The sequence below is a fragment of the Pseudochaenichthys georgianus genome, chromosome 23 (genome assembly GCF_902827115.2).
Source record: "Pseudochaenichthys georgianus chromosome 23, fPseGeo1.2, whole genome shotgun sequence".
Lineage (NCBI taxonomy): Eukaryota > Metazoa > Chordata > Actinopteri > Perciformes > Channichthyidae > Pseudochaenichthys > Pseudochaenichthys georgianus.
This window is the reverse complement of record NC_047525.1, coordinates 15486176-15630354: the sequence shown is the minus strand read 5'-3', so window position 1 is coordinate 15630354 and position 144179 is coordinate 15486176. Positions and strand designations below refer to the sequence as shown.

General features: G+C 41.6%; 2 protein-coding genes across 5 annotated transcripts; one reads left to right on the top strand and one right to left on the bottom strand.

Moving 5' to 3' along the window:
• Positions 1-9732: 9732 nt before the first annotated feature.
• On the top strand, positions 9733-11704 carry LOC117439336 (amphoterin-induced protein 2-like). The gene has a single exon (XM_034075243.1). The coding sequence runs from the start codon at positions 9733-9735 to the stop codon at positions 11233-11235; it is 1503 nt and encodes a 500-aa protein (XP_033931134.1). The 3' UTR covers positions 11236-11704.
• Positions 11705-50944: 39240 nt separating this feature from the next.
• LOC117439257 (anoctamin-4-like) lies at positions 50945-143957 on the bottom strand. 4 transcript variants are annotated; one of them, XM_034075106.2, is made up of 29 exons: positions 143732-143957; positions 137522-137596; positions 115108-115332; positions 106589-106789; positions 105811-105959; positions 105530-105679; positions 90780-90880; positions 83605-83649; positions 83385-83516; positions 83186-83292; positions 81604-81659; positions 81335-81456; positions 73999-74133; positions 70391-70487; positions 70065-70125; positions 65478-65560; positions 64820-64960; positions 64469-64633; positions 64003-64039; positions 63789-63900; positions 63499-63556; positions 58472-58569; positions 58192-58334; positions 57170-57322; positions 56918-57065; positions 55687-55806; positions 55138-55243; positions 54599-54805; positions 50945-52190 (listed from the first exon to the last, which is right to left on the bottom strand). In XM_034075106.2, exons 1-28 carry the CDS (start codon positions 143955-143957, stop codon positions 54611-54613), a joined length of 3441 nt encoding a protein of 1146 aa, XP_033930997.2. In that variant the 3' UTR covers positions 50945-52190; positions 54599-54610. The 4 variants fall into 4 exon arrangements, with proteins under 4 accessions (XP_033930997.2, XP_071057862.1, XP_071057863.1 ...); XM_071201761.1 differs by having other exon boundaries at positions 57170-57286; XM_071201762.1 differs by having other exon boundaries at positions 57170-57262.
• Positions 143958-144179: the final 222 nt, after the last annotated feature.

Here is a 144179-nt window from a genome sequence, read left to right as displayed (position 1 = left end):
CATGCCACTTTGGACAGTGTGGTTAATAATTCTCAGGGTTTTTATAGATTAAATGTGCAATATGGGGCTTTAAATGTTATAGGCACTTGAGCTGCGATTGCCTGTGAGGTAAACAAATCCAAAATGTAATTGTAGTGCTTGATTTTTCAGCACCTACATGAGTTATAAAAACAAAGTGTAAGAACTGACACGAGTGCATAGAGTATAAAAGTAAGATTAACTGGTCAAATATGTAGAAAATTATAACAACAACATCATAATAGAAAATATAAGAGTAAAACAATTACATGTATTAGTAAGTAGTGCACTATATAATAACCATAAAAGCAAGATAAATATTTTAGTCAAAAGAAACAAACACTTATAACACATTGATTAAGTGTTTATTTTGTTGTGTGGTTTGATTAGTTTTTTCATGGATTGATATTTTAAAAGTTTTGAATATTAAAGACATCTTTACACTGGGTTCCCTGCATCCGATCTTAGTGCTCTCCCTCCAAGACGGTAGCTTCTAAGGCAAAATGCTCATCTACTGCATAATGGGAAGTGAGGGATTACTTTCTTTTTGCCCTTTAGGCCCTAGAGCAGGGGTCTTCAACTAAAATTCAACGAGGTCCACTTAGAGAAAATCTCCCCATGCAAAGGTCCGGAACATAAAAATGTCTAAGTTGCTTCATGAATTAGTGTGATATATATTGAAGTGACCTGTAGCTTATCAACGTCTGCATGTAATCAGCAACTGACTGCCAATCAAATAAAGAAAGTACAATTCATAAACAACAATATGTATTGTCAATTAACAATACTTAAATACTGTGGATATGTGTAATGTTCCTCTCGGGCTGTCGGGAGACAATAAATGAAATGGCTTTTGAAAATATGTGCATCTTAAAAGTGCTTAATTTTAGATAAATAAAATAAAGTGTAGCAGCAGCTTGAGTTTCCATTTTTCTTTGTTAACCGTTTCACATCATGACTTAACAATTTCAGACGATTATAGAACAATATCAGTCTTTACACATCATAACAATTGAACAGTTTCAAAGTTTCACTTTCTTTCCCTCTTATATTGCAGTCCCTCACTCACTTTTTTTAAATTCAGTGTGAGAATTGAGCTTGAGCTTGTCCTGCCAGGAGTTTGTAAATCTGGGCTGACATGGAGTCAGGGCCATTCTCACACACATGCAGGTGCTCATTGGTTACAGTGATGCAAACACAGGTATGGTGAAAAAAGAGAGAACTATTCGAAGCAGAAAAAAACCAGCGTAATATACCATCTGACAAAGGCCTGTGCTATAATGCTTCAATTAACTGGCTATTCTTTATAATATACTCAGATCAATAGGAGACAGAGATGTTAAGTTAAAAATCAAGGGTTTTTATTATTATTTACAGCAGGGGTGAGGAACCTTTTTCCTTTCAATTTTTACAACATCCTCCGAGGGTCGTACAAATTATTGAACTCAACCTCTGCTTAAAAAAAGTAAAATCACAGCCCATTAATTTGGCCTTTCTTTCATGCTGTGCAAAGAAAAAGCAACCAATCCAGATCTCTCACCATGACTCTCGTATGCATGCATGTGCACGGTGTGGCATGACCACCAACACAAAAATATATGGACACAAGATGTGTGCAAATGTATTTAGTATCCTATCCATGTGAACATGATTTAAGTGGGAGGGGGGACCTAACCTCCTCTAGGGGGGTCCGGGGGCATGCTCCCCCGGGAAGATTTATTTATTTTTTACATATTTAAGTTAAATGCATCAATCTGGTGCACTTTGAGAGCAACATTAAGAGATCTATGGATACATCTCTCAACACCCATATGAAACAGAACTGTAAGCAGATTTTTCTTTTTGGATATTTTACAAATCACACCCCTTTTAAACTCTATTCTTGTTATTTTTAACAACTTTTTTGTTACTGTCATATAGTATTTTATACCTGTTTTTCATTTAGTCTCATTAATAACTATAATGATCATATCAAGGTGTGCCTTAACCTCACTGAGCTGAGGTTATTTGAGCCTCTCAGGAGAGAGCTCTCTTCCACCTGGTTGTAGAAAAGCTCTTTAAATGTGTTAGCATAGCTAGCTAACCAGATGCTAATAACAACAGATCGCCACTGTGCTTACAACTAAAGACACAGCCACGCAAACACTGCGGCATGTGTACGGCTCCTTATGGGTATTGCAATATTTGAAGAGCTGGAGCGGCGTTCCGGTGCTCTCTGTCAGCACTCCTTTCAGACGAGACATATACCACGTGAAGACACGTTACGCTCGTGTTGTGTTCAAGGAACCTGTACTTGGCCAGGAAAAACAGGTACTCGCTTGTTTAATTATTTTTGCGGTCTAGATTTCTTCTTCTTTTTTGAAGTGAGAAGTTGTCCGTCAGTCGGACTGACGGACGGACTCCCCCCACCCCAAAACGAAAACTCTTCGATTCTCCACGAATTACACAAGTCACCCATATCAGCGTTAAAAAAGCGGGAGGCTTCGAAAAATCCCCTATTAATGTATTGATTATAGCGCCGGGTCCGTATAGGTCGGCGTCTGGGTCCGGATCCGGACCGCGGTCCGCCTGTTGCCGACCCCTGCCCTAGAGCCACTCTGAGACCCTCAAACCTGTCAAAGCTTCCAGTGTTTGAAATGGCATTCATTTCCTTGTTAGAAATATGCATGGAAACACTTTCTCCAGTGCATCCTGCAAAATCTGGAAAATGAGGACGAACAATCCAAGAAAAATACATTTAAAACTAGTTGAGGTTTTGCAATACCTCTGCAGTTAGCATAATTTCACTTTCTAAAGGAAATGTAAAAAGACAAACAATGATGTGTTTAATGGTTTGCTAGTGTTTGCACTCAGATGACGGGTGGATTTCCCTTTCTATCTGTAGACTTGTTCACACTCACCTGCTGATAAAAAAACACAGTTCAGTTTTGGATATCTAGTCCTTAATAGCTCAAGTGCTGCACTTGATGGCTATGTGTGTTTATAAGTATGGAAAATAAATGTTCAGCAAAAAATGAAACCATTATTTTTTTCTCAACCTTCTTCGAGTGCTTAACCTCTGCACCATAAAAGCTGTTAATGTTTTGTTATGAGAACAATACTTAGTTAAAAGTGCCCATGGTTTGCTTATGTTAGCATAGCAGAACTGGAAACAAGCTGCTATTGGGTTTGTGTGCCTGGCTGAAGTGACTCCCTTGAGCCTCCATTGGTTTTCATGTGACTTCACAATCCTATGGGAACGCACAAATAAGCAACTCAGCTTTTACCACACTGTAAACCGAAAAGGAGACGCTTTGGCTAGTCTACACAATCCCATGTCAGAAAGATATCCTGTTTTGAAATGAAAGAGGAGGAGATGATTGCTTTATGCAACTGCATGTGCAAAATCCCTCCTTCCCTACAGCAACCCACAGTAATGGTCATGTTAACTGAAAGAATGGTTAACATGAAAATGGAAAACAAAGTTGATATCATCTATAAGATTTTCAGTGAACATGGTTATTTTATAGCTCCTACAGTGACCCAGCTGTTTTTGGTGATTGATTATAGTAACTCGTACCGCAAATGCGTCACTTGGGCCCAGACTTACACTTTGTCCTTTTTAAAAAAAAATGATCTAAACAGCCATGGGTTGTCCTGTAAGTTAGCGGTTTATGTATTACTGTAATTTAACGCTTGTGACGTTGATCTTATTCTTTGTGTCATGACCCATCCTTAGTGGCCATAGGTGAGGGTAGGATTTAGGAACAAAGATGGACCCGTAGATTAAGAGCTTTGCCTTCTGGCTCAACTCTCTATTGTCACAACGGAGCGGTAAAACAACTGCAATACTGTTCCCACTGCTCCAATGCTCCGGGCCATCTCACGCTCCATTGTGCCCTAACTCGAGAACAAGACCCCGAGATACTTAAACTCCTTCACATGGGGTAAAAACTCATTCCATACTCAGAGGGGACAGTCCATCGGTTTCGTGCTGAGAACCATATGAGTGAAATAGGAAAGTTAATAAAACCACAACATGTCGTGTTTTGAGTTGAAGAGGGATTGGTTTAGTAGATTTTGTCTTCATCGGACAGAGACAAGCTATCTATTTACCAATTATTCCATTCTGTGTGCAGGGCAAAGCTAATCATCTTCTGGCTGTCACTTGATATTTAACTGACAGAAACTGGGTGGACTTGATATTCTCATCTAGTCAAGGCTGTATTTTAGCCCAATATCACAAAGCATGCCTAAAAAGACTGAACTGTACATATAATGAAAACGACAACGAGCAACAGCTAGCGGCTGCTTGGAAGCAGGAGTGGGAGATAGCCGGGCCCTCCCGCATCCATTGCTACATCTGGGACCCAGGAGATGGCGCCATAGGAGGAGACGACCAGCAATGGCTGGCAATGGACCACACTAAACCGTCTACGAACTGGGGTCGGTCGCTTCAAAACATCAATGAAGAAGTGGGGCCTGGCAGACAGTGCTGCATGCGAGTGCGGTGACCCTGAACAGACTGCGGAACACATAATAACCACCTGCCCTTTATATAGACCACCCTCGGAAGCCAGCCTCTTCGACTTAGGACTAGAGATGCGGGCATGGCTACATTTTAAATTGTACAGCGCTCAGTACTGCTGTTGCTCCTTCTATTCATGTCACCAGTGACTAATGGTTGAAAAACGTACCCAATTAAATGGATTTGACTGGTAAGACCAGCAGGCACCAGTGGATGCTCGCATCTAATTAAGAGAGTATGCTTCATATTCTGCACATCACTTCCCTCCCATGTTCTAACCACATTCCTGTCATCAAGAGCCAACTCTTAAATGCAGAAAATCGACACATGTATATCAACGGCAGGATCCCTGTGCGTGGTTAGAGACACTGGCAAAAATCCCAGGAGGTCTTCCCCTTTGATGGTGGGCGCCATGGAAACATACAACGATTTGCCCATCACTGTGTCCTGGGTGCAAAGCTCATAATTACAAGTGCATTGTGATTAGAGTCAGGATTATAAGACAACAGACCTTATACTCAGTTGTCTTTCAGCTAATGGAATGGACTCATCTTCTGATATGAGAATTATCTTATATTCCCCCCCTCCCTATTTTTTTATGTTGCCACGTATTGAATTGGATGTGTATGAAAGAAATACAAGACTGAACATGAAAAGAGGAAGTGGAATAAAAACAGCCAATGGACGTTCAAGTCACAGCTTACAACCTTGACTAACTGATGAGGTGAAAGAATACTTTCATGTGGTATGAAAGACACCATCTGCAATTTTTAAACTGAAACTCACACATCTACACACACACACACACACACACACACACACACACACACACACACACACACACACACACACACACACACACACACACACGCACACACGCACGCACGCACGCACGCACGCACGCACGCACGCACGCACGCACGCACGCACGCACGCACGCACGCACGCACGCACGCACGCACGCACGCACGCACGCACACACACACACACACACACACACACACACACACACACACACACACACACACACACACACACACACACACACACACACACACACACACACACACACACACAGAGCTGGTAAAGCTCCCTTCAGCTCCTGAAGGACAGACAGCATCCCTTTGAGAAAATAGAGCTTCGTGTCAGAGTAATAGGGAACACTTAAGACAAAATGTGACCACATGGTGAATCAATAAGGCTGCAGCCTACATTTCATACTCCAACATGGATAAACGCACATTAAAAAATGAGGGGGATTATGTAAACCCTTTGCACAGCTTAAACATTTCTGAAATATTCTGCCTCGACAAGCAAATTCCAACATTCTGCTCTTCTTCTACAGTAAAAATAAATAAATAATCAAAAAGGCAAATAGATTTTTGCAAGCTGCAATAGTGTTTGTATTTACACAACTCAATCTTTTTGTCTGGTACATTATTAGGTCTTGTATAGACCTTCAAATTGACATCACCATGCTGCACGGAAGATTTTGGTTCTGTTATAGAAAATTCAACATTTTGAAGGTCATGTCACTGATTTTATCTGCAAACAAAGGCGAGCCAATATTAACAGCCTAATACTGCAGTGCAACGGCAGGCTGGGCAATCTTTGCACGGTTATGAGCAGTCAGTTGTAGTTCAAACTAACACTGTTTTGTGGATTAAGCTTGTGTGATCTGAACTTAGAAAGAAAATAGAAAGGTGCACTGCAGTGGCGTAGCCACCATAGTTTACTCATTGGCCCGCTCTGAGAAATCTTCGGTGTACTTTTTATTTTGTTTTATTATTATAAAAAAATGTTATTCACCCATTGACAATATTCAAGCATTCAAAGTCAAATTTAAGTGAACAAATATCGAGTAGAATTAATGTTGTACCTGTTTTATCCCCTGAACAGAACTCATTTCCAGTCAAAACTGGTTGTTGGTTCCGGCGCGCGCACAAATTAGTAACGTGAGAGAGCTGCCTGCAAATGATGCTCTCCTCTAGCAGCGATCCAGGGCCAGGCTCTCAGACTCCGGAGACTATACAGTTATGGCCGCTTGCTCCACGGCGCTAGCAGTGCTCCCTCCCGCTCCCGGTCATCAGCATGAAGCAGGTGTAGGCCTACCCGCTGATCTGTCTGCACTTGATGAACCGCCTTCACAGCCAAAACTGAAGAAGTTCCCCTACACTGTTAATCATGGGAAAGCAAGGTGCTTCTCATCGAGGTGGTATGAAGATTTTCCCTGGGTGGAATACAGCACAAGTAGGGACACGCTTTTCTGTAAAAATGTGCAGACATTTCCCCAGCCCAGGAGCTGAAGGTACATTTACGAGGGATGGATATGTAGACTGTAAGCACCTGCGTAACTTGTTGGAGAGACATAAAAAAAGCGAGGACTACGTCAAGTCCATGAGCAGGTTTGAATGCTACAACCTATTGTTGCTGTTAGTGCAATAAAATAGTTACCTAACTATTGTAAATAACCCAATTTGTGTTCTGTTAAACTGAAAAGGATATTACATTGTTTTGATTACTTTTGTTGCAGTTGTATATGTCTTAAATGTAATTTAAAGGGGACCTATCATGCTAAATGCACTTTGTGATGTATTTTATACATACATATGTGTCCCCGGTGCGTCGGGGAACTCACGCAGCGTCAGAAAATAAAACCCTCTCTCTTTTCCTCCGTACCCAAATCTTTTAAAAACAGGGGTACAACGAGCGGATACAGATTTGCTGCCGATCTGACATCAAATCTGCAGCGGACCCACAGAAAATTGCTATCAGAAACAATGCCTGACGTGTTTTGGACGTAATCTCGTCTTTGTTTACATTAGCAAGCCTCGCTAACACTCAGAGCTAACCTGTACTGAAGAGCACATGTGTTTAAAAAGCAGGAAATAAAAAAAGTAACTCACCTTGTGATAAACCCGCAAGAGAAAAAGCATTTGAGCTCCATACTATTTCAGAAATAATCTTTGATGTGGTTTAGAACAGGATAGCGTTTTATCAGAGCAGAATTTAACTTTATCTGCGGTAAAATTCTGGTCAGGCATTAGCTCCGCCTGCTCTTTTTTTATTTTTTTCAAGCTAAGGACCCAAAATCCGCATTTCTCTAACAGGGCTGCAAAAGAGGGGCATGAGCAGTATGAGTCATGGCTACAATGGGTGAACTGTTTGGTATTTTAAGCAAAAAACTACACAGACATGTTTTGTATAGGTATGGCCCTACAATATATGTTTCCAATATAGCATATTTGGTCCACTTTAAGTTAACTTACTGTTTTATTTAGATGCCTTTATTGTGAAGGCGAGTTTACGCTGTTGACAGGAAGTTGTTGTTGCCATGGAAACAACGTGACGGAGAAAAGGAGCGGAGATTAATGGAGAAAAGTAATATATATGAAGACGGAGACAGTAAAGGATATCGTTTGTTTAAGTTTAGCACCCCCCCCGAAGAGGCACACGGTTGGTATTAACTAATATAAAAATGTGGGTTGTTAGGCTATGCTGTTTTGTAGCTTTGCTGTCTGTTTACAGTTAACATTTGGTACGCTAAAGTGATTCTAATACGGATGGAGCCTAAATGTATTTGTTATTTTTGTGTCTGTATAGCTCTTACGTTGATATTGGAGATTTCAATAAATTCATATCATCAGTCAAGTCTTCGACCATTATTTGGAGGGAAATGGTCCCCCCACCTCTCCCTCTCACAGTATTAGCTCGTGGTATGTTCCGTATTTACTCCCAGCGTGACCCCTCCCTCAGCAGCGTGCATCCCGAGCTGCAGGTGAGCAGAGCGGCTGCAGCTGCTCCTCAAAGCCGGCTGGATCACCGCGGAGCTGGATCACACACAGGACCCGGAGCTGCATCGCTTCCGGGGAGCGCGAGCCGATCTGCGGGTGCTGATGATGTGAAGAGGCTGCCGACTGGTTTGTTCCCTTTCTTTTGGTTCTAGAAAAGTCGTTGAACCTAGTTGTTACCTCCCTTCAAGCCAGGATTACATATGAAATGAGCCCATAAAAACAATTTGGAATAATTATTAATAATTCATTTCACTCTACAGGTTTATGTTCTTACTTCCTTAAACTTTACCGAGGCTGTAACAATTAATTATTGACAGCATCATGTCATTTACTAATTATTTTTGGTTGATTGATCGTTTAAGCATTCAGAACATAGCGACGTCATCTTCATCAAAAGTCCTGCAAATAAATATGTTGCAACACAGAATAATAATTAATTACTTAAATGATTATAAGGATCATTTATTCATTTTCCAAATGTTGCAGATCAAAAATTGTATTTGTCCGATAAAGAAAACAGCTTCATGTGGAGATTTAGAATAATACATTTGTGTAAATTAATTACAATATGAAATACTGCATGAGTTTGTGTATAATAATCTTAGTGTAATATCACATTGACTACTACAATCAACTGTAACGCTATATGTTTTAAGACAGAGACCCTTAAACATGTCAGGTGTTATGCAGTAGATGTTAGGATTGCCTTAAAGTAAAACTAATTGAAAACACTTAAGATGTTGTGAGCAAATGCAAGAAGCAATTAGCTTGTATTATTAATGGGAATATGGTGGAGGTGTATTCATTACTAACCTCTATGGATTAGGTTGCACTTGTGTAAACAAATACTAACAGTTAATGTGTGCAGGTGATAGTACTACATGTTTTTTCACACACACAAGACTGCATTAAATCCAGACAGTACATACAAATAATAAATGTGACAGTAGAGGTTAAGAAGCAGACAATAACATAAAACAAAGCAACAACCTATTAGAGAATATATTAACAAAAGATAAATGACCACAATAAGCAGAACAAATATGCAATGAACCAACCATAAGACACAAATCAAATAAAAACAGAGAAATGAAAAACAATATGGGGAATAAGAAGATACAAATTAAATATGAAAGTCAGGATGAAATAAATCTCAATTTGAGTTGCATGTAATGCCTTTATAACATGTTCTTACTGTTCTTGGTGTCTTTTTAAGTCCATAAGGCTTCACTTCTTGTGACTGTCAAACATAGTAGGAACTTTGCTTAGTGCCAACATTGAAGGAAGATTGATTAAAATGTTTCCTCTTCTTTGTTTCCTGTGTGCTTCAGTTTATATTGGAGGCTTGTGACCATGACATGTGTCCACCCAGCGAGACAGTAACCTGAGAGCCCTTCCGTCAGGAACACCAGGATGCGTCTCACTGCCTCACAGCCTTTAGGGAAGACCAGTGTTAGAGGCAACCGCTGGAACCGGGCCACTGCAGCCTTGATGCTCTCCCTGTGTCTTGGCTTTCCTCCCTCTGTGGCCATGTGCCCACCCTACTGCCTTTGTGCCAGTGATATCATTTCCTGCAGCGGGCGCAATCTGTCTGTACTACCCTCTGATATCCCAAGCTATGCAACACGGTTGGACCTGAGCCACAATGCCCTCACTGCCCTGCCTGTGGACTGGACTTCCGGACCGTTTGACCGGCTTGCTACACTGATTCTCAGCCGAAACTCCATCAGCCAAATTGAGGGAAATGCCTTCACGGTGGCGCCGTATCTCATCCACCTGGACATCTCTTCCAACCAACTAACAGTGCTGAACTCGTCCATCTTCTCGGGGTTGAAGGAACTGAAAGAGCTGCTGTTGTTTGGCAACCAGATCTCCCAGATTAATCCCGGGGCCTTCAGTGATCTTTACAGCCTGCAGAGGCTCTACCTCTCCGGGAACAGACTGAACGCTTTCCCCTTGGGGCTTTATTGGGAACCTGGGGGGCCTCGTAATCTGACCTTTCTTGATCTTTCAAACAACATGCTTTCCAAGGTTCCCGTCCAGAGATTGCTGTCTTTACCCCTGCAAGGTGGAAATTATTTACAGGAAAATCCTTTGGTCTGTGACTGTGCTTTACTCGCTTTGCTGGAGTACTGGATGTGGAGACAGTATCGCCCCCTGATAGTCTTCCGCAGTCAATACCCATGTAGAGACGATTCAGGACCTAAATGTAACCAGCAAGTAGTTTCAGATATGCCAGTTGAGGCAAACACGTACCAAGTAGATCCCGGTAAATGGCTAAGTGTGCCATGTCCAGGGTTGACTTCTCCAACTCAGGACGTGTTCTGGGTTACCCCAAAGACTGTGCTGAAATCATCAACCAACGATACCAGTGCTCGTCTAATAGTCTCCCCCAATGGCACCCTTGAAATCCAAGAAGCCCTGATGGAGGATTCTGGTGTGTATGTGTGCGTGGCAGCTCGAGGGCGTCACTTTGGCCCCAAAGAGTCTCCTGAGGTGAATGTTGTAGTTGGAAACCAAAGCACGGCTTCCAGAAGCGGGTTAACGCGCCGTAAAGGGGCCGAGCATTTCAATACTGCATTCACAACCCTGGCTTCCTGCGTGGTCAGCATCATTCTGGTGCTGCTCTACCTCTACCTCACTCCCTGTCGATGCCAGGAAAACCGGGGTGGGGCATCGGGAGGGTGCGGAGGACGAGCATTTGTCCTCTGTGCAGACCCCAGAGAGGTAGAATCAGGACAGCGGCGGTCAAACGGAAAGAGAGTGGCTTTCTTAGAGCCTCAGTTAGAGGACTCTGATGTTGATGGTCTAAAAACAACAGCCATTAATTTGGGTCATGTTACCACTGAGGGAATTCTCAAGAATGGAAGTAGGACAGTGGGACAGACCCTCACAGACCCTACTCAAATGGCATAGCACAAACACATTCCTGTAGTCTTGTCTAAACCCTGGATGTTTGTTGCAGATGAGAAAATCCATTTGATGTGATTTAATGTAATGTTGTTCTTGCAAAGTAGTTATGTGGGGTTTAAGTCTAAAGCAGGAAGTGCACTCCTTTCAATAACTTCTCAACTGTTAGTGCTGTCTGTTTTTGACATTACGTGTTCTTATGTTATGTCACTGTTACCACAGGAAATTGTAATTGCAAAGGTCATGTACACATGGGTAGTGTTTTTAATTGGACTGAGAGAAATATTCTCACCTGTTTTAATGAGCTGCTAGAGGCATTGATGGTCATTACACAGTGTATGCTTTGTGAACACTGCCACCACAGTGACCCTTGTGATTTTTCACCGCCTCTCTCGTAATGTGGATCATTATCCAAAACACGTCAGTAACATTTGTGAAATTACATGCATTTTAATGCTTTGCAGATCATCCTGTAGACACATTCACGTCTTCTTTGAATTATGTAAATCAAGTATAACCCTATGAAATTTCTTTTAATAAAAGTAATGAAATGCTTCAAAGCCTGCCGTGATGCTTTTGGGTGGAAACCTACAAAACATGAACTATGTCAAAAGGAATGCAAACTTGTTTTTAGTCAAACACAAATGCATTTAATTCATTCAAAATTGCGCAATTCTCTTAAAGAGGAGGTTTGGGGAGAAACACAGTATAGGCACACGATTAAAATATGAACCTAAAAATGAGCATGATATGTCCTCTTAAATGTTGTGCTGGCGGTTCATTGCTAATCAACCAGAATTATAAAAGTGAATTTTGGACTCACCAAGTAGCTGGAAACAAGAATCGAAATGAACAGCAATCAAGTCTTCAAGTCTGCTTGATGTGTTTGCTCACACATCCAGTATTTTACCTTATCAGGTGATAATATATCAGTGTTGTTATTAAACGTTTGTCTCACTGCACCCCAAGTAGCTAACAAATCTATCAATAATACTCTTATAAAATAGCATTTGGATGATGCATTCTCGCTAAACTCATAATCCTCAGAACTCACTGTGAACTAGGGCAGAAATTAATTGTTAAATTCTTTTTTATTTTTTGACGTTTCACCTTTCAAAAACATCTTGAAAGGGTCATTCTAAAACTGAAATGATTGAAATGATTCAATACTACTCAAGTAAAAGTCCCCTCACACTCTTGTTTGTTTTGGATTATCTGTCGCGACACATTTTGCCCAATTTGTGAAATGCCTCTTTCCAATGTGATACCATACCTTTTATTCTATTGACTTCCATTGCATTGTGGAGCAGGCAAATGGAAAGTATCTGCATGGCTGGATTAATATGGATGGATGAGTTTTAAAAAAAAAATCCACGAGGATTTGAGGTATTCACACTGCCATTATTCGAGCACCATATCAAACATGTAAAAGTTGTACAAGCTGCTGTCCTCAGATGGGACGAGAGCGCTCTGATCTGGACCAGTGCGTCCTAGTTTGCATAAACACTGATCACTCATCCTGATTTTATTCATCCTGTCAGAAATATAGTTCCTTGCTAACCTTCCACCTTGTTACACTGACACACAGCTTTACTAATGGCAGATACTCAGAAGAACTGACCCTTATGGGATCAAACGAGGGGGGTTTGGGCTCAGGGATCAGCCCATATTAGCGTCACAGAAATCAGAGGGATTTCGCACACCCACATTGGTCCTCAATTATTTTATATGTGTGTGGAATAATGTCTAAGAAGAGCCTTGTTCCCTTCGAGACACATGTCCTTTCTTCAATGTCTGTACACACTTCTATTATGTTTCAATATGAGTGTCTTTAATCCTATTGTGAAGGGAATGTAACAGCAATGCTCATATCTGACTTGTGCTCTATTTATTTCCATCACATTTCTCTCTAGAGATCTGGTCAAAGCTGTTTTTCAGTATTACTCTGAGCTCAAATGAAAAGAGGCGGTTTGGGTGAAAAATGAAAAGTAGTGTTGCATCAGAAGGATTTGAGCATGACAAATAACCTCTGAGTGAGTCAACAAATCGCATTTCAAAAATCCTCTTACAAGCCTTTTGGATGGCTAGTGAAAAAAAAAGAAGCAAAACCCTTTTAGAACCTTATTTTTCTTGTGCATTTCTCAGGGGGGGAAAGGTTTGGTGATTCTTGTTTGGGGACTGATGGTCAATTGGCATGTGATCGAACAATAGCTTCTTATCTTATATACATACATCATTTAAGGGTGATGATATGGAGCTCTAGCGTACGAGTCAGGAACTGTAATTTCAGCTTCCTCTCTGATTCATCAGCCACGTCCATCACCTGTGTCCAAGCGGGGATTTTGTGTTGCTGCTGCTCAGACACACGTCCATCGATTACAAATACGTTTTGTCAATCACTTTTATTTAAATGAACCCTCTGTCCTGACTGTAAGAGCAGTGAGGACACAGAAAGCCTTTAGAGGCATGGTGTTGAATAGAGACCTCAGCTAGTGACAGATCCCACTGGGACTAATTTATATGTCCCGCACCTCTCACCGTGACGTAGGTGCTTTCACAAGTCCAGATGGACATTTAGAGTGTTGCAGGTGTTGTCTCTTCACTAGAGAAACTACTGCTTTTCCCATTACAGCTATTGATCACTTCAGGTAACAATATCAAGCTAATGCCTGTAAAAAATGAAGAACCCTAATCCTGATTTAATTTCTGGCACTTATGTTTTTTTTTAAGTTTTGAAGGGGCATTCTACAAATATTTAAAAAATAGAAGCTTAAATACAACACATTTATGACAGAAAGACCATATAGCTGGTGTAAAAATCCTACAGTCATATAAAGGTGGAAGACCTGTTTATGTAGAATACAGCAGTTTGACATTAATATCCGTTTTTCCCTTAAAGGTAACAGACATCTTGGGTTGAGGAACAAAAAACGACATATTTTTTATTAAGGGTTATTTAAATCCAAATATGTTTGCACTATACAATTGCAGTTTTTGTATTATAGCAGCACTGTACTATCAGCGTAGGTGTAATAATATAACTTTACTTTTACATAAGGTATGAAATTCTGTGGAATCCTGCAAAATTAGACAAAAACAGTGCGACACCACAGAGGCGTTTTAATCTCTGAGCCCGATCTATATGCAGTAATTTCATGACTATCCATAATTCAGAGGCTGAATGAGTGTAATGGATGTGTGGGTTGTAGCAGAAATAGGAGCATTAATATGTTCACATTTTAGACAATGGGGCCATTTAGAAAATTGTTTGATTAATATGATATTATTAATGTTGGTCCATTCCTCATGTTCTGATAGTTACATTAAAAGCTATGTGACAAGTTTTTTTGCAAGAAACACGTGTGATCCTGCTTCCTGCATATCTATATTTCATAAGCAAAGATAATATGATACTTTCCACAATTCTCCTTTGACAATATTCGTATACAGCATACACGAAAAATGAATGCCAGTTGATAGACACTTCCTCTATTTACAGCACAAAGCAAATCTTTGAGTGGACATTTGGAGCCCCATGGGGGTTGACCCTATTGTGCTTTTGTCACACCTTGTACACCTCATACTAGAGCAGTCGTTCTCAAACCTTTTCTGTCAGGCACCCCCTTTGGAGAAAAAAAAAGTCGGGCCCCCCCCAACACAAATAGTCAGGCTCAGTGGCGGCGCCAGAGATTTATTTTGGGGGTACTGTGGGGTAGCTTGACGTTTCATAGAGGGTGCTCAAACATTTAGGGTTTCCCATTAATGTACCGGGCGCTACAGTGGAACTTTCTACTGCAACAATCCCCACGCATATACACAGTGTGACTGTTACAATGAAGGCTCGATAATCAACTCACGGCATATAGGTGTAAGCAGGGGTAAAGTGCTATTATTATAGGTGGTGTGTGGACCGCACATAGGGGGGTCCGGGAGCAAGCTCCCCCGGGAAGATTTATTTTTAAATATTGAAGTTAAAAGCATCGATCTGGTGCACTTTGAGAGCAAAATGAAGAGATCTATGGATACATCTCTCAACACAGAACTGTAAACAGATTTACTATTTCTTTATGGATATTTTACAAATCACTCCCCTTTTAAACTTTATACATTTTTTAATGTCATATAGTATTTCATACCTGTTTTTAATTTATTTATATTAATGGTGACCAAAACGTTTGAGACCCACTGAGATAACACTGAGAGAGTCCTTTAGCTCACTGAGTCTCTCAGTCTGACAGGAGAGGACTCTCCTCCACTTTGTTGTTGAAAAAACTCCTTATATCCGTTAGCGTAGCTCGCTAGCACCAGAAGCTAACATCAACGATCTCCGGTACCGGTGCGCTCTCTCTCTCTCGCTCGCGCACGCACACAAAATGGCTCGTTTCCACACACACAGAGCGGAGCTTTAATGAAACACAGACACCCAGACTTAATAGTACTGTACTGTATCATATTATTTTCGAATCAATAATTTGGTCTCTCGCACCCCCCTGTCACGCCCCCCACTTTGAGAACCACTGTACTAGAGTAATGCTGCTTGCAATACAAAATCTCCTCGAAAATGCATTTATATTTCATGTTTTTCATAATGATTGGAAGTGAAGAATTATTGACTCTATAAAAAATGTAACAGATGAATAATTGAAAGCAGCAGTTTAACAAGAAGTTAATTTGGAATACCTTTGAGCTTCCAACGCATATGAAAAAGGACATTTAAGATAACACAGAAATCATACAACCTGCAGGAGAACATCTGTAATAACTGTGAGAAGCTGCGTCAATAAGCTGTGGAGCATGTTTTTGTCAAGCATGCAGGATGGACTCATGTTGTGATGTCCTACTTGTTCCACTATATCATGCTTATCATGCATTTAAATCAGCTACAGTTAAATCAGGAGAGACCTAATTTTTTGATTTAAAGAACATTTATTGACAAATGCGGCATATGATATAAATGTTTATAGTCTTTGGCGATTAGACCCCAATACCGATATTGTATATCTTAAGGGGGAAACGGGTGGTGATGCTGAAGATCTGGATTTGATGAGGAGATGGGAAGAAGAGGAGGTGTGATGAGGTGTGGTCTTTGGATTAGCTCTCCTGGGCACTGGACATTATGACAGGAGGTAAATGGGGTAGAGGCGGGCCCAAAGTTTGACTGCAGCACGATGATTGGCTGCTGGAGATTGTGGTGAAATATAATTGGTTAAAAGAGAAGACCTATGATAAGATGATTATATGCAGCTGTGGAGTGACTGAATGTATAACCAGTCTTCCTGCTTGAACTTGAGGCATAAGGGGGATGTTTGAATATGTAGAATAATAAATGGATAAAGTAATTTGAGAAATAATGAGTTTATTTAAACTAGTATTTACAAAAATGATTCAATTCAATATGAATCATCTCCAGTATGCATCTAAGGGCAACCATTTCATTACAAGTTACTTGTTAGATGCTTTTATCCAAAGCTACTTACATACTCAATGCTGTGGACAATACCCACAGGAGCAATTTGGGGTGAAGTGTCTTGCCCAGGGACAAAACGACTTGCTGACTGCAGTGGGGTATGAACCTGTGCTCCCCTGATCCGAACACCAACGCACTAGTCCACTGCGCCACAAGCCACATTTTCAAACCTTTTTATTTGACTGCCTCCAGACAGCTTTAAAGATGAATATGAAACCAACACTTCAAACTATAAGACCAATACTGTATGAGTAACCCTTTTAAGGAGTTCAAAGATCATTATCAAAGGTCATGAACATTATTTAGCGAGCTTATAATGATGAAGTGCTTGAGAGTAGAGCAGTAGGAGCTTAGGATAGAGACATTATGTTTTCTGTATGCTTTAGTTTAAGAGGCCTGTGAAAGTGGGGGAGGCAGAGAGAGGGGAGTGTGTGATTCAGTGATGTGAGAGTAAAGTGAGCTATCTGGTGAAGTAGTGAGTGTTCAGCCCACAATATGATAGGGAGGAATGCTAATGACTGATAAGCCAGGCTGTTGGGCATAATGTGGGACCATCGGAGGGAGGAAGGAGTTGGGACTAGAGGTCATGAGGTCAGATTGTCATTAAAATGTGCAATCTGGAAACTGCCGCCAGTTTACATATTGTCTTGGAGTCACAGTACAGTATAAACAGAACATTTATTATAAGTTAACTCTCTCTTGAAAAAACTTGAATTGACAAACTCTCGCAACTCTTAAGCCCAGTTATGTAGTTGAGGTGTTTGTGTGTTAGTGACTTTTCCTCTGAAAGAGACAAGAGAAGGTCACATACTCAGTGACAGCTTAGAATGAAGATCATTTGCAATAAAAAGCTAATGACGGCAGCTTCATGAAGTGAAAAGCAACACGGCTGAGTTTCAGACACAGGGAGTATACAAGGACACAATTAATTCAGCCTCATTTCACCTCAGGCTTCCTTGCTGTAACCATAGCAGTTATCTCCCCCCCATCACACTTTACCCAGTCATATTGCTGGAGGGTGCATTGTTTGTCAAGTAACCTGCATTTCCCTAAAGTCCAAGTGACTTCACAAGGGCATAATATAAGAGATGAACAACTTCGTTTCAAGAACTTCTGAGTTGTGTTGCCCTGGAAACCGCTTTGGTTCTTTTCATGTTGTTTCTTAGTTTTCCTGGCATGGCAGCCATGATCCAGGATGTGACATCAGGGGGGTATACTGCGAAGCAGGATTTTCACTTAGCCGGCTAAATTCAGGGAAAACTCCGGCTTTCCGGTCATCCGAAGCTGGTTCTCTTTTTAGCAGGCTAGATCTCCATGGTAATATATGCTAAGCAGCTAACCTGGTCGGGACCAGGGGGGTATACTGCGAAGCAGGATTTTCGCTTAGCCGGCTAAATTCAGGGAAAACTCCGGCTTTCCGGTCATCCGAAGCTGGTTCTCTTTTTAGCAGGCTAGATCTCCATGGTAATATATGCTAAGCAGCTAACCTGGTCGGGACCAGGTTAGGTTGCAGGCTAAGAGCTCAACTCAGTGAAAGCACCGCCTGCTGACCAATCAGAGCTCAGTGTGCGGAGTTTAAAGCGATCAAGTCATATTACAGGAGAAAGGAAATACAGAAAAGCTGCCGTTGCAGGAAAGACGGCCGGCAAAAATCACCGACTGTGTGAACGTGAACATTAATAGAATATCACCTCCATCTTCAGAGCAATCTGACTATTATAACATTAGCGTTAAGAAAGCTTACTTAAATATCGGCCACAACATAAGTAACCGGATCAGAGTACATTAAGTACAGTCCGCGGCATATCACTTCATAATGTATCATATATCTCCTTATCTGAGTCAGCTGAGCCGTATCTGGCCATGCAACACTCACAGTGTCACGTACTGGATGCAGAAGTATTATTTTAAGCAACACATTAAGTTGAGGAAACACTCGAGAGAAATGTAATTAAAGTCAGATCGTGTTTTAGACGGGGCAGTGATCATAAACCTGTTAATGTACGCATTCAAACACTTTTTATTTTACCAGCTGTATTCACCTTGCGGGTTCAGCTATGTGGCTTTCATCCTGGATAAAGTGTTTAAGTCATGGATGTTTAAAGTTTAACTTCTTCATTTTTGACTAGTATTAAAGTTCACTTTTCATTCAGGAAGTATGACGCTGCGCTGTCAGTGCGCTTCTCCATGTTTGTGATTGGTCGAATGCTCCAAATACCACCCCTTTCATGTGAACGCGCACCTAACTAGATAGGAAACGGCTGGCTTGAGCGATCCACTTGATAACCCGCGTCGTAGTACAGTTTAGCGAGAGCGCGTATGTTTTGGATTAGGCCAATCGGCTAACTCAAACATATCCAGGTTAGGTTGAACCAGCTTCGTAGTACAGGCCCCAAGTCATTGTTCTCGAGTGTCTGAGTGCAAACAATCTGCCCGCAAGCAGACAAACAGCCCTCCTTATCTGAAGCATGCAGTGATTCATCTGTACACCATGAAGCTATCGTCTGATGTGTTTTGGCCTCCAGTGGATGTAAATATTCCAAATGAACAGAGACGTCAGGACATGAACACGTAAATATTTGGGCAATCAGATGTATTTGATTTCAAGCTTAACTGAGCCTGCATCACAGACTCTCAGAATGTTTAATACCAACCCAGTCTCATGGCATTTCGTGTTCACCAACACGATTTCCCCCTTTTTTTCGTGTTACACAGCACGATTTTAAAAGCAATGTATTTCTACTGGTAATGTGTTTCGTGCCTGGAGCACGTCTTTTTCTCCGGTCGGGTCGTGGAAGACCGGAAGCTGTGTGGTTCATAAAAACATAATATATTTTGTTTATATAGCGCTTCTCATCTGCCAAGACAAATCTCGAAGTGCTCATGTTCTTACTCAATATCAAGCCATTGCTTTTATTTTAAATCGTATAATTTTCGGACTTTTGTTGCCGTCTGTGAGGAAAATAAATGGGGCTCAGAGCCTCAGAATACTGAAATCTGTATTTTTAAAATCTTTTTTTCCTTCTAATTTGTTATTCTTTTCAAAATAACACACTGTTATTTACTCACCAATAACACACAATTCTCCTTGTTTTTATTTATTGGTTTAATTCCATAATCTCTGGCTTTTTTGGCGTCCGTCAGGAATTGAATTTCAAAATAAAAATAACTCATCTTCAGCAGTTGCCTAAAAAATATAATGCATTTGTCCATGAAAGAGATTCAGCACAATGCACATAGAGCGTTTCGTTCAGATGGAATATGTTTGTAAGAATGATGGACGAATCAAATAAGGTCAGTTGTCTGCGGTAGAGGAATATCACCGCAAATTCCAAAATCAATCAATCAATCAATATTTATTTATATAGCCCAATATCACAAATGTTACATTTGTCTCAGTGGTCTTCACAGTGTGTACAGAATATCAGTATGACAATATGACACCCTCTGTTCTTAGACCCTCACATCGTACAAGGAAAAACTTCCGAAGAAAACCCACAGTTTAAAGGGAAAAATGGGAGAAACCTCAGGGAGAGCAACAGAGGAGGGATCCCTCACCCAGGACGGACAGACGTGCAATAGATGCCGTGTGTAAATTGAAAAGATAATACATTTGCAACATAGGTAGTCCAAATGTTTGGAAATGCATGTGTGTATAATAGGAAGATGAATCCACGAGGATATCCTTCCAGGACCGTTGATCCAGGACCACAGCCACGACTCGCGATCCAGGGTTCTTGATCCAGGACACAGGACCGCAGGATCATCCATGACTCCGGATCCCGGCGTATATAGACACCAAAAAGAAAGAAATTTGGGGAAGCTGGGTTAATCGGAACATGAGAGTACACAGGTATAGACAGAGAGAAGGAAGAAGTAAGATGTCCCCCGACAAACTATATCAGCAAAACTAGGGGCTGAATCTAATCAGCCCTAACTATAAGCGTTATCAAAAAGGAAGGTCTTAAGCGCACTCTTAAAAATGGATAGGGTGTCTGCCGCCCGAACACAAACTGAAAGGTGATTCCACAAATGTGGAGCTTGATAAGAAAAGGCTCTGGCTCCCATTGTACTTTTAGAGACTCTAGGAACAACCAACAACCCTGCATTCTTGGAACGCAATGCCCTAGTAGGACAGTAGGGTATAATGAGTTCTTTAAGGTAAGATGGCGCCTGCCCATTAAGGGCTTTGTAGGCGAGAAGAAGAATTTTAAATTCTATCCTGTGTTCTATAGGGAGCCAGTGTAAGGCAGCCAGAACAGGAGTAATGTGGTCCCTTTTCCTAACTCTGGTTAGTACATGAGCTGCAGCATTTTGAATCAGCTATAGCGACTTGACTGACTTCTTGGTACACCCTGATAATAAAGAGTTACAATAATCCAGCCTAGAAGTAACAAATGCATGGACTAGTTTCTCTGCATCGTTTTGAGGCAAAATATGCCTGATTTTTGCAATGTTACGTAGATGGAAGTAGGCGGTCCTTGAAATTGAATTTATGTGGGCGTTAAAGGATAAATCCTGATCAAATATAACACCAAGATTCCTTACAGTCTCACTGGAGGCCAAATTAATGCCATCCATAGTTAGTATATCTTTAGATAATTTGTTTCGTAGATTCTTCGGGCCAAGTACAATAACTTCAGTTTTGGTCGTGTTTAACATCAAAAAGTTTAAGGTCATCCACGTTTTTAAGTCCTTGAGGCAGTCTTGCATTTTATTTAGATGATTAATTTCATCAGGTTTGATTGATAAATATAGTTGAGTATCATCTGCATAACAATGAAAGTTTACCGAATGATTCCTTATAATATTGCCTAACGGAAGCATATATAATGTGAACAAAATAGGTCCGAGCACTGAGCCCTGTGGCACTCCATGGCTAACTTTGGTTTGCGTGGAAGATTCATCGTTAACACGTACAAACTGAGAGCGTTCAGATAGATAGGACCTAAACCAGCCTAAAGCAGTTCCCTGTATGCCAACTAAGTGCTCTAGTCTTTGCAATAAGATATCATGATCAATAGTATCAAATGCAGCACTGAGATCGAGCGAAACAAGAATAGAGACAAGTCCCTTGTCTGAGGCTATTAGAATGTCATTTGTGACTTTAACCAGAGCTGTCTCTGTGCTATGATGTGATCTAAAGCCAGACTGAAAATCTTCAAATAAATCATTGTCTTTTAAGTAATCACACAGCTGTTTTGCGACTGCTTTCTCAATAATTTTTGAGAGGAACGGAAGATTAGAAATAGGTCTATTGTTGGCTAAAACCTCTGGATCGAGGTTGTGCTTTTTAAGAAGCGGTTTTATCACTGCTACTTTGAATGACTGTGGAACATAGCCTGAAAATAAAGACATATTCATAATATTTAATAAAGAAGTGCTAATTAATGGAAAAACTTCCTTCAACAGCTTAGTTGGAATTGGGTCTAACATGCACGTTGATGGTTTAGAAGAGAGAATCATTGAATGTAATTGTTCAAGGTTTATGGCTGAAAAGCATTCTAGTTTACTATCTAGTGTAATATTAGAACTTACGTTTCCGGGAGCTGTTGATAACACTATACTGGTCAAAGGCAAGAGGTCATTAATTTTGTTTCTAAGAGTAACAATTGTATCGTTAAAAAAGCACATAAAATCATTGCTACTGAGTGCTATGGGAATAGAAGGCTCAATCGAGCTGTGGCTCTCTGCTACAGTGCTGAAAAGAAATCTTGCATTATTCTTATTCTCATCTATTAATGAAGAGTAGTAGGCTGCTCTCGCTTTACGCAGTGCTTTCTTATATTCATTGAGAGTAATATGCCAAATTAAACGAGATTCTTCAAGTTTAGTGGAACGCCATATCCTTTCAAGTTGTTTAGACTTTTGCTTTATTTTGCGGGTTTCGGCATTATGCCATGAAGCTAATCTATGTTGTTTTATTTTCTTCTTTTTCAAAGGAGCAACAGAGTCTAATTTTATTCGCAGCGCATCTGAAGCACTATCAACAACATGATCAATTTGGGGTGATGTACATTTTGTATAAGTTTCCTCCCTTACATGCAGACATGCTATCGAGTTAAGTATTGGTGGAATCTCTTCCTTAAAGAGCCTGTGACAGCATCCCAACAACTGTTGTGCAATGAAATATTGGGCTACTAGTCATCTCGAACGAAAAGAAAAAGCGATACCGTTCCGTTAAATATCAATAATTTCGAACATCGCGGGGAAATTCCTTCGACTCATTTTGAAGTTTTGGGGGAAGCCGGAAGTGACGTCAATGTGGGAACGCTTCACTGTGCGGCGAGAGAGCCAAACACGGACAAAGTGTGTTGTCATGCGTAGAAATGGTGAATTACTGAGTTTAGGCACGTTAATAACGTTTTAATGAAGTTGACTACAGTATATTCATATGTGTCAGTGCTTTCATGTCAATTCGGCGACATAAACATAAATAATCGTGGTGAAGATGATGATTACATTAGGATTACAAATCGGTAGTGAGAGCTACGGAATTTCTTCCCGTAGGATGTGATATAAAAACAAATCGATTATTTTTGTAGTTGTAAACTCAAGTGGATGAAACTACATTTATTAGTGCTTTCATGTCAATGCGGCGAACATATGATACATTAAATGATCGTGAGGATGATGATTAAAAATCGTTTGTTTGTGCCGGTCTGCATTTCCTGATGAGAAAACAAACCGATGCTTTTTGTAGTTGTAGTACACCAACATGGATTAAACGTGTGTTTTTTTTACCACAATGTTGGGGAAATTAATGGATAAAATGCACAGGTTATTATTATCATTATTCCCACTCCGATCGGGACACTAGGTCCACCGTTTCCCCGCAGCGAGGCTCCCCCCGTTGACAGTTTACGTGGGCTGGGTGCAGTGGCGGACTGGCCGAAGTGGGCCGGTCGGATAAGTCACTAGCACATCCCCCATAGGCGGCGCGTGAGGCTCAGGTTTGGGAAGGCTAAATAACTTTTTTTACCTGACGTTGCCCGCCTCCGGCGTCTATAGAAAAGAGATCAACTCAGTGTGCGGAGTTTAAATCTCTCAAGTCATATTACAGGATAAAGGAAATACAGTTTAAACTGCCGTATGCAGAGAAGACGCCGACGTGTCGCCGACGTGTCGCCGACGTGTCGCCGACGTGTCGCCGACGTGTCGCAATCATATCATCGATCATATCATATAATATCATAATATATAATATATTTCCTTACGGCTGAGCCGTATCTGGCCGTGCAACACTTACAGTGTCACATACTGTATGCAGAAGTATTATTTTAAGCAACACGCCCTTAGCAAAATAATCTATAAAATCCTATAGAATCTTGTAGAAATCTATAGCATGTTATAGAACATAGTCGTATTTGTAAGCCATGCTAAAGAATTCTATAGAATACTATAGAAATCTCTAGATCATTCTGTAGAATACTATACATTTTTACTTTTCTATAAACTTCTATAATTAAAACTATAAGAATCTAAAGAATTCTATAGGACAGAACCGACTCATGACATATCTGTAGAAATCTATAGAAATCTGTAGAAATCTATAGCATTCAAAGAAAACATGCATGACATTTTATCTCTGATGCAACCTATACTAAATTCTATAGAATTCTATAGAATGATATAAAACTTGTCTTTAAATTGGAATAGAGAAAATCATAGTAATCTACATCATTGTGTGGAACTGAGATGCTTTGTAAAAGCTGTACGGGTAGATCCCTTTGAAATCTTTACAACTGTATACTGGATTATGTGCCCAATTAAATTATGTAACCTATACATAACCATATACAACCATACAACATATTGGAATGGAACTCTAAACTGAATGAATGTCACTGTCCTTGTATTCTGATGTAAATGCTCCAGAATTTCTGTGACTGCATCTGTATGTATATGTTGATCACTTTTGTTATGTAACTAATTATCTGTTACAACTGGAGATCAAAGCTAAGTGACATATAACAATATATATTGTTAGTGTGAGTCTGTTACAAACAACTCATTTGAGTCTGCAGTACTCTACTCTGTTTTGCAGTCTATTACACTGTAAAAAAAGATCGTAATTTTACAGGAAATAACTGTAAATGTTTATAGTAATTATCATGTTTTTTTAAATAACTTGCAAAATCCTGTAAAATGACAGATATTAACTATAAATCAACAACCTAAAACATTATTTTAAGTATTTTGACAATAACAACAAATAACGTTACGTTACAGTAAATTTACTATATAATATTTACAGTATTTTTGCACTTTCAGAAAATACATGCAGATGTACGTAAAATAAAAAGTATTATCTGTAATTAAATATGTAACTCGTAATATAAAAGTGTATATTATAAGACTTTAAGATATTTCTTAATTTTAAAGTAAACATAAAACTGTCAAAAAAAGCGTCAAATAAAAAAACGTAAAATGTAAGTAAAACATTTTTACATAAACCATTTTCTCAATATTCGATTGAATCCACCAGAAACACAAAATATCCAATGTTGAAACAAAAGCAAATAAATATGTTCTCATTAAATTCCTAACTTACTATATTGTAAACATCTACAGTTGAAAATATCATTAAAAAAAAAAAATCATAGAAAGTGGAGACATCTCTGCAGGGAGGACCCAGGTTTAAAACACACACTGTTATTTACTCAACAATAAATCACAGTTATCCTTATGTGTGTTCTGTTGCTGTGTTTTTTTTCCATTTGTCAATATACAGTAATAAGCCTTACGGCCCGTACACACTACAGGCGTCAGAAAAGCTTGAAGCTGGGCGTGTCCGAGGCTTGGCGCTTTCTCGCGCCCAAGGCGACCAACAACCAATCAGGAATCTCCCGCCCGCCCCCGGCATAGCAAAAAAAAGCCCGGCTCTTCTTCACTATTGCCAAAATGGATGCCGGTTTTGTAGCAACGGTAGCGTTGGTTCATTCAATGTCTCGCAGGAGGCCACGTATAGTGCGTCGCTGTTGGGTACATCCGATACTCAGAAAACGTCTGCAACGGGGGGAATACCACATTCTGGTCCAAGAGCTCCGCCTGGATGGTGTACTGTTTCAGCACATCTGCGACTCGCCATCTGCCTACGGTACGTTTTGTGTATTTCAACTTCTTTAATATGACTCTGTATATAAAGAGAGAGAATGCATGCAATGGATGAATGAAGTCTGTGATTTAGTTCAGATGAATTACATTAATTAAGATAGCTAGGTAAACGCAGTATTGCTCGTGTGTGTGTCTGCCTGTGGTGTAATTGTGTGTCTGTGGTATGTTGGTGTGTCTGTGTGTCTGTCTGCGGTGTGTGTCTGTGATGTGTGTGTGTCTGCCTGTGGTGTAATTGTGTGTCTGTGGTGTGTGTGTCTGCCTGTGGTGTAATTGTGTGTCTGTGGTATGTTGGTGTGTATGTGTGTGTGTCTGCGGTGTGTGTGTCTGTCTGTGATGTGTGTGTGTGTCTGCCTGTGGTGTAATTGTCTGCCTGTGGTGTAATTGTGTGTCTGTGGTATGTTGGTGTGTGTGTGTCTGCGTGGCGTATAACTTATTTTAATTTTTTTAATCTTGTATATTACTTTTTTCTCAGGTACCTGGCAACCGGTGACTTGTACAGGACCATAGCGTTCAGCTATCAGGTCGGGCATGCAGCAGTGGCTGTCATCGTGAAGGAGGTTGCGGGTGACATCTGGACCGCCCTGGTCGAGGAGACCATGCCGGTACCACAGACGGAGGACTGGAGAGCCATCGCTGCTGGGTTCCAGGAGCGCTGGAACTTTCCAAATTGCGTTGGTGCCATTGATGGGAAGCACGTGGTGATCCAGGCTCCGGCACATTCTGGTTCCCTGTACTTCAATTACAAGTCCACCCACTCCTTGGTACTGCTGGCTGTCGTGGATGCCCAGTACCTCTTCAGGGTAGTGGATGTCGGAGGCTTTGGAAGGAGCAGCGACGGTGGGAGCCTGCGGAATTCCTCTTTTGGAGAGAGCCTCAGAAATGGCAGTCTGCAGCTCCCACCTGACACCGTCATCCCAGGAGCAGAGCGGCTCGGCCTTCTCCCCCGTGTGTTTGTTGGGGATGAGGCTTTTCCGCTGCTGGACAACCTGCTGCGTCCGTTCCCTGGACATCAGCTCACAGGAGGCTGTTCAACTACCGCCTCAGCCGGGCCAGGTTGGTGGTTGAATGTGCGTTTGGCATCCTCTCATCCCAGTGGAGAATGTTCGTGCGTGTCATCACCACCAGCCCAGAGGTAACAGAGTTGTGTGTGAAGGCCACCTGTGTGTTGCACAACTTCCTCCGCAGGAAGACAATAGGAAGGTCATCACGCACACCTGTCGTCGCAGAGTCGAGTGATGAAGCTCCAACCCTGCACGATGCACCTATGATGGGCTCAAACAACGCCACACGCCGATCCATCCAACTGCGGGAGACCTTCTGCTCCTATCTGAATGAGGAGGGTGTAGTGCCATGGCAGCAGAACGTGGTGGAGGGTCACCATGGCTCCTCCAAACCAAAAGCTCTTTTAAGAGCTACCCATTTTCTTTAAAGAGCAAATGTTCCAAATGAGCCATTTTAAAATCAAACATTGCTAATAAACATGTTTCTTGAATTGATATTATTATATTATGATATGACTAACAACCTTTTTCTTTCAGCCCTGTTTTTACTGATAAACCACTCATAACTTCAACAGGTTTTCACTGAACAATTACAGAAGAAAGCACATTATATATACCGACATACATGAAGCTTCTGGTATGTTGCAACTGACAAACCACATGAACAAGTGAAGACACAGTATTGCCATAACATACTTGAAATAATGTTTTATTTGGTGAATTTGAGTGAAGTGTGTGTGATGAGTGTAAAAAAATGTAATGTGGATCAGTATGTGTGAAAAAATTATACATTGTTGTCCTGGTCCACCTCAAAAATGAGCTGGTGTACCCCGAGGCGGACTCTTGCCCTCTGTGCCTTTGTCATCTGCCTCATGGTGGGCAAGAGGCTCTTGAAGAATTGAAAGTCCTCGTCCTCCTCCACCACTGGTGGGGTTGGCTGGGCAATTGGTCACAGCAGACAGCAGACTTCTTTCATCTTTTCTTGCAGACGTTCTCTAATGAAATGAAATGAAATAATAAAGTTAATAAATAATAAAGTGAATTTCTTTAATTTACTAAATTATTCCTCCATTAATGAATGCTATTTTTATGCTACATTCCATGCTGGCTAAATATACTGTCTATGCTTGATAGCTGTGAATCAAATCAAGTTTTATTTATATAGCACATTTATAAACGATTTTTGGTCGAGCCAAAGTGCTGTACATATAATACAATTAGCCTACAGTAGAGACACTTTACAGCAAATACAACAACACAGATTGTTCAGTATGAGAAAAACGACACCCTCTGCATGTATTATGTTATATTATATATTATGCTTATACTTATATTATATGTTACGCTACATTACTAGCTGGCTAAATATACTGCCTATGCTTGATAGCTGTGCATGTATTATATGTTATGTTATATATTATGCTTATACTTATTATAATATTTTTTTATTAATATGATATTGTAGTGCCGAGAGATATGGGAGTCGGAGGCGATCGAAGGTGGTCACCACAATATGTTATTTATGCTACATTACTAGCTGTCTGTTCAATGCTAAAACGAAGTAAACTGGATATAAACTCTCCAAACAGTTGAAAACCTACCAGTTTCACCAACTGTCTCTGCCACCTCCCGCCATGCCTGGTTCCTCCGGTTTAGGTCCCGGTAGGTGAACAGAGTACAGTCATACAAGATTGGGACATTTGCCACGGAAATTATTAATTTGTCCTCCATTTTCTGACATAAGGAAAATAGTCGAGACCTGCATACACGCGGTTTGATTGGCTAGTGCTTGTAATGACGGGAATTCAAAAACGGGATTTGATTGGCTGACGCCAGCTTCGAGCAAGCCTCGAGCCTCAAAAGTTGAACATTGTTGAACTTTTGACGCCGATAGACGCTCGCGAGGCTTGCAACGCCTTGCCATGCTACCCACAATGCAGTTCGGCGAATTTTGAAAGTATCCTACGTCACCCCATTCAAATGAATGGGCGAGGCGTTGGAAGCCTTTTTTGACGCCTGTAGTGTGTACGGGCCGTTAGTCTTACAGTATAATGTATGGTTTTCGGATTCTGGCCGGCAGCCAGAGCTACGACACTTGAAATAGAATTCAGCCAAAACACAGCAGACAAGTCAGGCATGTTTGGAATGAGTCCACAACACTCCTGATTGGTTAATATAAACGTAATCGAAGAAACCTGCCAATGAGAACTGTCCGCGCCTGTCGTTCACATTTGAAACATCCACGTCAGTTTGAGCGGGTCTCCTCCTGCGAGCTACAGCTGTCTGTGTGTCTGCTGCAGGAGTTTATGGATTAATATCGGGATCGTTTTACATCTACACGTTAAATATGGCATCGGGACGTCAACAAAGAACAGAAGACTTGAGATATGGTGAGTCCTGCAACTGTAATGGAGTTAAATATGTATTTAGATAATCATTAGTTTGTGAATGTTTTATTTTTTATTTAAGGTTACGTTTCTTCTTCTAGTTAGCTGAGTTTCTTCCCGTTAAGTTGGTATGCATCATTAAATAGGTTGTTAAATGTTAAGAAGCCCTGAGATGCTGTTTCTTGCAAGATGTTGCGCCCGGGAAACCTGGCGTAACCGGTGGCTGCTAACGTTAGCTTACAGCTTATTGCAGTGCTGCCCCCCCCTCCCCTTGTCTCCAACACGGGAGAATTACACATAGACATGCAGCGGGGTGTCACAGTGTTGTCGCCAAGTTTAATGTAAAGTTTCACAGCTTTCTTACAGCGGAATCTAGTTGGTTAATGTTCAGTAGCCAACAGCTAACCGCTAACGTTCGGCTAACTTGCTAGTTAGCTCTGCTCTATATATTACAAGCTAACATGACTAGCTAATGTCACACTGTGTGAACCAAAATACTTTTTGTATTACTTAGTGCTGGGGGGAAACGATTATTTCGAAAACGATTAATCGGGCGATTATTTGATCGATTAGTCGACTAATCTAACGATTATTTTTCTGTTGTTCAATTCATAAAAAACGTCATGTAACAAAAACGTCATGTACATTTATTTTTTTTTCACGATACTGTGTCTCTGGGGATCTTAATATTTAAGAACCTATTAATGTGTTATACCAGATTAACGGGAGAATCTCAGCTAACTGACGATACAAACCATGTTTACCAAAACAAAACACAAGTCTCATAAGAAGCATCTAAATGACCCATGAGCGAAAAATGATAACGGACATTGGCACAGATAAAAGTACCCTTATTACTTATCGTAGCTGCACATACAAGATATCCGATTAAAGCTGAGACTCCACAGATTATGTAGGTATATAGTATCATCACTGAGTGATCCGGACTCGCGACAGGGGAAGCAAATACAGTCATCACAACACGTACCTTTACGGAGCTTCTAGGGAGATCGTCTCACCACCGTATATGATCAAAAGACGTGTTCAATGGCATTAAAATGAGAAAAAACGCGGCTGAATCGTTTAATCCATAGGGTTTTAACGTCTATGTATAAAAAAATGATTGAATTTATAATCCATAATTCCATTTTAATGTAAAAATCGGAGAGCAAATGCTAGCCGCTAATGGTAGCCACCACAGCTAGCTGCCGCTTTAAATGTTCCAACATAGCCGTTGTGCTTGTGTGATATGCCAACTCCATTTGGCAAAGACTGCAAATGACAATATCTTTGCGTTTTGGACTAACTTTAAAATATTCCCATGCTTTTGAAGACCTGTTTTCGTTTGAGGGCTTCGTGCGCAATCCTGTGAGGAGGAGGTGGTAGCCGTTTCAGTCTCCATTGTGTTTGAAGTGCGATTGCGAACTGCTTGTTGCTTTGTTTACACACCCACGTGTGTGTAGCGACGCGTCGACGCGGAAATATGTCGTCGACGATATTTTGAAGTCGACGCGTCGCTACAGCACTAGTATTAGTACATCATACATGCTTGGTCCAAATTACTGCTAAGATTAATTAGGGCCTGAGCACGTAGTGCAAAGACCGTCAGTATTATTATTCTTCTGTTACCGGTTCTGCACTTTCGACCTGTTTTTGAGGGGGTTACGACACTATTCATGTGGCGACATTTGGCAACGCCGCCAGGACCGGTGAAAATGTTAACATTCTGGATTCGATGGGAGAACATTTTTCAACTTGCTCTCTAGCGCCACCTGTGTAAATTCAGTGTTTCGAAAAATTTACAAAGTCGCAGCGTAAGTCTGACGGACCTGACATTTTGCACACTTATCCGGGTGGAGCAGCTCTACATATTATCCTCTCATATCCCGAAGCTCCGCCTACTTTGATTTTTTTCAAATTAGCATAATGTGAAAAACATTGAAATATTAACTTAAATTCCAATTTCTTGATTTTCCAAACCAAACTTAGTGCACAGCATCAATGGAGGGGCAGACACATTACCGTACAAAATGAGCACGAGGTGTGGAAAAATGTGGCCGACATCAATCAAAACGTATTAGCAAAAGGGTGTGGCCTACACATAAATGCTCACAATTCATCCAAAATGTATCCAAATATCACAGATTTCGGTGGATAGGTTCAGTGTGTCTTGGGGAATAGGCACAACAAACAATGTTCATTTCGAACAATAGGGGGCGCCAAAAACACAACTAATTTATATCTCAAGAACCGACGGACATACTGGCAGGGTGAGTATAAACTGAGATTTAAAGGGTCGCAACCAATGAAAAATGTGGGCGTGTCCATTTCTCGAAATCGAAGGGTTAAAAAATGTACCGAGCCATAAGTAGGGGAGAAAATGAGTTACGGCCTTTCAATTCGGAACGCATGTCACAGCCCACAACCTTTTCCAGACTGTAGAAAAAATTCGGACGTTTTAGCAAATATGTCTCAGTAGCGCCCCTTATTGTGCGGTAGTCAAATATAGTTTCTTCGAACTACCCGAAACTTGGCACAGAGATTCCTCATGGAAATGCGGACATATTTCAAAATGGCTTCCATTATCTCCGCCCCCCATGAAGTCGGCCATTTTGAAATATGTCCATTTTAAGCGCATTTTCGCATACTTGTCCTAGGAAAATGATCGGAAAAATTTCAAACCAGGACAAGATCAGCCCATATCCAATGTGATGCTAAATTGCGAATGAATAGTCGACTGCTCAAACGGGGAGCTCGTAAGCTAACGGAACATGTACCAATTTTGACGATTTAAATGCCACAAAATCGCTAAAATGACTTTCGGACGCGAAGCTTGGAACACACGTCACAACCCACGTCTTTTTCCAGACTGTACAAAAAAAATGTACATTTTTGTACACCAGCTCAGTAGCTCCCCCTATTGTGCGATAGTCACATATAGTTTCTCCAAACTACCCCAATCTTGCCACAGACATTACTGATGGAATTGCGGACATATTTCAAAATAGCTTCCATTAGCCCCGCCCCCCAGAAAGTCGGCCATTTTGAAAAATTTGTGTTATTCATGCATTTTAATCGCTTTTTTGCAAACACCTCCTCGGGAAAAGATCGGGAAAATTCCAGTCCAGGACAAGTTAAGCCCATATCCAATATCATGTTAAATTGCGAATAAAATAGTTGCTAGCTCAATCGGGGCGAACGTAAGCTAACAGAGAATGTACCATTTTTGACGATTTACATGTCTCAAATTAGGGGTGCAACAACTAATCGACTTAATCGATTAAAATCGATTACCAAATTAGTTGCCAACTAATTTAGTCGTTGATTCGTTGGTGACGTCATCACGTGCGTTTCACGCGCCGTTAAGCTACAACGTTATCGGTACTGGGGACATTTAAAAAATATATGTCATGTATTATTGATACAAAAACATTATATCGCAGTCTTAGTGTGGCCAGCTCGTTTCTAATATGCAAAAAGACAAACAAATGCGTCTATGATTTATTTTCGATCAGACGAGATCTCTCTCCCTGGTCTGTGTGGGAGGGGGCGGGGCCGTTTACACACACGCGGCTGATACATGCAGCAACACACTGCGGAGATGGCGGAGAGAACGCCGCTCCGAGGTGTTGTTAAACTTTACCCGTCTCGATGCTCGTTGCCAAAAGTGCAATAAAAGTTTAACATGTGAGGGCGGTAACACGATCAATTTGTCTAAACATTTAGTAAAAGTGCACCACATCCAGACGGAGAAATGCACCGCGTTCGACTGTCTTTCTAGCAGCTCTGTAGCCCCGTCCACGAGTAACTTTTTCACGTCAGGTGTTATGTATGCTAGCAGCAACACACCGAGTTAACTACATTATACAAACATGGGTTAATGATTAGAGGTAACAGAGTTATTTAGTTTGTTAAAGTTTCAGCTATTCTGTTTACAGTTCTGTCATCACATTATTTATTATTTGCTAAAACACTGTTGTTTCTTTTGATGTGAAATATTATTTATTTAATTTAAATGAAAAGCCATGTTCATTTTGTAAACAATTTGTTTAGTTAATTTAATAATATGTATTTTTTAATCAAGTATTCATCTTTATTGTCTTCATTGTTAGTTTCCACATGCCTAAAACAACCTCAAGCTAAATCTAAAAGTTGATGGCTAAATAAGAGCACTTGAGAAATTGTGCAAGGCGTAATAGTCCGAATAGTCGATTAATCGTTTCATTAATCGATAGATTAATCGACTATCAAATTAGTCGTTTGTTGCAGCCCTATCTCAAATGACTCCAAACTACTCGCATATAGTTTTCCAGATATTCACGAAACGCTGTATACACATTACTATTATGATGGCACACAAATTTACCAGCAACAGCTCTGCTTATTAATTTCCCACATTAACCATAAACACCCAATACATATAAAACTCCTAAACAATGTATGGTGAAATGTTTTCCATCTTTGTTTTTCTATCTACGACTACAAACAGTATTTCCACTACAAGCACAACAGTAACACATCTTTCTATGCAATACAATAGAACAGTATGTGTTCACAGCCAATCCATGATTTAATGAGTATTTCCTTTGTGCCAAGAGCTGATTTAGTATATTGCATCAACGACCTTTTCAATTAAATTGACAATTCTTTTGTGTAATTAATAGTGTGTGAAACCAGGCAGAGTGAGTGACATGGTGTTCATTTCCTCTATGCCAAAGCAGTTTACAGTTGCTGACGGTGTAAGGTAATATATATTGTCCTAAGTAATTGTATGTAGCTGTGTTCAAAGGAGTACACGTTACAAGGCCGTGCGGGGGGAGCTGCCAGACCCAGATGTCCTCAAAGTCAGCGAGGTATACAAGGACCTCTCAGCAGACATCTCACCACGAAAAAAAAACGAATGGCTCACTACTCAACTCAATCTTGTGCACAGAGCCTATAGAACACATAATTTAAACCAGCAGGATGTAAACAGAGGAGAACAGCCGGTCTGATTTAGTGCCATGTGATTATCCTGTAATGAGTAACATACACAGTGTTGATCGACTATATAAACAGTTCATTTATTGTCTCGATACATGTGTTGTGTAAGACATTTGAATCAATTTGATACGTCAATATTAAATGTACCTTTATTTTGAAAAACTTTATTGTGAATGACAAACCGGATGTCACATTTCCGGTATTTCCGGTTTAGGGAGAGACTTAATTCAGGTAGCTTGCCTTGGCTGTCTGTGTGCGCGGAGGTTTTGTCGTCAACAGACTCATTAAACTACCCACTTCTCGGTACATAGAAACCCTGCTCCACGGTCAAACGTGAGTAATATCGCAATTGGTGTGTTATACTGAAATGTGTTGACCTATACTTTATACTTTATTTATATATGCTTTTCATTGGAACACGCGGTGGGTGTGTGCAGTGCTAATGCTAATACCTAGCGCCACTTGTTTTGATGTACATTTTTGTTGGTAACCTCGCTAGTTTGTATCTTTTAGTGTTGAGGTGGGCACCGTTAGATTCTGTGTCTCCTTGCGGTCATAAACAATGTGTTGGATGTGGAGCTAGGATAAGTAATAAGGGAGCTAGGAGTGATTTTCGGTGCAGTAATAGGTTAGCATTTTTCGCTCGGGGCTAATTCAGAGGCTCACTGTTAGCATTGTGTGTTTTTTGTGAAAAAATAAATGAAAAAGATCAGTTAAATTAGTTTTTTTCCCGTTCTATGGATATAAAATATTCATAGTTTATTAAATATTAAGCTTCCTTAGACGTTGTTTCCTGAAAATGACGCGATTACGGGTCCGTGGGGCCGAAGACGATAACAGAGTATGTTTTATTTTTATTTTATTTATTTTTTCACAACAGTTGTATTTGGATGGAATGAATACCTATAATGATAATTCAAAGTAATAAAATGATTTTTACAGTGAAAACGTTCAAATGGAACTGATGGTTCCCAAATTACCCAGAGGTGAGGTGGACTTTATTTTTCTAAACCTCTCTAAAAAGGTCACATTTCACTTGTTTTGCATCAATCTTGATACAGGGTACTTATTATATGTTATAGTTTGGATTCCTAAAGCTTTTAGTCTACTAAACTCATCATTCAAGGGTGGTTTTCACTATAAGTAATGTTTTTTTTTTAGGCGGACATTAGAATTTACATGTTTTTACTATGTTCCATCTGAATTTACTTTAAAATAAAAACATCTCTATGGTACGGTGGCCCTGAAGTGCAAGAAACCACAGCATTTCACAAAACACAACAGAATTTCACAAAACACAACAGCATTTCACAAAACACAACAGCATTTCACAAAACGCCACAGCATTTCACAAATCGCCACAGCATTTCAGAAAACACAACAGCATTTCACAAAACGCCGCAGCATTTCACAAAACACTGCAGCATTTCACATTGGACGGAAAGGGTATTCCTTAGGGAGAACACTTATTGTTTGTGATATTGTTTGTGGACAGAGCCAGCCAGAGAAGCACTGCTGTGATTGGTTGTTTTTGCTGCCAATCAAGAAATGACTTCGTGATTGGACCAACACATCAGCCGTTAGCTGTTAGCACACACTCAGAGCTCACAGCTCCTCATATCTGTTCAGAAACTGGACAAAAGTTAAAGATATGCAAAACACAGACTGTCTATGTCATGGTGAATACAGTCGCTGCTTTATTTATGTCTGTATGATGTTGTTGTGAGTGTGGACGGAGCAGCTACAGGTTAGTTTAGCCTGATCGATCCGATTCCGATAGGATTTACATGGAGATCCGGCCCGCCCCCTCTCCAGCGTCTTTTTTGAATCACAGGAGTAAACACAGTATTAATGCTTTATTAATTCATGGTTTTTAAGGGGCTTATCTCCATGTAAATACTATGGTAGACTACCCAGTTACTAAATCAGCCTACTATCACCTAAAGAACATATCTAGGATTAAAAGACTAATATCACAGCAGGATTTGGAAAAACTTGTCCATGCCTTTATCTTCAGTAGACTCGACTACTGAAATGGTGTCTTCACAGGTCTCACTAAAAAATCTATTAGAAAGCTGCAGCTGATTCAGAACGCCGCTGCTCGAGTCCTCACTAACACTAAGAAAGTGGATCACATCACTCCTGTTCTGAAGTCTTTACACTGGCTTCCTGTGTGTCAAAGAATAGATTTCAAAATACTGCTGCTGGTTTATAAAGCACTGAATGGTTTAGGCCCAAAATACATTACTGACCTCCTGCTAAACTATGAACCATCCAGATCTCTCAGGTCTTCAGGGACTGGTCAGCTTTCTGTCCCCAGAGTCAGAACTAAACCTGGAGAAGCAGCGTTCAGTTATTATGCTCCAAATATCTGGAACAAACTCCCAGAAACCTGCAGGTCCGCTGCAACTCTGACTACTTTTAAATCCAGGCTGAAGACTTTTCTTTTTGTCGCTGCTTTTAATTGAACTATTCATATCTTAAACTGCACTGTAACTTTTATCCATGTACTTTTTCTTGTAATGTTTAATTGAACTATTTATATTTTAGACTGCACTGTAACTTTTATCCATGTATTTTTCCTTAATGTTTATTTGATTAGCTTTTCTTTTTTAATGCTTAATGTCTTTCATTTTTTTTTTTGTAAAGCACTTTGAATTGCCTTGAGTTGAAAAGTGCTCTATAAATAAACTTGCCTTGCCTTGCCTTACCCAATATTCGCATCGCTCTAATCGCTTGAGTTTCACCACGGCTGTCAGCTGTGTTTGCTCCTGTCATTCAAACAAGACGCGCTGGAGAGGGGGCGGGAAGTATCTCCATGTAAATCCTATAGGAGATACCAACTACAACAAAATGAACATATTTGACAGTGATTTAATTGTAATACACGTTTCAAAGTGATGCCGAAGTAACTAATACTGATAACGGTTAGTAAAAACCATGAATTAATGCTTTGACAAGTCTGCAGACAAGACGGCAGGCGAAAAGCTTTTAAAATGCGTGTTTTCAGAATGGAATCGGATCCATCAGGCTAAACTAACCTGTAGCTGCTCCGTCCACACTCACAACAACGTCATACAGACATAAATAAAGCAGCGACTGTATTCGCCATCTGTGGTTTGTACATATTTAACTTTTGTCCAGTTTCTGAACAGATATGAGGAGCTGTGAGCTCTGAGTGTGTGCTAACGGCTGATGTGTTGGGAGGGACCGGTTGGGACATATAGCGCTGTCGGACGTTGACCAATCACGAAGCGTCATTTCTTCACTGGCAGCAAAAACAACCAATCACAGCAGTGCTGTCTGGCTGGCTCTGTCCAATCATAAACAAGAAGTGTTCTCCCTACGGAATACCCTTTCCGTCCAATGTGAAATGCTGTGGTGTTTTCTGAAATGCTGCGGCGTTTTGTGAAATGCTGTAGCGTTTTGTGAAATGCTGTTGTGTTTTCATTTTAACTCATACGCTAATATTAACCAATACACAGCTTCAATTATTACTTTACTTACCTTGACCACATAACAGCTGTATTGAAGGTTTGCTTTTTGATCAATAAACACAACAACAAAAAGCAAACTCCACTGGTATGGAACATACATGGCCTAATATCAAGAGGAGATGCGTTTATTGAGTAAACAAACAGTCAAGGGCAGAACGTCTGCACAACCCACTGCACCGCACGCCACGGTTAACCTGTTAAGCCGGCGGGGACCCTGTTTTTTTTTTCCACGACACTGTGTCTCAGAGCATCTTAATATTTAAAAATCTATTAATGTGTTATACCAGATTAAAGAGAAGAATCTCAGCTAACTGACGATAAGAACTATTTTTACCGAAACAAAACAAAAGTCTCACAAGAAGCGTTAGCATTAGCCCTTAGCTAAAACGGGCAGATGCTACTTCCGGTGCTAACTAGCAAAAACGACCTTTAAAACTTAATGTTTTCTGAACAAACTACATATCATCTGAAAGCTGATACTCCACAGATTATTGTTGTTATAAGTATCATCACTGTAGGACACAAACTCACTGAGCTATCAGCCAGAACAGAGAAGAAAAAAAACAACAGTTTTCAAAACCATAACAATAAGTATGTCTTACCGTTGCTGTTTTGTGATCAAAGCTCTTGTTCAAGGGAATAAAAACACTGCTTAAGGTTAATCCAATGTCGCTTAGTCACTTTAGAATTGTTCCTGATAATCTATCATTACATTCATGGCAGCAGAGTAGGTATAAAGTTTTGCAGTCCCAAGTTAATGCTGTCTCACGTGCTGTTTACGCAAACCTCTCTCTACTTGACGTAAGTATTTAGCGGGACTTACTAACTGTCACTCGATTCTATTGGCTCCAACGGTTCAGAAAAGGTGTCAATCACCCAAATCGACCAATGGGTTCCAAAGATATGATCCTGCGTAGTATAAACTACGCCCGCTCCATTACGCATTACGCAGCCAGAAGGGAGAGCTTCACCACCGAGGCGAGCAGGTTCTAGAGATGCTAGCTGACGATAGCGGGGCTTTGATCATACCAAATGACTCTTCGTCGGATGATGAAGATCTCCTCCAGCCAGACCTGGATCCGGGCAGTAGTGACTCGGATGTTGAACTTCCACCACGGGAAAGGTATGTAATCTCTCTGTTTTTATATATATTACTTATGTGTTTGGTGGAATTGCGTCACAGTGCTAGCTTAGCCACGAAGCTACAGGAATGATTAGGCAAAATGCTAAATAGTTTTACTTGTCTTTTTGGAGTTACATTTTCTAAATGAATGGCCAGTGAATGAATATATACATGCGTTTACTTATTTATTTGGTGTAATATTATTTATTTATAGTCCAATATTATCCTTTTTATATATTACTTTTGTGTTTGGTGGAATTGCATCACAGTGTTAGCTTAGCCAACAGGAATGATTAGCCAAAATGCTAAATAGTGTTACTTGTCTTTTTGGAGTTACATTTTCTAAATGAATGGCCAGTGAATGAATATACATGTGCTTACTTATTTATTTGGTGTAATATTTCATTTATAGTCCAATATTATCCTATAAGTATAAGCCAGTGAATTAATCTAATCTCTTTGTTTTTCCACATTTGTTAGATGCAGCAGGACAAAGCCACACACCCAGAAGACTGTCAGGGAGCAGCTTGCTGCAGAATTGTTGGAGTTTGCTGAAGGCCCTGCTGAAGGCCCTGCATCTCCACCACCCCCTCCTCCACCACTCACATGCATGCCCGAGTATTATGGGGAAGATGCAGTCCGGGACACGAACGTTTGAGAAATTACGAACGGCTCATTTCGGAGGACACGCGCGCATCTGCTTGACGCCGGACGACCAGCGACCCTCCCCTACAGGCGCTCGGACGCGAAGGCCCGCCCACAACTGCGTGCACGTCTGTGACCGCAGTTTTAATATTGAATGTGTTTTAGTAAAGTATTTAAAAATACCCCACATTGTACAAGTACAGGACAATCGGACTATGTTCAACAAAGATCATCAGACAATTGTTTTGTCTTTGAGGTACAGCCGCAGCAGAGAGTCAACATTCTCATTTAGTGTTGTTTAATCAATCAATATTTACTGGTCTTGAATTTCCTCACTGGATTACAAAATGCTCGAATATTATTGTACAGGGACATTATGCAGATTCAACCTGAAGATGACAATATAGATTCATCGATATGTACCATTTTAAGGAAATAGACTGTTAGTGGTATTGACCGAAGCTCCGCAGCTGTAGCTAGGCGCTGCTAATGAAAACTCAAGTGCTCAATTTGTTGGTTTTTCTTTTTTATTAAGAATTGACCAAGCATATCTTCCTCTTCGAAATCCCAGTTGTACTTCGCTAACACGCAGTGCCTGGGAGGGTGCGTTTGATTGTTCCCACCCTTACCTCACTTATGGACTAGGTCATGTTAGACAAGCAATCCAGTGGTTAGTTTTAGGGTAACCTCCATTGTTTTATTTTTTATTTATTCACTTTAACAGAAAGGGATTTCAGAAACAAGTCTCACAAGTTTGGCTCGAGGTAAAATTAACAAAAGCTAACTGTTGTTAGACTATGTTCCCCCCTTCTAAACTTATGAAATAATCAATGCCCTTGGGATGCTCTCAATACCGTGTGTGTGTGTGTGTGTGTGTGTGTGTGTGTGTGTGTGTGTGTGTGTGTGTGTGTGTGTGTGTGTGTGTGTGTGTGTGTGTGTGTGTGTGTGTGTGTGTGTGTGTGTGTGTGTGTGTGTGTGTGTGTGTGGTCCATCATACAAGATTTAGGGGATCTATTGGCAGCTGCTGATAATAACATCCATCATTATGGTTTACTAATAGTTATCACTTCACTTCCTCCTCCAGCACCTGGACACAGCAGGAACCTACGCCAGGATCCTGTTTGTGAACTTCAGCTCTGCCTTCAACACAATCCATCAGGACCAGAACCTCTCTCCATCAGGACCAGAACCTCTAAAACCTCTCTCCATCAGGACCAGAACCTCTCTCCATCAGGACTAGAACCTCTCTCCATCAGGACTAGAACCTCTCTCCATCAGGACCAGAACCTCTCGCCACCTCAACAAGGCCCGCCCCCCCCCCCCCACTGACACTTTACCTCAGCCACAACGCAGACTCTCCATGGAGATCACAGGATGGTAAATAATGCAATATTTAAATATTGCTTACTGCACATATTTTATATTCTATAATTTATTGCATTCTATTTCTTAATATAGTTCGCTATCTGTGTACTTTTTTAAATGTTGTATTTGTATGTACTCCTCATACGTGTGAACCTACCTGGCAATAAACCCGTTTCTAATTCTGATCTTTTTGTCCTCTAGGTTGCACTGCCACGTCTACAGTAGCGCAGAATGGACAGAGGAAACATGATTGGGCCTCAAGTTTTTTGCAGCCAATATACATTATCCTACAAACTTGGGATAGGAGGGTGAGTGAACAAGTTATCCATTGGTTGGAATTTACCATTGTTAGACGTACTAAATCCTGCACACTGCTCCTGCAAATTGACAATGTGAACATATGTCGCCATTTTGTAATTTCTGTTATTTTCAGTTGAGAATGTTTCAAAGTAATCTTAAAAAATTCAACTTACTTTTTGTTTCTACTGTTTATAAGTATGATGTTTAAATATGAAATGCTGTATTCATTCAGGCATGAGAATCACTCACCTTTCGGCGATATTCGCCGTTTTGAATCCAAAATAGGTCGGTTGTGTGATTCATGTAGATCTGCAATAAAAATATTTTTGGGGTATGGGGGGGGTCTGGGACCCGGAGTAATCTGCGGCCGCGAGCTGTTATGTGCCATCATGACACGCATGGTGTTCTTTTTTTATATATTATAATGCAGCGCGAGCTGTGTGCTCGAGTCTTCCTGCCTGTCTGCTCCGCTGCTCCGCGATGATGGTCTAGCTTCAGCAGCCACATTAGCTACGGGTGCATTCGTTAATATTAACTGTGCGGTCCGGAGTCACTGTGGCACAGACTGGACCGCTGGTGAACAGCTGTTAGAACGGGGTGTTCAGAGCAGAGCTCCCTGTCGGAGCGGAGAGCGTGATGTGCACTGAAATGTTTTTCTGTCGCAATATTATCGTTGAGCTAGCTAGCTAGCATACATTGTCACTATCTGCTAACGTTAGCTTTAGCCTTCGTTTTCTAATAGTTTTTTTTTCATGGGCGATAAACGGAGGTGGTATAAGTATAGATCTTGTACTAGAGTAAAAGTAGAAGTACTCAGATCTTGTACTTGATTAAAAGCAGAAATACTCAGATCTTCTACTTGATTAAAAGCAGAAATACTCAGATCTTGTACTTGAGTAAAAGTAGAAGTACCAGAGTGTAGGAATAGGAATACTCTGTTAGTAAAAGTACTGCATTCAAAATGTTCCTCAAGTAAAAGTAGAAAAGTATTCTCATCAAAATATAGTGAAAGTAGCGACAGTAAAAGTAGTCGTTGTGCAGTTTGGTCCATTTCAGAATAATATATATGATATGTTTTATAATGATTGATCATGAAAGTGCTCTCAATGCTGGTAAAGGTGCAGCTAGTTTGAATGAATTTGTATACTGCAGGGTAGCTTGTGGATTTACTCCAGGTGGAACTAAAGTCTGATTCAACACTTGATTAGATTTCACATCATTCATCCAGATCTGTGAAGTAACTAAAGGTATTAAATACATGTAGTGGAGTAAAAGTACACCATTTACCTATGAACTGTAGAGGAGAAGAAGAACAAAGTAGCAAAACATTGAAATACTTAAATAAAGTACAAGTATCTCAAAATTGTACCCAAGTATAGTACTTGAGTTTATGAATTTAGTTACTTTACACCAGATGCCATAAAGATAGAAAGACTCAGCCTTGCACAGAGGCATGACAATAGATTTTCAAAATGCTCAACAGTGCTGCCAAAATTATAAACTGACTGCTACACAATTAAAATAAATGCTTTTATATATTTCTATTAGATGTGACTCTTTACCATTTCTGTTATTATTAACACTGCTGCTTTAGTTGTTCTGACTGCTAAAATCATCTGTTATTCCTCATTTTAAAGCCGATATTCCGTGGGGTCGGGGGGCTCGGGTCCTTGTCACTTTTTCCATACCTGATGAGTTTGCATCCCTGATAATACTTAGTAAGGAGGTCATAATATTTTTGACTCATTGCTGAAGTTAAGTTTCTCCAGCTCTCCCCAGGTTGGCAAAAAAATGCATCTCAAAATGCATCAGATTGATGCTTTAAAATATGGGGGATAATATCCTTCTCACCTTTTTCATCCCTGACCCGTTTTCATGCCTGATTCATTAGTTGTACTATAATTCTACAAATATTTTAAGTAAGAGTAATTGTTTCCTACAGAACATTTTGTGATGTCATTTTGTTGAACCTGTTTGATTGGAAAATGTTAGAAAGCTGTAAAATAACAGTATTCTCCCTGTAGAACTTTAGGTTCTGTATTTACTTTAGTGTTTGATCATACAAATCTAATAAAAAAAAATGTAAAAAACTGTTTTTCTCATAAGAACTTTATTTAAGGTATTTTAATGTAACATTTTAAGACAATGGATTTTGAAAAGAGAGGAAAGTTTCCTCTAAAATCTTTAAGGACAATTGCTGTATACTAATTGCTTTTGCACTTTATTTCAGTTAAAGTATTTTTACTTTCATTTTATGGTTTTTTATGGTTTTTGTTTGGCAGTTTGTTTGTAAAATATTTAAGGAAAATTCCCGTAAATTAATGTTATAAGTTCTGCAGAACAATTTTATAGAAAACAATAGTAATTTTCGATAGGATTCTATAAATTATTTGGTGGAATCTATAGTAAAATTCATAGGTGAATTCTATAGAATATTTGCCACTATCTTGCAGTTTATTCTATAGAAACATCAATAGATTTTTCTATAGATTATTTTTGCAGAATCTATAGTAAAATCCATAGGTACATTCTATAGAATATCTGCAAACATTCTATAGAAATGTCCACAGATTCTATAGAATATAGGTCACAAATGCTATAGTATTCTACAGAATGGTATTCTACTGAACAGTTCTATAGAAAGCATCCATGGGGTTTTCTATAGGATTCTATAGATTATTTTCTACAAAAAAACCATCTACACAGTATATATTTTCTATAGTACTATAGTATTCTATAGATTATTTCCCAGAATCTATAGTAAAACACGTAGGCAATTTCTATAGTATATCCGCAAAAATCCTGTAGTATTCTACAGAAAATTTCTATAGAATTCGTCCATAGATTTTTCTATAGTATTCTATAGAGTTTTTTGCTATTATGTTGACGAAACACTCGAGTAAAATGTAATTAAAGTCAGATCCACTCGTGTCTTAGACGTGAACGCGCTCTCAGCTGGAGAGAGAAACCCTGGCTTGATTTACCGAGTTGATAACCAGCGTCGTAGGACCACTTAGCGAGATCTCGTGTGTTAGTTTGTTGTTGTTAGTTTGTTTGTTACTCAAACATATCCAGGGTATGTTGAACTGGCTTCGTAGTACAGGGCATAGGTGGCTAGCAGCGCTGAGGTCAAAGACACAGACATTATACATTATATTTGTATTTTACCAGGATGCAGTGACACAAATATTTACATATTTACATTTACTATCTACAGCACCCGCCGCCCCTGACATCCCCCACTCCCCCCGTTGACAATTTACTAGCGGTACCGAAGTGGGCCGGTCGAGAGTCCCGGGATGATTTTTATTCCCATTCCACCACTGGCTACATGACCGTATGATTGCCCATATTGACGCACCTCATTCCTAAACTTCTAACAGATATCATACAACATAAACCGATCCTTCAGCCTCATATGAGCTCTCAGATACGTTCAAAATTAAACTGTCATCGCTGTCTGAGCTTGCTACTGTGTGCGCCATTGTGCGTTTACATGCAGAAGCTGGGATCCTGAACGGTGCAGCTGGAGCGCTGTGCCCGCAATGACGTCACACATCATTTGGCGGGACTTGAAGAATCCCCGAGAAGATCCAGACAATTGTCAACATTGAAGGGCAGATTAATGGTTATCAAAGTACAAATATCCAAAATCAGTTCAGTAACGGTTTTCAAGGGGACAATATTTACTCAAATTGATGGGTTTGGATGATGGGGGAAACTCGTGTCACAGGCTCTTTAAACTTGGCTATAGCACTAACAGATAGGTTTCTGCTGCAAGAGCTTTTGACTAATGGCTTTGTAATCTCGTAATAGTACTTTTAGATAAGTAAAAGTTATTAAGAAATGGTCGGATAAAGCAGGATTTAGAATCCATTATATCCATTATATTGCTAAGTGGATTTTACCAAAGACTAAAAACGAGGCTTTCAAAGGAGGTATAATTTAATTTTGGTTTAGTATTGATAAGTAAACTTGAGCCAAAGATTGCTGCAACTCCACCTCCTCGGCCCGTGCCTCGAGAAATATGAGTGTTGATATGGCTGGGTGGAGTAACCTCATTTATGCTGACATATTCTTCATGTCTCAACCAAGTTTCAGTGAGATAGCATATATCAATATTATAATCTGATATTAAATCATTTATCAATATTGCTTTAGATGCTAGAGATCTTATGTTTAAGAGACCACATTTAATCTTCCTGTTTTGTTGCACTGTAGTAGTTGTTACATTTACTTTTATTAGGTTATTATGTATGACACCTCTATTAGGTTTTACCTTAAATTGTCCTTGGGCAGACACACACACCGCTAATATTGGGTATTTTATTGGGTTCGGGATTCCTATGGATGACTGCCTAGGAGAGAGCGCAGAGAAGCGTGTAAGACTGCGACTCCGCCTCCTGGTCTCAACTCCAGTTTGTCATGGATTAAGTCCACAAAATGTTTGTGTGGTGGTTGGTTTGTGGGATAAGATGTACAGCAGCAGGTCAAGACGACAGAGACTTTGAAGACTTTACTCTCCTTAACGGCCCCAAAAGTTCCCAGTGGCCTTCCCTAAACAAAGGGAAATGTCTGTTTTGCTCTGTATGCCCTGCCACCTTTACTAGCTGGTCGCCATGTTGCTTTGTCACAGTGGGGTTATCAGCAGCTGGGAACTAAAGAGCACATGGAACACAGATCTTTTCTAAAGCCAAATGCCCAACGTTAACCCAAGTGAGAAATGATTTGTGTTGCCATCCCGTTATTTGGATCTTCAACTAAATGTAATGCGTTCTAACTTGCTATACACCCTTTCAACAAGTGTCATAACAAGTTCATCCAATCCTTTGTCACTTATCCTGCTGACAAACCATTTTAAGTGACATAATGACACTGATTAGAGCTGAGAGAGTGAACCAAACAGTGAAGTTAAAGGCTTTTAAACCAAAACAAAGAGCTGAAAGAATATCCATGAGCATCACCTTTCACATGACACAGTTATTTGATCCATTGTTAATTCAAATATGTGAACCAGGGTGGGAATTTCACGACGGCCACGACGGCCATGGCCGCACTTTGGCCGTGATGCCCTGTTAAAAAAAATGCAATTCACGGCCAAAGTGGCCTTTGTGCCCCTGTCAAAAGTAAAACAAAATGTCCTGTGGTATTGGTATTTTGACTAGCAATTTAGTTAAATTGTTTCGTTTATCAACGCTACAACATAGCGTTTCGTGAGTCGGTTGTCGTTGTTGGGGGGAAAAGAGCGGGAGGGCGCTCCTTCTTCACTACAGACCAGGGTGGGAATTTCACGACGGCCTTTGTGCCCTGTCGGCCTTTGTGCCCTGTCATGTGGCCTTTGTGCCCTTAAAAAAAATGTGAACGGGAAGGCAAAATGGCCTTGCCCCTAAAATGACGAAATTCCAAGCCTGCTCCAGACTATCGCGCCACCTAACCATTCGCCAAAATCTTTTTAATACGAGCGGTAACCGGCCAAGCGCCGTGCAAAAAACAATCTTCAAATAAAAGAAAGTCACCGGAGGAGTTAAAGGAGTGACGGGGAGTTGGCTGCAGTGCCGCGTCCTAAAACCCTATTATAATCTATCGATTAGATTTATGATTAGAAAATTATAAAAGTAGGGTAGACATGTGGAGATTATCCGGCTGAACAAAACGTGCATTTATCAAACAGGTTTGTTTTCCACAGACCTTATTTCCAGCTATTTTCTAAAACCCTGTGGAGAAATTCCATTGCTTTTTGTGGAGGGAACCAGCAGCTTACTTCCTGGTTTCAGGACGCGTCACTGCACCTCTCAATATGATGCCAGTATAAACAAGGTCTTCTGTCGGCTCTGTACATCAATGCCGACCTATGCTGACAAGTAAGTGAAGAGTAGACAATATAAAGGTATTGGCGAAATGTCCCACCAGCTTAGGATAATGAAGGTTCTAATCAAATCAATTACATATAGCCATTACATGTCTAACTCCTAATGACAGGAACGCAGAAAGTGCATTATACAAATAATAATACTCATAATAATAGCAGACATTTTTTAACAATGACCACAATATCATTATTTTAATAAACCAAATATGAACAATTGAGGAAAATGAGGAAGAACTGATGATTAAAATGTTGTAGTACAAGTAGTAATGTAGTTAGTGCATACATTATTGCAACAAATGTGTTAATTTTCTTCATTATTAGTCGACTTTTTTTTTGGTGGACGAATGCTCCGGGCCAGTGGTTACAATGGTGGGGCCAGTGACAATACAATGTTACCCTTACTGTCTACCCCTGACTGACTTATGTGGTTTATGGCTGAACTTAACGTATACGTTTAAGAAACACTATTGCTATTCAGCCGTTTGTAAAACGACTGGTGTTGACGTTAGTGCTACAATTTTCAGTCATGTTGATTGACCAGTGTAATTTAACCAAACAGCCTTTGTGCCCTGTCATGTGGCCTTTGTGCCCTGTCATGTGGCCTTTGTGCCCTTAAAAAAAATGTGAACGGGAAGGCCAAATGGCCTTGCCCCTAAAATGACGAAATTCCAAGCCTGATGTGAACGCAGATTTAATATGGAACATTGGACATTCCAAGAACTGAAATCAAAAACTTATATGTCTCTTTTTCTGAGTCAAGCTTTTTTCTTTACTTTGTTGCTTCATAATTTCCCCCTGTCCTTCTGAAGTATTCACATAATTGAAACAGCACTCAAATGAAATAAAGATGTTCATTGTTGCCTTAGTTTCTTTTCAGAATCAGAATCCATTATATTGCTAAGTGGATTTTACCAATTTGTTTTGGTGTAGTGGTGCATAACATTTGAAAAAATCAAAGCAAGTTTTGCAAAGATCAAGAAACAGATAGAGAATAAAGGAAACACAAAATAAAAATATGAAAAACATATATATGTAGCTGTAAATGCACTGTACGAAGTATACAAATAATATACAATATAGTATTTATCACAGAACCTATGCTTTCGTCAAAATATATTTTAAAATAGAGAATTAAGGTGACAGGTCCTTCCATGCTAAATATAAAAGTCATCATTACTGTTTAGTAGGGGTGTAACGGTTCACAAACATTTCGGTTCGGTACGTACCTCGGTTTTTAGGTCACGGTTCGGTTCGGTACGTTTTCGGTACAGCAGAAAAAATTATCACAAAACATAACATATATTTTTTTAATTATTATTAAACTGTGAATAATGTATTCACTCAAATAAATGCAAAATATAATAAAATAAACATTAAGGTGCAGCATTTCGATGAACGGAAATAATCTGTATTTGAACTGTACTGTTCTAGTACTCACAAAACATAAACTATTAGTTTTGGGTTTTTAATTATTATTAAACTATGAATATTCACTCAAATAAATATAAAATATAATAACAAACATTAAGGTGCAGCTTTTCGATGAACTGAAATAATCTGTATTTGAACTGTACTGTACTAGTCCCTAAGCAGCCAGCTTGACATAATGACTTGCTTGTCATTGTATTTTCATGTTGTTTGAAAGAAAAATGAACTTGTCCACATTGCTTGCCGAAAGGGCAGATCTGCTGGCACTAGCAATGTCTCCTGCTGTGGAGAACACCCTCTCGCTAGGGACAGAGGTAGTAGCAGATACAGCCAGGTAGCGCTTTGCTAACATGGCAACATAAGGATATTTGCCGTTTGTAATAGCTTTGGCTCGGTCTGAAGTTTTTGCGAGTGGTGGAGGCTTAAATGCTAGCGGGAGTTGGGTTTGCACTTCAGTCTTTTGGTACCGGTGATATTCACGTTCGGGTGATGCCTTTTCAAATGAGTGTGCAAGTTTGATGTATTGCCAGCCGCGTAACCAATTTTAGTTGAACAATGCCGACAAACAGCTTTGGTTCGGTCCACCTGTCTTTGTCCGTCATCCTTGTATGTAACTGTGAAACCAAAATGTTCCCAAACCGGAGACTTCAATGATGCTGGAGGATTTTCGAGCTCAACTTTATCTGCGTTCGCCATTTCGACAGTTCCTCAAATTACTGACTACATCTGAATGCTGCGACGCAGCACCTGAGATTACTTCCAAGAAGTTGTTCACGTTCTCAATTTTTTTACGTTTAACGTTATATTCATTCGGTACACTTCGGTACACACGTGTACCGAACCGAAGGGCCCGTACCGAATAATTTCGGTATGGGTACGTGTACCGTTACACCCCTACTGTTTAGTGAGTCTACATATCTGTCTTTCTTTTACAAACATGCTAACCGATCTACATTCCCTTAACTCGGCTGCCAAAATGAAAGATATGAGGAAATGTCAGATGTTATCCTCTGACTGCCTTACATAACTCCTAAGCTTGTGTCCGGGATAATCCTCTTAGAGAGGAGAAGAGTTCCCCTGATAGAAAACAAAACACAGTTTGCCTCCTCTGTCCCCTGCTTTTAATAATCAAAATGGAGTTTGCGCGAATGCCACCAGAGTAATTAATCTTTGCTGGAGGACAAGCCCCTGATCTCTAATCTATGATTATTTGTATGTTCAAAATGAGCAGATAGTGATAGATGTTGTTGTGTAAATGTATGTGTTTGGGATTTGCATTGTGTTAGACACGGCTACAGATGCATTTGAAAGTGAAATTATAGAAGCACTTTCCTGTGGAGAAGCCCACAAGAAATACATTATTGTGGAGGCAGTGCTGTGTTTCATCAAAACGTATGGAGCTTTAATGACTGAGGGGGATAACAAGCTGTTCTTCCTTTTGGCCAACTGCAGCATAACATCTGAATTGATATTAAAACATGTGTGATGTTAAAGGATATTCTCCCCCTCCCTGAATTCACTCAATTTGCATTATGTACAAATTGGGAAAAGTATATTGTCGTTATTGTTATTATGTAATCATGAGAACCATGACAATAACTTTGTGTGACTGTACGGTGTGCTGAAGTGTAAGCACTCTGATCCCCTCTGGTGGTGTGAGAGAGATTTACATCAACAATGATGTTTACACAGAGGCTGATTTTAGCAACCCTCGAGGAGTTCACACTCAACAACTGCAAACCTCTGCTTGGTGGGTAACAGCTGATTACAGTGTTGTTAAAGTGTTTTCAAATATGTCAAAAGTATAGCAAATACATAAAGGCCTAAGCAATTTCTCGCCAGTGTTGATATCACAAAGTGACTAAGGCTTTGAATCAGCATGCACTATGTTTTGTTGGGAAATAAAATTCCCAGAAGGTGTAATCATATGTATTATCATTATCTTAAAGGGCCGATTTCTGCCTTTGCAGACCATTTACATAAACAACTACATATATAACACAATACAGGAAATGGAAACCCTAAAAAAAGCATCATATGACCCGTTTAGGCCTGCTTTTAGCTCAAATGTCATTTAAATAAATCTGCTCTGTATTAAAAAAGGTGGTTTTGCTTCTAACCTGGTCAACAGTAGAATCATTACATATTTCTTGCACAGGTATATCTTTTTAGGGACGTTAAAAGGGTTGTACCATCTCAATTCGACACAAAGAAAGAGACAAAAGTCAAAGTCAAATTAATTTACAATAAATAATGTTTATTAATGCAGTTATGGATCTAAATTCAAATAGAAAGCATTTAACATTCTAGCCAGCTGTAGACACTGCCACATATTTAATAGAAGAGATATCTAAGTAACTTTTATTGGTGGGATTGCTGGGCCAACATTTATTATCCTTTTTCTTCTGCAAACCTGTTCAACTTCATTTAAACGTCAAAATGTTCAGCTCATCCACGACATTATCAGAAATAATCGGTCAAAGCTTTTCTGGCATGTTGTGCAGAGTTAAATAAAAGCACTCAATGTTTTAAGTTAGTTGGGTTACATTTCTCTTTAAAGTTTCTCAGACTTTGCAAAGTTCTGTCATCAAGTTGTAAACAAATGTGTCCTTGTTTAAACAATGAAACTATGAACGCAGACAGAATGACACCTAGTAAGACAGGCTTAGAAAATATATTTTAGAAGCAAAACAGCAAAAAACATTTTTTTAAAAGTAAACGAAGAACCAGGAATCGGGTTTCCTGACATATATATGTACCTGATTTACAGGTATGAAGGCATACAAAGGCTTTGACACTTGGTCGTGCTTTAAGGAACGATTTGTTGGCCAAATGTGAGTGAAGAGAACATCAATGGATATTTGTATGTGGACATCTTTTTATTTGGAGAACTGTAAGCTAGCGTTGTTTTTACCTAACCCTGCCACTCACTTTAAAAAGGTAGCTCCAAATTCTAATTCAGTGTATTTGTACAGTCAACGGGTGTAACTGCAGTTTAAAATATCACTCACTCATACACACACACACACGCACACTCACTCGCACGCACCTCAACTCCTTCTTTATACAATTTAAAAGAAAAGCTTTTATTGCTCGCACTATAACTATCATTCCAACTCTTCATACTTCTTTAGCTGCCCCTTAATACACATTTTAGCCATAAATGCAGTTCAGCTTCAAGCTCTTTATTAAGCAATGCTACTCAGCTCCCTAATACACATGAGGCAAATACATCTTCAGCTTTCAATCAACACACTTTAGCTACCGAGGCGAGTACAGACTCATTTATTGTCAGTAGCCAGCAATAACACCGCAATTTCATCAGAAATTGCATTCTCAGTTTTTTATTGCACTAGCAGAGCAGATGGCCTGACATTTAAATATCTTTATTTACAATAAAGCAATATGTGAACTCCTCAAACAAGGAGAAATGTAAACAGGGTTTGTCATTCAGTAAGCTGGGAAGAGTTTGTTCTCTTGTTTAAATCAAGAAACAGTTTAGTCTTGCTTGGAATCTACATTCAGGATCTGAAGACATACGCTGTAGCATAGATGGTCCAACGTGGTAAAAACACACGGACAAAAAAAAAGTAACAAAAAGAGGACATCCGTTATGTTTGAAGCCACAAGGCCCGCTCGATGCAGTTCATCTACTGTCCTCTTGGAGGTGCTGGTCTGACATGGCTTGAGGAAGGAATGAGGGTCCATTATCATGCAGGAAACCCAGCGCTCCTCCCCTTTCTCCACTGTGCAGTGAATATCAAACACCAGCTGATAACCTGGGAACAGGAAAAACGATATGGTAAGGCCTGTTAACACTGGAAAAACATAGAGCATTATATAAGTCAACAACTCTGAAAGGTTTAATATGAGTTTGTCGTTCCTTTGTTGCTACTTGATTTTGGCCACAAATTGTGCCAACTATTCTGGCATGTTGGGTTAGGGCAGTGGTTCTCAAACTTTTTCTGTCAGGCCCCCCCTTTGGAGAAAAAAAAAAGTCGGGCCCCCCCCAACACAAATAGTCAGGCTCAGTGGCGGCGCCAGAGATTTATTTTTTGGGGTGCTGTGGGGTAGCTTGACGTTTAGAGGGTGCTCAAACATTTAGGGTTTCCCATTAATGTACCGGTCGCTACAGTGGAATTTTCTACTGCAACACTCCCCACGCATACGTACCCGCAACTGTTACAATGAAGGCTCGATAATCAGCTCACGGCCGCATATAGGTGTAAGCAGGGGTAAAGTGCTATTTTTATAGGTGGTGTGTGGACCTCACATAGGGGGGATTTTTAAATATTGAAGTTAAATGCATCAATCTGGTGCACTTTGAGAGCAAAATGAAGAGATCTATGGACACATCTCTCAACACCCATATGAAACAGAACTGTAAACAGATTTACTATTTCTTTATGGATATTTTATTAATCACTCCCCTTTTAAACTGTATTCTTGTTTTACTGTCATATAGTATTTCATACCTGCTTTTAATTTATTCTCTTATTTTTTTATAACTATAATGATCATATAAACGTGTGCCTCGGAAATAATTGTTTACATTAATGGTGACCAAAACGTTTGAGACCCACTGAGATAACACTGAGAGAGTCCTTTAGCTCACTGAGTCTCTCAGTCTGGCAGGAGAGGACTCTCCTCCACCTTGTTGTTGAAAAGACTCCTTATAACCGTTAGCGTAGCTCGCTAGCACCAGAAGCTCACATCAACGATCTCCGGTACCGGTTCTCTCTCTCTCTCTCTCTCTCTCTCTCTCTCTCTCTCTCTCTCTCTCTCTCTCTCTCTCTCTCTCTCTCTCTCTCTCTCTCGCACGCACACAAAATGGCTCGTTCCACACACACACAGAGCCGAGCTTTAATGAAACACAGAGAGCCAGACGTAATAGTACGGTATCATATTATTTCCAATCAATAATTTTTCCAAATATGATTTTTTTTTTTTTAATAACCATTTTTCCTCCTGGTCTCTCGCGCCCCCCCCCCCTGTAATGCCTCTGCGCCCCCCCACTCTGAGAACCACTGGGTACCACCGCTAACCCTAGACTAACTCTAACCCAACGGGTTAGCCTAACCCTATCCCATGTTTTACAATGTAAAATATATTTACCTTTAACCACTTGTGGACTAAGGCTGGAAAGAGTTAACTCAACTTAACCAAATAACTTGTTATGAATCTTGTGAACGTTAGCTGAGCTACTTTCTACTTAGATTTGTATTATTGTATAGCACATACAGGATGCAATACATTGATTACTGAGGCTTAGGGGAGCACAATTCAGGAAATCTCATGATTAGATTCACAATCGGTTCACGATTCAAATCGATTCACGATTCAAAATAGCTCAGGAGTCCGCCCTGTGAGGCATGAAGGGCGGACAGAGTGAAGAGGATTTCCTGGTGTGCTTCCTGGTTGCTGCATAAAGTCTAAGTGCCATGTTAGCGGGAGATTACGGAGCTCACGAGTCCGGCCTGTGAGGCATGAAGAGCGGACAGAGTGAAGAGGATTTCCTGGTGTGTTTCCCTGGATGCTGCCAGTCGAAGTGCCATGTTAGCGGGACATTACGGAGCTCACGTCGTAGAAAAAATGGAAAACAGCGTTGTGGCAAGAAAAAAAAAAGTGAATCGATTCTTGGAATTTCTGAATCTAATCTGAATCAGCAGAGATAGAATCGCGATTCTCTTATCTTTTTTTGTGCACCCCTAGCAGACATTACACTCACTTTCAGAATATTTTTTATTGAAATGTGGTCTTTTTAAAAGAATAGGTCCTTGACTAAACAACAGATGGTAAACAATAGTAGACTTTCTAGCCACCATCCCTTGACTTTCTCCGCTCGAATAGCTGCTGTTGAATAAGCTCAAACACAATTATTTGAAAAACTCTCTTCTGCAAAGTTTGAATCCATCCAGCTTACACAAATTAAATAGCCAATTATATAAGATGGCTCTTAAATGTACATTAAACATGACACTGAGCTAACAGAGGCTAAAACTGTATGTCCCCGGAAAGCCTGGGCCAATTATACTTCTAAAACGGTAGTGTACATATCTTTTAATAGTTGAGCTGCTAACATTGGCCAGGCTTCCACACATAGAAAACCCTACAGTTTAACCCGAAAATAGTCATGAATCGAGCTGAATAATGTCTTATAAACTGTTTTCTGATTCTCCAACTGTACCAGTTGTTGCGTTCAGGGCCATTCCTTGTGATGGCCCTGTTCTTTCTTCTTCTTCTTGTCGTTTTTCTCCTTCTGGAGTCTCTCCAACTCGGCCTCATACATCATCTCCTGGATCAAGTATTTCTCTCTACGCATTCTGTCCCGCAGGTCTTTGGGGAGGTCAGGGATCAGGTATGCAATCAGCGTCTTGATGGAAAACACCATATGCTGCAAAAACAGAGCACATCATCACCTAACCCTAGCCATAAGGCCAGAGCCATGTCTCCTAATAAAAAAATGAAATACTAAAGTGATGAGGTGGGAAACATCAAACACAGGGAGTTTCGAATTTGAGACATTGACATTGATGATTAATAATAATGATATTAATACATTTTATTTATAGCACTTTTCATGGTACATTAAAACGCTTAGTGAGTAGATGGGCACTCAATGGTGGAGAAAGAAAGCTTAAAAGCATTGACATCAGGATATGAAAGAATCCATTTCCAAAGCCAGACTGCTGTCTGTTATCATTAGTATCAGAAAAAGACGCTGACCTCAAATACAATGATGAATGCTAGGCGGGCAGCCAGGACGTGCCAGAACTGCAGAGTGTATGCGTACGGCTTATCGGAGTCCGGAAGCTCTCTGTAGTCCCGATACCTGATGGGTCCAACAGATGGGTTCAAAGGTCATCACAAAGTAGCACTAAATAAATCTAGTCATGTCAGTTATTCATTGGCCAGCAGAAAAATCTCTAAAGCTCAGTATGTCGACACAGCTTAATAAACACAAGAAGGCAAAACCAATTTCTATATTTATTAAGATTCAAAACTAGAATTATTGTCTTACGCTCTCTGCCAAAAAGTCAAGTTTCAGTATATATTTACATCAGTCCAAAATCACTTCATTTTATTATATGTTAAAACAAAACTAACTAGCTGTTTTTTACTGCAATTACTGCAGTTTTTACCCAATCTCGTAGGTAACACTATTGCAACAGCAAAAACATCTAACTCTTAAAAACTGAAACAAATGGTTGCATCCAATTCCTGCTCCCAACAAACGTTTATTTTTTAGTGCAATAGAGACTTGTAAAATCTTACCTGCAATACTTCACAGCTTCTCCAAATAGTTCGGAGCCATTAGTCATGGACTGTGATTTTCCCTCGAAGTCAGACACCCGGAATATTGAGAGACTGGCGTTAACGTAACCCATCATACACCTGTAGCACATTAAGGAAGTCATTAAGAGGGCACTTTATCACTATATACTAACTCAGAAACTGTTATTTTAGAGTTGTATTCAATTACTTGTAGATGGTTTAAAGGTGGGGTAGGTAAGTTTGAGAAACCGGCTCGAGATCGCTAGAATTTGAAAATACACAACCGGAGAAAATCTGCCACTTCCTTACAGAGCCCCTCCTCCAACACACACGAACGCGCACATGACCAATGAGGGCAGGAGATAAGTTTGTGCCCCGATGGGAGGCTGACAGGCAGGTAGGCCATCCAGTTACTTTAGCCGGGCCGGCTAAAATAATTGGTCGTGCTTTTTACAGTATTACGGCTTCCACAGATGAAATTTTTGTATGGATTTTTTGATTTTTTTTTTCTATTCATTGCTATCGGGATGTTAAGAGCATTCCATGGAATATAACAAAAAGTGTATCTCGAGCCGGTTTCTCAAACTTACCTACCCCACCTTTAAGTACAAATGATCTAACAGAGTTCAGTGTGTTAAAGGCGTCAGACAAGGATCAGTTTGGGGCCTTGTTTTTTATACAGTTTATTAATAACATTGTTTTGTCTCTACTTGTCCACGTTTATGCAGTCAACGCTATTTTCAATTGTTTTGCTGACACTGTACAACTTGCTAACCCTAACCCAACATAACATTTTCCTTTGGAGCTTTCCAAAATGCACTTCCCAAACTATCAAAGAGTATAAATATTTGTTTATAAGATTGTTGGTTGGTCCTTTCTGGTGTGATTAACACCTGTCCCTTGTTATCCATACATTAAACTTTTCAGACATTCACCACTAATTATAACATTTATTCTGGACTGGAGCACAGTACCCAACCAAACTCTACCATATTTTTTCCCTTCGATTTTGCAAGTCTATTCTGAACCTGGAAAGTCTGCCTATAGTTTCTATGAACCAAATATACGGAATTATGCTTAAGGCTTCATTAAAGTTTTGAATTGGATTTTAACCAAAACTTTACGTTTTAAAAAATAAATAATGGAAAGGGACTGACGGCATTAAGAGTCCATCTTTTAACTAACTAGTATTATACGAACCAAACAAATAAACAGTTAATTCCTCACTTACCCCTCCCCTGCTCGACCCTGACCAGCACACGGCCCATACTTGTAGGCATAAACAAGGCGAGGGATGAAGTCTGAGGTAACAGCGATGACAAAGGCGTTGGTGATGACAGACAAGATGCCAATGCCCTCCAGAATGCCATACCAAATTCCTACGACAAACGCATCATTAGACATGAAATTATAACTTCAAACCATTGAACTCATGAAGGCCAACTTCAAAAGATTTCTTGTAAATACAACATTGTGAATTCACCAATGTCTTTGGCTTGTGAGGGCAGAGGGCGCCGCCACTGTGTTACAAACTTGTAGGCGTCCAAACGGATCTCGATAACATTGTTGATCAGCGCTAAGAGAGGGGCCAGAGGAAAAGCTGCCACAAAGATGGTGGTGAAACCAAACTGTAGAACTGAAACAAACACAAAACCATGAGCCTCCAGGTTTCTAGTGCCTGCAGAGGTTCAACATACAGTAACTCACACGTTAGCAAACAATTGAGTATTTACACATTCAGCAGGTAGGAGCAACATCAGCATTCATTCAGAGTCATGTTACTGGACACATAATGAATTTACGTCCAGTAATCACTCTCCTTCAGCTCTATTTTCTATCCATCAATACTTGAGGGAAACATTTGGCTCTGTTAGCAGTTAATGCTCCAATTTGCCAACAAGCACTTGGAACAATGCGCTTATGTCCCATTTGGTCTGTCTGTAATTTGGTGTGGGGCAGGAAGTGTCATGGTAGCTCATAGCAGTGAGAGTGAACATTTTTGAGCTTAGGAAAACTAAAAATATAAGCTGAAAGAAGATAAATTGCTGAAGAGAACACTCCAGTCGAGGGATAATTATTTGTGGGTTCGTCACTACGAGTTACCTGTACTGATAACCTCAGCTTCATAAATAGAGAGAGTTTGTGTCACCTACATACAGTGTTGTAGTCAAGTCACCAATTCTCGAGTCCGAGTCACTCTCGAGTCCCCACTTTTCGAGTCCGAATAGCGGGGGTTTGAGCAGTACGTGGCCTCGCAGAGTTAATCCGGACTCGAGACAAGACTTGTTTCAGTCCGAGTCCAAGTCTGAACTTCAATGTGCGAATCCGAGTCATTGTCCGCGAGAATTCACAAGTCCGAGTTTGAGTCCGAGTCCATCAGTGTGCGAATCCGAGTCTAGTCACGGGTCTAAAAAATCAGCCAAGGTCCAGGACTCGAGTAATCCAAGTCTGCCTACATGAGTAAGGTAATTACTATCTGTGAATAACAAAATGTAGGCAACATACTCATTTCTAGATATTCATCAAAGAGTCCATATTCATTCATTGGCTGTAGGTTGTAATCCTTCTCCCACTGTGGAAAGCTGGCCTTGGCATTCTTCCCATGTTCTCTCCTCAGCCTCCGCCGTGTCCACCAGTTTTGAATCAGCCTGGAGAAACAACAACATACTTGGTATAGGGAAACAAATAGATCAAATTACAACAGCTTTTATTTAGGAAAACAATACAATGGCACTTGATCTGACCAATTTATCTTGGTGTTTGTAGGTTCCTAAAAAGCACTCACGGGTAGCCGAGCTCCATGAAATTGTTCCAGGTCTGTTTCAGCACCATGATGATCCCCATTTGCATACAGAGGTCGATGAGACAGCCACTTGGATGGCACTACAGCAACATGATAAATAAATTGCACATGTTGGCGAAAAAGCTCTAAGATCTAAGAAAACAAAACAAGTATGTACTATTTTGGAAAAAACATTTTGCCTACACTCTTTAAATGGCGAGGAAATCCCGGTAACACAGTTTGATTCACGGAACAGATCAAGTTTATCTAAAATGGTGTGTAAGCCACCTATTATGCAAAATCCACTTTTTCATGTCTTTTATACAAAAATATGTGTCCCCTCTGTGTTAAGGGATGTGGAAAGTTTCAGGAAAAAAGGCTATCTCTCTTTGTCCCGATCTATCTATATACAAATCTGAAAATGATCTATTCAGATTTTTTACATTTGCATTTAAAACTACAGATACAGAGGCATGCTACAATACATGTTCTGTTTGGTATTTCAAGCCAAAAAATATCTGGGACCTAAAATATATTGTAAAAAAATAGTATAATAGGGAACCTTTAAGGGTATTTATGTAAATGTGCACTGTATACAACTAATGTCTCATATGGAATTGTAAGTGACTGTTTATTTAAAAACATTTTGCAGCTGTGAGAAGCTTCTTCATTTACCTTAGAGATACTTTATGTTGTGGTGACCACCTATTTAACCACTGGGACATAATTCAAACTTGGAACTACAGTTGCGGTTATTGTTCCCACACGGACATGTTATGGGTTACCTATAAATAGTGTGTGCCCTCATGGCTCTCTCTCTTGTCGACCCGGGCTGCGACCCGACAACATGTCCTTTGCAGCTTGTGAATAAATCACTATTCTTGCACCTTCCTTGCACCGCCTCTGACTCCATATCTCTCGGCACTACACTGGTGACCCTGATACGTCTTGAGAAGTTTCCGGGACGGAGCCGAACACGGCAAAAGGAACTCGAGTTCCTTTCTCGAAATGCCAGGGTTTGATTGGAGACGTCCGTGGCTGCCACCGGCAGGCGGACTGAGGCTCGGTGCGCGCTCCGCAGAAGGCTGGAGACGTTGCTCGCCATTCCCGCATTGGCTTTCTATCCAACGGGGGGACGATGCATGACCTACTGGGTCGACCAGCAACCCCATTGCTACCTCGTGGGTTTGTTCTTCGGGGCGTGCGGCTGCTAACCACGTGGGGCTAACGACGGCTGGCAGTTACCCATGGCTGCCAGCTAGCGGATAACCACGTGGGGCTAACGACGGCTAGTGCTAACGGCTATCGGCCTTTTTGAGTTTTTTTTCTGGTGCCGGAGAGGAGGTTCGACCAGCCGGTTGACCTCATGTGGACACTCTCACCTTTTTCACCACCTCGACACCGGTTCCAGACGCCACTCACGTTATCATCGACGCCTGGGTGGTGCACTCCTGGACCCCGTCTCGCCTCAACGGTTTTGGATGTCGCCCATGCTGCCATCGGCCCGTGGGTGGCGCGCTCCGGAGCCTGTCTGGCCTCTCCTGCCTTCCGGGGATATCCAGACGCCACTCACGTTCATCGGCGCCTGGGTGGCGCACTCCTGGACCCCCTCTCGCCTCGACAGTTCCGGACGTCGCCCATGCTCCATCGGCCCATGCTCCATCGGCCCATGGGTGGCGCGCTCCGGGACCCTGTCTGGCCTCTCCTGCTTCCCGGGGATGCCTCAGCGCCTGCTGAGGACTTCATGCCCGCCGCCGCGGCACGTCTGCCTGCGGCCGGGTTGCTCTCCTGCTTCCCAGGGATACCTCGACACCTGCCGAGGACTTCGTGCCCGCCGCCGTTGCACGTCTGCCTGCGGCCGGGTTGCGCTCCTTCCTCCCGGGGGGACTGCTCCTCTCTTCCGGGGATACCTCGACGCCTGCCGAGGACTTCGTGCCCGCCGCCGGGTTGCCCTCTTTCCTGCTGGGTTCTCAGCAACACCTAGTGCGGCCCCCTTATGACGGTCCGCGCCCGGTGTGGGTGCCCTCGCCCTCGTTAGGGCCCCTGCCCTCTCTTGTGGCCCCCTTTCGTGGCCCGTTCCATGGCCCGGTCCTCACCTGCGGCCCCACCCTCCTCGGCCCTTGTGGTGCTTCCTCCACGGACGTGGGGATATATTTTTTTGCCATGTTTGAATTCTGGGGGGGCTTGTGTGGTGACCACCTATTTAACCACTGGGACATAATTCAAACTTGGAACCACAGTTGCGGTTATTGTTCCCACACGGACATGTTATGGGTTACCTATCAGTGTGCGAAAAAGTACACGTCCCACCGTCCGGGACGTGTTATTTACGATATCGGACAAGTAGATCTTTCAATTGAATTGTCCGGCGGACAAGTGACATTTTTCGCCCTCATTTATTGACAAATTATAGATAAATTCAGTTTACAAAAGGCAGAAGTCAATTGCAAATTGTACGTGTCCGACATTGTTCGTTTAGAAATGTTAGTTTCGGTTCTGCTTGTCGATTCATAAGGAAATGAATCTCGCCGCTTTCTGTACAGTTAGACGGGGGCGGGGCGGGACGTGTAGCACAGTGGCCGGGTTGGGAAGCAAAACTCGATTCCGAGTAGGAACAAATAACAATTGTCCGGTCCCGGGATTAATAAGAGTTGTGAGGACAGGAGGCGGAGCCCCGCGGACCGCAGCTCTCTCTCTCTATGCTCCGTATCAGCTGATCGCTGCACGGTACAGCTCAGCGTCTCTCTCTCTCTCTCTCTCTCTCTCTCTCTCTCTCTCTCTCTCTCTCTCTCTCTCTCTCTCTCTCTCTCTCTCTTTTTCTACACACAGCGGATCCGCTGGCCGTTTAACAGCCTCATCTTTGTCAAACTTTCTTATGTTCTTTCTCTAACACGTAATGAAGGTTATTAAGCGTTTTAGCTCCCATGTTGTTAATATTGACCGCCATTTCCTTTATGAAGTGAAGCAGCCTCCCTGTCTGTGTCCTCGCGCTGTCCTCACATCCCCAGACCCCCAGACTCGGAGGAGCACAGGGATGTCAGTATTGTTTATGAAGCAGGGTATAGAAAGTACATTATTGAAATGAAAATACTATTTATTTTCTTTTACAAACAGTGAGCAGCTGGGCAGCTGCAGCATGTGTATTGCAGGACATGTGTAAGCGTGCAAGCGTCTTTGAGTTGTAGAAAAGCGCTAGGCCTCACTGTAGGCTATAAATATAATGTATTATTATTATTAGGTTATGTCCTATGTGTTGGACATGTGTGGTTGGACTGTGTCTCACAGGCAGGTTGCAGTGTAACATCAGAGGAGACTGGGCCAATTGTACATTCTCAAACTGCACCACTTAGAACTAACTAAACAATGCAGAGATTATTTTTATATAATTGTATTCAATAACCGTAAGAAATTAAACGGTATGAAGTGATTTGTAAATAGGAATACAGATTTGACTTAATGTTTTCATAAATATATTTTTCTCCCAGTTTGTCATGGGACTTAATTACCCTCTCAAAGAACCGGAATCGAGAACCGAAAATAACCGGAATCGAAAAACAGAACCGAATCATTAAAATCCAAACGATACCCAACCCTATGTGTGATGCAGTAAAATCTTACCGCTCACTTACGTTAGCGGTGTCGTAAAAACCGTGGGAAAATGTAAAATACGATGGCGAAGAAGAAGATTCCAGTGGCCCCAATTTTTGTCCATTCTGGACAAGTGAAAAATGTATTCGGACAAGTACATTGCCAAACTCACTTGTCCATGGACAAGTACTCTCTAAAAACTTTTTCTCACACTGCCTATAAATAGTGTGTGCCCTCTTGGCTCTCTCTCTTGTCGACCCGGGCTGCGACCCGACAACATGTCCTATGCAGCTTGTGAATAAATCACTATTCTTGCACCTTCCTTGCACCGCCTCTGACTCCATATCTCTTGGCACTACAATGTGTTGTTTTAAAGCTTTATAGTGTACAGAACTTTAGCAGTCACCCATTCTATAGTACTTGTTGGTATTTCCCTTTTCCCAGTTGACTTTAGCTGAACGTCACAGTTCCCCTGAGTTGATTGGAGGTTATTCAGAACACCTGTTGGCTCCTAATGAAGAACTGAGAGCAGCAGGGTGCATTTCCCCTCTCAGCCAATCACAGTGTAGGGCGCCCCCTCGTTAGGGCATAAGAGAGCCAGAGGGTGTTTCTCAATGTCGAGTACGCTTGCTTGGTAGCACATGTCTTCCGAGTCACTTGCTTCAGAAGCGAGGCAAGAATACTTCCTGGCATTCGGAAAACGAAGGCCCATTCCCAAACCGCCCCCTACACCCTACCCTTCCGTTTGCGCGTTCACGCGGAGGGTCCGCCATATTGAGGGCTGTTCCAAAGCAACGAGTGTGGAGGGGGAGTGGGCTATCAAGCCCTCAAACAGCGAGTCTACAGCGGTGCAGACTTGAGACCGGTCTCTACCTGACCGGAGTCCCGCTGTGTGTGTCCGTCAGGAAACACGCTGTTTACAAGTAGTTCCAGCAAACATCCACTGATAAACTGCGATGTTAATAACCTCATGATAACCTCATATGTTTTTAACTTAGGATCATACCTGTGTTTAGTCTAGAAAAAGGTAAATGTGTGCATTTTATTATAAAGTTGTGTATATTTACAGACCGTTGCAAAAACTAAGAAGCTTATAAACATCAGGTTTAATCAGATTTCTGAAACCTAGCTGGAGTGAATATCACAACTACAAGTAACTTCACACTGCAGGAAGTTAACTTCAGCAAAGCTATCCAAGGGAGAAATCGAGTTTGTTTACTAGAGCTGCTTTTTCACTTATTTTAGTGAAATAAAGAATGATCAATGTTTATGCAAGCCATCAAATTAGAACACCTTTTAATATTTCCCAGCGGCTTTTATCAACTTTGCAAATGTAAATAAAATCCAATTATCTAACTAAAATGAATTTATAATTTAGAACTACTTAATATTCATAATGCGTTGCTCTTACTACTCTGAAGGATAACAAAGTGATTACTCACTTCTTCCAGTTTCCAGCGGTTGATGAGGCGTAGATATGCTCCAGGCCTGCCAGTAAATCTGTCAAGCCAGAAAAAGAGATATAACTTTAAAAATAAACTATTTATCTTTTCTTTCAAATACATTTTATCCAAGACACCAGTTGTAAAATCCTGTGCTGGACTATTTATGTATGGGTGTGCAGTGTTCAATGCCTAAGAAGCCTTCAGAACATCCAACAGAACCGTTTACATTGTTTTAACACAGGGAAAAGTGTTGTAGTGAATATGTAAGTTCTCCAGGACTTTCTCACCTTCCCAAGAAGAAGGCAATGTAGAAAGTTGAACTGTTGAGGTTGACGAACTGGAAAAGGAACATCTTGAGAGTGAAGCTGTTCTCCCACTCAGACTCTGTCCTTGGCTGTTCTGTGGAAAGAAAGCAGGAACAGTGAGATGAACCGATAAAATACTTTGTTACATAACACATAAGCTGCAAGAACATAAGATCTGCTGGGACAGTCAACTTACCTAAATTAGTGAGAAGAAGAGCAACTTTTTCATAGAGCTAGAGAGGGAGGAAGTTAAATAGTTGTTTTATTGACTAAAAACAGCCTATTAAAAGGTCTGTTATTATTCAACCCAGTCTCACGGCATTTCGCATTTTGTTTTTATTTTACATTTTATAATGTCTGACTTTTTTTGCCATCCGTGAGGAAAAGAAATGGGGCTCAGAATATAGAAATCTGTATTTTTTAAATCTTTTTTTCCTTGTTATTATTTGGTGCAGGCACGAAACATACCACCAATAGAAATACATTGCTTTTAAAATCGTTCTGTGTGACACGGAAAACATGGGGAAATCGTGTTGGTGGACACGAATCAATAGATTACATTTCGTGACTATAACACAAAATGCCATGAGACTGGGTTGTATTATTATCAATGCCTTTTTATCATTTCACCTGTTGCACCACTGATGACAGCAGACACTCACCACGTTGAGGAGCATTATCATGCAGAAGTTGATGCACACTGCCGTTCCCGTGGTCGCCACCTGAGAGTTGTTCCTTATGAGAGCCCAGCCGAAGGCGGCAAAGGTGCTCACGGTGATCACTCGGTAAATTACAATGCCAAACACAGCGGCAATCACCACCAGTATCTGTAACACAATGCAAAAGATTACCACATTGTATTTACATGATGAAAGTACTTTATTGTACAAATATAATTAGATTAAAGCGTTGTAGTAGAGATAAAAATGGCAAAAGAATGAGTTAATTCCTTTAGTAAGTGTCATGAAATACACACACCAGCTGCTTGACATTTTTTTGCCCCAGAAACTCACCATGAAGAAGATCCCAGATGCCGAAACGATAAGTCGGCTATATTTGTCAGTGAAAGCTTGGTACGGTTCAGGCTTTCCAGATATAGGGTTCATCCTCTCCTTCTTGGAGTATTTAGCCTCAAACTGAGGGCGTATTTCGTCCTGAAAGACAACGGACAAGACACAAGTGAGCCAAAGAAAGCAGGGAATGTAGAGGGATTTAATACACATAAGGCTATCATGTGAACAGTATTTCTGGCTAAAACCATCAGAATCTGTTTATAAACGCTGTCCTTTCTTCTGTTCTGTATAACCAGATTGAGAATCACTTTCACACCGCCAAACCGCAGTCTTTTAAAGAACATCTGCTCTAAAAGATCTTTCATTATTGAAGTGTTATAATGGTATGCTTTTTTTGAGTCATGAATTGATTTGAACTCCCTTGGGGCAGGCACTCAGTAAATATATTCCATCAAACTAGTTTAGAGCCAGAGCTGCTGTGCAGGCAACAATATTGTCAGTGTCAAAGCCAAAACAGGTTGGCTGAATTGAAGTGCAAGGAAAAAACTCAATATAAATATAGATGGTAGCGAGTTTCATATTTGTAATGTCTTCCCTGCGTTCAGTAGTTAAAAAAGTAGCTACAGAAATACAATGTCCACATGAAGAACACAATCACCTCCTCTTCCTCCCAGTCAATAAGGTCCCAGTCATATGCAAGGACAGCTCTGCGCCTTTTCCAGAACTCTAAGAAGACCGTAGCTGAAACACATTAAGAAAACATATTCAGGGGATTCATGTGAACCGTACTGAACTCCTCATTGTATCTGATTTTACAACCTTTTACATATCTGGTAACGTTCACGTTCAGGGTAAAACACCATGATGTCTTTGCAGAGACACATTTTCAAGTTTCCTTGCATGAAGTCATTCTGGAGGATAAACCCTTAAACAAGTAGGCATCCTCCAGGATTTGGAGTACATGCAAGACATGCATATAGTTCTGTGAACTGTTTATGAGATGCTGCATTATCTCTTCTCTTCTTCTTGAAAGAGCAACATTTTTTTTATAATCCATACCATATTTAATAACATGAGAATATTGAACATGTTATACATAAGTCCAATATTTATTTCCCTCTACGTGCCCGTTTTTGGTCTCAAATACAGTCCTGAGGGAAACTAAGCTAATAGCAGCTAATTGCTCCACTTTGCTAACTTTTTTTTTTAATGGAAATAAGGTTGGTGGAAATACTTAAGTAAATCAAACAATAAAAGTGCGGACTGCTAAAACAAAACATAGCTGAAATACACTAACATGCTTTGTAGAGCTGAGGGGAGTTTGCCACTACAACGACCACTTTCACATTACACAGAGTTATCTGACTCATTTTCATACAAACAAATACAAACATATTGATTAGTGCAGCTTTAACCTAGCAGGATAGCACCACCCTGGTCAAAATGTCAGAATATGGAACTACAATTTAACAACTGTGTTCAGCATTTCATGTTACATGAAATATTCTGTTGGAGGACGCTCCCAACAAAATGAAAAGGTAAAATCGGCACATAGAGCTTTGATGATGCATTGCCCAACAGACTAACCCTACAAAGAGAGAACAGTCACTATCAGCTTAAAAAAGAAACATTTACAAAACAAAATTCTCAAAGAAAGGTGAAGGCATAGAAAAAAAGGTTCTCTGTGCATGTGATGCTGACTGACAAGTGATATCTAGTGAAACCAACTGGTTTAAAGCCAAGATAGTTAGACTTTGTGAACCTGCCTGTGTTCGGGCATGGAGGGAAGCTATTGCTGAACAAAGTCCTTTGAATAGCTTACTGATTGCACAACTAGCTGCATCTCATCTCAACTCTGAAGCCTTTATTCTCAAACCAATGCTTGTCTTTTTTGATTTTCTCTTTGGTTTCCACCTCCGTACATAGAGCAGCATGTCTTGGGTGTGAGGGCTCATCTGTTTGAGAAGGGCACCACTTCCCATGAGGAGGCAGCAGGGGAGCACACTTCTAAAGAAAGGGATTTGAGCTGCAGAGCTTCAAATATATTCATTTAGACAGCAGATTCCAAGAAGCAGTTACTGTAAGGTCAGTACCTAGAGCACTTTCAGACATTTGAAACACTTTAATCAGGATAAAAATGTTGAACTTGATACTTATTAGTTATTTATTTTAGTGTGTCTGGCATGTCTTCACAGCTGTGAAAACAGCTTCATCTTCCACAATGCTCTTTAAAGACTTCAGCTATGCTAGTTTAATATCATGTTGACATGTTTTAAGTCAGATTATTTGTGTGACGATCTGTGAGTGTGTATTGTCTCTTTTTTTTGCAGAAAAGTTGTTATATATTTACCTTTTTATTTGGAAAAACTAAGACATTTGGTTTTTGTCTTACTTGTAACTTATATACTTTGCTATTGCTATAGTCTGTCACAGTGAATGCAAAAAATAATTAATACTCCTTCAACACAAATTAAACTCCTACCCTATTTCATTTTGCTGCATGCCATTAGTTTGCAGTGAGTTAAGAGTTCTGTTACGTAATAAAGGTTGTTAAAGTTAGCTTGAGAGATACAGTAATTGGATATTTAAAGTTCAAATTTGACCTTTTTACTTCCGAAAGAAAGATCTATTATAACGCTGATTGGATCAAATTGTCTTTAACCCATTATGTACAACATTTGTAAATGTTAATACCTTAAAATCACCTACATTTTAAGGTACTGGACTCCCAGCATTCACAGTTCACACAATTTAAAATGCAAAAAAGATAAAAAGCCAAATCGAAAAAAGAAATGTGATCCTTTTAGTGTGCAGAAGAAATCGTTATTCATTTAAGAATGTTTACACAAGCAAATGGCTATTCCCGGCTACACAGGGAGGCTCCTGGAGCAGCGAGGACTGACTGATGGGATATCTGCAGAACCCAAACCTGACCCAGCCAGAGGTCACCCACTGGGAGTCAACCCCACTCCTCTCCTCAACTGGTACTGCGACATTTATCATCAAAGCTCATGTTACCTTATAAGAGATCTACTGTTGTCAGTCAAAGTGATTACATTTTTTTCAAATTGTTCATACATTTTTACTTTCCTTTGACTTTACATTAGTCCCAATATATCTGCAATTTGCAATACAATATTTATCAGTGTGAAACTGATATGTTTTCCACTGTCCGAGTGTCTGAATTATTAACACACACTGATACAACAGGGCCTTCACTGTAGATTAAGTTTAACACTTAAAACATGGCCTCACTTTTGAGTTCCGTATTTAAGCTTTTGGAATGTTTAAATGTGTGTAATTTCCCCAAGAGTTTAAAAAGTACTTTATAGAACTGCATGAATCTTAAAGATCCACTGTTATAATTTAGATGCAAATGAGGCTGCTGGCCACGCCCCTCTGCAAGATGATTGGTTTAGAAAAACACAATGGTGCTCTAGGAGCAGATTCAGGTTATAAGGTGGGCGGGTGTTACCTTGGTTGTTTATTGGCTTATGGTTGAACAACCCTAAAAAACATTGTGACATCACAAAGTGGCCAAAATCTGATCAGCTCATTTTCAGACAGGTTTTTATATAAATGGATCAGGACAAAAAGAGAGTGAGAATCTTTTTTGAGGAAAACGTTCAGACACGAAAAAGTGAATTTTGCATAATAGGTGACCTTTAAGTATACATGAACGATGTCCTGCTAGTGTTTGTTTACTGCCTTTGTATTAATCTACACAACCTCATTAAACCTCCTGTGCTCTTTCCCCGAAACAGTTAACAACACCATAATCGTGCTGGGCGTGTTGACCTTTGCCCTGCAGCTGTGTTTAGCTCTGCTCTTCATGCTGAGATGTCGGAGATTTGACAACAGAGTACAAGAGGCTCTCAAACACCCGGAGACTGCTGGCAAACTCATCGGTGAGCCTTTATTGCTAGTTCTTGTTTTAGGTTGGTCATTAGAAAACAAATGATACAATTTAAACTTCACAAGTGGTATGACTTTTTATTTTTCAACTAAGATACTGAACTGATGCCTTAGGTCATGTTTTGTAGCATATTCTGTATTAGTGTTATAAAGATTTAATCATGTTTTGGCATGGGATAAAGTGAGAGAAGTAGCATGAGTTAGGTATGTTGTGAAAGCCATCTTACTTGAAAATGGCCTGTCAACAAATTGTATTTTCTTCACTGGAGTCATTTCTTATTTATTTATTTATTTCTATTCCTCAGCCCTCTCATCCTTCCACATAGAAATATACAAACAGGCCAGCTTTCAGCTATGTGGCGTAAGCACTGCCACACCCTCACCGATCGTGACAGAATCACCTGAAGAATATGAACCCTTCAAACACCACCTGTTTGCACCTTCCATACCCTGGGACCTTGTTCAGCGCTAGTTATTGATGATAAGAGTGAATGCATCCTTTTTGCATCCATCATGTACAATCTACATGAAATGCGATACTCTGTCATTTAAAGCTGCAATGTGTAAGAAATGGAAGAATTGAAATGCATAACATAAAAAAAGTGAACTAAAATAAAGGTGAAGCTGCACTTTTGATATGAACAAATGCTAATGTGTATAACTTGGAAAGTGTTCATAGTGACAAGAGAGAAAATTATCCCCCACTGCAGAACATCCCCTCAATTCTAAGCTGCGTTTTAGCATCTTTCAGTTTATTTATTTAGTTTTTTACAGCCTGCAACTTAAATGTTTTGCTTCAGTCCCACTGCTCTTATCAGTTACACTTACAGTAGCAGTAGGCTCTGATACATCTGCAAGTTTCAACTGAGCTAAGAGAAGACATTTAGTAAATGTGTTATTTTTTTTCTCTCAAAAAGAATCTTGTCCACACAAGCGCTGTTTTAAATATCTCCAGCCAGATTAAAAGATATCAAAATATGTATGCGTTAAAATATAAAAAGTCCTTTTAGGAGGTTATTGGGCCATGTCCAGAGTTCACGGATGTTTTAAAGCCGGCATTGTATTTTACGTGGCCTCATTACTTAAAGAAGAGTTACAATGGCCAACGCTGAAGTTTACAAGCCAAAAAATCTCAGTTTTCCTATACACAGCAGGACTGATAACTGAGTTTCTGAAATATTGACACTTCGGTTGGTGACATGTCTACATGAAATGTCTGTTGTGCAACCCCTTGTAGTAAAAATACCTGTTAATGCATTATTAGTACATATCTAAGGAGCTTCTCTAGGAGGTAGGAGTTTTTTTCAGAAACGTCAGCTGTTTGACTTACCCCATACAGCCATGAATACAGCAAAGAAGACTGTTGCACCATTGTCAAACAGATGGGTGACCTGAGAAGATGCAGGAATATGACGGGATGCCACAACATGTTATAAAAACAAAATGTAGCTTCAGGTTCCCAGTTAATACTTAAGCAGTTTAGCATCAATCACTGACCAGTACATTTCTGAACATACCAGAGATATCTTTAAATAAATCATTTAGGTGCCTTATCATTAAGGGTGAAAGTGACATATTAAACAAACATTTCCATTAGTTAAAAGTGCTAATAACTTTTCTAGGACATAGGATATGGTGTTGGTGTGTGGACAGTACCTTGGCGTAGATGCAGCTCTCTGACAGCCTCAGGTAGGGGCAGTACTGGTCGCAGATAGGGCACATGATGATGTCTGTGGCCTGGCAGATTTCCTTACTGAAGGACAACATGTAGCCCATTAAACTCTGGTAAAGTTGGTATTACAATATCCAGCAACATAGTACTAACCCAAACTGATGCCACTTCTTCTTCTGAAAAAGTAATTTGATGACAGAGCACAAATGCATCTACATCCTAAGTACGCACATTTTGTTTCCAGATCACATTTAAAGAAAGCTTAAGCTGACCAAAATGTCATACACATGACAACATTTTAAGAATTAGTGGGCGAAAGAGTTGTTGTTTATTACCATAAAGGAAAAAACATGTGAAAATTAACATTGAATTCCTGTTAAGAATGTACTTTAAAGTGGAGCTATCATGCTATATTTGAAACATATATTGTAGGGCCATACCTATATAAAACATGTCTGTGAAGTTTATTTTTCAAAATACCAAACAGATCATGCATTTTAGCCATGCCTCTATTTGCTCTTTTCCAGCCCTGTTTTTGCAAGGGCTGATTCTGCTTTTGTGGCAGACTACAGCGCCACGTACCCCCAGTTTCCACCGGGTCCGTCTGCGCCGCACTGCACCGCGTTACGGCTGCGCCGCGGCGGTCGTAAGGATCGCGGCCACTCTAGTCAATGGGTGTTATTCCACCAGAACCGGCGCAGCGCTTCTCTAAAATTAGGATGAATCCTATTTTTGCCGCGGCGCAGCCGTAACATAAGGTCGGGCAGGCAGCCCCCCCTCGCAGGAAGTGGAAAGGTGAGCATCCGGGCCAGGCCCATCCCCCACATATACTAATTTAGCAGACCCCCCTCCTTCATCACAACACCTCCACTACGATACGCACAATGGACGTTGAGGTTTTCATCAGGGAAGTGGACTATTACAATTATTATTAACTGTGTCTGTAGACTACAACACAACAAAATAGGAAATTTCTAACAACAATAAACACAATTTAAACAGACACAAAAATAAAACATTTAACTACGTAGCCTACTTACTTTCTTGTAGAAGTACAAATGTCCAGGATGCCCGAATCAATAACAAAACTGTGAGCCTGCACGCCAGGGTGGGATTTTCACGGCGGCCATGACGGCCATGGCCGTCGTAGCCCCTCGGTCTGGCCGTTATGCCCCACAAATAATTGTACGTCCTACGGCCACCATGGCCTTTGGGCCCCTCACACTGTTAAAAGTTGCTTTAAAAGCGTCAGAACAGTGGTTTCTGAACTGCATTATGCTGCGTTCACAACAGACGCGATGCGAATACTCGCATTGCTCTAACGGTACGTCCACACAGCAGCTTTAAACAAATCTTCCAACGCTTCCAACGCTTCTCTGCCCATTGACTTTGAATGGGGATGACGTCACTTTGCCTCGCTTTTCGCCGAACTGCATTGTGGGGGAGCGAAGCGAAGATTTCCAGGATTCAAAAGTTGAGCAATGTTCAACTTTTGAAGCTGAGCTGGAAGCGTCAGCCAATCAAATCCCGTTTATGCAAATCTGACAGTACACGCGCTAGCCAATCAAACCACGTGTATGCTGGGAGAGCCAGACCGCAGTTCATTTCCTCATATTCCAAACGAGAAATTACGGTAGCAAATCACCCGGTTCTTTACGACCAGACTATTTACCGAGATACAAACCGGAGGAACCAGGCATGGAGGGAGGTGGCAGAGATAGTGGGTGAAACTGGTAGGTTTTTGCCTGTTTGGGGAGTTTATATATATATTGCTCGCATAAAATCCTCGGGGTTTTTTGCTTTGTATGTCGGGAGCGGGAGATTCATGTGATTGGTTGTTGGTCGCGTTGCTCGCAAAAAATCCCCAAGCTTTCAGACACGCCCAGCTCCAAGATTTTCAAGATGTTTTCAAAGCTGCTGTGTGGACATACCGTAACTGCTGGAGTTTCACCAAGGCTGTCAGCTGTGTTTACTCCTGTCACTCAAACAGGACGCGCTGGAGCGGGGGCGGGGCTATATCCATTTAAATACTGTGGTGGAAACCAACTACGACCAAATTAACCTATTTTACCGTGATTCCATTGTAATACACGTTTCAAAATGATGCCGAAGTAACTAAATACTGATAACGATTAGTAAAAACCATGCTTTAATGCTTTGACAAGTGTGCAAACCTTTTAAAATGCGTGTTTTGTGAATGGAGATTGGATCGATCAGGCTACACTAACGTTGTAGCTGCTCTGTCCACACTCACAACAACGTCCTAAAGACAGAATTAAAGCAGCGACTGTATTCGTCATGACACAGACAGTCTGTGGTTTGTACATCTTTAACTTTTGTCCAGTTTCTGAACAGATATGAGGAGCTGTGAGGAGTTGATTAAAGATACGCACGCACGCACACACACACACTTTTGCATTTCAAAGTATTGCTTGTCCATACAGTTGGATGTTGGAGCTTCACTGTGCACTGCTGAATGATGTATGTGCAGAGTTTGACCCGTGAAGGCTGTTTCTTCTGCTCTGAAATTGAATATATTTGTTACATATTAATAGAATTTTTGATTTTAAGATTTCATTTCGGATTTGTGAATGGGAGTAGTAGTAGATGGAAAACATACCAAATACTAATTATTCAAAGTAAAGTATTTCATTTTAGATACGTTAATACTAAGGAGGCATAGGCCTATATGATGATATGATTATTGATATTAAAAAAGTGATTTGTTTTTTGTCATTAGAAAGTGAAGTTATTTATTTTTAAGCTCCAAATCCTAATTTTTCCCTCAATGGCCTTTGTGCCCTGGCATGTGGCCTTTCCGCCCTGAAAAAATGTGTGACACCAAAGGCCAAATGGCCTTGCCCCTAAAATGACGAAAATCCAAGCCTGCTGCACGCACGACGCTACGCTTCTGAAACGCTTCTGGGACGTGTCTGGTGGGTTATGGCGCTAGAGGAGGTCGGACCAAAACCGCGGCGCAGCGCAGACGGACCCAGTGGAAACTGGGGGTTACAGGCCTCGCATATGTACTACAGCGTCTCCAGCGCTTTCGAGCGGTCTCTCATTCCCCTGATAGGTGGAGAGTTGCCCATATAGGCGGAGCACCCCTTTTCTGACATCAGACAAATTCAAATAATAATCAGCTCCGTTGCAGCCCTGTTTTTAGAGATTTGGGTATGGAGAAAAAGAGAGAGAGGGCTGTGTTTTCTGACACTTGGTGAGTTCCCAAGAGTTCCCGACACACCGGGGACACATATTCATGTATGAAAGACGTACAAAAGTGCATTTTGAATGATAGGTCCCCTTTAAGCAGAGAATCCTGAATTTCCTTTTATTTTATATTACAAGCTCAAATACTATTAGCGATAAGGGACATATCACATGATGATGCCTTATCCATAAAACCAAATTGGCTGTGCATTAGGAACAGTGACATGTCTTCCTTTCTAAATACCATTACTTATCTGGTCTGTGCTTGCCGAGTACATCTGAAGCATAAATCAAGGCTTATTCTTCTGTAAACTCTAAGAATATAATACTACCCGCTCTGGGGACACTTAAATGTATCAGAAAAGAGAGGAGGTGTGTTTACCTGACCTGGCAGTGCTCTAGAGTGAAAACGCCGTACAGGAATACAAAAAGGCCGACCAGAGCTGCAGGAAACAGCATCCCTGTGTACCAGCCCAGCCAGGCGAAGTACAGACCAATCTTCTCACCAAAATACCTCCTGAAACAACAGCAGAGCAAAAATGGCTTGTCAAATTCAAGATGTAATGCGCATGATAATAAAAAGGGGCATTGTGTAGTTTTCAGGCATGTCCACTCTACTACTTGCTCCATACAATCTAAATAAAAGGTGCAATTATTACATATCTTTGTAGGTCGATTTGGAAGTAAGCATCGCAAGGGCTCTCTAGAAAGCAATGGGATTTTGGAATATTACAGAAAATAAGATCTGGGGCAAACACGTTTATGAAGCTAACCTATTTTGTTAAGCAGGATAACCTCTAAAACCAGTTTCATGAAAATTGAAGCGCATATGCAATTGCAACAACTATAGCCAACGTAATGCTGTAAACAACCCAGTCACATGGCTTCACTTCTACTAAGCTAAAGGGGGTGTTAGCATGATGAGGTAAAGTAGCCTCATTTAGTCACTGTTAGCAAACACATTGAAGGCTTCTTAATACTCTAATTTCCCCTCCTGGACTCCCCTCCTGGACTCCTATCCTCGTGTTTTGTCCCGCCCACAGGAGATGCGAGCGGAGGAGTCGAGGAGGGGAACCGAGGAGAGAGGAGGGGAAGCAGCAGGCGGTTAGAGACATGAGAAATAATCTCCTCTGAGCGGTCATTTGTCTGATGGACAGAACTGTGTTCATGATGACTTATATATTTACTTTTAATTCATTGACAGTGCGGTATAATGAGACAATAACAGGCTACAGATGCGGCCATATACACACACATATATTTATTTAAATATATACAATTTCAGAATCAAAAGTATGATATAATAATAATATATAATAACCTAACACAATGCACCCTCATTTGAAAAACGAAAAGTGAAACAAAATAAAATGTAAAAGTGAAAATATATATATATATATATATAAAGTGAAAACAAAATATTACATATATAATAACAATAATTGTAGTAATAATAACAATAATAAGAAGAATATAGTCAATGATGGACATCAGAAAATGGTTAAAACAACCAGCCCTTATCGCCAGCAGTAACACTGCATCTACTGAAGGTAATAACAGTTCAGATCATGGGGACATTACGTTACCCGCGGCCACTGTCGTGGACACTAACGTCCTCCCGCCTGACTCGCCGGTTTTGCCCGCCTCGCCCACGGAGGCGGAGCAGCCGCAGCCGCCTTCGTTGCCCCAAACACCACCACCCGTCGGCGGCCCGCAAGTGCCAGAGGACCTCGGCGAAACAGAGCCTGCCCAGGTATATTTAAAAAAGTACCCAACTCGCCTGTACAGTGGGGTAAGGAGCTCATTTTGCTGCTCATGGTTTCAAAACAGAGATTGGCTGGAATATTCATGTAAAAAAGATGCCATCTTCTGCTATGCATGTAGACATATCGGTTCAAGTACATCAGATGCCTTCACCACAACTGTACCAGAGTACCAACCACTGTCTCCTGGTACTCATCTGAGTAACTCACTCACTAAAAATGAAATACTATATGACAGTAAAACAAGAATACAGTTTAAAAGGGGAGTGATTTGTAAAATATTCATAAAGAAAAAGTAAATCTGTTTACAGTTCTGTTTCATATGGGTGTTGAGAGGTATCCATAGATCTCTTAATTTTGCTCTCAAAGTGCACCAGATTGATGCTTTCAACTTCAATATTCAAAATAAAATCTAGAGGAGGTGAGGGTGTTAGGTCCTCTCCCCACTTATAAAAATAGCACTTTACCCCTGCACCCTCTCTAATCTCAGATGCTCCCTGAGTCAGTTTGTTCTGGAACCGGGCCTGCTACGACAACTGAGACCCCTGTCCGCCTCATCTACGCACTGTACAACACGCATCTACACACTGTACCATACAGCCGTTGTGTATTTTACAGGGCTGTCAAACGATTACAATTTTTAATCAGATTAATCACAGTTTAAAAATGCATTAATCATGATTAATCACCATTTGAACTATGTCCAAAATATGCCATTTCTTTATGTATATTGTTGTGGGAATGGAAAGATAAATGAAAGAAGGCGGATATATCCATTTAACATACAGTATCTATGTTTATTATAACTTTCTGCGTGTCAAAATGAAAGACAGCCCACACACCTATCAATCATCAAACCGTGGGGTCTTAATTCATTACGTGTTGATTTCTATCCACGGGGGAGTACTTCAGGAAAGTCGACAGGGGGGGGGGGTGCGCGCTAGTGGAGTACTTCGTGACCACAGAGTAGGCCTGTTTGAGACAAGCAAGACCTGCGCAGTTGCGATCAACGTCTTGCTAGTGCGTTGCATGATGGTTAGTCATTTTGTCCGACTTGCTCTGGAGTCTCGCCCACATGAGACTTTGAAATCTCGCGGGACAAAGACGCCCGCAGCCTTGAGAGCGAGGCGAGGCGAGTTGGCGCAGTTGCTCTCCACGAGCTGCGGAAGCGAAATGCTTGATGGGAAACGGCTCGCTGGCATCTTCCTATTATACACACATGCATTTCCAAACATTTGGACTACCTATGTTGCAAATGTATTATCTTTTCAATTTACACACGGCATCTATTGCACGTCTGTCCGTCCTGGGAGAGGGATCCCTCCTCTGTTGCTCTCCCTGAGGTTTCTCCCATTTTTCCCTTTAAACTGGGTTTTCTTTGGAAGTTTTTCCTTGTACGATGTGAGGGTCTAAGGACAGAGGGTGTCGTATTGTCATACTGATATTCTGTACACACTGTGAAGACCACTGAGACAAATGTAACATTTGTGATATTGGGCTATATAAATAAACATTGATTGATTGATTGATGGTATCTCGAGCTGAGCGCTCATTGGTGGTTTTTACCACGTGCTGCTGATGAAACTCTCCAATTGGCTGGCAAAAGTTTGTTGTTGTTTTGTGTCAGTTTTACGTCGCCACATCCATTCCCATTTGTCATCATTGTTCCACAATGTTTATCATCATGAAATGAATATCTATATATTTTATACTATACTGCTTACCGTTTTCATACTTTATATATCTTAGCATATTCATACACACTGTTCATACTGCTCACAGGCTGATATCTAGTGTATTCATACCCCACTGTTTATTCATCATTCAATTCATTCTATATGTTATTCTGTAGATTGTGTACATTACTTTCCACTTCACTGCTTGTTGCACCTGGTTAGAAGCTAAACTGCATTTCGTTGTCTCAGGACCTGTAATATGTGCAATAACAATAAAGTTTCTCTTTAAGTTAAACCAAATCATTAAAATAAAATCTATTGTAATGTAATGATTTGGTTTAACCTTATTTATTGAATACATCATTTAAAATGGCAAGATTAAATCAAATTACATCCATGTTGTACACATCATAAAGCTTAAAGTGGCAGCTAAAGAATTAACACAGCAGCAGGTCTGTTAAATTCATGCTCATTAAGCTTCATGTGTGCGGATCTGAAGGGACTGATCATTTGTAGCCTGTCCACCTATCAGTTTTGCAAACATTAAGAGGGAGGAGCATTTATAATTATGGAACCCAGTCACTGGTGTGGTTCATCATCATGACTGAATTAACAAACCTATATAAAGCAATGGAGATCACCTTTGTCTACAGTGGGTAAAATGGAATTTCCGCCATTGCAAACCCAGCCAGTCAAGCCGACTCGGAGTCCGAGCTGTCCAACTTAAGACGAGCTTTTTGACACCTCCCCCGGCTGCGATCGGCTACTCTCGTCTACTTTCGAGGCGAGCCGCAATGTGTCTCAAACAAGCCTAGTGTGAACGTTGTGATCAGCTGTTTTAGCTCAGTTCTCCCGTGAAGGGGGGAGTCTCCCCCCGCAGCCGGTTGGCGTAGTTTTGGCACAATTCCGTTGTACAGACAAATGATAACAGCAGCCCTGTCTGTGCACACGGAGACCGACTCTGTCGTCCGGTGATCAAACCGCTTCACAAGTACGTCGGTACGCAAATGCGCTTTGTGACACAAGTGACGGTACGCATTTCAGATTACGCACATAACCTGCGTACCAGTTATGTGCACCCCTGTACCAGAGCCATATTATTACTATTATATGGCTCTGCCCTGTACTACAGCAAAAGTGTTGTCCGTCGGGACCTCCTGCAACAACACCACGCCGTTATCTTGATTCTGATTGGCCAGAAGACATTATCAAAGATGTTCTATTGAGAAGACGATCACTACGTGACAAAAGTTTTTTCAAAACCGTTTCTGGTCTTCGGTATTTCCAGACAAGTGGCTACTGAAATCAATCTTACTAACTGCTGTCTGTGCAATTTACTCTGCGCGAGTTGGCGGACTTTATTTTGCTTACTTTAACATCATTTTTCATGGTGGGGCTAAGCCATTTCTTGTTATGGCTGTAGCCATACCCTGGCGCTGCCACTGGTGGGATGTATGGGGCGGGCCATTCTGCACATGCGTTAAATGCGTTAAATATTTTAACGCAATTAATTCAAAAAATTAATTACCGCCGTTAATGCGATAATTTTGACAGCATTTTATTATGTGAAGCACTAAATGGTCTTAGAAAAAATATCGACTCTTTGTAGATATCTACTAAACTACAGCATACAAATACAGAGAGTAATGTAGGCCTGTTATACTGAGTGATATATATTTTACACTGCTCTGCTTTCTGCACGGACCTCACAGCTGTTCTCACTGTAAACATCGCGTCGCGATGAAAGCAGTTACTAAAATAATATCCAAGGGATGCATGCAGAGCTGTTATTGGCTGATAGTCCAGCAGATATGTAAAATAATTGTGCTTTTGATGCTAAAAACATGAACTTTGGCACACTGTTAGAGCATGCCCTAAGGAAGATCTTTGGCTATAGAGTAGTGATGTGTCGGTCGCGAACGAGCCGATTCTTTTGAACGGCTCTTGGTACGAACGAGGGGAACCGAGTCCTACTTGGTGAGAGCCGTTCTTGTTATCGTTCAATCGTTGGTCCGCACTCACTGCCTGCCAAAATCCACTCACCTTTTAAAAGGCTTGATTTTGTTCCCCAAACGTATTCTGTGAAGACCCGCCCCTACTCTGATTGGTAGGTTTCAGCACAAGGAGTGAGATGGGGTTGGTCTTAACGGAATACGCGCGAGAGAGAAGTCATAACAAGTGGTACAGGACAGGTAGACGACGTGTAGCTGCCCATGTCTTCTATAGCACCAGTTAGTGCTTTAACATCACGTGCAAATGACATTTGTGCATGTTTGGTCTGCTCATGGTGCCGGGTGTCAATCTTCTTTATCTTCTCAGTGGAGGCCTCAAACTCTCCAACTACACGTGCCATCTCGGGGCCAGACAGCATCCATCGTCGCAGAGCTGCAGGGTTCTCTGTCAGGCCTACAGCATCACTATCACGTTTCACAGAGGTATTGTTCTGCTCGTGGGCTTGGTCAATGGCAATAGCAGAGAAGCTGCATGTCGTCTTCTTCACAGCCTTTCCTTGCAGAAACTGCCCATGAAGATCAGGATGGTTATCTTTTAGCACAATCATGTCACGCAAGTGGACTGGTGTCCATCCGGCATAGTGGGTGTGTCCCAGAGCAAGGAACCAAGGCACAATCTTGGTCGGGGCATTTATATAGAGTAGAAGGAAGTCAGCCTCTCTTATTGATCGCACATAGATCATCAACTCTATTTCCAGCTACAGGATGATAGACCAGAAGTGGAACTGGGGACATGACACTGGTCTTGTCCACCCGCTACCCCTCCAGGAGGTTGCCAAGTACCTTGAGTGCTGCCATCTCAATGTGAAACCCAACAAACATCACAATAAAATGATCTTAACCGTGAGTTGCTGGCCAGCTCCACTGGGTTTGTTTTGCCACAGCGTATAGAGGTTGATCCAGAGTAATGATTGGTATCCGACCAGGATTCAGAATCTCCAATGCCTGCCTTACCACATCCATGGAATGACGAATCATGGTCACAGATTTGGCCTGGTCGTAGAAGAGGGGAAGTAGAGAAGTGAGTGTGACAGTGCTCTCTGGTATTGTATGACCGCACTAGCAGCCAGGAGTCAGTCAATCAGGCACGCAAGCAGCTCTTCACCCAGAAAGATATAACAATTTAAGTACTCCCCCCAACATAAGCAGCATTGATTCAGCACACAAAGAGAGCTGCCTTCCAAGCTGGTCACTGCTGGGGACAGATGATGTTTGCAGCCCCTGAACTCCCATCCCCAGGTGACTGGATGCAAAAAGGGTTGCAGTGGACAATTTTCAAATGTGTCAAGGTAGGAATTCAGTGCACTGCCCGTTGCTACTGTGGGGGACTGTGTTTTCAGAACTAACTCTGCATTTAGTTGAAAACCTGTAATATGACATATATATTATGTAACATGTATTACTTCACCATAATAAATATGTTAATGGTTTTACTGTGTATTTTGTTTCCTGAATACCAGATACAAGGATTTAGCTACATTCTAGCATGTTGTAAATAGTACCACAGCATTCCCCATCCTTGAAAATGTAGGATTAGCCACCAGAATCAAGTTCTTAGGTGGTCTAGATCCTAAGCTACTGGTAAAATAACAACCAATGGACAAATATGCGATGGCCCTATAGCCAGAAATCGTCCTTAGGGCATGCTCTAACAGTGTGCCAAAGTTCATGTTTGTATCATCAAAAACAATTCTTTCAGATATTTCACATATCTGCTGGACTATGAGATAAGTCAGGCCGTGCGTCACGCCTCCACCGTTCCCGGAAATGCATCTGCGGAGGAGCCGTGGAGGAACCATCAGTGTACCCTCGGCTATAGCTCCTCCAGAGAGCCTCCTCGATGCTTGGTCCTCGATGTGCATTTAGTGAAATGAGATGTCCTTCAACATGGCGCGCTGAAATCCATTTCCGGGTTACTACCGGAGGACCGAGGAGTCGAGGAGGGGAAATTAGAGTATTGAGAAGCCTTCAATGAGACACGTTACTTCTTATTTTGTGGTCTGAGGTCAGACTAGCCCTACAGTGATTCTACTTCACTTCTAGGGGAACTAGTGGTATCACAGGAAATAACTGGCTAGTCAGTTAGCATGCTAATCTCAGTAGCTATCTCTGCGACACAGCACAGTGAGTCTTTGACTTCGCGTGAATACTGTAACCTCTTCACATTCTATTAATTATGTTAGTTAATTCATTTTTTATGTTTAAATACAAATTCTGGCATTATCATACACATTGCAACTTCAAGTCTCTGAGTGTAGTTGGGCTACCTGATGAGGTCCAGTGGTTGGTATTTGTACCACACGCCCCACCAGGCCCAGCATTCGTACAGCAGGTGCCGATGGTTCTCTGCTCCGTGTGTTCTGATGGAGTTTTTGCTGTGGTAGCTCCCCTGTTAAAGTCCCAAAACATTATGTACACACACAGACATGAAACACAATGTAGGAACTGTATGCATTGCTGTAATATCACAGAAAACAGTGATGACTTAAAAACAGGTAATGTAATTAATGAATTTATGGAGATCGCCAAAAATTACCTCGTGAAGAGGGAAAGCGGCCTCATATGAACTATTGCTCAACAGACGATTAAGCCCTGAAAACAAAAACAGGGGATATTTAAAGAAGAGCAACAGAAGCTATATGCTGTAACGGATAATAAGGGATGTTACTTTTTATTTAAAAATATTGTTAACATCTGATCTGCTTGAATACAATTCTCAGTGAATAAGCACAACAACATGCCTAGTGTTGCTGAGGGTGTTTGTAAAAAGGATTGTCAATCTGGCCGTTGTCCATTCTATCAGAAATGGGATCAAGTCATTGTTTTGCATGTCCAAAGTAGCAAGTCTTTGCAATCATGTTCCAAGTCTTTAACATTCAATTGCAAGTCATACACAAGTTGTCTTAAAATTAGGGCTGTCAAACGATTACATTTTTTAATCAGATTAATCACAGTTTACAAATTAATTAATCATGATTAATCACCATTCGAACTATGTCCAAAATATGCCATTTATTTATGTATATTGTTGTGGGAATGGAAAGATAAATGAAAGAAGGCGGATATAGCCATTTAACATACAGTATGTATGTTTATTATAAAAATGTTCTGCGTGTCAAAATGAAAGACAACCCACACACCTATCAATCATCAAACCGTGGGGTCTTAATTCATTACGTGTTGATTTCTATCAACGGGGGAGTACTTCAGGAAAGTCGACAGAGGGGGGGGGGGGGGGCTAGTGGAGTACTTCGTGACCACAGAGTGTGAACGTTGTGATCAGCTGTTTTAGCGCAGTTCTCCAGTGAAGGGGGGAGTCTACCTCCGCAGCCGGTTGGCGTAGTTTTGGCACAGTTCCGTTGTACAGACCGACGTTAACAGCAGCCCTGTCTGTGCACACGGAGACCGACTCTGTCGTCCGGTGATCTAACCGCCTTCTGGAAAAGCTTCACAAGTACGTCGGTACGCAAATGCGCTTTGTGACACAAGTGACGGTACGCATTTCAGATTACGCACATAACCTGCGTACCAGTTATGTGCACCCCTGTACCAGAGCCATATTATTACTATTATATGGCCCTGTACTACAGCAAGAGTATTCTCCGTCGGGACTTCCTGCAACAACACCACGCCGTTATCAAAGATGTTCTATTGAGAAGACGATCACTACGTGACAAAAGTTTTCAAAACCGTGGCTACTGAAATCAATCTGACTAACTGCTGTCTGTGCAATTTACTCCGCGCGAGTTGGCAGACTTTATTTTGCTTACTTTAACATCATTTTTCATGGTGGGGCTAAGCCATTTCTTGGTATGGGTGTAGCCTACCCCAGCCATACCCTGGCGCTGCCACTGGTGGCATGTATGGGGCGGGACATTCTGCACATGCGTTAAATGCGTTAAATATTTTAACGCAATTAATTCAAAAAATTAATTACCGCCGTTAACGCGATAATTTTGACAGCACTACTTAAAATGTAAGTGACTGATTGTAAGCCCTACCCTTAACCAAAGATTTAGATTTAAGAGCAAAGGCAGTTTTACGCACATTTTTAAAGCTTTTTAAAACGATGTCAGCTCACTCATTGTTTGCGTAATAATGCCTTGGGAAAAACTCACCCATCTTATTTTTACCCTCCTCATATTTGACCCGCTGAAGGATGTGATGGGCGATGCGACTTCTTGTGGCGTTGTTGAAAAAGGTGTCTTTGTTGTGGATGATGAAACTGCAGTGAAACAAACCAGTAGACATTTTTGTGTGTTCATCAATTTTGTGTCTCAGGTAAATGTTTTAAAGGGTTGTTTCATAAAGACTCACTGATGTATCCTTGATCGACTGAAGGGGGCAGTGAAGCTCTCGTTTTCCTCTAGGTCGGGTAAAGTGTTGTTGTCAAACTTCATGGGCTTTCGAGGAAGCCAGCCACGAAATTTGTTGATGCGCTTTTCCATCCTGCAAGTGAAGTTTCTGTTAAAGCTGCAAGACGAAGGGTTTTGCTTCATCAGCTGATTTTATGCTGCCTCTTTAACTGAACACTCACCTGCTCATGAACTTGGGCCGTCGGTGCATGAAAAAGATTTTTCTCCTGGAATATGCAGAAATTAAGTATTAATATAGAACAGTTCAAAGGATATAAACATTACTACTATGGTTCCTGTTGCTGCTACAAGTATCAGTTATATTATGTGCTTTTGCTATTACTAATAAATATGATAATACTAATAAAAGTATACATTTGAAAGGATCCCACTGGAGATTTTTGACCAGTACTGCATTGGAGATTTTTTGTAATGTATGGTCTTTGTTTGTTCTTTGCCAAAACTATTCAGGTTTTATAATCTATTCACAAGGTTGATTACCTTAAAGGTGGGGTAGGTAATTTTGGAGAAACCAGCTGGAGTGCGCTAGGATTTGAAAATACACAGCCGGAAAAAATCTGCCACTTCCTTACAGAGTCCCTCCTCCAACACACACAAACGCGCACATGACCAATGAGGGCACGAGATACATTTGTGCACAGATGGAAGGCTGACAGGCAGGTAGGCCATCCAGTTATTTTAGCCGGGCCGGGTAAAATGATTGGTCGTGCTTTTTACAGTACTACGGCTTCCATAGATGACATTTTAAGACACTTAAGATATTCATTGCTATCGGGATGTTAAGAGCATTCCATGGAATATAACAAAAAGTGTATCTCGAGCCGGTTTCTCAAACTTACTTACCCCACCTTTAAGAAGCAATGCCGCTTTTATTAACTTTAGTGATAATGCAGGAGCAAAGGTGGAACTTGGGTGAGATAGTATAAAGCGCATGAAACTCCAAAGGGGGGGGAAGAAAAAACGTTTTTCTGTGAGATCGCCGTGTGAAAACATCATGTTGATGTGTTTGTTTTTCACTTTCATTTTACAAACAGTTACTCCTAAACCTGAAAAACTTTATGTCTTCACTTAAATAACTATAGGTTACTTACGTAACCCCAGTTCTCAGAGTAACATGAAGTGAGATGTCTCACTATGGGATGCGCCTCATCGCGGAGCAAACAGAAGCATCAATCTCATTACGCCAATCCTGATTGGCTGGTGATCTTGACGTCAACGTCAGGGGAAATCACCCCCTATAAGTAGCCTGCGCCACGACGCATGCGTCATTCAAAATAAGCACCTCTTCTCGCTTCACCATAGCAAGGAGGGCCGTCTGGTGAGACATCTCACTTCATGTTACTCTGAATACTGGGGTTACGTAAGTAACCTATAGTTCTCATTCATAACACTCCGTTCGATGTCTCACTATGGGATATTGTAGCTCCCGTATTGCCAGGCGAGCTTATCTCGAAGATCACCGATCAACCAGAATTTAACAGGTGGAGTCCCGACTCAACAAGGTGCCCAGCACTGCTCGGGCCACGCTTGGAGCGGAGACGTCTAGCCTGTAAAAGCGGACAAAAGTGAGCGGCGAAGACCAGCTTGCCGCTGCACAGATGTCTTGGATGGAAACACCCTTGAACAAAGCCCAGGATGTAGCCAGGCCCTGAGTCGAGTGAGCCCGCAGACCAGAAGGTGCTTGCAGATTCTGACTCGTATAGGCCAAAGCAATTGCCTCCACGATCCAGTGGGAGAGCCGTTGCTTAGTAACAGGTTTACCCTTGTGAGGATTAGCCCAGGACACGAAGAGTTGGTCATTAAGACGAAGCTCCTTTGATCTGTCCATATATGTGTGTAAAGCCCGGACTGGACACAACAGATCCTGCTGCTGCTCCCCGGAGGAAACCAGCTGCGGAGGAAATGCCTCAATGTCAATTGGGGTACACGAACCAACCACCTTTGGTGTAAAGGCAGGGTTGGGTTTCAACAACACTCTCGTTTGCCCTGGGGCGAACTGAGTGCATGAGGGATGTACAGACAGTGCATGGATATCGCTGACCCGCTTGGCGGATGCCAGGGCCAGTAACAGCACTGTCTTGAGTGACAGATGTTTCATGTCAGCTCCTTCCAGGGGTTCAAATGGGGTCATTTTGAGCCCATTTAGAACCACTGCCAGGTCCCATAAGGGCACCAGCGACCTGGAGACAGGGAGGAGCCTGCGAGTTCCCTTCATAAAACGGCAAACCAAAGGATGTTGGCTAGCCGTCTTACCCTCAAAGCCCACATGGCATGCAGCAATAGCAGCCAGGTACACCTTGATCGTGGAGAAAGCTCTGTGTTTTTCGATCAAGTCCTGTGGAAATGATAAAATCACCCCAACAGGACATTGAAAAGAGATGTGTCCTTCTTGAAGGCACCACTCCTAAAACACCCTCCACTTACAGTCGTAAAGAGACCTGGTGGAGGAAGCTCTCGCACTCTGAATAGTGTTTATCACCTTCTGAGGGAGTCCCACTGTATTCAGATTGTACCACTCACGGGTCAGGCCCATAGTGCCCCGCGCTCTGGGCGTGGGTGAAGGATCGCCCCCCCACGCCTGAGACAATCTGTCCCTGCGTGGTGGGGGCTGCCATGGCTGCCCACACAACAGCTGATATATCTCCGCCAGCCCGTACGTTGCGGGCTAGGGCGGAAACATCAGAGTAAGTGTGTGGCGTTGCTCCTTCACTCTGGCCAGAGTTAGGGGTAACAGAGCCAGGGGTGGGAACACGCACAGAGGACCCGGAGGTCAATCGTGTACGAGTGTGTCCCCGCCTAACAGTGCGTTTAAATCGTGCATTAAAGAGAACAGCTGTCATTGAGCATTTTCTCTTTTTTGCAAACAGACTTAACGCGGCTCCGCCGTAACCGCACCGTAACCGCACCGTAACCGCACCGTAACCGCACCCACAGCGGACTTCCGATCCTTGGATGAGGAGTACAGTCTGCATAGAGTGGTGCACCTCTGGACAGTAATTCTGTCCCGAGGTGCATCACTCCCGGTACCTGTGTCGCTCTCAGAGAGAGGAGACGTCTGCCGCTCCAAGGGATCAGTTTGTGTGCCAGTGTGTGTGACTGGAGACAACGCAACCTCCCTTGGCGGTTCATACACGATATCGTGTTGTCTGTCCTCACGAGGACATGGTGTCCTCCGAGAGAAGGCAGGAAGCGTTTTAGGGTGGGGAACACCGCTAAAAGCTCCGGGTAGTTTACGTGTGCCCGCTGGAGGTCTCTGCTCTAGGGACCTCTCACCGGGCGACCTAGGGTTAGGGTTAGGGTTAGGTTAGCCTAACCCTATCAGCCTGTCTGACCTGCGTCCGTGGTGACCACCTTCCGTGAAAAGACAGCACCCGTAGGCGCGTCCCGCACTAGAAAAGTCGGGTGTAGTGCCACTACGCATTACATAATAACCAATACTCTCCGCACGCCGTGGCGCGCGGGGTTTAGTTTTATTATGAGGCCCATGTTGAGTGGGTGCTTTACGAGGACATTTTCCCCCGTAATCTGACTCCGCTCGGTGGGCATTATAGATAAAACCCTTCTTTCTAGGAGAGAGAGAACCTCTCTCTCCAGAATATGGGTTGACTCTCTCTGGGTTTGTGAAAACAGATAAATTATAACTGTTTTGAGAAGCCCAGGCAGATGTCGTGAGTATCTCCTGCTGTATGCTCCTTAGAGCCAGCTGAGATGTCACGCTTACGGCTCCGGCCGGCACTGCGCATGCGCGTGACGGAGGTGCCTTCACGACCCCAGCCGGCACTGCGCATGTGCGTGGCGGTGGAGCCCTTAAAGCCCCAGCCGGCACTGCGCATGCTCGTGGCGGTGGCTTCACGGACCCGTCAATAATCCGCCTCTTGAGAGATGTCGTAGCTGCTCTCAAAAGGGGAAGAATTGGCGAGCTGTCCTTTACAGCTCTAGCCGGCACTGTGCATGCGCGTGACGGTGGAGCCTTCACGACCCCAGCCGGCACTGCGCATGCGCGTGACAGTAGTGCCCTTAAAGCCCCAACCGGCACTGCGCATGCGCGTGGCGGTGGTGCCTTCACAGACACGTTTATTATCCGCCTTTTGAGAGAGGTCGTAGCTGCTCTCAGAAGGGGATTTATAGTTAACGGACTGTTTATTGTTTTTCTTTTAATTTTTTTGAGCTGCGCCCTTGGTCAAAGCCTGGATGCGTCAGCGGAAAATGGTTTATTTAAACAACAAAGATGTGACATGTGTTTTATGCAGACTTGAGGATGACGTTGAGGCATCTCTCGAGGCAGCGGGGACACGTTTAGAGCCGGGGAAAGAACTTCCAGCTCTGTCACAGAGGGGAGAAGGAGGGGCTGTCAGGCCGCTCGCTTCTTCTTCCTCGACTGCTGGCCGAAATTCTGGGTTGGCTGAGCCTGAGCTGCAGCCGGAACCAGAGATTTTCTCGGCCAACTTGCCCTTGTCTCCAGCCTGGGCTGGGGACTCGGGGTGGGCTGCGACCTCTGCGTCTTCGGTGTTTTAAACCGAGCAGAGTTCGAGGCAGCTTGGGTGTCGTGAGTATCTCCTGCTGTATGCTCCTGAGAGCCAGCTGAGATGTCACGCTTACGGCTCCAGCCGGCACTGCGCATGCATGTGACGGTGGTGCCTTCACAGACCCATTTATTATCCGCCTTTTGAGAGAGGCCGTAGCTGCTCTCAGAAGGGGATTTATAGTTAACGGACTGTTTATTGTTTTTCTTTTCATTTTTTTGAGCTGCACCCTTGGCCGAAGCCTGGATGTGTCAGCGGAAAATGGTTTATTTAAACAACAAAGATGTGACATGTGTTTTATGCGGACTTGAGGATGACGTTGAGGCATCTCTCGAGGCAGCGGGGACATGTTTAGAGCCGGGGAAAGAACTTCCAGCTCTGTCACAGAGGGGAGAAGGAGGGGCTGTCAGGCCGCTCGCTTCTTCTTCCTCGACTGCTGGCCGAAATTCTGGGTTGGCTGAGCCTGAGCTGCAGCCGGAACCGGAGATTTTCTCGGCCAACTTGCCCTTGTCTCCAGCCTGGGCTGGGGACTCGGGGTGGGCTGCGACCTCTGCGTCTTCGGTGTTTTAAACCGAGCAGAGTTCGAGGCAGCTTGGGTGTCGTGAGTATCTCCTGCTGTATGCTCCTTAGAGCCAGCTGAGATGTCACGCTTACGGCTCCAGCCGGCACTGCGCATGACGGTGGTGCCTTCACAGACCCGTCAATAATCCGCCTTTTGAGAGATGCCGTAGCTGCTCTCAAAAGTGGAGAAAATTGGCGGGCTGCTTATTGGTTTTATTGATTTTCTTTTCATTTTTTTGAGCTGCGCCCTCGGCCTGAAGCCTGGATGCGTCAGCGGCAAATGTTTTATGACAGAGGAATCAATCAACCTGTGACATGTGTTTGTGCGGACTTGAGGATGGTGTTTAGGCATCTCTCGAGGCGGCGGGAACACATTCACGGAGGGGAGAAGGAGGGGCTGTCACGCCACTCGCTTCTTCTTCCTCGACTGCTGGCCGAAATTCTGGGTTGGCTGAGCCTGAGCTGCAGCCGGAACCGGAGATTTTCTCGGCCAACTTGCCCTTGTCTCCAGCCTGGGCTGGGGACTCGGGGTGTGCTGCGACCTCTGCGTCTTCGGTGTTTTAAACCGAGCAGAGTTCGAGGCAGCTTGGGCAGAGGACTGTTCATCCGAGTCAGACAGGAGGAACTCAGAGGTATCCTCTTCGTCCTCCATGTAGTCTAACTCTAAGACATCTTCCGCGGGTGAAACCATGGTGAGGTCCAGCCGGGAGCCCCAGCTTGGTAAAGCGTGGGGCCCCGTTCCCGCGTCTCTTGCCGCCACCGGGTCTCGGCCTGATATGGCGCGGGATTCCGGTTCTGCGGCTGCCGCTGAGCCCCAGACCGACCCAGTGAGGGGCTCCATCTCTGCGGCGGACGCCCCCGTGTCTTGATTGCCAGCCGGCAAACCAGTGGACATGAGGGGGTCCTGTCCCGACAGGCTAGCTTGTTGTGCTAACCTTCGGCGGAGGCTCTTCATAGTGAAGCGGGCACAATGCCCGCACGAGCCGGGGTTGTCAATAGCCTCCTGGGCGTGTTCCAGCCCGAGGCAGGACGAACAGATCTGGTGTGAGTCTGTGCCTGACACTTTCAACCCGCAGCCGCAGAGCCGAGCCTCCGAGTTCCTGACTCCTCTGGTGTGAGGGAGAGAGGCGTCCATCTCGTTCGCCGCGAGGCGTGGAGAGGACCCGCTCTTAACAGGTACGTCGAGAAAAAAGGTGTTACCAATCTGTCTTTAATCCGGAGAAAAAAGGACAGTGTGGGTCTTTTTCCTCAAAGAATATTACCTGGTGTGGTAATATTATTTTAATCCTTTTCTCCTCCGTGAGAAGAGAAAAGAAAAAACGTCCTCGCTACCGTGGTGTCGGCATTGAGGGAAAAAACACAAGCTGGCAACGGGTGTGTTGCTAACTTGAGAATCAAAACCTTACCTTAATTCCAGAGGAAGAACGGCGAGGTTGATTATAATACTAACTGTTGTGTTAGTACTATACTCTTCTGCGAGGCAGAATAGGGTAGCCGGCTAACGCCCGTCGACCGAAATTAGCTTTTGGTTCAGTCTGTGGACTGTTAAGCTAGCCCGGCTACCATTAGAGATGTGCTCTGAAGCGAGAAGAGGTGTTTGAATGACGCATCCGTTGTGGCGCAGGCTACTTATAGGGGGTGATTTCCCCTGACGTTGACGTCAAGATCACCAGCCAATCAGGATTGGCGTAATGAGATTGATGCTCCGCGATGAGGCGCATCCCATAGTGAGACATCGAACGGAGTGTTATGAATGAGAACTTATTTTGTTAGTGTTCAAAACTTTTGTTTCATTCAGTTTTACGTGTTTTACTTTGAATTTAACAGTGTAGTAGGTCCAGTTTGGCACATCCCACACAAAAGAAGGGTAGTGATGACAGGAGATTTAACCAACTATGTGAAATATGTGCAATAAATATATATATATATGCCGTTAAAAACTGTGCAATATATGGCTACCTGGCTGCTAAATCCTCAGAACTGTTACAGGGTGTGTATTTTTGTAAAATGTGTAACTTCATTATTATAATTAATTTGTTTATCTTTAGTACTTTTTGTATGTATGCTTAGGTAACATTAAGCTGTCTTTGGTTATTTTGGGACTAATAAAAGGTATTCTGATTCTGAACCAGCTTCGAAATAGGTGCGAACAAAAGCAATGAATAAAGACCAAAAACGTCAACATTTGGATATCAAAAACGGTTGAATAGAAGGGAAATGCCTTACATGATACACTTAGTCTGTGGTCTCACCTAAAAGGCATACGGATGTTCATGAGCTCTGCGTAGCGACAGAGGACATCCCACGGTGCATGAAGCTTCAGAAAAATCACATCACTGTTTGTCAAAGAGGCCTGGAAGAGATCAACATCAATATGTTTGCTTTGTTCTGTTCTTCGCCTCCTGCTCGTGTTACAAGAATCAGGAGAATACAATCCCGATGTTGAAGGACACAGACCACAAGTTTTCCTTGCGTGTGTTACTGCATTGGCAGATAACTTGGAATACACACAGAGATCAGTACAGCCACATTTTTCACTTTTTTTAGTGACACTTGAAATAAGAATTGCTTAATATAAGCAGCATTGGAGCACAATTATTTGGGTTTTATGAGTGATGGCTGAATAACAAATGGCACAGCAGCACTCTAAATGGATTTTAAAGGTCCCATGTCATGGCCATTTCCACTGATCATAATTCCATTGTTGAGGTCTACTAGAATAGATTTATACTGTGCAATTTTCCAAACTCACATTGGTTTCGCATACAGCATCTCTGTAAAGTATGTGTATTCAGCAGTATTCACTCTCTCCACTAAACGGCTCGTTGCAGCTCTTGCCCCCCCCCCCTCCCTGTGAGCCCAGTGTGCTCCGATTGGTGCACATGATCACACATTGGTGCTCATGATCTGTACACAGGACTGATGGTCCGATCTCTATTTTTCAAAAAAGATTAAACATTATAATTTCTATCTACACTGAACAAAAATATAAATGCAACACTTTTGTTTTTGCTCCCTATGAACTCAAAGATCTAAAACATTTTCTATATATACGAAATAACCATTTCTCTCAAATATTGTTCACAAATCTGAAAAAATCTGTGATAGTGAGCACTTCTCCTTTGCCGAGATAATCCATCCCACATCACAGGTGTGGCATATCAATATGCTGATTAGACAGCATGATTATTGCACAGGTGTGCCTTAGGCTGGCCACAATAAAAGGCCACTCTAAAATGTTCAGTTTTATCACACAACACAATGCCACAGATGTCGCAAGTTTTGAGGGAGCGTGCAATTGGCATGCTGACAGCAGGAATGTCCACCAGAGCTGTTGCCCGTGAATTGAATGTTCATTTCTCTACCATAAGCCGTCTCCAAAGGTGTTTCAGAGAATTTGGTAGTACCAACTGCCTCACAACCGCAGACCACGTGTAACCACACCAGCCCAGGACCTCCACATCCAGCATGTTCACCTCCAAGATCGTCTGAGACCAGCCACTCGGACAGCTGCTGCAACAATCGGTTTGCATAACCAAAGAATTTCTGCACAAACTGTCAGAAACCGTCTCAGGGAAGCTCATCTGCATGCTCGTCGTCCTAATCGGGGTCTCGACCTGACTCCGGTTCGTCGTCGTAACCGACTTGAGTGGGCAAATGCTCACATTCGATGGCATCTGGCACGTTGGAGAGGTGTTCTCTTCACGGATGAATCCCGGTTTTCACTGTTCAGGGCAGATGGCAGACAGTGTGTGTGGCGTTGTGTGGGTGAGCGGTTTTCTGATGTCAATGTTGTGAATCGAGTGGCCCATCGTGGTGGTGGGGTTATGGTATGGGCAGGCGTACGTTATTACATTACATTATTACATTACATTGCATTTAGCTGACGCTTTTATCCAAAGCGACTTACAATAAGTGCGTTCGACTGACAAAATACAAACTTGAACAAAACAGAATCATATAAGTACATCAGGTTTCATAGAGCAAAAACATTTCAAGTGCTACTCAACTGGCTTTAGATAAGCCAGCCCTTTATTAGTATATAAGTGCTTTGTTAATAGTTCTATCGCTCGAAGTGGAGTCGAAAGAGATGAGTTTTCAGTCTGCGCCGGAAGGTGTGTAAGCTATCTGCTGTCCTGATGTCAATGGGGAGCTCATTCCACCATTTTGGAGCCAGGATAGCAAACCCACGTGTTTTTGCTGATGGGAACTTGGGTCCCCTTCCCAGCGATGGTGCAGCGAGCCGTTTGGTTGATGCAGAGCGGAGTGCACGTGCTGGGGTGTACGGTTTAACCATGTCCTGGATGTAGGAAGGGCCAGATCCATTCGCAGCATGGTACGCAAGTACCATTGTCTTGAAGTGGATTCTAGCAGTTATCGGAAGCCAGTGGAGGGAGCGGAGGAGCGGCGTGGTGTGGGAGAATTTAGGAAGGTTGAAGACCAGGCGAGCAGCTGCATTCTGGATGAGCTGCAGAGGTCGGATGGCACATGCAGGTAGACCAGCCAGGAGGGAGTTGCAGTAGTCTAGTGTGAGATGACGAGAGCCTGGACCAGAACCTGCGTCGCTTTCTGGGTCAGCTGGGGACTCATCCTCCTGATGTTGTAAAGCGTGTATCTGCAGCAGCGGGTTGTAGCAGCGATGTTTGCAGTGAAGGACAGGTTGTTATCTAGGGTCACACTCAGATTCCTTGCAGTCTGAGTCGGGGAAACAACAGAGGTGCCAATGTTGATTGTTAGGTCAAGAGTGGGACAATCTTTTCCCGGAAGGAAAAGCAGTTCAGTCTTGTCAAGGTTGAGCTTGAGGTGATGATCAGACATCCACTGAGAGATGTCAGCTAGACAAGCAGAGATGCGTGTGACGACCTGGGTCTCAGAGCGGGAAAAGGACAGAATTAATTGGGTGTCGTCAGCGTAGCAGTGTTATGAAAAACCATGCGGGCTAATGACTGATCCGAGCGAGTTTGTGTACAAGGAGAAGAGGAGGGGACCAAGAACAGTGCCCTGAGGGACCCCTGTAGTTAATTGACAAGGGTCGGACTCGGACCCTCTCCAAGTAACCCTGTAGGTGCGGTCTTTGAGGTATGAGGTGAGGAGGGAAAGTGCAGAGCCTGAAACGCCAAGTTCTTGGAGAGTGCGAAGGAGGATCTGATGGTTCACCATGTCGAATGCAGCAGACAGGTCCAACAGGATGATGACAGAGGAGAGGGAGGCTGCTTTGGCAGTGTGCAGTTCCTCTGTGACAGCAAGGAGGGCAGTTTCTGTGGAGTGACCTGCCTTGAAACCATACTGGTGCGGATCCAGAAGGTTGTTCTGATGGAGATAGCAGGAGAGTTGTTTAAAGACAGCGCGTTCAAGTGTTTTAGACAGGAACAGGAGGAGAGAGACAGGCCTGTAGTTTATAACATCTGACGGGTTGAGAGTGGGTTTCTTTAGGAGAGGGTTTACTCTTGCCTCCTTAAGACTATTTGGAAAGTGACCAGAAGTTAGAGAAGTGTTGATGAAATGGGAGAGAAACGGTAGAATATCAGGAGCGATAGTCTGAAGGAGGTTTGAAGGGATAGGGTCCAGAGGACAGGTGGTAGGGCGTGCAGAGGTAATGAGGGTAAGAACCTCACTTGGAGAGAGAGGGGAAAAGGCGGTCAGTGGGTGAAAGGAGGGTCTGGTGACCCAGGGGTGAGGAGAGGTGAGTCAGAAAAAGAAGAGCGAATATCATCAACCTTTTTTTTCAAAGTGGTTAACAAAGTCGCTTGACAGAAGGGAGGAGGGGGAAGGGGCTTTGGGGGGGTCCAGGAGGGAGGAGAAGATGGAAAATAGTTTTTTGGGATTGGAATAGGAAGATTGGATCTTATCTTTGGATCTATCGTTATGGACGACGAACACAGGTGCATTTTATTGATGGCATTGTGAATGCACAGAGATACCGTGACGAGATCCTGAGGCCCATTGTTGTGCCATTCATCCACGACCATCACCTCATGTTGCAGCATGATAATGCACGGCCCCATGTTGCAAGGATCTGTACACAATTCCTGGAGGCTGAAAACATCCCAGTTCTAGCATGGCCAGCATACTCACCGGACATGTCACCCATTGAGCATGTTTGGGATGCTCTGGATCGGCGTATACGACAGCGTGTTCCAGTTCCTGCCAATATCCAGCAACTTCGCACAGCCATTGAAGAGGAGTGGACCAACATTCCACAGACCACAATCAACAACCTGATCAACTCTATGCGAAGGAGATGTGTTGCACTGCGTGAGGCAAATGGTGGTAACACCAGATACTGACTGGTTTTCGGACCCCCCCAATAAAGCAAAACTGCACGTTTCAGAGTAGCCTTTTATTGTGGACAGCCTAAGGCACACATGTGCAATAATCATGCTGTCTAATCAACATCTTGATATGCCACACCTGTGAGGTGGGATGGATTATCTCGGCAAAGGAGAAGTGCTCACTATCACAGATTTTTTCAGATTTGTGAACAATATTTCAGAGAAATGGTTATTTTGTGTATATAGAAAATGTTTTAGATCTTTGAGTTCATCTCATGAAAAATGGGAGCAAAAACAAAAGTGTTGCATTTATATTTTTGTTTAGTGTATTTTATTTGGAGAACGTGGTTTGTTAAAATAAATAAACCTGCTATTTTTATGATAATAATGATATAGTAAATAAAGACAACTTATTGACATTAAGACCTATCATTGTTGACCAGAGGTGGGAAATAGGCTAACTAAGTATGCTACATATACTCAAGTACTCTAGGCCTACTTGTGATTTAGAAATAGCCTACTTGTGCTTTAGTTGAGTATTTAAATTGTATGTTACTTAGTACTTCTACCCCACTACAATTCAGAGGTAAATGGTGTACTTTTACTCCACTACATTTATGTAATAGGCTACCTTTAGTTACTTACTACTAGGGATGCTCCGATCGCCAATTTCGGGGCCGATCGCCGATCGCCGGAATCAGTATCGGCCGATACCGATCACCGATCCGATCGAGTGGGCGGGGCCTAAATGGAAGATTTAAACATCACTTTAAATCTTCCATTTAAAGTGATGTTTAAAACTCAGTTAATGGGGATCATTCACTGGAGCTTCCACAAACAACAATCAACTTAATTATTACATTCAAATGATGTACATTATTCAAGTTTACATTAACTTTGGATAATAACACGGGAGAAATGAGCGGAAGCGCTCTCCCTCTCTCTTTCCCCCTCTCTCCCTCTCCTGACAGCCTGTCAGTATCTCATGCAGCTCACTGATCCAGTAATGAGTGACCCGACAGTGAATAATACATATATGTATAATGACTAGTTTAGCTGGTTCCAGAGGTAGATAAAATAGCTAAGTGTGTTAGGTCTAACTCTTGTGTGTTTCTCTCCGCTTACCGGTCCGGCCGGCGGAGCTGCAGGATTTCTGCTTCACACACACGTTGCATTCCGCTATTTTACTGTCTTTTTCGGACACCTTAAAATAATGCCAGACCGGTGAAGCCATTTTGGCGAGCTTGTTTTGCCGCACACAGAGAAAAGTGTCATGTATTTTACGTCATGCGATCGGCTCTCGCGATCGGCATGTTTAGAGAGCACCGATCGATCGGTAGAGAGTGAGTATCGGCCGATCTTGATTGGTGACCGATCGATCGGAGCATCCCTACTTACTACAGATTCTGATTAATGATGAGAAATATAATCAAGTCTTAAATCAGACTTTAGTTCCACCTGAAGTAAATTCACAAGCTACCCTACAGTATACAAAGTCATTAAAACTAGCTGCACCTTTACCAGCTTTGATAACACTTTAATGATCACCAATTATAATGAAAACATGTAATATGTACTTTAAGTATATTTTTAAGTATTTAGGTAGGCTACTTCTACTTTTACTTAACACTATAACCGCCAGGGGTCGCTGTAGGCTATAGCCTACCTAAAACCGCCAACGGGTAAAATGTACGGGTCCGCTATTAGAATGCATTGATTTTCAAGGTACAATGTTATTTTATTTATCATACTAGAACACAGGGTTAACAGTGAGTGTTGCCACTACTCGCCGTGGCATGTGCCTTGGCATTTGCAGGCAGTGGCAGGTACTTCCGGCATCTGCCACAGATGCCACTTTGCCGAGGCATCTACAGCAGATGCCACTACTTGCCGAGGCATCTGCCGCTGCCGAACGGGAATTGCCACTAGATGCCGGTGTAAGAGAAGGTTTACAGTAAATTTGAGAAACCGGCTTGAGATACACTTTTTGTTATATTCCATGGGATGCTCTTAACATCCCGATAGCAATGAATATCTTAAGTGCTTTGACAAAAAATCCATAAAAAAATGTCATCTGTGGAAGCAGTACTGTAAAAAGCACGACCAATCATTTTAGCCGGCCCGGCTAAAATAACTGGATGGCCTACCTGCCTTCCATCTGTGCACAAACTTATCTCGTGCCCTCATTGGTCATGTACGCGTTCGTGTGTGTTGGAGGAGGGGCTCTGTAAGGAAGTGGCAGATTTGTTCCGCCTGTGTATTTTCAAATGATAGCGCACTCGAGCAGGTTCCTCCAAAATTACCTACCCCACCTTTAAATGCAGTTTCTAAAGCTGAAACCCTACAAGCACTGCAAAGCTGGCAAGGGGAGACGGATGAGGATGACTCACCATACGAGCTCTTCACCTTTACATTTGACCAAAGAAAGGACTACGAAATGTTATGCCAAGAACTAGTTACAGTGAAGCATTACAAATTGTTCGACTCCTTTGCCTCATTTATGAAGTATAAACCTTAGCATCTCACTAGCAGTGGCAACTGCAAGATACAGCTGCCCTAAATCTGTAGCCAAGTCTAATAACACCAGTGTACACACGACGCTGAAGTTGGCTTCCGATTCAGAGCATCCGATTCGGCAGTTAAGGGGAAAGTTAAGGGACATTTCATTTACAGCGCTGAGCGAACAATCCTCCGTGTTTGAACCTCTTAAACCGCTGCATAGCCGATTTATTTGGACTGGATTATCCCAGAGAGTCTAAAGATTATTTATAACCCAGTTTGAGATTTGTGAAACCTTTATTCTATTTGTGAAAATACAAAAAAGGGAGATTTCAGTGCTTTTTTCACATGTAGACCACATTAGACCAGGTCCTGATCTAAAACCACTAGGCCTAGACTCATCAAATCTGGACTGGATTATCCCAGAGGGTCTAAAGATTCTTTATAACCCAGTTTGAGATTTGTGAAACCTTTATTCTATTTGTGAAAATACAAACAAGGGAGATTTCAGTGCTTTTTTTACATGTAGACCACATTAGACCAGGTCCTGATCTAAAACCACTAGACCTAGACTCATCAAATCTGGACTGGATTATCCCACGCAGGCTAAAGATTCTTTATAACACAGTTTCAGATTTGTGAAACCTTTATTCTATTTGTGACTGAAAATACAAACAAGGGAGATTTCAGTGCTTTTTTCGCATCCTGACCACATTAGACCAGGTCCTGATCTAAAACCACTAGCCCTAGACTCATCAAATCTGGACTGGATTATCCCAGAGAGGCTAAAGATTCTTTATAACACAGGTTGAGATTTGTGAAACCTTTATTCTATTTGTGAAAAAAATACAAGAAGGCATAAAGGCTTGCCCAGCTGGGAGGTTCACTCTCTGATTCTGATCCTGGCCTGCTGCAGCAACCTCAGCCTTCCACCTGTGTTTGTATTTTCACAAATAGAATAAAGGTTTCACAAATCTCAAACTGTGTTATAAAGAATATTTAGCCTCTCTGGGATAATCCAGTCCAGATTTGATGAGTCTAGGTATAGTGGTTTCAGATCAGGACCTGGTCTAATGTGGTCAGGATGCGAAAAAAGTACTGAAATTTCCCTTTTTTGTATTTTCACAAATAGAATAAAGGTTTCACAAATCTGAAACTGTGTTATAAAGAATCTTTAGACTCTCTGGGATAATCCAGTCCAAATAAATCGGCTATGCAGCGATTTAAGAGGTTAAAGCACGGAGGATTGTTCGCTCAGCGCTGTAAATTAAATGTCCCTTAACTTTCCCCTTAACTGCCGAATCGGATGCTCTGAATCGGCGTCGTAGTGTTCACGTTGCTGTGTCAATACAGATATTTATTTGTTAATTATTTGTATTACTAGTAATAATACACCTGGTTTATCGTAGCAAGCAGTGGAAACTCTCCTCCATAAGCGACAATTGCCAAGGGCTTGCGTTGCAACCCTCACTCGCCAATATTTCTTTTTTATTACAATATATTTTTAGTAGCTATACTATCATAAATATAGCACCAGTGTTTACCATATATTGATTTATTTGTGGCAGGTTGCCACAATTAAATATCGTCCATCACAAATAGATCTCGTAAAAATAAATGTAAAACAAATTATTTTTCCAAATAAATAAAAATAATTTTTCCGAAAAAAAAAAATTGTTTTTGAATAAAATATACATTTCATTGTAGAGCGCAGTTACCCGCTCAGCCCCTCTTTGCATGCTCTTTGCTCTCAACGGCCCCTGAGCCCCGCCCCCTCCTCTCTGCAAGACATTTCTGAAGTTTGAAACCAGATGCCGCGTGCCGGAGAATCACGGCCGGTCCACACAGCGGCGTATATGGTATATATATGGTATATGGTATATGCATACATTTGTCCAAAATGGATGTATTCAAGTTAACTCTGATAAGTTAGTCTCTCTGTTCGTATCACGCTGTAAATCGCGGAGACCCAGCTCTTCAAATAAGTTATTAGCTAACAAGCATGAATGGAGCCTAGCTTGCTAGTTGCTAGCTGTGTTGTCGAGGTCGCTGTGTAACATTATAGCCAAAGGCGCGGGAAGGTATTTTGAGTGGGGGTGCTGAGGTGCTGGACTCCAGTGAACAATATTACGGGCACTATAGAGCACGCACAAAAGCAATCCCCACACGCAAATACACAGTACACCCGTGACTGTTACAATGAAGGCTCGATAATCAGCTTATGGCATATAGGCAGGGGTAAAGTGCTTTTTTTTTTTACGAGTGGGGAGCGGACCTCATCTCCTCTAGGGGGGTCCGGGGGGATGCTCCCCCGGGAAGATTTTTTTTAAATATTGAAGTTAAAAGCATCAATCTGGTGCACTTTGAGAGCAACATTAAGAGATCTATGGATACATCTCTCAACACCCAGATGAAACACAACTGTAAGCAGATGTTCTTTTTCTTTATGGATATTTTACAAATCACTCCCCTTTCAAACTGTATTCTTGTTTTACTGCCATATAGTATTTCATAACTGTTTTTCCTTTATTCTCTTATTTGTTTTATAACTCCCCCGGGAAGATTTTTTTTAAATATTGAAGTTAAAAGCATCAATCTGGTGCACTTTGAGAGCAACATTAAGAGATCTATGGATACATCTCTCAACACCCAGATGAAACACAACTGTAAGCAGATGTTCTTTTTCTTTATGGATATTTTACAAATCACTCCCCTTTCAAACTGTATTCTTGTTTTACTGCCATATAGTATTTCATAACTGTTTTTCCTTTATTCTCTTATTTGTTTTATAACTATAATGATCATATGAAGGTGTGCCGCGGAAATAATCTTTTGAATAATTTGTGACCAAACCGTTTGAGACCCACTGAGATAACTTAGACTAAAGTTAACTATCTAAACACTCAGAGAGTCCTTTAGCTCACCTGAGCCTCTCAGTCTGAGAGGAGAGGACTCTCCTCCAGCTTGTTGTGGAACCAACAGCAACAGCTCCGTATGTCCGTTAGTGCAGCTAGCTAACCAGATGCTAACAACACGGTCCCTCTCTCTCTCCCCCTCTCTCCCTCTCTCACACACACTAAATGCGCTATGTCCGCACACACACACACACACACACACACACACACACACACACACACACACACACACACACACACACACACACACACACACACACACACACACACAAACAGAGGGTTTGAATGACACAAGCACACTTTTATTTCCATGCAACTCTCTGATTGGTCTGGTGTCTTGCCTCTGTTGCATTCACTGAACACAGGAAATTACAGTCCTGCCGTCCTCTCGAGTGTCATGATGAGGTTCACGTAAAACACGGTTAATGTATTATATTATTGAGGTAGACTTGTCCGGTGCTACAGAAAAAACATTCGGGGCAGGCCAAAATATTATTTTACCAACAATGTGGAATTTATTGGCTACATATTACACAGATTATGCACAGCGGGAGCAGCAATAACTGTCAACTAATAATTCAGACAGGGGAACTCCGCACCCCCTGCCTGCCGCTAGGGGGTGCGGCAGCGCCCTCAACACCCCCCTTCCCGCGCCCATGATTATAGCGCTCCTAACGTTAGTCAACTACCGACTGCATTTAATTCTTTAACTCTGACGCTGAATGATGTTTGCTCCCTCAAACCAGATGAATATCGAAACATATTTTCAGAGGCAGAAACGGGCTCATCTTGAAGAGGAGCAAACACAGCCTGGAACAGAGGTATTAGCATTGAAGAGTGTCACACGCGGGAAAGCTGAACAGTCCGACCAGTGTGATTAGCTATCCAATTAATTTGTTTGAAATATTTCCAGGCTTCAACCAGTGCTAGTGTAGCAGCAAGAGAGGGTCAGGGAGCCGTGGCAGAGCCAGCTCAGAAGCAGCAGGTGAGATTGACAGAAAACACAGAGATATAGAAGCAGGTCAGGTGGTCAGAAAACCAGATTTCTGAGGCATCATTTCTATTCTTCTGTGCCTCATTTCTGTAATTGTGAAGCAAGCAGCAAGCATAGACGCACTGGATTTGATCCAGAGTGGTTGAATATGCCTCCATTTAAGGCCCCGGCCACACGAGGACGATAACGGTAGTTTCCGTTACCGTTTTGTGTCATATAGATCATTCGGCCACACTAGGACGACAGAATATGGCACTAAACGACTACGGTAACGATAACGGGTCCCAAGGTGGATAGACCGGCATACGCAACGCTCTGGGGGGGTCCAACGGCTCCATGTGTACGCCCTATAAGATCATTTTCTGATAATGATGAGGCAATAGCCCCGCCTCTTGCCACCTCTGCTGCTCACCCCCGCGTCAAAGTAAACTGCATACTGAATTCAGATTATTTATCTTTCTCTCGATATGGACCTAAACGCGAGTGAAGTCTAATCTGACAGGACAGAGACATGCAGCTCTGCTCACCTGCAGCTCCTCCCGCTCTGATGCAGCGGTGAACGGAGCAAAACACACACTTCAAGTCAGATCATCACCCTTAGCTATTTTAATTACCTCTCAAACTACCTAAACTAGTTATAAATATGTCGGCCGGGTCACTCATTACTGGATCAGCTGCTGCATGAGACAGACACTGATGCTGTCCGAAGAGAGGGAGGAAAAAGAGAGGCACCGTGTATTTTATTATTATATTATATAGAGTTGTTATTCATTTGTTTTAAAGCTCAATAAATAACAAAGAAGACCTTTGACCGGCACTTTTATAATTTTGTCCCGAAGATTTAAACTTTAATACACGTTGACTGGCGAAAAACTCTGCCCGGTTCCCTCGGCCCCCACCAAGGAGAATAAACAGAAGGGCAACCATGACAACCATGCTTCTTCTCTGCTTTTGTGGAGGAAGTTACAGCGCCACGTACAGGCTCGGCATATGTACTGCAGCTTCTAAAGCGGTTGGAGCTAAACGGAGCTGTCTCGTGTGGACAGAAACTTTCCGGTGTCTATTGCGTGTGGACGGAAGCCTTTTTTGCGATTGCGTTTGCATATGCGTTTTACCATTATCGTCCTCGTGTGGCCGGGGCCTAAGCCATGGCTATACCACACACAGCATGGTCAATTTGATGAATGGGCTGAGCTCTACCCCTGCCTGAGCCTCCTTGCGGACATAGGACTAGTTATCTCCGTTTCTAGTGTCAACTGTGAACGCGATTTCTCGACGATGAACAGAAAAAACATCACTTTGAAAAGCACAACAAATTATTATGCATTTTCTTTATTAGTTCAGTTTGTGGTATTCCATTTTGCTTTATCCTCAGGTGAAAACAGACCTCCGAAACCAGCTCCAAGGAGAACACCTGGCTGCTTGCTTGAAGATCTCCATAAATGGACCCTGTCCTGAGGCCTTCCCATAAGATAGGGCATTAGAATATTTGTTCAGGAAGCCCCGTAAAATCGGATGTCAAGACAAAGGGTGCAAACTTTGCAACAAGTAGGCTGCAAACTTTGCACATTGTCTGAACATCTGAAGCGTTGTGTAGCCGAGGCAAATTTTATTTTGTTTGTTTGTTAGACATCTTAGTCGTGGTGTTCCAGGCGGGATTTGAACTCGGCACCTAGCCTTCAGTTACTCCAGGGAGAATGTAGTTAAATGTAAATGTATGTAATCTAATGTAAATCACTTTGGAATAAGGCATCTGCTAATTATATTTTTGGGAGAATAAACCCCACAGATCCTCAACTCCGGTGTGGCTCACTCATTTACAACGCGGGAGGGGGGGTGCCCGCAGGGGGGGTGCCCCCACAAATACACAAATAGAATCGAATTCTGTGGGAAACACTGAGCACTTTTTTTATTTTAGCAAACCACGTTCTCCAAGTAAAATTGAATAGAAATTATCATTTATAATCTTTTTGAAAAATAGAGATCGCACATCAGTCCTGTGTACAGATCAGTTCGATAAAGTCATGCCTAAACAGCGACATTTTACTCGATGAATACGGGTTTAAACTGCAGCATTTGCCACGGAAGGCGAGTGGCAGCTACCGTAAACCTTCTCTTACTCTGGCATCTTGTGGCAACTCCCGCGTTCAGCAGCGGCAAATGCCTCAGCAAGTAGTGGCATCTGTGGCAGATGCCGGAAGTACTTGCCACAGGTGCCACGGAGTAGTGGCCTCTGTGGCAGATGCCGGAAGTACTTGCCACTGCCTGCAGATGCCACAGATATTCTTCAGGTAACGAGAATCTGCTGGAATTTTAAAAAGCAACTGATGACATAAGATTACTATATAAAAGTTATTACGGCCCGTCCACACTACAGCTTCAAAGAAAGCTTGGAGCTGGGCGTGTCTGAAGCTCGACCAACAACCAATCACATGAATCTCCCGCCCCTGACACACAAGCAGCGGTTTGATTGGCTAGAGCTTGTACTGGCATATGATTTGATTGGCTGACGCTTCCACCGAAAGCTTCAGAAGCTTCAAAAGTTGAACATTGCTCAACTTTTGCAGCCTGAAACGCCAGGAAAGCTCCACTCTGCTTCCCACAATGCAGTTCGGCAAAATATGACGTCACCCCATTCAAAGTGAATGGGCAGACGCGTTGGAAACCGTTTTTGAAGCTGTCGAAGCTGTAGTGTGGACGGGCCGTTATGGTAATGATATTTAAACAGATGACACTAATGCAGGCTCAAGCCCAGGGGCCAAGCCGCTGTGACTTTTCAGTCCTCAAAGCAAACAAAAGCATTTTACTCTGGATTCATGGTGTATAAAATGACAAGGGGGCTTCTACGTAAATCTGGCAGGGATGATGCCCCCCCCCCCCCCTGTAATGTTGGCCAGAATGGTCATAATCTCACAAAAGTCCCATGTGTAAATTATTCTCCTTTACCTCTTAAACCCCACGGACCCGTTTCCAGGGCCGAAATCGCGTCATTTGCAAGAAACAACGAGTAAGGAACCTTAATATTTAATAAACTATGAATATTTTTATATCCATATAACGGGAAAAAACTCATTTAACTAATCTTTTTCATTTGTTTTCTCCAAAAAAACACACAATGCTAACAGTCAGTGAGCCTCTGAAATAGCCCGAGCGAAAAATGCTAACCTATTACTGCACCGAAAATCACTCCTAGCTCCCTTATTACTTATCCTAGCTGCACATCCAACACATCGTTTATGATCGTAAAGACACAGAATCTAACGGCGCTCACCTCAACACTGAAAGATACAAACTCGCGACGTTATCAACAAAAACGTACATCAAAACAAGTGGCGCTAGGTAGCCCACAACGCTAACATGGCTTACCTTCGTCTTTGTCTGGTCTAAACTGGTCTTCAATGGCATTACAACGATAACAACGATGATGTAGTTAATCCATAGGTTAATATCCAATTTGGCTGTGTCCCCTTTGAAATGTTCTGATGATAATCTATAAGCAATAAAACTGCAATTCCGTTTTAAAATAGTAGAGCAGGCCATTCCTACGCTCTGTAGCTTCATTGAATGCGCGAAGACATCACCTTTTTTTAACATGAGTGTGTGCGGGACGATTTCCCTTCGATTGTATTGGCTCTGGTCAGAAAAAGATGTCACATGTCAAAAGAAGAAGGGGGGCCAGAGATATGGAAAATCCACCCAAATGGCCCCAGAAGAGTCTTTTTTTCTAAATCTGTCTAAAAAGGTCAAATATCACTTGTTTTGCATCAATCTTGATACAGGGTACTTATTATATGTTGTACTTGGGATTCCTAAAGCTTTTAGTCTACTAACCCATCATCCAAGGTTAGTTTTCACTATAAGTACAACATATTTTTTGGACGGACACTATAATTTACAGTTTTTTTACCATGTTCAATCTGAACTTTCTTTAAAATAAAAAAACTATCACAAAATACTGAAAACGTTATTCTTTAGCAAAGGCACACATCGTCAGATATTTTAAGCTGTGTTGTTGTGTTATTAAAGAAAGAATTTCTACATAAACATTTTATCAGTATAATCTTTTAAGATGTTGCCCAGAGAATTCCCCCTACTTATTTCACTAGCAAGTAAATAACGTGCTATTCTGCAATAACATTAAACCACACATAGTCTTTTCTAGAGTCTAACCAAATCTTCTAAATCTGTATGGTCTTACTTGACACAGAACTCCTAATATCTGAATAATATGTATGTTATGTATGGCCAAATCACTGACGTGATGATTTAGCTGAACTCTTGTCAACATAATGAATAAACAAATGAGCAGCAGTGTATTTTACCTCCTTTTCCATGTGTAAGCCCTCTGCACGGATGTTCCGCTCAAATATATCTCTCTTCTCTGACTGCGAGCTAGACTTCCTGTAAACCAGGATGTAGTCAATGCGACTCTTTCCATCGCTGAAGCAAAGGCAGCTGGACTTACTCCTCCCCTGACGGATAGACACATCAAGGACACACAGTCAATAAGGAACAATTAGTAACTGGCCATTGGCTCCTCCACCTTTACACACATCATTACACACTATAGAGTTCTTCTGTCCAGCTTCCCTACCCCACTGACCTCTGGGAGGCACGAGTCCGACTTGGTGTTGTTGTCCAGGATGCTGCTGTTGGTGTCCGGGTTGAGCAGGGTGGAGTCGTCGTCTCTGGACGGGCTGCTGATGCCCTCTGACCTTTTTCTCTCAAGAAGCACATTAACATTCTTCACAGCTGGAGGCAAGATTAGCAGAGAGAAAGTTAGAATACACAGCTACTACTTGTATATTTTCATTAGTGTATATGGTGCTTGGAAAAGGACACTTTTCAATCCCCTGGACGTTATTTAAGGCATGTATCCCTCACAGTCCTTTGAAAAGTACATATTTTATCCACACCATTTGTATACATATATGTAAATAAACAAACGTTTTGAGTTGGTGTGTGCGAGAAAAACTTTAATTTTTGCCGCTGCTTTTAATTGAACTATGTACACTGTAACTTGTATTATTCATGTTTTATTATCTTTGGTTTATAATGTGTTTCTGCTGCACTTAATGATCTTAATGTCTTTCATTGTTGTAAAGCACTTTGAATTGCCTTGTGTTTAAAGGTGCTATATAAATAAACTTGCCTTGCCTTGCTTTGAGAGAGAGAGAGAGAGAGAGAGAGGCATATCTAGCGCCTTATAAGACTTCTTCTTTGTATTTTGATTGCTTTATCAAAACTGTTACTTAAAACCTTAACCATTAAATAGAATGTGATAAAGAGAGTTTGGCGCTTCTTGTTTTAAAGAAATATTGGTGTGTTATATGAACGGCAAGTGTAGAGAACGTTCAAGCTCTAGTGGCGCTGGTTCTCACCAAAGGGAGGCTCATCAATTTGAGTGCTGGAGTCCGTGGCTTTAGACGAGGATTTCTCCATGATGTCTGCCCCCCCACAGAAGGGGAAGGCCAGAGGTCTGTCCGCAGCCTGGTAGCCTGAGGCCAGAGGCTGCAGCGGGACCCTGCGTCGGCGGTGGCTCCTCTTCCGAGGCTCAGACTCATGTAGAGATAAACTCACACCTATAGGAAACACAAAACCTTTATAACACTATGTTTTTGCCACACCTGTAAGTGTGTGTTTCTGTGTGTGCAACTGTCTGTTCACAGCTCATCTCACATACTACTGGACCCATCAGCCTAATATTTATTATGCTTATTTTTGACTGTGTGCGCCATGACCACTCGTGAGTCACTGTCTTGATCAGCCTACCGTTTTATAAGAACAGTGTGGTCGAGCATTACAGATGAATTTTACCGTCAAACTTTACTGTCAGCAGGGGCGCCGCCAGGGATTTTGGGCCCCATGGAAATATATCACATTGGGCCCCACCACCAGCCACAGGTCACGCCAACCAAGCACAATGCTGTAACCACACCTCCAGAACCCAACCCACTCATTTATGCTTTAATGAACTACCTGTACAGGCTTGCATCTATCTTGTAGTCCAATACTAACTGCACAATATTTACTGACACTGAGCGGTGAACATATAACACTGTGCAGACGTGCAACATTCTGCTGCAGTAGAATTCACTATGTGATATAACACTAACATTCCTGACAATAGACCTCAATAGTCATCTTTTATGGTGTACATGCCTTTTTAATAACATTTTTGAATGGAACATTACCATAGCCTTGCCCTTTAACAGTTATTACGAGCCCTGGCTCAGCCTTACTCACCAAGAGCCCAGTGCCTAGCCTTCTTACAGGCAAAGTCACTGATCAAGTCCTTGAAGTCCAGCTTTCTAGCCAACTGGCTTTCAATGGACAGCATGGCAAGACTGCAAAGCCTTATGGGGGGTCAGGGCTGCGGAGCCTAAAGATGGAACTGTTGGTCCTGGCACCAGGGGGAGGGACAACTGATTTAGTATGAATATCTGCTAAAAATGTACCTGCATTTATTAAATGTCAGCTAAAAGAGCAGTGAAATGAAAAACCTCTGCATTTTCTGTGAAGATAGTAACAGTACTTAATGTCAGCAAAACATTACAATTATTATTTACAATGGACTATGCTTAGCTAACAGACTAATTTCCACTACTCATAGACCACACCCACCTTTTCTTTTGAAAAACTGGGTGACATACTGTTGCCCTTTAGTCCCTCTCTCTTGTCTTTCTCTCCTTTATTTTCTTTTTGAAAGCCTGACTTTGTTAGTCGTTGAGACATTGTACACATGTAAGTACTAGCCTCCTCACATGCTCTCACTCTCTGCTGCTAGAAAGGGCCCCGCACAGCGTTTGGAGGCAGGACCAAACCATTATATTTAAATAGAGGGGGGTGTTCGATGCTTTGGATAATTAACTTTTGGAAGAAAAAGAGTTAAATGAATCGTAAGTTTAGTGAGTACATTATCAATTTAACGTTCTATTAATGTTAATTATTGAGGATTGATGAAAGGTTACTTAAACATTTGTTCTTAATGTTCTAACATTGTTTGGGGCCCCTGTCAGTCACGGGCCCTTATAATCGTCCTAACTTTTCACCCCCTTCCCGCGCCCCTGACTGTCAGATACTCAAAGCAATTCATTAGTCATGGGTAAGTTAGGTCGTAACCATTCACACAACATTTGAGTTCATGTCCGGATTACTTCTTCAAATCAATCCAGGGTTAACAAATAAACTGCCTGGAAGATTTCTTGCTTTTTATGAGCTTAGCCTGTTAAACCCCGAGCCTGTTTTTCAGGTTGCAGGCTCGAAAATGACATTCCCAGAACAAATGACCATATCTTCCCTTCTAAAAGGGTTAAATTAATAATCTTTTTTCTCAAAGTAATGATAAACCTGTGAGTTGGATGTAGAAAAGTCAGAATCAATATAGATGTTTTTTCTTTTAAAGAAAATTCAGATTGAACATGGTAAAAAACTGTAAATTATAGTGTCCGTCCAAAAGATATGTTGTACTTATAGTGAAAACTAACCTTGGATGATGGGTTAGTAGACAAAAAGCTTTAGGAATCCAAAGTACAACATATAATAAGTACCCTGTATCAAGATTGATGCAAAACAAGTGATATTTGACCTTTTTAGACAGATTTAGCAAAAGAAAACCCCCATTTGGGTGGATTTTCCATATCTCTGGCCACCCTTGCTCGATTTTGACATGTGACATATCTTTCTAACCGTCAGAGCCAATGGAATCGAGGGGAACTCACACATAGTCCTTATTTGGTAATGTGTGTGTGTTGGACTGCCGCATAGCCAAGACCGGAAGCAGCAGCCACTCTGGTGGCTACCATTAGCAGCTAACTTTTGCTCTGCGATTTTTACATAAAAATGGAATTATGGATTATAAATGAAATAATTTTTTTATACAGAGACGTTAAAAACCTATGGATTATCCGATTCAGCCGCGTTTTTTCTCATTTTAATGCCATTGAACACGTCTTTTGATCAGATTGACAGCTACGGTGAGACGATCTCCCTAGAAGCTCCGTAAAGGTACGTGTTGTGATGTCTGTGTTTGCTTCCCCTGTCGCGAGTTCCTAAATAATCTGTGGAACCTCAGCTTTAATCGGATATCTTGTATGTGCAGCAAGTAATAAGGTACTTTTATCTTGAGTTCTGTGCCAATGTCCGTTAGCATTTTTCGCCATGGGGTTATTTAGATGCTTCTTATGAGACTTGTGTTTTGTTTTGGTAAAAATTGTTTGTATCGTCAGTTAGCTGAGATTATTCCCATTAATCTGGTATAACACATTAATGGGTTCTTAAATATTAAGATCCCCTGAGACACAGTGTCGTGAAAAAAAAAAACAGGGGTTTAACAGGTTAAGGTCAAAGTACATTTTTGTTAAAGCCGTAAAAAAAGGTTTGGTTGCACCTATCATTTTTTCAACCCTTCAGGGTGATACCTCTCCCAGTTATGACGACGGGCTCATTCCGGTTTTCCAAGGATACAGGAATAGAGAAAATAAGAGAGATTATGTGAGACAGAAAGATCTGTGAAAGTCACAGAGGGAAGACCAAAGAAAAACTGAAATTGACAGCTCAGTTACGTTTATTCTCTATTATAGGGATTTACGATTAAATACTTTTAAAATACATTCTCCACAGGAACACAAAAGCTAATTGGGTCTATTTATCATCTAGGAAGTGTTGTTAAGGTTGGGGGACATACATTCTCCATCTAAATATCTCCATCACTCACTCTCTGGAGAGCTTCTGTAGAGGTGGGAGGACTGTGTGATGATTTTTACTTTGTGACATGAAAAGGTGACTCAGCTAAATCTTTCTGCTGAGCCGTAGAACCGGGGACAGAGGTTGTGGAAGCATCCTTGGCTCCAATTAGCCATTGATGCTTGGGAACATTGGAGCCCGTGGATGCAGCTAACAGAAACACAATACAATTAACTGACAACACACAAACCGGACAAAAACGCTATGAAAGCGTACCCTGCTAGAGCATACCCTGCTTTATGGTCTATTTTACTTGAAAGGGGACTTCAGAACCAGTTAGTAAATCCCCCTCCCCATATTCAAGATGCATGTTTCCTCAGGACACACAGCGGTCTTCTTAACGGGATCGAGAACATCTTACTATAATGTTGTCCCTCAAATACTGAAACACCATATATGAGCCTACAACCTGCTGTACCAAGACAGTGGCCAGTAAAACAATGTGACCATCAAACTGTAACCACCCTGTTGTAAGACTGTAACCAGAGCCAAAACACACAGCCTCTTGCTCTCACTGCTTTAGTAGAACAAGGACTAAACAAAGTGAGATGGCTGTCCTGACATAGCCAAAAATGCATATTAATGCTACGTCACACAATTTTCTCCCTTCTTAATTTGTTATTTAGAGGCAGAGAGTAACTCCACAAACCACACGATTGCACATTCAACAGGCCTACATGACTTAATGGAAAGACAGGGCTCTAATTTTTCAGTCTGTGTTTTTCTGTATGATACACAGTGCTCAGACATACGTTACATTAACATCGTTGTTTTGCTTTGACTTTATTTTTAAGAAATAAAACCCATTCAGTTCATTTTCATGTGGGCTCATCAGCTCCCACCGCGATCAATTGAAAGAACTCACATTTTGAGAGCATATTAATACTAGTGAGACTTTGGATTCAAACCCAGTGCTGAGAACCTGATAAACTTAATTAGGAAATGTTATGGTCTGAACCAGTGCAGAAAACAGACTGATTGCATCCCACCAAACACACACAGGAGACATTTAAGAATGCTGGGGATGATCTGACACCTGATGGGAAGTGTAGGATCTGGTGTTTTTGGAGCATTTAACACATGTAATTCAAGAACACTGCTTCTAACATAGACGTGACTCTATGTGTGCTACTACGTTGACATTTGAACACATTCTGGTTAATCCTGCTCCAGGATCTGTCAACAACACAGCTCGGCTCCATAGAATTGGCACCAATCGTTAAAGATCTATCGAGTTTGTCACAGTTAAACTTTTTTTGAAATGTTGAAACTGATTTCCCAGAAGTGTTAGCAATGTATGTTAGCACAGCATTCATTGGCGATACAACTTCTACACCTATACACTGTGTAAATATGGGAGCTTTCTATAGAGTACATGTTGCTGTTGCTTTTTACCAATCGCAACAGTGTCTTGCTTTTCAGGATAGTGTTGCCCCTTAAAAATGCTAGGTGGTGTTTTTACTAACTTTTACACTGTAAATGTTAACGTGGCTTCTATCTTTATCTTTTTAATATGTTCTTGATGCTGTTTCAGTTTGATGTATTGGATGTATCCATCAAACACATAATCTGAGACCTTCCTGTCTGCTAACGATCACGTGTGTGTGTGTGTGTGTGTGTGTGTGTGTGTGTGTGTGTGTGTGTGTGTGTGTGTGTGTGTGTGTGTGTGTGTGTGTGTGTGTGTGTGTGTGTGTGTGTGTGTGTGTGTGTGTGTGTGTGTGTGTGTGTGTGTGTGTGTGTGTGTGTGTGTGTGTGTGTGTGAAGGTCAAATGCTTGCATGGTGTGAGAGAGAGAGAGAGAGAGAGAGAGAGAGCACTGCAGCAAAAAAAAAGAAGAGAGAACACTGGTGAACAAGCTGCCTCTGCTTCAAGACAACTTGACAACACTCACCGAGTGAAGGTGGAGAGAGGAAGAGAGGCAGCTTCACCTTTCAGAGGGGGAGGAAGGGAGAGAGGGGAGGGGGGGGGCTTTCCAACAGAGCCGCAGCAGACGCCAAAACAGCCAGGAGATCCTTCCCCATACACACACATGCACAAACACACACCAGTCACCCCTCCTTCCCCCCCAGCCCCAGCGTGCAAATGACCTCGCTGAGGAAACAAACAAACGCGACGTCCCAAGAGGAAAATCAGCATCCCCACTTCCTACTCCTTAATCCTCATCACCGCATCCGTCGATCCAACATCACATTGGACACACACACACCCACACACACATACTCCTACATGGACAGGTCTGTCAGAGACACTATACGACCACAAGCTGTCAAAGATCTCCTCTGGAGAAAAACACAAGCATGAGCAGGATGTTTACAGTGAGAGAGTGAGAGAGGGAGAGGAGCTGCGTGCCGTTCATCGGCATTCTTGATCAGTCTTCCCTGGCAGCCAATCAGAGGTTAAGCTGCTCTCTCAGCGTCCAATCAGAAAAAAGGGCTAGATGTGTCAGTGTTTCTGTAGCCAAAACAATGACAGTGTCAGTGTACCTTTTCATAGAAAGCCAAGGACACAATTAAGTATATACGGTAAGATTTTTTTTCAAGTCTAAAGCAACAATATACATAATGAGAATATTGAAATATAATGCTGTAATCATTCCTTCTGGCCTTGATGACCCTGAAGAGATCTCTTCTTTAATATATTTCAATTTAAAGGTCCCATGACATGGCCATTTCTACTGATCATACTTCCATTGTTGAGATCTCCTAGAATAGATTTAAATTGTGCAATTTTCCAAACTCACATTGGTTTCTCATACAGCATCTCTGTATAGTATGTGTATTCACTCTCTGTCCTAAACGGCTTGTTGGAGCTCCTGCCCCCCCCCTCCCTGGGAGCCCACTGTGCTCTGATTGGTCAGCTCGCCCACTCTGTTCTGATGAGTCCACCAGAATATGACACCAGTAATGACAAACAGATGAGAATGCTGCGTGGGGTCTGGATGCCGTGTTGACGGGACGTTGCGAGGCTCGCTGCTGTGAGGAGCGGACAGTGTGAGCTGGCTTACTGGTGTGGTTTCCTGGTTGCTGTGTGGCGTCGAGATACAGCGAAACCCAGCCCGAGAGCGCACGCACACACACACACACACACACACACACACACACACAGCCTCGCCGCATCCCGCCGTCTCAGGCTGAGAAATCCGCGGAGCTGCAGCTGAGAAAAAATTGAGTGTGTGTGTGTGAGGAAGTCCGCGGATTGGTCCAAATACTTAACGTAAAGGCTCCGCGGACGTAATGTAACGGCTCCGCGGATTTGTTCATTTGGACCAATTGGTCCATTTGGTCCACCATACCCAGGAAGAAAAAAATGGAAAATGAAAAATCTCCAACGAGGCGTTTTGGGAGATCTTTTCTGTGTTAGAGTTGTACTCGCTACAGGGTGTACTTTGAGGGGTTCTGACTCTGCAGACCGTTTACATGCATAAAAAGCTACATAGCACACAAGGGGACGGGTAATAACCGCAAAAGCATGACATGGGATCTTTAAGTGATGGGGGAAAATATTTAAAATATATGTATTTCTTAGATTTTACAAAGCTAATATTACTATTATGAAAGCATTATGTGTCATAACATTTAAGTCTTTAAAGTACAAATATAACTCTGTGCTAACTATGTACTGAAAAAGCTCGGAAAATATATCTAATTGATGCGTTTAACACAGACTACCGTTAGCTTCATTATGCCTTAAACGATGACATGTACATTTTGTCTGGCATTTATTTCATTCAAATCATTTTAGATACCAATGTGTAAATTGTCTCTGCCAAGGGCTCAAGACATTTTTTAATTAATAACATTAGAAAAAAAGATACTACAGCCAATCACAGCAGACTGGGCTTTTTGAGGAGGGAAGCTTAAAGAGACAGAAGATAAATACAGGTATACTCAGATGGACAGTATAATAATGTTTTTTTCTGAACATGGTCTAATAGAAACCCTAAATACAAGCATGATCTTTAAAATGTGAATGTGTGCGCTTTAAAAGTCTGCTGCTCCAGTAAACTGATGGTTTAAAAACATGGGTGTCCTAAAAATGTTCACTGAGGGCCACATACAGAAAAAATACAAAGGGCTGGGTCCGGTGAGGTATACTGCAAGTTAGCAAAATCAATCAAATGTAGGTCAATTATGCTTTACTTGAATATGATTTAAGAAACATCACAGCTCTCCATAGGGTTTCAGTTATCCTGTTGCAGCTCATCCCTTAAAATAAGGGGAAACATGAAGGGTCTATTTAAATCTTGTTATGGAAATAAAACTAATATTTGTTAGAACATGTTCTCAGCTCTAATTGACTGAATGTATTTGAAAAGTGGGCTTATTAACACATGAAAACTACTGTGTAATATAGGCTCACATATATATTTAAGAAGTACAATATAAGACAAGCACAAGTTTCAGGTGGGGGCCATTTATCATCATACTTTAAAGGTCTCCTATTATACTGCTTTTCATCAATATATTATAGGTCCTAGATATATCAAACATGTCTCTGAAGTGTTGGACTCGAAATACCAAACTGTGCATTGTAGCATCCCATAATCCCCTCTGTTTCAGCCCTGTTTCAAAAGTGCTGATTCTCTGTCTGTTACTTTAGATGAACATAAGGAGCCCCTCCCCACGCCCCTCTGAGAGATATTTGGTTAAAAAGAACACAATGATGCTCTAGGAGGAGATGCAGGTGATAAGGTGTGGGGGGGGGTTACCTTGTTGGTTATTGGCTAATGGTTACACAAGCCAAAAAAATCGTTATGACATCATAAAGTGTCCAACATCTGATCAGCTCATTTTCAGACAGGTTTTTATATACATGGATCAGGACAAAAAGTGAGCGGACTTTTTTCCTGAAACTTTCAGAATCTCTTTACGCAGAGGGGACACATGTTGATGTATAAAAGACACGAAAAAGTGGATTTTACATAATAGTTGAGCTTCAAACCAAGTAATAAAAAGAAGATGTCTATGAATTTGATAATAAACCAATGCAATGTGAAGTTAGGATGAGTCGCTACATTTAGAAAAAATGTATGCATCGGTGACCTTTAAGAATTTACTGAGGGCCAATTAGAAATGGACAACGGGCCACATTTGCCCCCCGGGCCTTAGTTTGGACACCCCTGGTTTAAAACATGTACTGCGCCACACTCCACTTACTGGTGCTGCTGTCACAGAGGGTCTCCTGACTGGCGCTGTTGGTGGGCAACGGGGTGATTGACAGCGACGCTGGGCAGGACACCGGCTCCAGATGCTTGCTAATGGACGGGACGGCGGAGGCCTCCGAGTGAACGCAGTCCGGACTCGGGAGGTTGTGGCCGCTCGCTGGGAAAGGACTCTTCCAATGGGAGAAGCCGATGGCCACTTGACCCCCGAGGTCAAACCCTGAAAGAGGAAATCAATCACAAGAAAGACAAATGAGGAGAGATATATTTTGGATTTCTTCTGTTTTTGTATTTGTCACGCACAACATACAATTGTACTATGCATGTTTCATGACTATTCTATAACACCCCTTGTTGTGACATACAAATTATGTGCAATATATATCGGCCGTCAATAACTGTGCATTATATACCTGGCTTTTATATCTTCAAAACTGTTACAGGATGTGTGTTTTGTAAATGGTGTAATTTTTTTTATGCATGCTTCTCAGTTAATATTAAGCTGTCTTTGGCTCTTTTCTGCTGTAAAAATAAAGGTAAGACGAATAAAGGTATTTTGATTCTGATTCTGATTCACAATGAAAGATGACCCTGAATGTACTTTCCTATCATGAATGGTCATAGGGGGATTTAATTGCATCTACTATCAAGAAATGGTGCACTCTGACAGTTATCTGGTTCTGTGTATTGCTGGTAGATCCATAACAGTCAACAGTATCACAATCATCCACTCAGTGATGTTGCCCTCTGGTATTAAGTGTCATGATCATCGGTCTTTTACTGACACAGGCATCACCCAGCATTTTAATGAATTTAAAAGCGAAAGTGTTTACAGATAGCATCAGGTGCTCTACAGTATTTGTATAGGCTAACCAAATAAGTTACGCCCTGATTTGATCTTGACAAAAGAGATCGGTATGTTGACATTGGCTTCTGGTTTATTAAAAAGACTTCCTCCCGGTATACAAATATATGATACTTACACATCATCTCTCGTACATAAACACCACTGTTATCATTTTGGAGAAGAAAGCTAACGCGAGGCTATGAAGGAACAACCCAGTCTCACGGCATTTCGTGTTCACCAACACAATTTTTAATCTATTGATTCATGTTCACCAACACGATTTGCCCCTTTTTTTCGTGTTGCAGCACGATTTTAAAAGCAATGTATTTCTACTGCCTGCAGCACGTCTTTTTCTCCGGTCGGTTCGTGGGAGACCGGAAGCTGTGTGGTTCATAAAAACATGTTCTTACTCAATATCAAGCCACAATTATTGCTTTTATTTTAAATCGTATATTTTCTGACTTTTGTTGCCGTCTGTGAGGAAAATAAATGGGGCTCAGACAATAAATAGCCTCAGAATACGGAAATCTGTATTTTTAAATATTTTTTCCTTCTAATTTGTTATTCTTTTCAAAATAACACACTGTTATTTACTCACCAATAACACACAATTATCCTTGCTTTTATTTATTGGTTTAATTCCATAATCTCGGGCTTTTTTGGCGTCCGTCAGGAACTGAATTTCAAAATAAAAATAACCGGAAACAGACGTAGGCCTATAAGGGACATTTCGAGCATCATTGCGATTGTCAACATTTCTGAGTTTAGGATGGCCGAAGACACTACACTACCCATAATCCCCAGCTATCGTTTAGGACTACAGTCCCCGTAAGGTTACGCAGAGCGTCAAACAGCTGTGTGAAATGGAACGAAACCACGCCAGACTATCCAAAACTGGAATCGAACACCCCCTCAGAACTACACATGCTGGCTATTGTGTTTCGCAAAATGTTCTGCCAGTATTAAACACATTGGTGTTATCAAATGTAAAACATATAATTAATAAATGGGTGAAAATCGCTTGTGTCCATAATGCGCAGCATTAATATATACCCACATGACAGCTCATTGCTACTTTGTAATTATACTCCACGACAATTCAGAGGTTAACTTGGTATTTTTACTCCACTGCATTTATTTGAGTTACTTTGCAGATTCTGATTAATTATGTGAAATATAAACAACCCTTAAATCAGACTTTAGTTACACGTGACCTGAGTAAAATTCAGGTACAGTAGGATGATTGTCAAGTGCCAACAATCAGGAGAGATATTTGATAGTTGGTGCTTGAGAAGACTAAACATTAGGGGTGTAACGGTACACGTACCCGTACCGAAATTATTCGGTACGGGCCCTTCGGTTCGGTACACGTGTGTACCGAAGTGTACCGAAGTGTACCGAACGAATATAACGTTAAACGTAAAAAATTGAGAACGTGAACAACTTCTTGGAAGTAATCTCAGGTGCTGCGTCGCAGCATTCAGAGTAATTTGCTCCCATTGGGCTCATCGCGTCCTAGAGCGAGCAAGTAATTTCATTGGATGAGAGGGCATGCTATGAGAGCTGGTCAGAGGGATGCGTTCCAATTTAGTCAGTAATTTGAGGAACTGTCGAAAATTAATGGCGAACGCAGATAAAGTTGAGCTCGAAAATCCTCCAGCATCATTGAATTCTCCGGTTTGGGAACATTTTGGTTTCGCAGTTACATACAAGGATGACGGACAAAGACAGGTGGACCAAACCAAAGCTGTTTGTCGGCATTGTTCAACTAAAATTGGTTACGCGGCTGGCAATACATCAAACTTGCACACTCTTGAAAAGGCATCACCCGAACGTGAATATCACCGGTACCAAAAGAAAAAAGACTGAAGTGCAAACCCAACTCCCGCTAGCATTTGAGCCTCCACCACTCGCAAAAAGTTCAGACCGAGCCAAAGCTATTACAAACGCCAAATATCCTTATGTTGCCATGTTAGCAAAGCGCTACCTGGCTGTATCTGCTACCTCTGTCCCTAGCGAGAGGGTTTTCTCCACAGCAGGAGACATTGCTAGTGCCAGCTGATCTGCCCTTTCGGCAAGCAATGTGGACAAGTTCATTTTTCTTTAAACAACATGAAAATACAATGACAAGCAAGTCATAATGTCAAACTGGCTGCTTAGGTACTAGTACAGTACAGTTCAAATACAGATAATTTCAGTTCATCGAAATGCTGCACCTTAATGTTCATTTGATAATATTTTGTATTTATTTGAGTGAATATTCATAGTTTAATAATAATTAAAAACCCAAAACTAATAGTTTATGTTTTGTGAGTACTTGTACAGTAAAGTTCAAATATAGATTATTTCAGTTCATCGAAATGCTGCACCTTAACGTTTATTTTATTATATTTTGTATTTATTTGAGTGAATACATTATTCACAGTTTAATAATAATAAAAAAATATATATATATATATGTTTTGTTTTGTGAAAAAAAATTCTGCTGTACCGAAAACGTACCGAACCGAACCGTGACCAAAAAACCGAGGTACGTACCGAACCGAAATGTTTGTGAACCGTTACACCCCTACTAAACATGTATCTGCAATTGACATGAATGGAAACGAGTAATACAGTATATTCATTACTCGTTATTCTCTACTAATAGTTAATTAAAGACTGTATATTATGGCTATTTTGCACATCCCTTTCAAGATTTTCAAAGGTTTATTGACATATCATATACACAACTAAGGTGTAGTTATGCAATGAATGAAACACTTGGGTCACAGGTTCCTCAACAGTGCATTACAAGACATCTATCAATATGTGTGTACCTCGACCATTAAACATATTCATATTCTGCACATTTCTTATTCTATCTACATACATAAGAGTATAATTCATATGTATAATATCAGTTAAAATAAGTGCTTCAACATAGTTAACATTGCAGGAAAGCAATATATTAGACGTTAAGTACTTTGTCAGGCTTAATATTTATCTGTAGATAGATACCCCCAACGTTTTTTTCTTATTTAAAAGAAGACCTTAAGCTGTTATTTAATGTTTAAATAAAGCTTAATTCGTTTTTCTGTTTTGCACCTCCTCCTATTAATATCTTTGTACATCCTGCACTAAACTGTTTTATTGTAGAGATCACTTATAGTATCTTCTTGATTTTTTATATTCTATATTTCTATCACAGACCTTCTACTTTCCCCCTATGAAAGTATATGTACTCTTAATATTTTTATTCAAATAATATTTGATGAAAAAAATATTAAGAGTACATTATTGTTTGTATGTGTTATATTATAACTAGTGCTGTCAAAATTATTGCGTTAACGGCGGTAATTAATTTTTTGAATTAATTGCGTTAAATATTTAACGCATTTAACGCATGTGCAGAATGGCCCGCCCCATACGTGCCACCAGTGGCAGCGCCAGGGTATGGCTAGGGTAGGCTACACCCATACCAAGAAATGGCTTAGCCCCACCATGAAAAATGATGTTAAAGTAAGCAAAATAAAGTCTGCCAACTCGCGCGGAGTAAATTGCACAGACAGCAGTTAGTAAGATTGATTTCAGTAGCCACGGTTTTGAAAACTTTTGTCACGTAGTGATCGTCTTCTCAATAGAACATCTTTGATAACGGCGTGGTGTTGTTGCAGGAAGTCCCGACGCAGAATACTTGTGCTGTAGTACAGGGCAGAGCAGGGCCGGCCCTGACCAATTTGCCGCCCTAGGCAAGATTTTAGCTGGCGCCCCCCCCCCCCCCCCCCCCAAATGCAGACACTCACTATGATTCGCACGTGCATGGTTGTGGCATGACCACAAAAACAAAGATATTGACATAAGATGTGTGCAACTGTATTTAGTTTCCTATCCATTTGAACATGATTTAAGTGTGGGGGGTGGGGCTCCTCTAGGGGGGTCCGGGGGCATGCACCCCCGGGAAGACTTTTTTTTTATATTGAAGTTAAAAGCATCAATCTGGTGCACTTTGAGAGCAACATTAGGAGATCTATGGACACATCTCTCAGCACCCAGATGAAACAGAACTGAAAGCAGATTTTCTTTTTCTTTATGGATATTTTACAAATCACTCCCCTTTCAAACTGTATTCTAGTTTATTAATAACAACTTTTTTGTACTGTCAGTATTTTATACCTGTTTTTCACCTGTTTTTGTATAACTATAATGATCATATAAAGGTGTGCCTTTACCTCACTGAGCTGAGGTTATCAGAGCCTCTCAGTCTTTCAGGAGAGAGCTCTCTAAAGCTCTCCCCCCCCCCCCCCCTCGCGGCCGCTTACACAGTAAATTCCAATGTCAATAAAAGCACACAGAAGCTGTGTAGGTTTTTTGGGAGTTTGATTTATTTTAAATGAATACAAATACAAAATTAAAACCTATAATTGCACACTAAAACCATTATTTCAAAAAAAGAACAATTTCACATAAACCTTTGGTTTTTACTGGGGCTGGGGCGGTTCAACTTGATTTGGGGGGGGGGGGGGGGTGTGCCATAGTTTATGGGTGCTGTACGCAATATAGGCGTAGTTCTGTTAGTATAAGATAATAAGATGTACTTTGTTGATCCAAAATCGGGAAATTGTGTTGTTATGAAATAAAAAAAATATATATATTTTTTTATTTCTAACTCTTTTTTTTTTTTCAATTTTCGGCGCCCCCTATGGGTTGATGCGCCCTTAGCATTCGCCTATACTGCCTATGCCGAGGGCCGGCCCTGGGGCAGAGCCATATAATAGTAATAATATGGCTCTGGTACAGGGGTGCACATAACTGGTACGCAGGTTATGTGCGTAATCTGAAATGCGTACCGTCACTTGTGTCACAAAGCGCATTTGCGCACCGACGTACTTGTGAAGCTTTTCCAGAAGGCGGTTAGATCACCGGACGACAGAGTCGGTCTCCGTGTGCACAGACAGGCTGCTGTTAACGTCGGTCTGTACAACGGAACTGTGCCAAAACTACGCCAACCGGCTGCGGAGGGAGACTCCCCCCTTCACTGGAGAACTGCGCTAAAACAGCTGATCACAACGTTCACACTCTGTGGTCACGAAGTACTCCACTAGCCCCCCCCCCCCTCTGCCGACTTTCCTGAAGTACTCCCCCGTTGATAGAAATCAACACGTAATGAATTAAGACCCCACGGTTTGATGATTGATAGGTGTGTGGGTTGTCTTTCATTTTGACACGCAGAAAAATGTTATAATAAACATACATACTGTATGTTAAATTGATATATCCGCCTTCTTTCATTTATCTGTCCATTCCCAACAATATACATAAATAAATGGCATATTTTGGACATAGTTCGAATGGTGATTAATCATGATTAATTAATTTTTAAACTGTGATTAATCTGATTAAAAATTGTAATCGTTTGACAGCCCTAATTATAACACATAAAAACAATAATTCAATAACGTGCTTTAACCACTCGGTGGTGCACACAAGGTACACACAGCCATAATAACTTTGTATTATTAGTGTAGGACACGTTTTATTCATGCTTTTACATAATTTTACAGCATATTGCTATACTATTTCAGACTCAGTATTTACATTCTTACATTCAAAGAAAATCAGTAATATCTTTAAAAACTACAGTCCTTTTATATCAGCTGTGCACCGTTATGGTGTAAATATAACCTATCTGTGAATTAGATCAAATGTAAAAGTCAGCCGAATTAGTGTTGATACTGCAAGGAGACGTATTGTGTGAAGAGAAATTAAAGATGTTGTTTAATTGTTGAATATATTTATGATCCAAGTCAAGTATTCAGTTTCGGCGGCATTTTCTCAGTTTTTCCAAAGGTCTTCTCATCAGAGCTCTATAAATAAAGAACTACGGCAGATCTGTAATATACAATGCAGCCGAACCGTGTATTACAATGCCGTTATGTGATGACTTTCAAAGAGAAAAGCAAGAACACTCGGAATTAAGTATTATTTTATTCTTTTAAAATGTTTTCCGGATTTCATATCATATAAACACCAAATCCCAGCATGCATTGCGGCTAAAACATCCAATAAGCGAGCTTAAAACCATAGCTGAGGATCTTGGGTAATCGCTCGAAATGCCTACATCTGTTTCCGGTTATTTTTATTTTGAAATTCAGTTCCCGACGGACGCCAAAAAAGCCCGAGATTATGGAATTAAACCAATAAATAAAAGCAAGGATAATTGAGTGTTATTGGTGAGTAAATAACAGTGTGTTATTTTGAAACGATTAACAAATTAGAAGGAAAAAAAGATTTATTTTCCTCACAGACGCCAACAAAAGTCCGAAATTATACGATTTCAAATAAAAGCAATAACTGTGGCTTGATATTGAGTAAGAACATGTTTTTATGAACCACACAGCTCCCGGTCTCCCACGACCCGACCGGAGAAAAAGACGTGCTGCAGGCAGTAGAAATACATTGCTTTTAAAATCGTGCTGTGCAACACGAAAAAAAGGGGCAAATCGTGTTGGTGAACACGAATCAATAGATTAAAAATCGTGTTGGTGAACACGAAATGCCGTGAGACTTGGTTGGAAGGAACTCCAGTGTCACATGACTTCATATCAACATAGCTAAGCTAAAGGCAGCTAATGTTGGTGAAGTTTAGTAGTCTCATTTAGTCACTTGAAAGCTTTAATACTCACCAGAGGGGGATATACTGTACTCATATATTTATGTGGAGGTAAAGAATGTTAAAGTCTATTGTGTTACCCACATATCTACAACCAAAACATTGCATTGACTTCCCTAACAGAATTGCTGGGCTTTAAGACTCTTTCCTGCAGCTCTCTATAAAGAAACACATGGCATTTGCTTAAAGAAACCAAATTAGTGTCTGTGTGATTATAATCATTAAGAATGGCTCAGTTTTCAGGCAGGGTTTACTAGATGGGAGTCTCAGAAAAGAGAAAAAAGCAGCATTCCTCCTCTGCTTTACGAGGATGTGCAGACTGCTGAGACAGGTCTGCCTGCCTCCTGCTTTCATTTTAGTCTTTTGTCTTTTCCTTTAGTTTTATAAGGCCTCTGAGAACTTTCTTATTACAAACACTTCATGAAGTGGTATTTTGAATTCTCATTAAATTATTTTCTTTCAGTCCGAGTGTCTTGTCTGATTTGTTTGGTCATTAGTTAGTAGTGGTTCACTGAAGTTTCAGTTTTCTATGTTGTGGAATCCAATCATAAGGTGTCTGTTTTCTGAGCATCTTTTAAAGAAGGAAGATACTGTAAATGCTAATAAAAAATACCATAAAACTGAATTCATTTACATCAAATGTACTTTATTCAAGTGGTTTTCAGTCTGGCGTCACGGTCTGTGAACGGCCTTACTTCCAAAAGATGTAATCAGTATGATTGCGGGATCACATGTGTCTGAATCACGGTGGATAAAGAGGATACAGCATTGGAGGAAGGGCTGTGTTCAAGCCCAAAGTTACTCGGTGGCTTATGAAACCAGAAAAGTTGACTGTATTTGCTGCATTCACTTTCTTAGAGTTCAAAACGTTTGGTTAAATATTGGGTATTCTGGGACTGACAGACATTACACAGGAGTAAAAGGTACATAATAAATGTGAGCAACTGACCCCTTTACAGACTATATTACCTCAAAGTGAATGTATCTACAGTGTACATGTTTTGTGCATTGCTTTTAAGTTATCCAGTCTGATAAAAAAAACATTCATTGGTGACTACAGTGTATGTAAACTTCAGATTCATGTGTTTAAAGTTCAAATCATGTTCTCTGTGTTATCTCCCTGTTTGTATATTCATTATTTGAACATACAGAGCAGTTTGCTTTGATTTTCCACCGGTGCAGGTAAGACCAGGACACACATTCAACTCCCACCTCCTGCTTTCCAGTAAAACACAGAGCCCAGCAGATTTCACAGGAACGTCAGCAATGAACAAACAGAGCCGATCAATAAGCAGAGTAGTGGAGAGCCTGGCACCCTCTGAGCCTCCGACCACTTTCAGCCGGGTGATACATTCTGAGGTAAATCAAAGCTCTACATCTCATCTCAGCTATTTTACAGCCTCAAATTCTCTGCAAGAATAAAGGGATAGGCTGGGTGTCCCTGAAAAATTATGTTTGTGCTGAAGTCAGCACTTGCAACAACTAGAACACAGAGAAAGTCTTTATTGTCCCTGAGGGGAATTTGACTAGTGCAACATCTTCTTCAAGAACAATCTGACTGCTGCCGGGAAATGAAAGGGAGGAGGTTATTCTTTTGTGTTTTAACAAAAACAGGAGTGCAGTAAATGATGCATTTTCACTCTATTTGTATTTATTATAATGACGAACGAATGCCTGAAGAAATTCCTTTTCTTTGTCAAGGTAATTCTGCACAAAATGGCGTTTTTTAAGTCTTGGCAGGGTAGATATCTGCCTTGTCCCTACTCTCTAGCTCCTATTCAACTTTTAATGTCATGGTTTTTACATATTGACTTGACCCCTGGATAGCAGACTCCACCATTTCCCCTCATTGATTCTCCATGTGTCGACCAGACAACAATCTCAGAGAAAAGTAAGGGAGGCGGTGTTTATTTCATAGTCAACAACATGTGGTACTTAGATGTAGAGATTGTCCCTCTACAACTGTAGAGCACATCATGATCGGATGATAGTTTGTTGTGTTTACATTCTGTTACACGCTGACAACTAGGGGTGGGCGATACCACAAAATCTGGATTCGATCCGATACCAAGTATTTCAGGGCCAGTATCACCGATACCGATATCGATACTTTTTAAATGAAAAGAGTCTTATGTACTTTCATATAGGAGAGAGCTGCTTGACATGATTTTTTAGCTGAAAGCATCATAGACTAGATCTGAATTCATTTTTATGAATAAAGACTGGACAGTTTTTATAGACAAATAAACGTTTTACTTTTGCAAATTTAAAGTGCAAACATGAAAAATAACAATACAAAGTGGCCAGAGTAGCGAACTGTCTTCTTGCACACATCACAGTTCGCTAAGTTTTAATTATCAGTTGTGAAATTGCTCCAGCCATCATGCGCATGTGTGTGTTGCACTCGCAAGTCGCTGGCTGCTGCTGTCCTGCCCTGCTGGCTGCTGTGAGTCAGTTTGCTAATCGACGTTCAGGCAGGGAGCGCGCTGAGATTGCGCGAGCCTCGAGGAGAGGAGAAGAAAAGACCGCATATACTTGTGTTCGTCTGCACCAGAGCCATGATGATATAATAGAATCTATCTATATGGTGCTGGTCTGCACATAAAAAAGTATAAAAGTATCAATCCTATTGGCTCTAGTATCGATATTTTGAAACGTAACGTAATGTCGGAAGTATCGATATTTTGGGATCGATCCGCCCACCCCTACTGACAACAACAACACAGCGCTGGAGAAGCTGTATGGTATTGACCTTACTTTCGATTTTAATTTTAACAGCGGCAACAGGAAAAAGTCCCGCTGAGATACTATCACTAGATCATTTCAATAGCGGTGCAAACACACTGGACCATGTTTATTCACCTTTCCAGGAATAGTAGGACCTCCCTACCTCACTTTTGCAAATCAGACCACATCTCACTTTCCTGTATGAGCAAACTGTCCTCAACGTTCCATGAAAGTCACCTGAAAAGCAGGAGAGGCGGAGGTGGTAATCTACACCTGGCATGTATCTGGATGACCTCTAAAACTCACAGCGCATGCAGCCTTTTTGGACATAGTGTGTTCTAAGCGATATCTATGTCGCAGTCATCAAAAAAAAGTGGCTGCGTGGCTCTCTGAGGAGAACAAGGTCCAGATATGTAGCACCTTCACTTCCTGACACCCTCAGGGGTAAGACAACAAAAAGCAGGTGCAGAGATCTGGGCCATACGCTGCACTGCAATAACAAGTTAAAGAGACCAAAGAGAGACTTGTGGAGGAAGTCCTTAAGGTGTATGTAGGGCAGGTGTGTTTCAGGAGTGTGTTCTATGTGCAGCTGTCAGTTAATGATGGGAGGATGCACAAAATAGTGGGAGGCGTCTAATGGAGTAGACAGATCTAACAGGTGGTCCTGATACTTCATAATAAATCCATTAACATCCTGCTATTTTTTGTTCTAATCCGACCAAAACTTGACCCAGTTTAAGCTTAAAGCTATATGTGATCTACTATCAGGATATATGTGCAGCTATCATGCCTCCAAAGGTGAACAAGACGACTGCTAGCTTATCCAGTAGCACAGTTGAGGCTAATGATCAACACAACAACATGCTCGAGGACATCCGCAGAATTGTAAGGGAAGTGATTCAAGATGAAGTTTCCTCGCTCAAGACAGACTTGCAATTGCCCCAGTAAGAGCTGAATTGGATGATTGTAAGACTCAACTTGCTGATCATGAGGGAGGTTTAAACACCCTGGCCGCCCGGATTGATTCTCTCGAAGCCCGCAGTACTCAGCTAGCTAAAGACAATGCTAAATTACAATTGAAAATGGAAGACCTGGAGAATAGAGGGAGACGTTGCAATCTACGTATTGTTGGAATACCAGAAGGCTTCGCAAGGCAAATGTCAGATAGGCACGACTGCGGATCACTTTCGGCAGTGAGACGAGGATTTCCGACTCTCCCCAATCCGCGATGGAATACTACACTACAAGGATAAAGCCTACCGCCGAATATATGTGAACATTTGTGCTGTTTGTGCCAGGCGGGTTGTCTGTTAAATCAAGGGGTTGTTTACTACGGACTGGAAATCGGGATTGGAATGCTCAGGGTGGATGAGACCATAGGTAATGGAAACGCTCACTACAGGGACGTTGTTTGAGCCGGGATAACTTACTGTTTGTGCTATCTTCCTATAGTCATTTATCTAGAGAATTACGCTGCTTATTCCTAGAAAATGGGTCTTCCTTTCTTTCTTTTTTCGTGATCATATTCCTTGTAACGTTTAAACAGACTTTTCATTCACGGGAGCTTTTGAGACTCTTTCCCTGAGATCTCCACCTGCAGGTTTGGCCTGTCTTGTTCACCTGTTGCTTCAGTTCGAGTTGAACTTCAGTAACTACTAAATGAATGTATCTGTTCATGTTTAAAGCATCTTATCTCACTTCTAATAGTAGCAGGTGCTCACAAAATCATACAGATAGCATATAAGCAAAACTTATTTGTGAGAGGGTTTAGCTTTACAATTATTTTGCACATGTCTTGTTTTATGTGATTATTGTTTTTAGCTTAGAATAAGGATACTCGAGGAGTTCACTGCTGGATAAGCACATTCTGTTAACTAAGGACCGAAAGTGGTTAGATATTGAGGTAATGGCGGTTAGAGTAAAGCTTGTTAAGCTTTGGGAAATACACTGTTTGTTTAAGGGAAAATGGGAGAACAATGTGTGATAAATGTTTTCTTTTTTGTGTGTTTTATAGTCTGTTTTTCTTTTGTTTTCTTCTCATGGTTTCTGCTATGAATGCTCTAGAGCAGTGTTTCTCAAACTTTTTCATACCAAGGACCACTTAACCAATAAAAAAACACTGGCGGACCACCTAACTCCACAAACATCCAAATATTCGTTTTTCTTGAACAGATTACAAATCGCCTGAAAATGGTACAAACAAGTGGCAACATGTGTGATGAAGGTGTTGCGCTGTGCTATATCATGCAAAATGCACTTTTGTACGTCTTTTATACATGAATAGGTGTCCCCGGTGTGTCAGGGAACTCACCAAGTGTCAGAAAACACAACCCTCTCTCTTTTCCTCCATACCCAAATCTCTAAAAACGAAGCTGATACAGATTTGAATTGTTCTGACGTCAGAAAAGTGGTGCTCCGCCTATATGGGCAACTCTCCACCTATCAGGGGAATGGGGGGTTGGGCCATGGCCAGCCATTGCCGCTCGAAAGCGCTGGAGACGCTGTTGTACATATTCCAGGCCTGTAAGTGGCACTGTAGTCTGCCACAAAAGCAGCGAAGAAGACTTCCCGCGCATGGTTGCCCTTCTGTTTATTCTCCGCTCCTGCTGCTGTAATTTTCTCCGGTTAGTCCACCAGCAGATGACAAACACCCACCTCCCCGCCTTGTCCAAGGGACGAGGGGACTGCGGCAGAGTTTCAGTTAGATTTTTTTTTCTTCCGGTCAACATGTCCGTTAAAGTTTTAAATCTTCCGGACAAAATTTGAAAAGTGCCGGTAAAAAGGTCTTCTTTGTTATTTATTGAGCTTTAAAACAAATGAATAATGACTCTATATAATCATATAACTATAAAACACGGAGGACGAAGCCTCTCTTTTCCTCCCCCTCTTCTGAGAGACCAGCAGCTGATCTCAAAGCGCATGCTCCCCTCTCCTGCAGGGGGGCGTGGTCAGCTGCAGCTCATTTGCATTAAAGCTATGTCACAGAATCAGCCCTTACAAAAACAGAGCTGGAAAAGAGCAAATAGAGCGAAATGAGGCAAGGCTCAAATGCATGATCTGTTTGGTATTTTGAAAAAAAAAAACTTCACAGACATGTTTTGTATGGCCCTACAATATATTTGTCAAATATAGCATGATAGGCCCACTTTAAATGTATTTATTTATATCAAATGTGAAATGTTACCAATATACTCACCGACCACTAGGGTGCGCTCACGGACCACACTTTGGGAACCCTTGCTCTAGAGTACGGTCATATTTTAGCACCTTAATCTATGACCAGCTTGCACTTCAGCTCTCCATTCTTTCAGTAAGAAATCTTCAATGACGACTCCATCTACCCGCCCCGGGGTGTATGGCTGCCCGGTCAACTTTATCAGCTGGAACTGTAAGGGCCTTAATCAACCTGTAAAGCGTAAGAAAGTCCTCTCCTATCTTCAGAACCTCCAGGTAAATATTGCATTTCTCCAGGAAACACATTTAAGGATTTCAGACCATTCAAAACTTAAAACTCAGTGGGTGGGTGAGGTGTATCACTCCAAATCCAATGGTAAAGCTTGAGGCACTGCTACACTTATTCACAAATCTGTACCCTTTGTCGTATCTCAGATCACTGAAGAATGGTCGATATGTTATGGTATCGGGCTCACTGTATAACACACCCTTAACTCTTATTAATGTTTACGCTCCGAACTGTGATGATTATATGTTTGTTAATGAGCTATTCTTAAATGTGCCTGTTGCTGAGGGTCACCAATTGATAGTGGGAGGAGACATGAATTGTGTTCTAGACCCAAAGTTAGACCGCTCTTCAGCACGACCTGTGCAGTTAACAAAATGTGTATTGGGTCTGCAGTCACAATTAGAAACTCTGGGAGCCGTAGATGCGTGGCGCTTCCTCTTCCCGTCAGCTAGGCAGTATTCTTTCTTTTCCCCTGTACCCCAATCGTACTCACGCATTGATTACTTTTTTATTGACAAACGCCTTCTTCCGATGGTAAATAATTGCTCATACATTGAACAAAAATATAAACGCAACACTTTTGTTTTTGCTCCCATTTTTCATGAGATGAACTCAAAGATCTAAAACATTTTCTATATACACAAAATAACCATTTCTCTCAAATATTGTTCACAAATCTGAAAAAATCTGTGATAGTGAGCACTTCTCCTTTGCCGAGATAATCCATCCCACCTGACCAACCTGATCTCACCAGAATGCGTGACTCCACCACGACTCCTTAACACCACAATGCGTGGTGGAGTCACGAACTTTGTTACATTTGCGTGTCGGCACCACGCAAACAACCCCAATGTAAAGTGAATGAGGCTCCTTTGTCGTGGTGCACACACGCATTTCTACAACGTGCATTGTGTGTAATGCAACTGTTATTTTTATTAAATTAGTTAGTTTTTAAGGAAGGCCAGAGCTTCAGCTGTGTCAAATAGATTGTTCCCTTCAGTTAACGTTATTTAAAAGATAATGATCATGTCCCCTGTATTGTATTACGAGCGTCCATTCCCATTGGATAACGGAGAATTTTACACCCGGAAGTAAGTAGCCTATTCTCCTTACTGTCGATTGATTTTACAGTGATATCTGCACTACTCATCGACTAAAAAACACCAAATTGTCCTTGTTAATTACACAACATTGATTGGTTTGAATTGTGTACAATGCTTTTGTATTTTCCCCCTTCGATTCGGAGAAACAAATATATTTTCGGAGTTTTTGGGCGGCAGAAGACACTACACTACCCAGAATCCTCAGCTATCGTTTGGGACTACACCATGTGCTTAGCTTGACAAACCCCGTGATCAGTCCTCAACCTCTGTGATTGGATGCGCGACGTTTACACAGAGCGTCCAAAAGGACTTTGAAATGGAATGAAACCCATCTACGGCACACTATTCAAAACAGGAATTGAACGTGTCCTACCCCCCTCCCCCCCTTAGGTCACAGGCTCCTCCAACAGTGCTACGCAATAAAACAGATGCACAGAAAAAATAGTGAAATAGTGCAATAAGAGTCTATACAAGTGATTGGAATATGATATATTAGATAAATAATTTCTAAGTAGCAGCCAGATGAATGTTATTTCTAAGTTCAGGTGTTTAATAGTCTTCTGGCCTGTGGGATGAAGCTGTCTCTGTGTCTGGTGGTTTTAGTCCGAATGCTGTGGTACCGCCTGCCAGACTGCAGCAGACAGAACCGTTTGTGGCTGGGGTGATGGTGGTCTTTTATAATCCTGAGGGCTTTCTTTAAGGTTAACCTGGTATTTTTAATCCACTACATTTATTTTAGTTACTTTACAGATTTGGATTAATGATGTGAAATATAAACAGCCCTTAAATCAGACTTTAGTTACACCTGAATGAAATTCAGTGAAGGTGATTGTCAAGTGCCAACAATCAGGCGAGATATTTGATAGTTGGTGCTTGAGAAGACTACATATTTATCTGCAGATCCGTTTAAAGCATATTTATTACTCGTTATTCTCTAATAGTTCATTAAAGACTGTATATAATTGCTATTTTGCACATCCCTTTCAAGATTTCAAGATTTTCTAAGGTTTATTGACATATCATGGTTTATTGACATATCATATACACAACAGTGTAGTTATGCAATGAATGAACAACTTGGGTCACAGGTTCATCAACAGTGCATTACAAGACATCTATCAATGTGTGTATACTTCCACCATTACACTGTCGTATTCTGCACATTTCTTTAATTAAAGCCTTATTAGTTAGCACATCCTCCTATCAGGCACTAAACTGTTTTACTCTAGATATCATTTGAGTATCTTCTTGATATTTTCTATTCTATATTTATATAATTGACCTTCTACTTTCCCACTATTTTGTATGTACTCTTAATATTTGAATGTTTTCATAAAATATAACACATTCAAAAGTGCGTTACAAAAATGAAAGACATTAAGAAAAAGGCATTTTAAACAGTCATTAAAAAGCAACACAATCTTCCTGCATTGCAATTACTCTAAACGTGTAATAACGTGCTTTAACCAGTAGGTGGTTTGGGTTAAAAGGCTGTCAAGTTTACAGTGTTAACAAAATAAAATATACTGCTGTTTCCGGTTTAGTTTACGACGAATATTATTTTGTTATTGTTTTGATATTTGTAACACAAAAGTGATGGAAAAAACCCATAGCAACCAAAAAAAGATGGTCCCATGACCCAGTCGTCTAGTAGTTAATAAAAAACAATAATATCAAAACAAAATATTACTACTAACTTTATTGTGAAATTAAAACAGAACGGTAAAAGAATAGTTTCCGGTGTATTCTGATGCCCGATCTCTGTAGATAAATAAAGAACTAAGACAGATGTGTAATATTTAATGCAGCCAAACCATTTATTACAATGCATTCATGTGATGACTATCAAAGAGTAAAGCAAGCACTGCTGAATAAAGTATGATTTTCTCTTTTACGAAACGTTTTTTTTCATATGGAATGCAGTTGGAGGTCAACCAATCAAAGAACTTGAGGACTGATCACGGGGTTCATGGTGTAGTCCCAAACGATAGCTGAGGATTCTGGGTAGTGTAGTGTCTTCTGCCGTCCAAAAACTCCGAACAAATATTTGTTTCTCCGAATCGAAGGGGGAAAATACAAAAGCATTGCACACAATTCAAACCAATCAATGTTGTGTAATTAACAAGGACAATCTGGTGTTTTTTAGTCGATGAGTAGAGCAGATATCACTGTAAAATCAATCGACAGTAAGGAGAATAGGCTACTTACTTCCGGGTGTAAAATTCTCCGTTATCCAATGGGAATGGACGCTCGTAATACAATACAGGGGACATGATCATTATCTTTTAAATAACGTTAACTGAAGGGAACAATCTATTTGACACAGCTGAAGCTCTGGCCTTCCTTAAAAACAAACTAATTTAATAAAATTAACAGTTGCATTACACACAATGCACGTTGTAGAAATGCGTGTGTGCACCACGACAAAGGAGCCTCATTCACTTTACATTGGGGTTGTTTGCGTGGTGCCGACACGCAAATGTAACAAAGTTCGTGACTCCAGCACGCATTGTGGTGTTAAGGAGTCGTGGTGGAGTCACGCATTCTGGTGAGATCAGGTTGCACCTGACAGGTGTGGCATATCAATATGCTGATTAGACAGCATGATTATTGCACAGGTGAGCCTTAGGCTGGCCACAATAAAAGGCCACTCTAAAATGTTCAGTTTTATCACACAGCACAATGCCACAGATGTCGCAAGTTTTGAGGGAGCGTGCAATTGGCATGCTGACAGCAGGAATGTCCACCAGAGCTGTTGCCCGTGAATTGAATGTTCATTTCGCACAGGTGTGCCTTAGGCTGGCCACAATAAAAGGCCATTCTGAAACGTGTAGTTTTGCTTTATTGGGGGGGTCTAGGGGGGTCCGAAAACCAGTCAGTATCTGGTGTGAGGGGTAGGATTAGGGTTAGGTTGGGGAAGAGCGCAGGGCTCCGGAGGAGCCCTGCGTGGTGCACTGGCTCTCGGTAGATAGGTGTTTAAAAAACATTAAAAACCTCCGTAAACATAAACCTTATAAAAACCCTTTCAAAAGCATCATAAAAGCTCCGTGAGGACAAGACCGTTTCAGATGAATGGTTAAAAAGTGCAGAGTGGAGCCGGACCACGGAACGGCGGCAGAGAATGCCCAAAAAGCAGATCTCCCCGTCCCAGGATCTGGAGGGTGGTGTGTGTGAGTGTGTGTGTGTGTGTGTGTGTGTGTGTGTGTGTGTGTGTGTGTGTGTGTGTGTGTGTGTGTGTGTGTGTGTGTGTGCGTGCGTGCGTGCGTGCGTGCGTGCGTGCGTGCGTGCGTGCGTGCGTGTATCGATGTATCTACGTGTGTGTGCGTGTGCGGAGCTTGTCCCAATGGAATCTATAAAGCACCCTAAATGATAGGGGGATCTAAAATGGCCAATTTAAAAGTGATTCCAGTTCTATTAGTAAAAGCCGTGCATGGTAGTGTAAGTGCAGTTAAAACACAAGTGCAATGATACAAATATAAATAATTAAAACATTCTCCCCAGTAATATGAATTTAAAAAGTAAAGGGAGTGTTACAATTAACTAATAATAATAAAATAAAGGAAGGCACACCGGGTTAGTAAAATCGTATATAATGAACTGGATGTCACTGAAAAACAGAAACCATTAAAATCGAGGTCGGGTAAGTTTAAAAGATTCCAAAGGGTAGCCGTTTTTTATTTAAAAGGGTGGCAGGTAGGTGAAGAGTTCCCCTCTGCGGGTGGTTTCCCGGCCTCCAGGTAATAAAATAATTTAAAATAAATATAAATAAACAAATAAAAGCGTCCCTCCTCATGTGGCTTTGATCATTTTCAGATAAAAACATACACATAAATACATTTAAAATTATAAAACATGTAAGAAGTAATAAAAACATAAATATGAACACCATTAAGATAAATAGGATAGTGCTGAAAACATGCGATAAAAATGTAGCACACCAATAAAAAAAGTCCAGATGAGGAGGATCTATAAATAATTAATAAATAAATAAATATAAGTGCTAAAATACGTGGAGGGCGGATTAAAACAGTTGTTTAATTCTGAGGCTGATCTCATTGCGTGTTTCCCCCACATAGAGTCTCTGGCAGGCCTTGCACCTAATTGCATAAATAGCGTTTTTTGTGTTAGGTGTCAAGGCCTGCCGTACATTGCTCCCCTCTCGAGAGAAGGGATTGAAAACGTGGGGGAGGCGAACAAAACCAACCTCAGAGACCCGAGGCGCCTCCCTATAGTTTTGATGCTTTTATTTAATTTTGTGTGGACCAGGAGGTCCTGGGGATTTTTATTACGTCGGTAGGCGGAGATCAGCCGGCACGGTCGCAGCACGTCACAGCCGCCCCTGGCCCCCTCAAAATTGGCCTTTAGTTTGCCTAAAAGGCTAGTCAGGCTCCCTGAGTAGGTTGTGATGAGGGGGACCAGGGCAGGGCCGGACGGCCGGGCGGAGATGTCTCTGTATTTCTCCATGAAGGTGCGGCTGACCTCCGCCTTAATGCTTCTAAGCAAGCGCCTCGATCTCAGCGCACTAAAGAGGATTCTGGTAGCCTCCTCCACATCCTCCGCGAGGGTGCATATCCTGTGGAAGCGGATCAGCTGGGACTTAATCAGGCCTCTGTACGTGTGCCCAGGGTGATAGCTGGTTTTATGGAGGAGTGCGTGGCGATCTGTGTCCTTAAAGAAAACCCTGGTGGTGAGTGTCTTGCTGTGGTCGCTGGAGCTGCGGAAAAACACCCCAGTGTCGAGGAACTCCACAGTGTGTGTATTTAACTGATGTTTGAGTTTTATTTTAGGGTGATGTGTGTTGAGGATGTCTGAGAAGTTGAGGAAGTCCTGTTCTGTGTGGTGCCAGAGGCCAAAGATGTCATCCAAGTACCGGAAGTACAGAAGGGGTTTGAGGGGGAGTTTAGTAAAGACCGTTTCCTCCCAATGGGCCAGGTAAATATCCGCGTAGGCTGGCGCGTATTTCCGGCCCTTCGCACAACCACACAGCTGGAGGTAGTGGTTATTGTTAAACATAAAATCATTGCGGGTGAGTGTGAGGTGGAGCAACTGAATGATTTGGCTGTCGGGTCTGGATGGGTCTGGGTTTTTATTGAAGGAGTGCTGAATTGCGGTGAGGCCAAGTGGGGTTTCAATGTTGGTATAAAGTGATACTATGTCTATGGAGAAAATGAGACTGTGGCTGGGAAGGGTAGGGGTTAGGGTTAGGGTAATGTTGTGAATTGAGTGGCCCATGGTGGTAATGTTATGGACGGTATGGGCAGGCGTATGTTATGGACGACGAACACAGGCCACTCGATTCACAACATTACCCTAACCCTACCCCTAACCCTAATCCTACCCCTCACGCAAAAATCAGGCATATCTTGCCTCAAAACGATGCAGAAAAACTAGTCCATGCATTTGTTACTTCAAGGCTGGATTATTGTAACTCCTTATTATCAGGGTGTACCAAGAAGTCAGTTAAGTCGCTTCAGCTGATTCAAAATGCTGCAGCTCGTGTACTAACCAGAGTTAGGAAAAGGGACCACATTACTCCTGTTCTGGCTGCCTTATACTGGCTCCATATAGAACACAGGATAGAATTTAAAATTCTTATTCTTGCCTACAAAGCCCTTAATGGGCAGGCGCCATCTTACCTTAAATAACTCATTATACCCTACTGTCCTACTAGGGCATTGCGTTCCAAGAATGCAGGGTTGTTGGTTGTTCCTAGAATCTCTAAAAGTACAATGGGAGCCAGAGCCTTTTCTTATCAAGCTCCACTTTTGTGGAATCAGCTTCCAGTTTGTGTTCGGGCGGCAGACACCCTATCCGTATTTAAGAGTGCGCTTAAGACCTTCCTTTTTGATAAAGCTTATAGTTAGGGCTGATTAGATTCAGCCCCTAGTTTTGCTGCTATAGGCTTAGTTTGTCGGAGGACACCTTACTTCTTCCTTCTCTCTGTCTGTACCTGTGTACTCTCATGTTCAGAATAACCCAGCTTCCCCCAAATTTCTTTTTGGTGTCTATATACGCCGGGATCCGGAGTCATGGCTGATCCTGTTGCTGTGGTCCTGAGTCCTAGATCGCGAGCCCTGGATCCTGAGTCCTGGATCCTGAGTCCTGCATCCTGAGTCCTGGATCCTGGATCCTGAGCCCTGAATCCTGAGTCGTGGCTGTGCCTGTTGCTTTGGTCCTGGATCCTGAGTCCTGCATCCTGAGTCCTGCATCCTGAGTCCTGGATTTCGAGTCGTGGCTGAACCGGTCTCTGCGGTCCTGCCTGACTCTCATCAGACTACTTCCCTGATGGCTCCCACAGGATTGTTGACATCCTTGTGGATTAATCTTCTTATTATAGACACATGCATTTCCAAACATTTGGACTACCTATGTTGTAAATGTATTATCTTTTCAATTTACACACGGCATCTATTGCACGTCTGTCCGTCCTGGGAGAGGGAACCCTCCTCTGATGCTCTCCCTGAGGTTTCTCCCATTTTAAACTGAGGGGTTTCTTTGGAAGTTTTTCCTTGTATGATGTGAGGGTCCAAGGACAGAGGGTGTCATATTGTCATACTGTTATTCTGTAGAAACATGTAACATTTGTGATATTGGGCTATATAAATAAACATTGATTGATTGATTGATTGATTGATTGATTGATTGATTGATTGATTGATTGATTGATTGGTTGATTGATTGATTGATTGATTGATTGATTGATTGATTGATTGATTGATTGATTGAAGGTAATAGTAATTGATATTGTTTACTCCTCCAACCTTTCTTGTTACCACATGGCAGACATTTTGAATTTTATATATATAAAAATATATACCTCTAACGCCCACTCTTTGATATTATTAACCCTTGAATCTAACTTAAAAGTCCCTATTATACTCTTCTAGGACACGTGAAGAGTATGTCTTCTAGGACACGTGACTCATTTTTCTTGTCAAGTCACTTTACCTCCAATAATAGACACACATGCAGTCCTGTTGAAGAGGAAGTACCTGTCTGTCTAATAATTATACAATTGGCCAATGTATCTAACCCGTTCCAAATGTATGATTATTAATTGAATTTTAATTACAATTTGTTGATATACAGATAAATAAAAGTAATCAGAAATCTAACAGCTTATTTCTTTCTTAATATCTCCACAATCACTTGAAAATTCCCTCCCAATCACCTTCAAACAGTGAAAGGCTGTCATTTTAGACTGAATCGGATGTACTTGCAGGAGTTTGTTTCTTCTTTGTTGAATGCACCTTGTATGACCTTGTAAGTCACTTTGGAAAACATCGACAGTTAAATTCAATTCAATGGAATGTCGTCTTCGAATCAGGCCAATGACGTTTCCAGTGTGTACTAGCACGTCCCACAGACATACTTTAAAGTATTCTTTAAACATCGCATTCAATATTTGAACAGACACTCTCAAGTCATTTATTTCCTGTCTAGTCGAGTATAAATTCAACACAACAGTGACCTGCGTAGACTCAAGATTTGATTGGAAACGTTTTGCAACAGTTTTTATCAAACGTAAATTAAATCGAAAATTAACAACTTAGTGATTGTCTTGTGTAGATTGTATTGCTTTACTTTTTCTTCTTTAAAAATCAGTCTTAAACTTACCAATGGTGATCTGACTGACACAGCTGTAGAAGGTTCCTGAAGAGGCATTGTAGCTGCTGCTGCTGGGCTCACGGTCTGTGACAGGACACACAAGGTATACGATGGCATCACTTACACTCTGTTATCGAAGAAACCTTACAATGCAACAAAGACATTGTGTTTTGTTTAAAGTGGACCTATTATGCTATATTGGAAACATATATTGTAGGGCCATACCTATACAAAAGATGTCTGTGACGTTTTTTGCTTAAAATACCAAACAGATCAGCCATTTTAGCCATGCCTCATCATACTGCTCATACCCCTCTTTTGCAACCCTGTTGCAAACAGGCTGATACTGCTTTAAATTGAACGTCTGCTTCTAGCCACTCCCCTTTGTAGCGTCACGCAGCTTTCCCCTGCTAGAGATTTATACGGGGAGAAGCTCAGCTAAACGCTGCGGTGATTAAATGCCATGTTATGCTCCTAACCACTTCAAGCTTTATTTTTGAAACAGTATGGTGCTCAAACCTTTCTCTCTCGCAGGGTTTACCACAAGGACATTACGTTACACATATTCTCCCCAGTAAATACATTTGAGTATTGAAAAATGTATTTGCCCACCGGGATGGGAAATAGCAACAATTATTCCACTTGCAAATAATCCAGCTGGACTATTTTCTGGTACAAATAGCCACCCAATAAGTTTGTTACCAGCATTAGCAAAGATAATGGAGAGAATAACTACAAACTACAAGTAGCACAAAATAAGGCAGCACGATGTGCACTGCAGTGCTCCTACAGAACCAGAGTCACTGAAATGCTGGAGACACTGAAATGGTTAACTGTCAGACAGAGGTCAACTTATATTTTGTTAAATGTTGTCAGAAATATTACAGTGACTCACCACATATATTATCACAAAGGTTTATAGCGCAATATGCTCAACATAACTATCAAACACCACATACAATAGAAGGAAGGCTTGTATTACCCAAATCTAAATGAAATATGGGACAGAAAACAGTAATGTACAGAGCCATGATCAGCTGGAACTCTTTACCGGTTCACATCATTCAGGAAAATTCTCAAGTACATTTCAAAAGGTTGCTAAAAAATTATTTAAGTATTATAAAGTACATTTGAATGTGCCTGTAGCTATGTATGCATATATTATTATGTATTATTTGTATTGACTTTTGTTTGGCCTTGGGATGGTGATAATTGAATGACCATTTTAGTTTTCACTTCATACAGCACTGTAAATTTCATGAAATTATTAGCTGTTTTGTTTTGTTTTAATTTTGTTGTATGTATGTTGATGTATGTTTTGTGTGTGTGAGGACCCCAGGAAGAATAGCCAATGCTCATGCTAGTGCTAATGGGGATCCTAATAAAGACAATAAAGCTCCATGGTTAGCTCTGAGTGTTAGCATGCTTTATAATGTAAATACACAGCATCTTAATCCCAAAACACGCTGCGTATTGTTTCTGATACAGCACATATAGCTTGACATGTTCTAAGTGTTTACCGCTAGAACAGTGCCATTATATTGCAGGTCTCCCTTGAAAAAGAGATCTATGATCTTGTGAAGCTGACAGTTGAGCGGCCCGACCAAGCAAGGAGGCAGAGGCAGAACGTCCAAAAATATAAACCGGCGTGGGCATTTATTAAAAACATGGGCACAAAGTTCACCGCCTCAGTCCATAGTGACGAAGCCACCTTCGCCACATTTCCTTCCCCCTCTCCCCCGGAAGCACAGTGTCTCTACAGTCTCGTGGGTCCGGGTCCGCCTCCTCGACCCGCAAACGTTGCTCCTCCTGCTGGTCTCTCGTCTCCTGCTGCCCCAACAGTCGTGGCCCCTGGTCCGTTCCAGGCACAGCCACCCCCAGCCGCGGTTCCTCTCCTTGGTCCCTCCTCTTCCCTCTCGCAATTTTCACCTCCTCACTTGGTCAAATCCCACTTCTGACACCAATTGTGAAGCTGACAGTTGAGCGGCCCGACCAAGCAAGGAGGCAGAGGCAGAACATCCAAAAATATAACCCGGCGTGGGCATTTATTAAAAACATGGGCACAAAGTTCACCGCCTCAATCTGCGGTTCTCCTTTCACCCATCCTGCAGCCACAAGGATCTCACACACACACCCAGCCCTCTCAACAGACAGGGCAACAGAGCCTAAATACCCACACTCCAATCATCACAACAAGACACAGGTGAGGGGGGAGGAGACAACACAGGACACCAGGTGCACACAATCATCAGCCACAGACAACCTATACTGTGCAATCACACCAACAAAGTGCCATATCACCCGGCCTGAAGCCGTCAGTCCATAGTGACGAAGCCACCTTCGCCACAGATCTCAAGGGACCAATCTGATTAAATAAAAGTTTGAAATGAAATGAAAATATGTATTATATATATAACAACTTTACTCTAAGCCTCCAGGTCCTTGGTCCCATAGTATACAGTTCCCCATGAGTCCACTAACCTGGGGGGGTTGAGAAAAGCCATGACCCTGCAGCGTTACACATAAAACCCTAATACTGCAATGTTAGTGCTGTTCCACACATCGAGATGCACAAGGGGAAAAAGCATTGACCTTGCCAGAGCTAAGGCAGGAGTCTGGCAGCTCTAGTGCCGTGGTCTAACCATTTATGATGGGAATTAAATACTCCACTGTGAATAAAAACAGATCAGCAGTGTTGTGAGAATCAGACGATAACCCTGGAAGAAAACCTTTATTGACCCTTATGGTGTACAAGCTAAAATGTCTAAAACAATGTTGTTGATTACTGATATGTTCATGTCCTTGTCTGGATTTATGAAGTGTGTCACCTTTATAGCCATTAGCCCTTTGATAAATGTCCTATGACATTTCACTATATAACTCAAGCAAATGTTGCATAAAGAATTTGGGGGGAATTGTGGCTTGCAACTACACTGACACATAATCAGAAGTTTAATTTACAGATTGGTAAATGGTCATATTACTCTATCCTGTGTACAATTTAGTAAAGCAAAATGAAAAACTATGGCTGCAACAAATGATTATTTTTATTATACAAATAATCTGCACAACATTTTCTCAATTTAAAGGGGACCTATCATGCAAAATGCACTTTTGTACATCTTTTATACATGAATATGTGTCCCCGGTGTGTCAGGAAACTCACCAAGTGTCAGAAAACACAACCCTCTCTCTTTTCCTCCATACCCAAATCTCTAAAAACGGGGCTGCAACGGAGCTGATAAAGATTTGAATTGTTCTGACGTCAAAAAAGGGGTGCTCCGCCTATATGGGCAACTCTCCACCTATCAGGGGAATGGGGGGTTGGGCCATGGCCATTGCCGCTTGAAAGCGCTGGAGACGCTGTTGTACATATGCCATGCCTGTAAGTGGCGCTGTAGTCAGCCACAAAAGCAGCGAAGAAGACTTCCAGCGCATGGTTGCCATGTTTGCCCTTCTGTTTATTCTCCGCTGTGGACGCTCTGGCTCTTTTTCTCCCTCCCCGAGGCAAGCGTATGCTCCTGCTGCTGTTATTCAATGCAATCCCTCCCTCGCTATAATTCTCTCTCGGTAGTTCACCAGCAGATGACAAACACCCACCTCTTCCAAGGGATGAGGGGACCGTGCGGCAGAGTTAAAGTTAGGTTTTTTTTTGCCGGTCAACATGTCCGTTAAAGTTTTAAATCTTCCGGACAAAATTTGAAAAGTGCCGGTCAAAGGTCTTCTTTGTTATTTATTGAGCTTTAAAACAAATGAATAATGACTCTATATAATCATATAAGAATAAAACACGGAGGACGGAGCCTCTTTTTTCCTCCCCCTCTTCTGAGAGCCCAGCAGCTGATCAGAGAACTCCCCTCTCCTGCAGGGGAGGCGTGGTCAGCTGCAGCTCATTTGCATTAAAGCTATGTCACAGAATCAGCCCTTGCAAAAACAGGGCTGGAAAAGAGCAAATGAGGCATGGCTAAAATGCATGATCTGTTTGGCATTTTGAAAAAAAAAAAACGTCACAGACATGTTTTATATATAGGTATGGCCCTAGAATATATTTTTCAAATATAGCATGATATGTCCACTTTAACAATTTGTTGTTTGGACGATAATATTAAGCAAAATAGTTTACTTGTTGACGTCATAAAATGTCTTGTTTTGTCCAACCAATAGTCTCAAACCCAATGAGATTCAGTCAGACCCGGCGGCAGACATACGTCTCTGGGCGGGCATTTGATGTACCAGGGCGGGCCCACCCCGAAACTTACATTTCCCGGGAAAACTGAATTGTGAAAGAGCTGACATGCTGAAAACCCAACGCCTGCAGGGGGGTCTGGGGAGATTCTCCCCCAGGAGATGTTTTGAAATACTAACATAAAATACACATTCTGGTCCTCTCTTGAGAAGAAAAATAAATAAATCTATTACTACACAACATATTTAAAAAAAAAAATGAATGCCATTTCAGTTTTTTGTTACTTTGTTCTGAAAGCTGAACCTGCTGCTCCTCACAGAGAGAAGAGGGAAGAGGCTGTGAATTACTTTACATTGTGGATAAGGGTGGATTGCCCCCATTGTTCTGTGTGTCAAAATGAAAGACAGCCCACACATCAATCATCAAACCGTGGGGTCTTATTTAATTACGTGTTGATTTCTATCAACACGTAATGTTGTATCGATGTATATAGAGATGTACTGTAACTACAGCAAAAATATTCTCCGTCGGGACTTCCTGCCACAACACCACGTCGTTATCTTGATTCTGATTGGCCAGAAGACATTATCAAAGATGTTCTATTGAGAAGACGATCACTACCTGACAAAAGTTTTCAAACCGTTTCTAGTCTTCGGTATTTCCAGACAAGTGACTGCTGAAATCAATCTTACTAACTGCTGTGTGTGCAATTTACTCCGCGCGAGTTGGCGGACTTTATTTAGCTTACTTTAAAATCATTTTTCATGGTGGGGCTAAGCCATTTATTGGTATGGCTGTAGCCTACCCAAGTATACCCTGGCGCCGCCCGCCACTGAACATAATAATAAAACAATTAAAATGTTGTATTCAGTCCTGATTAAAACAGCGGGCCCAAATCCTGGATGGCCGGGCCCAAATCCTGGATGGGCGGGCCCGGCCCCATGGGGCCCGCCCATGACGCCGGGTCTGGATTCAGTGTACAATGATATTAAGCTGAAGAAAACCAGCAAATCCTAACACAACACAAGCTGCAACCAAAGACTTGTCATTAGTTTTTCTTTAAAAAAAAAAGCTTGAATTATCATTCAATTATCCCAATAGTGGCATATTTATTTTCTGTCAATCAATAAATCAATTAATCATTGCAGTTTGACATAATAAGTTATACTTTAAAGGTGAATTCATTAATTGTGTTCTTAGTAGTTAGATGATAAGTTGCCATTAACAATCTCCCACGCAGACGATCGACAGAATTCATCTGTTGACTGAATGTTTCTCATAATTCTGTCATTATGCTGCTGTCAAATCCTTGTCTCAGTACACCAGTCACCTCTGTGGAAACATTGGTATAACTGCCTTTTTTAATTGTCTTTTCAAAATTGACCTAGAGTCTTTAATAAAGCCGATGATGATGATGATGATGATGATGATGATGATGATGATGATGATGATGATGATGATGATGATGATGATGATGATGATGATGATGATGATGGTGGTGGTGATGGTGATGGTGATGATGATGATACTCAGATCTATCTAAGCCGTAACCCACAAACCAGAACACTGTCAAAGGCCTTCAGGACATTCACAAGTTCTTAGTATTAATAGAGATAATGATAATAGGTCAAAAAGATGCAATCACCCAAATAACAAGGAGTCTTGGTTCTACCTTTGAAAACGTATAGTAACATAGACTCTACTCGTTTAAAAAACTAAGTGTTACTTGTTTTATTTTAATTTTTTATTCATTTTCTGCACTTTTGTCGATCATTTTAACTTTTCCTGTTTATATTTGTTAACTCAGAATTTTGTATTGGATTTGTCTTTGTGTGTGAAGTACCTTTTAATGCTTGTACAGAAAAGCTGATTTATAAATAATCAAAGTATTATGAGTTGTCCCAGTCATTACCCACACCATCATTTCAGCCCTCACTCAACAGGGAAACTAGAATAAACTGAGGATGAAATATCAGCCACATAAGCAAACATATGAGATGAAAGTATTGTCAGTGATCACATGTTACCGTTACCTGCAGATCCGGAGGAGAGGCGCGTCGCGATGGCGCGGTGAGGACTGCGCGGACTTCCCGGACAAACCCGCACCACCTCCTCCTGACACTGTACACAGATGACCTGGTTCTCTGTGTTTTCTCCGACCTTGCTGCAGCCCATATGTTCCCCCGTGGCCTGGATCTTCATACCTGCGCTGATCTGACGGACCAGTCGCATGTCTGCTCCTGTCTCATGCTCCAGCATCCTCCTCACCGGCGGCGGTCGCACTTATTACGCATGGCTTCTGCTTGTGAAGGCAACGACTTCTCCCGCATCTTTTAATAAGCGGTGTATGTATGTGTGTATGCTCATCTCCGCTCCGTGTCGTTTCTCGGCTCGTGTCGCGGTGATGTTGCAGTCTTTACGCACGGCTGCGGGCGTGGCTAGCTGTTCCACGTGGTTGGTGAGGTCGCAGTGTCAATTCCT

What these genes read in the sequence shown, in the direction of transcription:
- LOC117439336 (XM_034075243.1), top strand. Translation starts at nt 9,733, where the DNA reads ATGCGTCTCACTGCCTCACAGCCTTTAGGGAAGACCAGTGTTAGAGGC.
- LOC117439257 (XM_034075106.2), bottom strand. Translation starts at nt 143,957, where the DNA reads ATGCTGGAGCATGAGACAGGAGCAGACATGCGACTGGTCCGTCAGATC. An exon ending in AGAGCTGCATCTACGCCAAG is followed by an intron (nt 70,126 to 70,390) that starts GTACTGTCCACA and finishes GCATCTTCTCAG; the next exon opens with GTCACCCATCTGTTTGACAA. An exon ending in GAAGCTGTGAAGTATTGCAG is followed by an intron (nt 55,244 to 55,686) that starts GTAAGATTTTAC and finishes TGGACCCATCAG; the next exon opens with GTATCGGGACTACAGAGAGC.